Source organism: Molossus molossus, unplaced genomic scaffold (assembly GCF_014108415.1).
Source record: "Molossus molossus isolate mMolMol1 unplaced genomic scaffold, mMolMol1.p scaffold_m16_p_4, whole genome shotgun sequence".
Lineage (NCBI taxonomy): Eukaryota > Metazoa > Chordata > Mammalia > Chiroptera > Molossidae > Molossus > Molossus molossus.
Window position 1 is genome coordinate 76,264,441 of NW_023425377.1, and position 109,338 is coordinate 76,373,778.

The 109,338-nt window shown below is 41.1% G+C and overlaps 2 protein-coding genes and 2 pseudogenes across 3 annotated transcripts in view; 2 read left to right on the forward strand and 2 right to left on the reverse strand.

Moving 5' to 3' along the window:
• Positions 1 to 5,580: 5,580 nt before the first annotated feature.
• On the reverse strand, positions 5,581 to 74,702 carry LOC118616109 (adhesion G protein-coupled receptor E4-like). Of its 2 annotated transcripts, none has more exons than XM_036241486.1 (17): positions 74,654 to 74,702; positions 53,752 to 53,839; positions 32,994 to 33,044; positions 31,087 to 31,206; positions 28,670 to 28,822; positions 26,207 to 26,247; positions 25,398 to 25,533; positions 24,766 to 24,873; positions 24,410 to 24,591; positions 23,682 to 23,849; positions 17,557 to 17,751; positions 15,307 to 15,542; positions 13,290 to 13,356; positions 12,393 to 12,484; positions 9,988 to 10,168; positions 8,630 to 8,734; positions 5,581 to 6,660 (listed from the first exon to the last, which is right to left on the reverse strand). In XM_036241486.1, exons 2-17 carry the CDS (start codon positions 53,780 to 53,782, stop codon positions 6,550 to 6,552), a joined length of 1,977 nt encoding a protein of 658 aa, XP_036097379.1. In that variant the 5' UTR covers positions 53,783 to 53,839; positions 74,654 to 74,702; the 3' UTR covers positions 5,581 to 6,549. The 2 variants fall into 2 exon arrangements, with proteins under 2 accessions (XP_036097379.1, XP_036097380.1); XM_036241487.1 differs by having other exon boundaries at positions 6,578 to 6,663.
• LOC118616110 lies at positions 51,294 to 51,940 on the forward strand (annotated as a pseudogene).
• Positions 74,703 to 80,017: 5,315 nt separating the features above from the next.
• LOC118643882 lies at positions 80,018 to 82,372 on the forward strand (annotated as a pseudogene).
• Positions 82,373 to 90,950: 8,578 nt separating this feature from the next.
• ADGRE1 (adhesion G protein-coupled receptor E1) overlaps positions 90,951 to 109,338 on the reverse strand; it is a 58,058-nt gene continuing 39,670 nt past the window's right edge. Inside the window, exons 17-21 of the mRNA XM_036282232.1 lie at positions 102,895 to 102,961; positions 99,439 to 99,530; positions 94,628 to 94,796; positions 94,408 to 94,509; positions 90,951 to 91,902 (exon numbers count right to left, since the gene is read on the reverse strand). Coding sequence (XP_036138125.1) covers positions 91,897 to 91,902; positions 94,408 to 94,509; positions 94,628 to 94,796; positions 99,439 to 99,530; positions 102,895 to 102,961 — 436 coding nt within the window. The 3' untranslated portion in view covers positions 90,951 to 91,896. The remainder of the gene's footprint in view (positions 91,903 to 94,407; positions 94,510 to 94,627; positions 94,797 to 99,438; positions 99,531 to 102,894; positions 102,962 to 109,338) is intronic.

Genomic DNA, 109,338 nt, shown 5'->3' on the forward strand with positions numbered 1-109,338 from the left:
TGCCATGCAGAGCCTCAACAGGGAAGGAACTGGGAAACTTTCTTGCCATGTCTGGCTAACTTGACTCAAATCTTAACCCACAGAGCAGTCCGTGCATCTAAGATCCCACACCCGGTTATCAGACTATGTCTTCTAACTACCTCTCCCCGATGATGTTTTCATTTTCTAACTCTCACACAAACGTAGCCGGTCATAACTCCCTCTCCTTTCCTCGCAGCACCTCTTGTAGTTCAATACCACAATGGGCTCTCATCAGCTCCAAACACACCTTCAGCTCTGATTCTGCCACGTGTTGCAATACGATTACCTGTTACAATGTTAGAAGTCCAGGCGTGATCCAACCTGCCCCAGAAGGTACGGACAACTGCACCTGCATGCAGCCCAAAGCCAATTGGACCCAAACAGAAGATAGAAAAGAGAAGAATAGGAAACTTGGGCCAGATCTCTTCCTCAGCACTCCATGGAAGAGTACCTTTAGTAATCAATCTGAGCCCCCTACTGCATTGAACCTGCCATCTATCTCTCAGCTCCCACAGAATGAAACTGATATTGGGTTTCTCTGTCTCTTGAGAGGATGAGTATTTATTGAAAAACTCCTACCCTCGGTATCACTTCCCTTTGCCCAAACTCAGATACTTGGTCAGTTGGGGACACATTTTACCCTCCACAAACCAGATTCTGATATATTCCAATTCCTCTGAGGTTACACTAATGATCACACTTCGCCCTCTACTAAAATACACAGGACCAAGCTAACCATAGAAGAGGTAACCACAATTATTGGCTCCCTGATACATCTAGCAGGGGGAATAACATCAACGCTGCCGTGGTTAAAAACACAACCACAACTGTGGTTTCCCCAGCAGAGAAATCAAGACAAGACTTCAAATCCGGCCAACGCTCGCTCGACTCCTTGGCTCACACAGTACTTGACAGCCAACCAGCTTTAGACTGCTTTTTCCCCCAGGAGGGAGGAATGTGAGCTTTAGCAAATACAGTGTGTTGCACGTACATAACCCCACCAGGCAAATGAGACAAGCGCTAACAGATTTCTACAACAAGCCTCACGGCTAAAGAACATACATCTGGGAAACCTTAATCGAATATGGCAGACCCTTAAGGATGGTTTATCATCCATTCCTTGATTCCTCCCCCTCCTCGGCCCACACTGTGCTAGGCTTCTCATCCTTTTTGGTCCATACATATTCAAGAATTTAGAGTCCTTTGTTTCTAGGCATGTCCAGGCCATCAGACTTCAAATGGTACTCACCACTCACAGCTACAGCTATAGCCAGGGGATAATCAGACATGCTTAAGATTAACGAGGGAGAGATTGCACCCCTCTGACGGCCCCCTCCATTGTCCACCCTCAGCCAGAAGACGTCACAGAAGGCAGACATTCATCCTTCAGCACCACCCAAGAACGAAGAGTGAAAGGTCAGAAAGGGGGAATCTGTTACCCCGAAGCCTCTTAGGCAGAGACTGGCCTGTGGTGAGGCAAAAAGAACCAACACAAGCCAGCTCAAGCCAGGATGGTGGCAGAGCTGATCCCCAGAGGATCTCAACCCTCATTATAATCTAATCTCCTTGCTACATGACACTCCCAGCGGCTCCATGACCACTGGAAGTCACCATGACAATGACTGGAAAGGACGAGAAAAAGGGTGTAACCCTCATTCCCCGGAAAACCACCACCCCTATCCCAGAAAGACCAAGAAGATTCCTCCTTATTTGCCTGGATCACGCCGTCATCTCTAGCCTCCTATTATACATGCAACCTCTTGGCCCCAAGTGAGATGAGAAGTAGATTTGAGAGTTTCAACTCCCTCTTCTCCATTCTCTGGCCACCGAACAAAGCCTGTGCTGCGAGGTTCTCTAGGGTTTGGTGATTGGCATTACGACATCTGGAAGACAAAAGACCCTGCACTGGCGCTCAAACAAAGGGCCTAGTGCTTCAGTAAGAACTCGGTGGATTGCCCAGTGGTTTTGTGGCCCACCAACCCCTGGAAAGGCGATGAGGGGGCCCTGACAGCAAGGCTCTCCCTTGCTGTGCCCACAGCAGGAGCGCTGCCCAGTGTCCCCCAGTGTCCGACACCTAGAAGCAGCCTGGCTGGCAGTGGTGCTGCGCCCTCTGCTGGACGGAAGGGGGCTGTTCTTGGGTGCACCTCTGCGAAGGAGACCTAAGCAGGGGGCAGTAGTGCCTCTAACCACATGGTTGTTCCCAGTGCTGGAGCCTGTGGTCACACTGAGGGTGCTCTGGTGAGAGTGTTTAGGGGTGTTCCGCCCAAGCTTCCTGCAGGGGACTCACTCATTTTTGCAGTCATGATGAACGCTGTAAAGGCAGCTCAGATCTGGGGTAGCTGCTCTGCTCCCAGGGCCCATGGGTGCTGCCAAAACCCCCAACCGAAGTGGGCGGAGCTTGTACTGTCCGCCTTTTGGCCCCGCATCTGCCCAGCACTGGGCATGTAGATGGCAGCTGCAAAGCCAGAAGCAGTGGCTGTGCCAGAGGGGACTCCAGCTGCGGTAGCAATGGCTGGCCGGGTGCTGGCATGGGTGTCAAGGTGGAAGTTGTGGGTAATGAGCCCCCAAGAGTCACCTGCGTGGTGCTGCCCAAGGTTTGCTGGCCTGGAGAAGAGGCTGTGGCCTGGGCCGGGGCTGGAGCTACCTGTTTTTTACCCTGGACACAGCTGTCAAAAGTGCTGACTCCAGGCTGCTCCCCAGCAGGGGCCCCAACAATGGTCTGCCCAGTGGCTCCAGGGTTTACAGAAAGTTTCAAAGCTGAAGCGGGGCTGCAGAGACTCAATGCAGGCAGGCTGGTGGCCCTGTGACCAAGACCATACTGTCACTGCAAGGCACCTGAAGGGTCTGGGCAGATGGGAAGAAGCTCCCACTAGAGCCAGGGGGAGCCCCCAAGAGGAGACACTAGGTAGTTGGGGTGGTGTCTACAGGTGTGACCCTCTGTGTCAGAGGCAAGCTAGGGAGCCAAGCCTGCAGAGGTGCTGGCTGAGAGGCTGGCGCTGACTGCAGAAGTTATTGGCAGGCTGGTGGAGGGAGGGGCACTAAGAACAATGACTGGAGCAGGGATTTGGGAGGAGACAGGCAATCCATAGACATGGGGTGGGGGCTCCATTCTGGAGGTGTTGGAAGCAGCAGGGAAAGCAGTGGCTTTCCCTTTTCTAGTTGTTCCAGACCCTAAAACCTCCCATAGGGTGATGCCAACCCCTGCAGGTATCTCGCACTGGGCATAGCAGGATCCTAGAGCCCTGGTTCCCAGCTAGCTCTCCACTCTGGCCCCATGCTGGTGAACCATTGTGAATATGTTTGCTCTGCTTAAACCAAACACCAATTATATGTGAGAAATTTTGGGCTTGGCTGACAGCCAAGTGCCCATTCAAAATGTCAATCTGAAGAGGCAATTAAGAAAACTGTGAGCCACTTACTGTTTGCCACTCATACATTTATTCTCATTTAACAAATTAATCATCAGAAACTGATCTGTTTAGCGGCAATGGGAGTTAACAAAAGCCCTAGGATGTGGTCAGTCTTTCTTGACCTGTAGCCAACTATTTGCTCCCAACTATTGCATCAGAACAAACCTTAGTTCATGGATATTCTTCCTCCTCAGTGGTGAAGGGCATCCGGGAACCTCATGGCATCCATGCAATGGTCCAGCATACTCGGGAGAGACTCAGGGACACTAATGTTTTCCAGAGTTTGGTTGCAGGCAGGAATAAGCCCTGTTGGCTTGTGTTCTCTTTGAGTGGGGCAGCCTAGTGGACTTGTAAATGTATTTACAGGTTTACAGTCATATATTTGCATACAGAATGTTCCTTTTCTTCCATCCAATCCATCACAGCCAATAATCCAAGGTGATAGAATACAGCACATCATCCTGAATTTACATGTAAGATCACCATGTATTTATAAATTATACTTATCATGATATCCCTGGGATAAATTCCTAGCAATGGAATTTTTAAATGAGCAGATTATACACATAGTAAATTTGGATAATTAGTGTCAAACTATCCTTCTGAAAAAGGTGCCTTTTATGCAAGTTTATGCATGTAAATTTGAAATTGCATGATATAAACAACCACGTGAGTCCTGGCAGGTGTGGCTTTGTTGGCTGAGCATAGTCTCATGCACCAAAAGGTCGCAGGGCACATGCCCAGGTTTTAGGCTCCATCCCCAGTAAGGGTGTACAGGAAGCAGCCAACTGATGTTTCTCTCTCTCTCTCTCTCCTTTACTCTCTCTCTCTCTCTCTAAAATCAATAAAATGTATTTTTTTAAAAACATGTGAGTCTCCCTAAATTTTAGCATTTCAGGGGGAATCATACAATTTCAAAGCCAGCCATTGGAGTGAATTATGACTTCTGGTTATATTGCTGCCATGCAGAGGAGACAATGAACTTGTTGAACAGAAAAGGGACACAACCCTTTGTCCATGACCTAAAAAAACCACACATGAAAGCTCTTCAAATGAATTATGGTGATTCTTGGCTATTTTAACATTTACTGTTATATTTTAAAGTTGTTTTAAAAATGTCGAGTAACAAAGTCATCCATGCACTTATTAATTTTAGTGCTGAAAAATTCATCTACAATCCAGTAACTTTGGAAGGCAAATTAGAAAGGGTAAAAAAAATAAATAAATAAAAATAAGTCCAAACCACCATGGAGATACATCATGTATTTCAGGAGCACTTACACTAGAACATGCTCAAGATGACACTAAAAAAAAAAAAAAAAAAAAAAAAATTTTCTAAAAATGTGACAAAAATGTGATGTGCACCTGTCACAGACACCAGAGAGGTGTAACTGGGCAGCCACCTGAATCAGAGGAAGCAGACTGTCCCCAACCTCGATCCTTGTCTTCTCATATAAAAGAATTTATATAAAAGACTCTAGATAACATTTGCGTTTGTTCGGTGAATTTACTAAAACGTTAAAGCATGCACATTTATTAACGAAACAAAGCAGGCAAACCTATACATCTGGCTCATGAAGCTCAGACAGGCTCTCGGCTCATCTGAAGAGGAAGTGGGGTGGCAGTTTCTGCCTTATGTACCCTTGCGTCTATAGGTTTTTTTAAAAGTTTCTTTGCTAGATATCCTGGCAGAGATTAACTCTAAAAGTCTCCCCTTGTCTTTGTTATGGCTTTCCCACAATTAATGAGAGTTACCTGACAATTAAATCCCAACTCCTATCTCTTTTCTGTTTATAGTCTTCTTTTCTCCACCTCCCTGCGGCCCTAACAACTTCGAGATGATTTGCACTAAGGGGTCTCTGATTCCTCCTTCTCCTCTCCCCTTCCATTCCCCTTCCTCCCCTGCATTGTTCTGTGAGAAGGGGAGGTTTTAACTTTGTGTTCTCAAGATAAAGCCCTGCTAGCCTGGCCCATGTGGCTCAGTGTTTAAGCGTTGACCCCTGAACCAAGAGGTCACCAGTTCAATTCCTGGTCAGAAACCAGTTCAATTCCTGGTCAGCGCATGTGCCCAGGTTGTGGGCCAAATCCCCACTGGGGAGCATGCTGGAGGCTGCCAATCAATGTTCTCTCTCATCGATGTTTCTATCTCTCTCCCTCTCCCTTCCTCTCTCTCTAAAATCAATAAAGAAAGAAAAAAAAAATTCTTAAATAAAAAAGATAAGGCCCTGCTACAAGCAGTCTACAAAGCTTTATGGCTTTGTTTAAATTCCTGCCTCAATTTCCCTATTCCTCCTGCCCTGATACCTTTCTCCTAATATAACCAGGAGGGGTTCAAAATGGTCATCAGGGAAAGAAAACGGGAAAGTCCTATGACCTGGCCACAAGCACCTTTCCAGTGACAATGCCGCATGAACCAGGGGTGGGGTGTGTTTTTGCATTCCAAGATTGCAACCCCCTTTTTAATATTTATTCATATGGAATTATTGAATTATGTATGTGTTGAGTGATGTAAGATCTTTGGAAGCATGAAATGTAGCAGAGCATCCACAGAGGGATCGTGAGCTGAACCCTGGTGCCAGCCAGTAGTCTCGTGCAACGTGGCAACCGCTGGAAGGAGAACATCCACATATTTCCCTCATCATTAAAAAGGATCCTTTGAGATCTACGTTTAATTATAGAGACAATGTGGAGAGAGAGTGGAGGGAGAAGGATATGGAAAAAGCTGAGAAGCTGAACACTCCGTCAACAGTTCTCCACGGTAACAACTGACTAAAGAGGGGTCATATTGGGGGTTGCAAGGCTGGGTGAAAGGGTGAGGGGTTAAGCAAAAATAATAAAAATAAATAAATTTAAAAAATAAAAAACGGTTTTAAAAAAAGGAGTCGTATCTGCTGCTTCTGGCTTAATGTGAAGATTTTAAAAAAGAAGAAGAATTCCTTGAGCATAGCATGCGGTTCTGGACTCCAGTCTAAATATTCTCCCGTGTGCCCCATTCTGTCTGTAGCAGTGGAAGCCAACACAGGGGAGGATGACAGGACTCATTTTTACAGGAAAGATACAGATGATGGTATTTGTTCGATCCATATGTGTCCACAGAGGGGTGCCACCCATAAGCAGCTCAGTTTTCTGTTCTTTGACAATAAACAGTGACAGCATGAGTCCCAGGTTGTGACTGGACCGGCACAGTGTCTCTTCTGTGAATGAATTCTGATGACTTTCCTGGTTCTTCCTACTTGGGAGAGATAATATGTAAAAAAATGCTGAAGACAAATGAACATCTCAGAAAGTAACTAAAAAGTCTACCAGGCCTGAATTTCTAAGCTCCAAAGCTGGATAAAGAGGTCCTACTATCTGACTCTACAGCTTCCCCCACGACACCATCATAGATAGACTTTTTATTTATTTCATCTTTCTATTTTTTATTTAATTTTTTTTTTTTTTTTTTGGTACGTGCCCCCAGCAGGAACCGAACCCAAGACTCTCTGGTCCACAGGCCGACGCTCCCGCTGAGCCAAACCAGCCAGAGCTATTTCATCTTTTTACAAACATTTGCAGTGTTTACTGTGTGCCAGGTGGCATTCTAAACACTTACCATATATGACCTCATTTAATTCTCATAGGATAGATACTATTATTCCCATTTTGAAGATGCAGAAACTGAGGCACAGAGACATTAAGTGGTTTGTGCAAGGTCACAGAGCCCGGAAGTAGTATAGTTGGGGTCTGAAGCTAGGCAATTCGGCTACATTTAAACACAACAGTAATGAATCGCTTAAATGCTACAGATGAGTAATGAAGACTTTAAGGTCAAATGTGTGCTTTTTAGAATGTAAAGTATTATTCAAAGATAAGGAATTATAATCATTGTTACGGTCTTCTATCTAGTTGACTCTTGATCATTTGGAATTAATAAAAAGTAATGTTGACATTGTTGAGCATAAAGTGCTTTTGTGTACATTATTTTTGTCCTCAATCAATCAGACACTTGAGTAATGAGGCTCAGAGAGGTTACGCTACTTGACCAGTCAGAACATGAAAAAATCAAGATTTAAACTCAGATCTGGTGAATCTCAGAATCTCTGCTATGGATGTCATTATGCAACATGTTTTTGGTGACCAAGTATGTTGGGACAGTTTATTTACATAGTTCGGATCAACATACCCTTTGACCATTGGTGATTTCAGCCAAAGGTTGACCAGTGGCACATACTGTGAAAACAGAGTAATATTAGGACACAGTCAGTAGCCACATAGCAGAATTATCCTTGATGTGAAACTGCATGTTCTAAGAACAGCTGGTCCCAAAAGTTGTTCTTCAGAAGTAACAACAATTCTGGTTACAACAAAGGAAAGTTGTCAACTTTTGGAGGAAAAAACCTGTGTTAGAATTCTCTAACTGGCTGAATAGTTTTAAGCAAATCATTTGAGCTTTCCCAGTTTCAGTTTCCTTAACCTTAAACAGGAATTTTAGACACTCAACAAAAGTTCATGGGCCAGGCATTGCTCAGGCAAAAGGAAAACAATGGTAGCGCAAACCATGAAACTTAGAGAGGGTGAAGATTGACACTTTGGTATCTTAAGAATAAAACCATATAAGAAGATATGTTATGCAGATAATTAAAATAGAATGTAGTGACAGTGAGTGAGTGAGACTATCATAGAATGAGTGGTTAGTGAAACCTTCTCTGAGGAGGTGACATTTCAGTTGAAGTGTGAACATTAATGAGACAACCTGGCAGAATGAAAGGGAAGAGCAGGAGGAAACAGCTGGTGCAAAGACCCTGAGGCAGGCATGCACCTGGGAAGTTCAGGGAATTGAAAAGGAGCTGACACAGCTGAGTAGAGGTGTTGGGCCAATTTTAACTGATGATAGGAGGTTCAATTTGATTCTAAATGTGATGGGAAGCCAAATTTTTAAGTAAGGGAGTAAAATAATCTGATTTACATATTTCACTGCCACTCTGGCTGCTATGTAGAGAATGGGAAAGGGAACGAAGAGAGTGAGAGAGGAAAGAAAAGGAGAGAAAGGAAGAACAGCTTTTCTGACTTGGGTCTCAAAAACCAGAAACTTCAGCTTCATAATGCAGGACCTTAATGCAATTTCACTTTTCTTTCAGATCAAGGAACCAGGATTTTCATGGTAACACAAGATATTGGGTTCAGACAAGTACACCACGTTGCAGAGAAGCTGGTCTTACCACTCTGGTGTGGACAGTAGAGGGAGAGACCTCAGTGCTTCCAGTTCCATCCTCTTTCTGCACCCCACTGAAGTGACTAAACCATTTCTTGTATTCCATTTTCACCTGGAAGTTTGAGGAACATAGAGGTTTGTGTTACATCCAGAGCTTGGTTCCGAAGAAAGGACCCTAAAATAGGAGACTAAAGATATAAATGCCAAGCCCTACTCTCTGCAGCTCTTTTATTGGTTTTCTGTATAATCTTGGCCATGCTTGTATTGATTTTTTTAACTTGATTTCCTTAGTTGTATAAAAGGTGTTTACTAAATGTCAAGTACTATAAAGACTCTATATATGGCGATAATAGGAAAGTGATGATGGTAATGGTGATAAAGGTGATGATGTTAATGATGATGAAAATGAGAGTAATGATGAAAATAAGGAAGGTGGTGATGATGATGAAGGTGATTATGATGATTATTGTAGTGATAATCATGGTGATGATGGTAATGATGATGGTGGTGATTATGGTGCAGATGATGATGATGGTGATGATTATAATACCTCACCACAGGAGAATTATTCATCCTCTCTCTGGTGAATTCAGGTTTGGCCACGTGACTTGCTTTGGCCAATGAAAGAGAGCTAAGTAACACTGTGCTGTGATCACCTTTCCCTTTGCCATGAGAAAACCAGTGTTCTACATAGGGATTGCCCCTTCAGTCTACATCCCCAAGTGAAGACAATGTAGCTCATGTAGCATGAGCAAGAAATAAATCTTATTGTTGTAAGCCACTAAAATTGGGGGAGGAGGACTATTTGTTACTGCAGCATAATCTACCTTATCCTGACTGATAACATGCTCTGCTTTGAACTGGTTTTTGTCCTCTACTCCCAAATTAATATGTTAAAGCTTTAGCTCAACAATGTGACTGTATTTGGAGATATGGCCTTTATGGAAGGTTAAATTGGTCATAAGGGTAGAGCCCTGACCAATAGATTTAGGGTCCTTATAAAAAGAAGCATGAAAGCTCTCTCTCAATCTCTCACCCATGTGAGGACACAGAAAAAAGATGGCTCTCACCAGAATCTGACCCTACTTACATCTTGATCTCAGATTCCAGCCTCCAGAATTCTGACAAGATAAATTTCTGTTGTCTAAGCTACATTGCCTCTGTTATTTAGAATGCATGTTCTTAAGAGATATGCTTGAATGATAAATGTTAGGAGGCTAAGTGAAACCCAGAGCACATAGCAAATCTAAGCAACACCTAAACCTTCTTCCCAGACTCAAGGCAACCCCAAAATAAAAAGGTCAGAGAAGAACAATAAATGAACAACCACTTTATAAGGCTCAGAGACAAAGTAATTAGCTTTACCTGCTGATTGAGGAGACAGTGTACCACAAAGAGCAAAACCCCCTGCAGGACATTGATAATGGTGAACATGTAGGCAATGACTGATCCAATTGTCTTCCCAACTTCATCAACCATAAAAAGACCAAGGCCCCAAGAACAGCCCAGGATAAACAGCTGAGCAATGGCTTTAAATGTCATGACTCTGAAAAGGAAAAAGAGTAATAATTACTTCTGTTTATCAGGGACTCACTGCTTGTTGGGCACTGTGCTCATTGCTTTACATGAATCACCTTCTTTAACTTTATAACAACCTTGGATGGTTAAGCAGCTTCCACAAAGGTACATAGCTTGAGAATGAGGCAGAACAAGTGTTTTCAATTGCCTCTGAGGATAACACTTTCTCCTACTCTTGGAAATGATTTCCCTGCAAAGTCTGTTACCTGGACTTATTGGAAGATTTATGCATTCTAGAAGTTTGTATTGAAAACTATGGATGAGCCCTAGCCAGTTTGGCTCAGCGGTTAGAGCATCGACTCATGGATCAAAGGGTCACAGATTTGATTTCCAGTCAAGAGCACGTACCTTGGTTGTTGTGGGCACCATTCCCGGCCCCAGTTGAGGTCGTGTGGAAGGCAACCAATCAAAGTGTCTCTCTCATATTGATGTTTCTCTCTCTCTCTCCCTCCTTTCCTCTCTACCACTCTATCTAAAAACCAATAGAAAAATATCCTCGGGTGAGGATTAACAAAATAAAAATGTGGATAACGAAAACATCATGACTTCAGAACATAACACAGTGTTGGATTTCTTCAAACAAAAATTGTGTCTAGAATAGGATTGTTGATGGCCATGGGCTGGGCAAGCTCATGTATGTCACTGTATGTGAGTATGCACCTGTGTGTGTACAGGTGTAGAGGTATGGAGAAACACCAAGAAGGGTGACACTGCCTCTCAGGATCAAAGAAACTGAGGCTGAGATATTAGGTTGGTCTTATAAGTACATGAGATCAAAGGCAGGGTCTGAAGTTGGACAGAAATTCCTTTAAGTTTTGTCCACATGGCTCACCAATGCAAGGATCTTAGCCACTCTTGGATAAGATGAGCAGTTTGTTTCTCTTATCAATGGGGATTTTAGTAGTGCCTACCAGAGAGGTTGGCATCATGAGCATTCAATGAACTAATCTTGATAAATGCACAGCATCTATCAAGTTCCTAGTTAATATTAGTTGTTGTCATCAGTGTTTTTAATAATTTATTCTTTTATTATTAAGTTCTTTTTGTTATAGATGTCTCTCCTTTTTCCCCCAGACATCCCCCTCCCCTCGCCCAAGCATTGTTTCTATGTCCATTGGTTACATATACATGCATATAAGTTTTTTGGTTTATCTCATTCCTCCTCCCTGTCCCCCTCCTCTGAAGTTTGTCAGTTAGAACTGTACTCCTTTCTTTGTCTCCGGGTCTGTTTTGTTTGTCAGCTTTTTCTGTTCATTGTATTCCACAAATAAGTGAGATCATGTGGTATTTGTCTTTTCCTGATTGGCTTATTTCATTTAGCATAATACTCTCCAGGTCCCTCTGTGTCATCTCGAAGGATAAGAGATCTTTCTTACAGCTGCATAGTGTTCCATTGTGTACATGTACCACAGCTTTTTTTTTCTATCCTCACTCGAGGACATTTTTGCATTTATCTTCAGATAGAGTGGGAGGGAGAGGAGGGGAAGAGAGAGAGAGAGAAACATCTATGTGACAGAGACACATCGACTGGTTGCCACCCACACAACCCCAACCGGGGCCAGGGACAAACCGCAACCAAGATACATGCCCTTAGCGGGAACCAATCCATGGGCTGACCCTCTAACTGCTGAGCCAAACTGGCCAGGGCTATACCACAGCTTTTTTATCCACTCATCCATTGATGGACCCTTGGGCTGTTTCCAGATCTTAGCAATTGTAAACAGTGTGCTTTGAACATAGGGGTAAATATATTTTTTCTGATTGGCATTTCAGAATTCTTAGGATATACTCCTAGAAGTGGGATCACTGGGTCAAATAGTAGTTCAATACTTACTTTTTTTATTTAGGTTAGCACCAATGAGAATTTAGTTTCTACAACCAAGGAGAATGGAATCCAAAAGTGTGTGGATTCTCACAGACAAAAGGATAATGTTGATTACCTTGGCATTAATTTTATATGAAGAGTGAGCTATACAAATGAGGCACCCAACAAATATTTATTGAATAAGAAATGAGGGAGTACATGAAATCAACTGAAAATTATAGTTTTTACTTTTTCTATAAGTTGTCCCTCATGTACTCTTTATCTAGTACCAGGAAATTCTATATCCCATTTTTGTATGGTTTTTCTCTCCCAGGAAGAGTTGTCCTGTAGGAAAATATGGATATCACTGATTCTGGTACCTTCTTACCTGGTATCCTGAATGGTGGAAACTTCTTTATTGAGGGAGGAAAGTTTGCTTCTCAAAATCCACAGAATTTGGAAGTAGAACACCAAGTTTATCTGTAGAAACAGCATGGAAAATTGATTTCAAATTTTCTTTTGAGGCCATGTCATGCAACCCAACTTGAGATGAACCTAAGAATGTTTTCCCAAAATATAAAGGCTGCATGAGGTTGGTATGGACACATGCTCTGCTCTAAACAGCACACAGTATAACCTGTGGCACTTGGTGCTTGATCAGGTGACTATATAATTTATCATTCAAACCAGGACACCTTAAAAGTGAAAAAGTGCTATTAATATTTATATCAGGACAATGGACATAAAAGTACATTACTGGCCAACAGAAAAACATGTTACTCTATGCAGAGTAGATATTTGCTAAATATTTGTTGAATAAATGAATGTAGAGTTTTGTTGTTGTTTTTTTTAAAGAATGTCTGGTAAAGAGTTATATCCAAGCAACCAGTGAGCTGGACAGAAGCCAAGGAATGACACATGCAGACAGTATTTCCAGTAAGGGAGGTTGATCACAGTAGGTTATATTTTCTTATCTTTATATCATTTCCCTTTTAACAGGTAAGAAAGACTATGTTTGCCCTGCCAGTTTGGCTCAGCGCTTGAAGCATAGCCTGCAGACCAAAGGGTCTCAGGTTTGATTCCAGGCCCTGGTCAGGGTCGTGTGGGAGGCAACCAACAGATGTGTCTCTCTCACATCAATGTTTCTCTCCCCACCCCTTTCCACTCTATCTAAAAAGCAATGAAAAAATATCCTCGGGTGAGGATTAACAAAAATAAAAATAAACACTATGATTGGCCATCCCAAGGCAGGCACACCAATAAATAACCATCAATGACCACCTACCAAGACAATGATGGCCACTGGCCCTATGAAGCTCCAGATGAACCCTTTATCAAGCTTGAGCCAGCAGCTGTTGAGAGAAAGATAAGGATTTGCTGTTTATTTTTCAGAAGGAAAGGAACTTAATTCAGGCTCCTGTAGCAAGTTCTGAGCGGTGCCAGAAGCTGCTTAGTTCAGAGCTGGGTTTTAGATGGAATCAGACATGGATCTTCTCTAATGCAGGCTGTATGCTCTGAGCCTGTTTCCCCAGGTGTAAAGTGGGGTTAACAAATACTGAAAAAAATTAAATGATTACCATGGCTATCTCCCAAGGTTTGAAGTCAGGTTGGGTGATTCCTGTGACTTTGTCCTTCTCTTTCAATATTGTGTTAACTACTCCAGTCCTCTCCACATAAACATTAAAACCAATCTGTCAAATGCCCACAAAATAATTTTCTTGGATTTTGATTGTGAATGCATTGAACCTATAGATCAAGTTGGGAAGAACTAACTTCTTGATAATACGCAGTCTTTCTATCCATGAACATGCACTATGTGTCCAGTTATTTGAGTCTTCTTTGATTTCTTTCATCAGTGTTTTCCTCATAGAAAATATTAAATGAAGTAATGTGTACACAGTTTTTGGATACAGTTCCTGGCATAGTTAAGGCTCAATAAATATAGGTATTCTAATAATAATGATTACTATAATAAGAAAGAGAGTAAAAATAATTTTGTCATTTCAAGAGTGTTATATAATGAGAACCATGTGAAATGTAACTTTTGGTAGTGATTACACCTCAATGCATGTGATAAAATTGCACAGAACTAAATACACAAAGGAGTACAAGTAAAATGAGAAGTATGAATAAGATCAGTGATTGCTTCGATGTCAACGTTCTGGGTGTGACCAAGAAACTTTTGGAGGTGTGGATATGCTTATTACCTTGATTGTGGTGATGGTGTCGAAAGGGGCAGGAGAAAATATTAAAATAATAGAAAATATTAGGAGAATATATAACTAATCATAGTGGGGCACTAGCCATAGTTATAAAAAAATGTTAATTATCCTTTGCAGTGTTCATCGTGATTGCTTTGTTCTGATTAAAGAAAAGTCTATTCTAACCTGGCTGGGAGGTACAAGCTTTGGGAGTTTAACTTAGAAATTCTGTCCATTCTCCTAATGTGAGAACAAGGGGGAACTACTTGACACCATGAAAAGATTAACAACCTGACTCTCAAAGCATTGGAACCATTATGGTGACTCACATTGCAACCAGCCTCTGCAACCCAGCACACATCCCTCCCTCTTGCCTGTAACCATTTTACACATTATTTTTTCTTTTTGCCTAACTGCCTTTTCTCATGCAGTCTTTTTCTTTCTACCCTTTAAAAATGACTGACTAGTGAGGGGGTGGAGAGTAGATTTTATGGGATGACTCACTGTGCTCCCACACTGTCAGCCATATTAAAATAAATGCTCATAGCCCGGCCAGTGTGCCTTAGTGGTTGAGCGTCAACCCACGCACCAGAGGTCGCTGGTTTGATTCCTGGTCAGAGCACATGCCCAGGTTGTGGGCCCAATCCCCAGTGTGGTGCATGCAGGAGGTGGTCAACTGAAGTTCTCTCTCGATGTTTGTATCTCTCTCCCTCTCCCTTCCTCTCTAAAAAATCAATAAAGAAAAAAATGTTTTAATAAACACTCATATATGTCTCAAACTTGTCTCTGCTTAATTGGCTCAAGTAGCGACAGGTGGCCTGGACCCATTCATTGTCCAGTTTCATATTTGTCTGAATAGGACCTGAATAGGGGAAATAGGACCTGAATTTTACCAAAATTCTCAAAGGGATTCACCCCCGAGATACTGAGAACCACAGCTCTAGGAATTTCCAGGAGAAAATGGAATTCAGTCTTAATAAAGAACTGGTTTGAACTGTAATTCACAAAAGGAAAATGGAATTTAAAGCAATGTTTTTTTATTTCAGATCATGTATTGGCCATGGGTGCCACTTCTACCATAAATGCTTTCATCATGCTTACTGAGTATATGTTCCATAATTTCCGTGTCCTACTATTGCAGATACAGCCACAATCAGAGCTGGAATCCCGTAGCCTACAGGGTACATGAACTTCTTCTTGAATCTGCCTGTGGTGGTGTAGTTGGCCACCTTGAGGTTCCTGACCGTGAGGAAGAGGTGCAGCCCTTCCAAGAACATCCAGGTAAAGGAGGCCAGGTAGAGATAATGCAATACCCCTGCAATGATGGAGCACAGAACCTGAAAGGAAGAGAAGAGTTAGGAATGTGGTGCCAGTGTAGTCTGTACCTGATTATATCCTCAGCAGTTATCATTTCTTGGATGCTAGCTGGAATTTTAATTCCAACACCTGTGACATTTTGCCTGGGGCAACGCATTTTCTGGGGCCTTTCACTGGCCATTGAAGCCTGCTTGCACCGTGCATGGGGCAGGCCAGAAGCATCAAGGAATGAATGCCATGGAGCAGCCCTCAAACCGTGACAGATGAGCATTGGTAAATAAATGCTCCATTGCTCTTGTCCTTTGGGAGGCTGCGATGGTTAATATTATGTGTCTTCTTGACTGGGCTAAGGGATGTCCAGATAGTGAGGAAACATTTCTGGGGGTGTTTGTGAGGGTGTTTCTGGAAGAGATTAACATTTGAATCAGTAGATGATGAGTAAAGAAAATTGCCCAGTAAGAGTGGGCATCATTCAATCCATGAAAAGCCTGAATAGAACAAAAAGATACAAGAAGGGAGAATCCACTCTCTCTTCTTGAGCTGAGATGTCCATCTTCTTTACCCCTTGGACATCAGCATTCATGGTTCCAATAAAATGTTATTTACAAAATCAGATTGTGGACCAGAATTGGCCTGAGCACCATAGTTAGCCAACTTCTTCCAATTTTGAAATGAGGAAACCGAGGCCCAAAGAAATAACAGTCTCTCCCAATATCACACAGCTAGTTAAAAACAAAAATCTATTTGAAACCCAAACTGTCTTCAGAGACCATACTTACTCTTAACCATAGCACTTTGCTCTCTTTTAGGGAGGAAAATCGTGCTTTTATAACTTTCTGATGGTGAGGTCATAGTCTTTAGGGTTAAAAGGAACCTTGGAGAACATCTGGTAACAATTCTTCCTGGATGTGATGATATGGTAATGATCATGATCTGGTGAAAATGTTGTTCTCTGAGTGATTAATCCAGGCTCTATGTTTTATTCTTGCTAAAGCCCTATGATGATTTCATTGTTTTGGAGATGACTAATGAGTCGTAGGCTTGATTCCAGTCAAGGGCATGTACCTCAGCTATGGTTCGTCCCAACCCTGGTCAAGGTTGTGCAGGAGGCAGCCAGTCGATATGTCTCTCTCACATTGATGTTTTTCTCTCTCTCTTCCATCCTCCCTCTCTCCTTCTCACTCTATCTGAAGATAGATGGAAATATATCCTCAGGTAAGAATGAAAAAAGGGTGGAGGGTCATTTCAACAAGGTCATATAGCAAGTAGGATGAAGAGTTGAGATACAAGTACAGATTGTGTAGCAAAGACACTGTCCACCAAATATGCAAACCTCCATCCACCCCTCAATTCTAGAATATAGATTTGTCTCTAAGAAATTACTTCCCAAGGCTGGAGTGGGGGTAGGACTAGGGAGGAGAGGGTCAATGGGGGAAAAGGAGGGACATCTGTAATACATTCAATAATAAAGATGAGTTTTTAAAAAAGAAAAAAAAAATTACTTCCCAGCCAGAGAGTACATTTCCCAGCATGTCTTGCAGTTAGGTGTGACCATGTTCTAGCCAACAGCATGTAAGAGGAAGTGACATATACCACTTCCTGGGATAGCCTATATAAGCCTCCCTCATGGGACTCTGTGCCATGCTCTTTTCTCTTTCCAGTTGGCTAAAATGGAAAGGTACCCAGGATGACCTTGGAAGCTGTGTATGAGATAGAAGAGCCTCCATCATCTTGTTTGCTCACCTTCTACTGATACATACAGGTAAAGTGAACTACTCTTGTGATAAGCCACGGCATTTCAGAGTTCATTTGTTACAGCAGCTATTGTAAACCTGTATAGTACCATCAGTCTGCCTCTCAATCACTTTGCTCATTGCCCCTTAGAAATTATAGGCCTTGTCAAAATTACACAGGAGGAGGGCTGAAATGGGGACTCTTGCATTTTCCCCCAGGTGACTGTTACCTCTCTCCCCACCTTTCCTCAAGACAATAGATTTGATTATGATAACAAGAAAATGTGGTTAAATTACCTACCTCAGGCTCAGTTTGATCAATCCCTGTGAGGAAGAGGAAGTGGGCCAGGAAGAGGCAGATGCATAGCTGCAGATGGAGGGAGGTGCTGGTGTTGTGGATGGGTCGGCACAGGATGAAGGTGAGGGATGCCAGGAGAAGACACAGCAGAGACAGGCTCAGTCCCACGTAGGTGATCACAGTCAGAATGGGATCCACCTATGAGCCACCAAAGGAGGGACCCGTTATAGTGTCCACCTCTGTAGTTATATTCCTTATAGAGAGTCAGATGGACTTCCTAGTTCAGGCCCTCAGATGAGTGCAGATGAGTGAGTGAACCTCTCTGAGACTTGCTGTTCCCATCTTCAGAATAGGGGCATGCAAAAGAGCATGTACCACATTGGGCGGTTGAAAAACCAAAACCACTAGACATGCTGTTGAATACAAATATGTGAGCCACATGTATAATTTTTTTTTTAATCCTCACCCGAAGATTTTTTTTTTTTTTTTTTTTTTTTGCCTTTATCTTCAGATAGAGAGTCAGGGAGAGAGATAGGGAGAGAGAGAAACATCAATGTGAGTGGTTGCCACCTACACAATCAGGGCCGGGGACAAACTGCAACCAAGGCACGCAACCTTAGCAGGAACTGAACCCGGGACCCTCTGGTCCGCACCCCAATGCTCTAACCGCTGAGTCAAACCGGCCAGACATGCTGTTGAATACAAATCTGTGAGCACTGTGTATGCTTCCATTTATTTGTATCTTCTTCAACTTCTTTCTTCAATGCCTTACAATTTTCTGAGTACAGGTCTTTTACTTCCTTGATTAAATGTATTTCTAGGTATTTTTTATATGATTGTTTTCTTAATTTATCTTTTTTATAGTTTTTTATGTATTAAAAATACATCAATTTCTGAATATTAATTTTGTATCCTGATACTTTACTGAATTCATTTATTGGTTCTAGTGCTTTTTTTAGTTAAATCTTTATGACTTTCTATATATAATATCATGTCATCTGCAAATAATGACAGTTTTACTTCTTCCTTTCCAATTTGGATACATTTTATTTCCTTTTATTGTTTGGTTGCTATGGCTAGGGCTTCCAAAACAATGTTGAATAAAAGTGGTGAAAATGGACAACCTTGTCTTGGTCCTGATCTTAAGTAAAACACTTTTAGCTTTTCCCCATTGAGTATGATATTAGCTGTGGGTTTGTCATATATGGCTTTTATTATGTAAAGGTATATTCCCTCTGTTCCCACTTTGCTGAGAGTTTTTATCATAAATGAGTGCTGGATTTTTCTCTTTTTCTACATCTATTGATATGATCATATGATCTGTATCCTTCATTTTTTTTATATGGTGTATCATGTTAATTGACTTGCAGATATTGTACAAACCTTGCATCCCAGGAAAAAATCCCACTTAATTATGGTGTATGATTTTTTAATGTATTGCTGTATTTGGTTTACCAATATTTTGTTGAGGATTTTTGCATTAATGTTCATCAAAAATATTTTTCTATAATTTTATCTCTTTGTAGTATCTTTATCTGGTTTTAAAATTAAAATAATGTTGGCCTCCTAAAATGAGGTTGGGAGTCTTCTCTACTCTTGAAATTTGGGGAATAGGTTGAGGATAAATGTTAGTTATTCTTTGAATGTTGGGTAAAATTCACCTGTAAAGCCATCTGGTCCAGGACTTTTGTTTGTTGGGAGTTGTTGTTGTTTTTAATTATTGCTTTAATTTTGTTGGTTGTAATTGGTCTGTTCAGATTTTCTGTTTCTTCTTGATTCGGTTTTGGAAAATTGTATGTTTCTAGGAATTTATCCATATCTTCCAGATTGTTTAACTTTTTTCACATGTAGTTGTTCTTAATATTGTTTTATAGTCCTTTGTATTTCTGTGGTGTCTATTGTTACTTCTGCTCTTTTATTTCTGATTTAATTTATTTGGTTCCTCTCTCTTTTTTTCTGAAGAGCCTGGTTAAAGGTTTATCAGTCTTGTTTTTCTTTTCAAAGAACCAGCCCTTGGTTTTATTGATCTTTTGTATTGTTTTTTTAGACTCTGTTTTGTTTATTTCCATTCTGATCTTTATTATTTCCTTTTATCTGCTCACTTTGAGCTTTGTTTATTGTTCTTTTTCTATTTCCTTTAGATGTAAGGTTTGATTATTTATTTGATTTTTCTTGTTTCTTGAAGTAGGCCTGTATTGCTATGAATTTTCTTCTTAGGGCTGCTTTCACTGTGTCCCATAGACTTTGGGTTGTTGTATTTCATTTTCATTTGTCTCAAAGAAACATTTGATTTATTTCTTGATCTCATTATTAAGCCATTCATTGTTTAGTAGCATGTTATCTAGCCTCCATGTGTTTGTGTCTCATAAAGTTTTTTCTTGTAGTTGATGTCTAGATTTATAGCATTGTGTAGTATATCACTTAAGGCCACTGTTTTTTTGTTGATTTTCTTTCTGGCAAATCAATCCATTCATGTCAATGGGGTGTTAAAGTCTCCTACTATGACAGTATTGCTATTGATGTCTCCCTTTATGTCAATCAATATTTGCTGTATATATTTAGGTGCTCCTATTTTGGTTTCATAAACATTTGCAAGGGTTATATCCTCTTGTTGGATTGATCCTTGTATCATCAATGTGCTTCTTTTTCTCTTTCTATAGCCTTTGTTTTAAAGTCTATTTTGTCTGATATATGTAATGCTACCCAGTTTCTCTTGTTTCCATTTTCATGAAATCTATTTTACCATCCCTTTACTTTCCATCTCTGTGTGTCTTTCTATCTGAAGAGGGTCTCTTGTACACAGCATATGTATGGGTCTTGTGTTTTTACCCATTCAGCTACCCTATGTCTTTTGATTGCAGTATTTAATCCATTTACATTTCAAGTGATTATTGATAGATGTATAGTTATTGTCATTTAATTATATATTTATGTTTTGTTTTGCTTTCCTTTTTTTTAAATAAGTCCTTTTAACATTTTTTATAATTCTGGTTTAGTGGTGATCAACTCCTTTAGCTTTTTCTTGTCTGGGACACTCTTTATCTCTGCTTTAAGTCTAAATAATAGCCTTGCAGGGTTAAGTAGTCTTGGTTGTAGGTCCTTGGTTTTTATAACTTTGAATATTTCATACCAATTCTATCTAGCCAAAAAATTTTCTGTTGAAAAATTAGCTAACATTTTTATAGATATTCCCTTGTAGGTAACTAACTGCTTTTCTCTTGCTTCTTTTAGGATTCTCTGTCTTTAACCTTTGCCATTTTAATTGTGATATGTCTTGGTGTGGGCTTCTTTGAGTTCATCTTGTTTAGAACTCTGCACTTCCTGGACTTGTATGTCTATTTCCTCTGCCAGTTAGGAAGTTTTCAGTCACTCTGTCTTCAAATAGGTCCTCAATCCTTTGCTCTCTGTCTTCTTCCTCTGGTACCCCTATGATGAAAATCTTGTTTTGCTCATATCATCCCAGAGGTCCCTTAAACTATACACATATTTTTATTCTTTTTTTGTTTGCTGTTCCAATTGGGTGTTTTCTGCTACCTTGTCTTCCAAATCACTGATTCAACCCTCTGCTTCATCTAATCTGCTGTTGATTCCTTCTGGTCTTTTTTTTTTTTTTTTAATTTCAGTTATTGTAGTCTTTATTTCTAACTGGTTCTTTTCTATAGTTTCTATTTCTGTTGTTATGCTTATTATCTCTTTGTGGAAGTTCTCTCTAAGTTCCTTAAGCATCTTTATAACCAATATTTTGAACTCCATATTTGGTAGATTGCTTGCCTCCATTTTATTTAATTCTTTTTCTTGAGATTTCTCCTGTTCTTTCATGTTTCTTTGTCTTTTCATTTTGACTGCCTTTCTCAGTTTGTTTCTATGTAGTAGGTAGATCTACTGCATCTTCCAGTCTTGGCAGAATGGCCTTATGTAGTAGTACATGTCCTGTGGGGCCCGGTGGTGCAGTCTCTCTGCTCACCTGGGCCAGGTGCTCCAGTAATGTCACTGATGTGGATACTGTGTGCCCTCCTGTTGTAGTTGAGCCTTGATTGTTGGTGGAATGTCAGTGGATGGATTGATTCTCAGGCTGGCTGGCTGTGAGGACTGGCCACAACCACAGTATACAAGCTGCTCTCCAGGGGCTGACCCCAAGGAGTAGGATTTGCCCCAGCAGGGTCTGGTACCTGCTGAGACCATGCTTTGGGTCTGCCACTTGTGGAGCTAATCGGGTGGTGCTCTGCTGTGGTCTGAAACAGGCCACCAGGTGTGTTGCTTCTGGAGCCTTTTAAGAGGAGCTCTGGTGCAATCCAATGTCAGATGCTGCCTATGATCATCCCAAGGCTTCCTGTTAGGAGCTACAAAGTGACTGCAGTTGGTAGCTGCCTTTGCTAAGCCTGGATTCATGTGGAAGAGATCATGCTGAGAACTGAGGACAGCTTCCACCAATACCAGACCTGAGGCAGGTCATCAAAAGGTACAAAGCACTCAAAGACCCACCACCACCTGCTGTGCCACTTAAAGGAGCCTCAGGCAATGCTTGACTTGGGTGACACAGGGTCTCAAAGAGTCACCAGGGTAGGGCTAGTGGAGTTCACCAGGCTAACTCAGATTCAGGTTTAGATGTGTGGGGGTGGGCTGAACACAGGGACAATGTCTGCCATCCCTCTAGCCCTCATTCTGAAGCCATATAACTCAGTTTATTCTTGTGTGTGTCTGGTGGCCCCCAAGCCACTGTCCCTCTGCCAGAGCCCAAGATATGAGTGCCTGCAAGTGAGAGTTTGTGCACAGGTCATTTAAGAGGACACCTGGTTTTCAAGCAGCCTCTTGTCTGACCTGGACTGACAGAATCTCACTGATTTTCACAGCCTGATGTTTCATGGACCCATATTCCCAGCACTGGTGCTCTGGGCTGGGGAGTCTGGTATTGGGTTGAGACCTCTCACTCTTCAGTGGGAACATCTTATTGAGAAATCCCTATGGATTATCAACTACCACATGTGGGTTTGGGGCCAGCCCATTTCACATATCTGCTCCTTCTGCCAGTCTTGATGTGGTTCTTTCTTTACATCCTTAGTTGTAGACTTCTGTTCAGCTAGTCTTCATGTAGTTCTCCAAGTTGATTGTTCTATAATTTAGTTGTAATTTTGCTGTGCTCATGGAAGAAGGTGAGCACAGCTTTATTTACTCTACCATCTTGACTGGAACTCTACACTGCTTCTTAAATAAATTAAAATTAAATAAAATTTAAAACTTGGTTCTTCGGTTACACTAGCCACATTTCATGTGCTCAGTAGCTACTTGTGGCTGGTGATACTATTAGAAAACACAACACTCAGAAGTAGTTTCCATGAACATTATGATTTCTTTGTCTTGTTCCACAGTCTAGAACAGCATCTGACATATAGCAGATACTCAACTTGTTGAACGAATAGAATGAGGTTATGCATTAGTTATGCAATAAAATGGTTATCATCCAGAAAATATTCAAAAAATGAGAGGTAAAAAGAAATAAGGGAAGAAGTTAGGTAAATTTTTTTAACCTGAGTTAACCTAGATATGGAAGTTCAGGGGGCTTTGCTTTTTTATTGATGACAGTCGGTTGCCTTCTTCTAGTCTGAACAGGAAGGTTTAGATGTAACTCTCTTTTACAGAGTAACAGATGATTTTATCCCAGATCACCTTGGAACTTTCCACTATAGGAGCTGACAACCCAACTTCCCAATGTCTGAGGGCTTCCTCTACTAACTTGAGCTCACCCTGCCATGCCCATAGGAGTGTCAGAGAATCATTGTCCCCTGGATGTAGCTTTCAACTAATGACTGGAGGGAAGTGGTGTATAAATACCCCAGCTCTCTCACATTCAGTTAGAATGAACTACATTGACCTCCAGAATGCTCCAGAAGGAAGTAAGCTCCAGTTACCCACAGTGGTAACTGGCTTGATGATGCTCTCAGCATGGCTTCTGTCCTTTTCCCTTTTCACATCCCCAGTCCTCTGCTAGTGCTTCCTAGAACTACCTCTCAAGTAAGATACTTCTGCTTGACTCCACATCTTAAGAGACTTTTTCTAAGTCATGGAGAAGATGACCTCCCAGCTTCCTGGACACACTTAGATTCATAGGAAGAAACCATAAATCTTGGTACCTTAGGAGCAAGAGCCACGAGGATAGCAAAGCTGGAAAGGTGGGTGCACTTGCATGTGGTGTAAGAATCATTGCTGCCCACATGAGTGCAGCCTTTCGTCGACCATCTGCCTCCCTCCTCTGATCCTTCCCAGTATACACACAAATTTTTTGTTCTCGTACCACCAGGCTGGAAAGAGAATAGCATAAAAGTGGCTCTCTTTCTGGTTTTACTATCTTAACTTCATATAAGTTGGTCAAGGATTCACTGAGTTGGAAACTGGATGGGAAAGCCCATCATCTGGAACACGATGAAGGTAAAGAGTTTTATACCACACTTGTGTAGGCTTTATTCTCATTGATTTTGGCCCTGCTCTGGTCATCTCATAGCCCTGGGAATTGACGCTTATTAACTGCTTTACCAAGATTGCCTGTCATTGGTAGGGCCAATGAGAGGAACTGGTGAAAAATCATTGGATGAGAGTGAAAGACGCATATGTGTTTCTTCCATACTTCTATCTCCAGCAGGGCAATCCCTCCTCCATGCCTCCATCTTTCACTGGGTTCAATAATGCTCATGCCTCCATTTCCCTTTTAGGCTTAAATGTGATAATAGCTTCTCTGGAGGCCTCAATACTTATTGTTGGTTCTCTGAACCCTGGATAATCAGAGTTGGATTCGGTTACCTTCCAGAACCCTGATAACACACCCACTTAACAATGCAGAAAACCAGCTCTGGGATTTGCTCACCTGAGTATGTTTGAAGGTCAAGAACACAGGTTTAGACAGACTAACTTTTTCCGTTATACCAATGGTGCCACTCACAACATGAGAGTTCAGTTTTATGTCCAGTATTCCTTTTCTGTCACTGAAAAAGGATCCATTCAGAATATCCCCAAGAGACCGGTAAGTGATAAATGCAACTGAACTCTCTGAGAAAACAGAAGAGAAATCACTTTATAGGGTATCCACAGTTTGGTGAATTGGAAAAAAAAAAAAAAAAAAAAAAAAAGCATTGTAGTCCCCACACTTTGGCCCAGTGCCTAGAAATGAGACAATAGTGCCTAGAATCTGAAGGTCAAGAGAATCCTTCCTAGACACAGTACCTCTTGTGGTTCCTTTGAAAGCATCAGTGCAGTCAAAATTCATTGTATTATTTCCAGCTTCCAGAAGAGCCTTCTCACTTGTCTCATTGCATCTCTTGGTTTCATAAACTGGAAACATTAAGAGAGTGAGTCCTGCTTGCCTCACTTCTCATGTCTAAGGAAGTTGCAGAAGAACTCCCTCTGTGAAAAACACCCTGCTGGTGATTTCATTTTCTGTATGCAAGGTAGACTGGTGGCACTCCCTTCCACTTCTCTGGCTGGTGGAGATGAAATTATCAAAATGGCCTGAGCAACACACAGTGGTCACCCAACTCATGGGGTAAGAGGGATAGCCATGCTTCCCAGAGCTGGAACTAGGACAGGCAAGCTCAACCTTTACCATAGAATACTTAAAGGCAAAAACAATTAAATAATATGTACTGAAGTACTTGGTGAGGGGGAAACTATTTTATAAGCAAAAGAATCTTAGCATCTAAAAGATTTCCAAGGAAATAGTCTCCGAAGGAGATCTTCTACATTAGGGGAGAGTCCCTTGAGTGAAATCTCTCCACATCATGTAAACACAAAGTCTGACAAAAGATCCCTCCCCCTGCAAACTTTTAGTCATAAGAAAAATGCTCAGTGTTTCTTACCTATATCAAGCACAGGATCTTCATACTTTCCTGGAGAAGCGGAGCTCTCATTCCATATGGCCAATTCTGTGCTTTGAAGTAGTTGAGTAGCCTTTTTGGCAATGGACTCTTTGCTTCCATTGATATTTAGAATTGTCTTTCAAAGAAATAAAGCTAATTAGGTAGACTCGTACATAAACTTTAAAAAGCAGGAATGTACATAAGTATGATTGGGTGAGCCCAGAAAATAATAACATCTATTAAGGTGCTGCTAGGCTCTGCTATCAACCTGATATGACTTTTCTCACTTATCACTCGCAGCTCTGTGAGGACTGTATCCTTAGCTTAATTGTATTTATGAGAACATAAAGGCTTTAAAAATGAGGTATCTGGAACCTACAAAGAGTTTCTTATACAGGAAGATAGGGAATGGGAGGTGAATGGGAAGGGGATGAAATGAGGCTCTAGATGCTTGATGCAGGTCTTTGAACAACACCTGAAGCATGTAAACTCTTACCAAGGTATCTTAATCTTCTCAGTTGACATTTGAGATTAGATAATGGTTGCGGGAGGCTGTCCTGGGCATTATGAGATATTTAGCAACATCTCTGGTCTCCACCTACTAGATGGCAGTAGCACTGTAGTTGTGCCGATCAAAAATTTCCCCATACACTGCCCCAGACATTGTTCCCCTGGACAGAGAACAAAATCACTTCTGTGTGAGAGCTGCTATATCCTAAAAGTCATAGGAAGCTGTGGTAGTATTTGGGTAGAAGAATAATATGGACGACTAATTAGCTATTTCCCAAACCTAGCTTCACCTTACTCACCCAAAAGGTCTGTGATGACTGTGGTTTCTCACCATTGTTTTCTGGGAAAGAAAAGTAGACATTTAGTCAAATATGGGAGATCACACACCCTGGCTCACATCCCTTCTTCCAGGCATCCTTGAGTTGGGTCATTCCCTGATTCTTCCACATCATATCCTAGTTTTCCTCTGAGAAGCCCCAAATGTCTTCTATAGTAGAATAAAGGAGAATTAAGATAGAACTTCCAGTTCAATCATTCAGTCAATAGTATTTATTGAGCAATTACTAAAAATCAGACATGCCCAACCAATGTGGCTCAGCGGATTGAGCATCCTCCCATGGGCTGAGAGGTCCTTGTTCGATTCCCAGCCAAGGCACATGACTGGGTTGTGGGCTCAATCCCCATTAGGGGGCATGCAGGAGGCAGCTGATTTTTGTTTCTCTCTCACATCAGTGTTTCTATCTCTCTTCCTTTCTCTCTCTCTAAAACTTCAATAAAAACATTTTTTTAAAGCCAGACACAACACTAAACATTATGGATAGAGGTTGATTTAGAGACAAAGGGAATTCCCTTCTAGAGTTTACAGGCTGCCAGGAGTCATTAAGCCAATAATGGCAAACAACTGAGTAATTACAAAGGTACAAGATGTTAATAAATAGAATGAGATGACTTGGGAACATACAAAAGAGACCCTAGATATCAGGGGTGCAAAAAGGGCTTCCTGAAGGAATGGGTATTGATAGAATTAATTACATAGAAATAGTACTAATACTTGTCATTGTCTACACAGAACTGCATATAAAGTGCCTCCATACACATTATCTCATTTAAAGAAACTCAGAAGGTTCTAGAACAGAGTTATGTAGCACAATAGCTAACATTAACTGAGCCCTCCCAGCTGCCTAACACTGCACTAAATATTTTACATAATCATAGGTAAAGTGTATTCATTTACTAAGACTGTTGTAACAAAGTACCACAAACTGGGTTGCTTAAAACAATGGAAATTTATTCTCTCACGGTTCTAGAAAATACAAGTCCAAAATCAAGGTGTCAACAGGACTGTGGTCCTTCTGAAGGATTTAAGAGATATCCTTTCTGGCTGCTTCTAGCTTCCAGTGGTTGCCAGCAATCTTTGCTTTTTCTTGGTTTACAGCAGCCTAACTCCACGTGTGTCCTTATGTCCAAATTTCCCTCTTCTTATAAGGACACCAGTCATAATGGATTTAGGGCCCACCCTGATGTGATTATATCTGCAAAGACCTTATTTCCAAATATGATCACATTCATAGTTTCTATGACTGAACACAAATTTGGGGGAAGGTATTTCACCTAGTATGCAAGTTGAGAAAGTTGCTGAAATGACTCTCAGTTATCTCTGCCTCACATTCCTTTATTCACACCCTTGAGTGTGAATTCACTCTGCACTCTCACTCAACTCAGTGACTCATTTCTAATGAATAGAATACAGCAGAAGGGAAAAGATGTCACTTCTGAGGTTAGGTTGTAGAGGACTATGTTTTATGTTTTGTTCACACTCTCTTCCTGGCTATTCTCATGTGTTTGTTATAATAATGTAAGCTAGAGAAGCCAAAATATCTAAGAACGAAGGGCGACCTCTCCTCAACCACCAGAAAGAAAGTGAGGCCTTCAGTCCAATTGCTTTCAAAGAACTGAATCCTGCCAGCAATCATGTGTGAACTTGGAAGCACAGATAAACTTTCAGATAAGACTACATTCCTGACCAATACTTTGATTGTAGTTTTGAGAGACCTAGAAGTGGAAAACCAGGAAAACCACGCTTCAGTTCCTGCCCTACACAGACTGTGAGCCAATACACATTTGTTGTTTTAAGCCATTAACATTGGGGTCATTTGTTACTCAGCAAGACATGACTAGTACAGTAGATGCTACTACTATTCTTCCCACTTACATATGAGGCATGTAGAAGTCAGTCATTCCCCAAAAGTCAGCTGTAAGCAGTAGTGCCAGAAATCAAATCCAGTCTGTCTAACCCACAATATGGAATGATATTAGGAATTAACAAGTAATTCAATAGGTTGTGGATAGGGAGAGCCAGGTTTTTTAGTGTTGAAGAAAGAAATTACAAATAAGGAAAGAGGGAAGGCTGGATCAAGCCCTGGCGTTGGACTGGGATTGGAGCTATCGTATGAACTCGTGAATTTTGATACATAGACAGATAAAGTGAGTGAGAGAGAAACAAGTAGAGAAATCTAGTAGAAAGTTAGAGATGTACTTTTGGAAGCCCAGGAAAGAGACACAAATTTGTATGGCAGTGAGGTAGAGATGGTGATTGATACCATGGGCTTAAATAAGATCTGGGAAAATATTATAACAATGGGTTGAAAAACAAGGGCCAGGACAGATCTCTGCTCTCCTAACCTTACCTGACATTGGTGGTACTCTCAAAGTCTTCCCCCTGCCTCTCCTTGTTTATGGTGGAGTGTATTCAAGGTTCTTACCGTAACAGTCTGCGTGATTCAACTTAATGATTCCAGCCACCCAGTTGAAATAACGATAATTTGGGACACAGCTACAGTAGTAACTTCCAATTTCATTTTTGCAATATGATGTCTGCTTGCACTTTGCCAGCCCAGTCTTACACTCATCAATATCTATGAATCAAAAGAAAAGATCATTTTTTATTCTCATAAAACTATACTATTTTTCCTTTCTCATGGAATCTCTACTACCCAATATTGTTCAAAATGTACCATTTATTCTTGCATAAAATGACTCCACATTATAAATATGATAGTTTTCCTTAAGTTAATTTATAAATACAATACAATCCCAATAAAAAATATCTACAAGTATTTTATGAAGTAAGATGAGTTGCTACTATCATGCATGAATAGCCAAAAAAACTCTGAGGTGGGGACTAGTCTTCCAAGACATCAAAACATACTACAAAGTCTCAATAAAACAATGAGATACTGGTGCATGAAGAGATAGACTAGTTGAAGAGACTAAAGGTCCAGAAATAGACCCAAATACACATGGAGCTTTAGAATCTGATAACAGTGATATGTTAGATCATTGGACAACACGTTCTGCTGGCAAGACAGTGGGAAGACGGGTTTTCTCACGCATTGCTGGTGGGAATGCAAATTGGTATGGGCTCTCTGGAATTAAATTTGGAATATCTAAGCAAGCTACATATGGATTTACCTCTTGACTCAGCCATCTCACTTCCTGAAGGCACACTTCCACAAATATAGAACAGCCTAAATATCGGAAACAACTTAAATACCCATACTTAGGAAAGGGTTATATAAACTATGGTTCATGCCAAAGCTATAAAAAAGAAAATGGGGAATATCTCTATGAACTAATTTGGAGTAATTTCTAGGACATATTTAAGCTAAAAAAAAAAAAGGGCAAAAGGGAATCTATGGTGTCCTATCAAAAGTCATGCCCTGGCCGGTTTGGCTCAGCGGTTAAAGCATTGGCCCGTGGACCAAAAAGTAGGGAGTTCAATTCCAGTCAGGGATATGTACCTCAGTTTCAGTTTGGTCTCTGGCCCTGGTTGGGATCATGAGGGAGGCAGATGTGTCTCTCTCACATCAATGTTTCTCTTTCTCTCTCTCCCTTTCACTCTATCTGAAGATAAATGAAAAAATATCCTCGGGTGAGGATTTACAAAAAAAAGTGTCATGGTTGTAGAAGACAAGGAAAGATTGAAGATCTGTCACAGGTTAGACAAGACTAAGGGTCATGACAATTAAAGGCAAGGTGGGATTCTGGAATGGTTCTTGAGACAGAGGAAAAGGGAGCACTAGGGGAAGAACTAATGAAACGTGGAAAAAATCTGTAGTTTACTTAATATCATTGCCTGGTTTTGTTCATTGTACTGTGGTCATATCCTTGGTTAACCTCAAGGGAACTGAGTGAAGAAAATACAGAAATCACTGTGCTGATTTTGCAATTTTTATTTACGTCTAAAACCAATTCAAAATAAAAGGTTTAAAAAATAGATATATCCAGTATTATGATTCCACTCATAGGAGTATTCTAAGAGGAAACAAATGAACAGAAACAAAAAGTAGATGGTGGAAGCCAGGGGCTGGGAGTTAGTATTTAATGGGGACAGTTTCAGCTTGGGAGGATGAGGAAGTTCTGTGGATGGATGGTGGTGTTGGCTGCATGACAGTGTAAATGTGCTTAATGCCACTGAAAGGTACATCTAAAAATAGTTAAATAGTAAATTTTATGTTGTGTGTATTTTGCCACAATAAAATACAACAAGTCCTAGATAGTCTACCATTGTATGCTTCACCTTCTGAATTGACACTACACTTCCACCAATAAGATTTTCAGCACTCCAATTCAGGAGTGCCATTTTTGGGGGGCATTCAAATTGGCCTTTAGCATTTGTAGAAATGTAAATGAATTTTGGCTCAGGCAGATGGGCATAGTGAGAAGTGAAATTAGAAAACTAACTTGGGGCCAGATCATAGTGGATAGTGAGTGCCAAGATATTGATTGATTAATTGATTTGTTCTCTTGGTCTTTGTATTTTTATTGAGCATCTGCTATCCTAGTCACACAACAGTAAGAAACACAGAGATGGTCCCTGTTCTTGTGAAGTTCTCAGGCAAACAAACAAACAGAAAAACACCAGTGCTTAAGACTTCAAGAGCCCAGGGTCCTGGGAACTCTACCTTCCTCTGAAGAAAAATCAAGGATCATCAAGCCAGCATCAGAATGACAGCAGGTGGGTGCACAGGGTAGGGACTTCTCTAAGGTCTTTGGGACTATCTTGTAATAGTCTTTCATCTTTGCAGCACTAGCATCCCTATGTAACCCAGGGTTTGGGGCATAGAAGGATACCCTCCTCCCCTGCCAAACTCCCAGATGAATGTGGATTGCATCCTACCTTCACATTTCTCATAAGGATCAGTGAAGTACTTCCTCCTAGACTTTGACTGATACCCATCTTTACAAGCACAGTGGGTACCATTGATGTAGCTGGCATTTTCAGGGCATGGAGAGACAGCTGCAGGGAACACAAGATGCTTTCATTCATTTGCTTACTCACTTATTAAGAAATATTCATTAAGCACCTATGATTACCAGACTCTGTAGTCAAAAGAATGTCCTCTTGGAAACAGCTCTGTTGGCATCCTTTCTGCACCCATCCACTACTGAATACACATGCTCAAAATACTCAAACCATGTCCCATCTCTGCCACCAACAACACTTTTTTGACAGTGTAACTTCTCTCTAGCACCTGTGTTTCCTTACCCAGAGGCTTTCTTTGGCCACCAGACTCCTCTTTGCTCTCCACATGACAGGTAGCAATGCTTTCTCCCCTCAGAAGCAGCTTTCTCAATCAATGACTGACAAGAGTCGGTGCATTTTAAAAACCCAGTTATCTTATTATCAAAAATAGAAACTAGGATGTGGCAAACCTGTAACCCTAATGCACTGCTGGTGGGCATGTAAAATGGTGCAGCTCTTGTGAAATACAGTTAGGCAATTTCTGAAATAAAAGGTAGAATTCCTATATGATCTAGAAATTTCATTCATGGGTATATAGTCAAAAGAATTGAAAGCAAGGTCTTGAAGAGCTATGTGTATACCTATGTTCATAGCAGCGTTATTCACAGTAGCCAAATGATGGAAGCCACCCAAGTGCTCATTAATGGATTAATAGATAAAACAAAATGCGGTCCATCCACACAATAGAATATTATTCAGCTTTAAAAAAAGAAAGAGCTGTGGCCAGTTTGGCTCAGCAGTTAGAGTTTGGCCCTTGGACCAAGGAGTCGCAGCTTCAATTCCTGTCAAGGGCACATACCTCAGTTGCAGTTCAATCCCGGATCCTGGGGCCGTGCAGGAGGCAACCAATCGATGTTTCTCTTTCCCTCTCTCCTTCCCTCCCTCCCTTCCATTCCATCAGAAAATCAATGGAAAAATATCCTCAGATGAAGATTTTTGTTTAATTTTTAATAAAAATTAAAAAGGGAAAGAAATTCCAACATATGCTACAACATGGAGACATTGTGATAAGTAAATAAGCTAATCACGAAAGGACAAATGCTATATTATTCCACTCATGTGAGGTCCCTAGGGGAGTCAAATTATAGACAGAAAGTAGAATGGAGGGTTTAAGGGGCCATGGGAGGGATATGGGGTATTATTGTTTAATTGGGGAAAAAAACTTTAAGGTGCATACTTCTTACTATGTCCAACAGTTCCCATGAGATCAAGCTCCAGTTGGCCACATGTAACTTGCTGGATAATGGACCCTATATTGGCTCCTTGCCTTCCCACCTGACTTCCCACTCCCAGCTGGTGCTTCCTAGGATCACGTTCCAGATAAATGATTTGCTCTCAAGTACTTATCTCAAGATTTGCTTCTGGGAGGACCCAACCCAAGACATGAAGCAAAGGCAACACTATCTCCCAGAATAATTTGGCACACAGGCTTTTGGGAAAGAAAGGGCAGAGTCCAATGTCCACCAGCTGTGTGACCTTCACTAGAGGGCTATTGGTCAAGTAGGGATAATGTCAGAACTATCTTTGCAGGAATGTCACAAGGACTGAATGAGCTGGAGCATGCAGTTTGCTTAGCATTGAGCCTGGTGCAATACAAGAGCTAAATAAATGGGGGTGGTGATGATGGTGGAGAAGGAAGGGGTAGTCCTTGAGCTCCAAGGAGTAGTCAGAAGGCATCAGGAAATAATATTCTCTCCCATGAAAAGGACTCTTTCCCTCCTCTGGAGGCAGGCTGCAGACCCCAGTTTCCTTTCCCCTGCTTTTGACAATCATAGACTCACCTCCAGAATTCTTCGTTTCTGATCCTGACAGAGCTAGCAGGACACTCAGAACTGGAATAGAGAGAAGAGGATAGTTCAGGTGGGGGCTGCCCTGGGGTTCTGCTTGGCTGAGGCCTGAGTAAGTTAGGGGCTTCATCTCCCATTGTTCACTTTACTGTAGACTCTTCCAGGTAAAATCAAACACAAGGATCATGAAGGGCATCATATATTACTGCAGTATGAGAGGTACATGTATCTGATTGCAGCTGTAAGAGGTTCGACAACCAATTCTAATGTGCGTGGGGGAAGGTTCCCACACCAAAAAGCAATTAATTATTGGGCACCAATTTGGTGTTTTATGATTCAACTTAATTCTGACACTGTCTACCCAGAGACAGCATCAGATCCCACAGGTTAAGAGCTATAGATTGAAGATTCCAATGATCCCCTCCTTGGGTTTGATTAATTTGCTAAAGTGGCTCACAAAACTCAGAGAAACATTACTAGATCACTGGTTTATTTAAAGAGGATACAACTCAGGAACAGCCAGATGAAAGAGATGCATAGGGCCAGAAATGGGAAAGAGGCAGTGAGCTTCCATGTCCTCTCTGGGCACCATTCTCACAGCACCTCCAACTGTTCACCATCCCAGAAGCTTTCCGAACCCCATCCATTTGTTTGGGGGGGGGGGCTTTATTAAATAGGCATGATTGATTAACTGATCGGTCACTGATGACTGATTCAACCTCTAGCCCTCTTCCATCTCTGGAAATCAGGTAAGTTCCATGGTCAAAAGGGCAGCATAGGTAAACACAGTACTGATCTCCTCCCAAAACTGCATTAAAATTACAACTAGCCCTGGCCAGTTTGGCTCAGTGGTTAGAGCGTCCGCCTACGGTCTGGAGAGACCCGGGTTCGGTTCCCGCTAAGGGCACGTACCTCGGTTGCAGTTTGTCCCCAGCCCTGGTTGGTCGTGCGGGTGGCAGCCACTCGATGTGTCCCTTTCACATCGATGTTTCCCTCTCTCTCTCTTCCTCTCTCTCCCTCCCACTCTGTCTGTACAAAAAATGGAAAAATGTCCTCGGATGAGGATAAAAAATAATAATAATAATAATAATAAAATAAAATTTAAAAAATTACAACTAAACTACGGAACAACCATCCCTGAGAACCACCTGAAGTGGCCCTGGCCAGTTTGGCTCAGCGGATAGAGAATCAGCCTGCGGACCAGAGAGTCCTGGGTTTGGTTCCCACTAAGGGCATGTACCTCAGTTGCAGTTTGTCCCCAGCCCCGGTTGGGGTCATGTGGGTGGCAGCCAGTCAATGAGTCTCTCTCACATTTATGTTTCTCTCTCTCTTCCTTCTTCTCTCCCTCCTGCTCTATCTGAAGATAAAAGAAGAAAAAAATGTCCTCGGGTGAGGATAAAAGTCAGAAATGAAGACTACATAAGAGGAAAAATCAATAGCAGATTAGATAAAGCAGAGGATCAAATCAACACTTTGGAAGACAAGGTAGCAGAAAATATTCATTCAGAACAGCAAAAAGAAAAAAAAAAGAGTTTAATAAATAAGGATAGTTTAAGTGGACTCTGAGTCAACACTAAGCATACCAATGTAAATGGATTAAATGTTTTAATCAAAGGACATAGGGTGACTGAATAGATAAGAAAACAATACCCTTACATATGCTGTCTACAAAAGACTCGATTCAGATTGAAGGACACACATAGACTAAGAATAAGGGATAGAAAAAGATATTTCATGAAAATGGAAACAAACAAAAAGGAAGCTGGGGTAGCAATATTTGTACCAGCAAATTAGACTTTAAAACAAAGGGCTATAATGAGAGACAAAGACCCAGCAATTCCACTTTTGGATATTTATCCAAAGAAGCCCCAAAACACTAAATTGAAAAGACATATGCACCCCTATGTTCATTGCAGCATTATTTACAATAGCCAAGATATGAAAGCAACCTAAGTGTTCATCGATAGATGAATGAATAAAGAAGTGGTGCATATATACAATGGAATATGACTCAGTCATAAAAAAGGAAATCTTGCCATTTGCAACAACATTGATGAACCTAGAGGGTATTGTACTGAAATAAGTCAGAGGAGAAAGACAAATGCCACATGATTTCACTTATCTAAAATCTAGATAAGCGAAGTCTAAAAAACAAAATAAATGAACAAACAAAATAGAAACAAACAGATAAATATAGAGAATAGTTTGATGGTGGCTAGATAGGAGGGAGTTTGGGGGACTGGTGAAAAAGTTGAAGGGATTAAGAAGTAGGATTAAGAAGGGATTAAGGTGTAAAGGAAATATAGTCAATAATATTGTAATAACTATGCATGGTACCAGGTGGGTACTAGATTTGTCAGGGTGATCACTTCATAAGTTACATAAATGTCTAATCACTGTGCTGTACACCTAAAACTAACATATTGTATGCCAGTTATAATTTAAAAATAAAAATATATTAAATTTAAAAAAGAAACTGCGAGTTCCAACTTGATTGGCTCCACTGTCAACCAGCCCCTTTTCTTAAGTGAGTTCCAAAACTCACTTCATTAATATAACAAAAGCAATGTTATGGCCTCATCACGGGAAATTCCAAGGGTTTAGAAGCTCTGTGCTAAAATCAGGGACAAAGACCAAACATATATTTCTTATTATAAATCACAAGATCACAAACTGTGTGTCCCAATTTCTGAAAATCCATAAAGTTTTTTCTCCAAGGCTAGTACCAAAAGGCCAAGTTTGCAACAGTCTAGCTTTATCAGTCCAGATCACTAATCCCACACTGTTCAATAGAAATATAATGCATGCCACTTAGTTCCTTTTACATTTTCTAATAAGTTTATTTTTTAAATTCTCATCCTCTCCCTTCTCCCCCTTAGGCAACCACCAGCTTGTTCTCTATATGTATGAGTCTGTTTCTGTTCCAGTTTTGTTCATTGATTTGTTTTGGGTTTTTGTTTTTTTTATGAGACTGAGTTTTTTTGGTTTTTCTGTTTTTTTAGATTCCATATAAAATTGAAATCATATGGTGTTTGTCTTTCTCTGTCTGATTTATTTCACTTAGCATAATACCCTCTAGGTCCATCCATTCTTAAAAGACATCGAGAAACAGGTGACATTAATTTCAATAACATATTTTATTTAATCAAATATAGTCAAATGTTATCATTTCAACACAATTAATATAAAACAAATTATTCATAAAATATTTTACATTCTTTGCTATGTGTATTAAGTCTTTGAAATCTGGAATGCATTTGGACTGGCCTTATTTTGAGTGCTTGGTATCTACATATGGCTGGTGGCTATGGTACTGGACAGCCCAGGTCTAACCTCTTAATAACCAGTGTATTATCTGGAATGAGAAACTTTAATAATACAGACCATAAGATTCCCAGGACTCCACGACTGTGGCAAATTTGGAACAAATCAGGATGTTTTCAGGATGATCTATTTGAGGATGACCTAAAAATGTCTACCATATGACTAGACAGAGCTTCATACTGACGCTGAAGATGAATCAGAAATGTAGACTACTTTGCCACAAGTTTACAAATATCACCCCCTCATAGTAGATGGGCTAGACAGCCAGGCATTGGGAAAAGTATTTGCCCTTATCCCTTTCATTGCAAGCTGGGTGAGTTGGTATCTTTTTATTTATTTATTTTTCTTTATTGATTTTTAGAAAGAGAGGAAGGGAGAAGGAGAGAGAGATAGAAACATTGATGAGAGAGAACATGGATTGGCTAACCCTGCATGCCGCCCACTGGGGATCGGGCCCACAACCTGGGCATGTGCTCTGTCCAGGAATCAAACCGGCAACCTCTTGGTGCATGGGTCGATGCTCAACCACTGAGCCACACCAACCAGGCGAGTTGGAATCTTTTACTAAATTTTGGAGGAATCTGTTTTCATGGCCAACATCAGCCCCCGAAGGGTTTATGTGGGACAAATCCAGGTATCTTGGATTTGTATCCTATGCAAGGGGGAGAAGCAAGGACTCCTTGGATTATCACAGAACAAGAAAAGTCTCCTGGACAAGGTAAGGTCAACACCTACTCTTCCTACCTCCTCTGCTCTATATCGTGAGTACTTACAAAAATATCATATTTAAGGATTCATACTGATAGCGGTACAAGGGTAAAATAAAAATATGATTTTTGTTTTTCCCCTCTTTTCTTCCTTTCTCTTATCTTTCTCTCCCTTTTTAGTAACAGAATATGTAATGGATTAGTTAGCTGTACATGTTTAACTTTATGTTCTGGCTAAGTTTTGTTGCAGTTCTCAGTTGACCCAACAAGAACAAAGAGACTTTTTTAATTCAGCCCACGCCTGGCCACCAGGAATGTGGAGGGTGATTGATTAGGTCTCAGAAACACTGGGATAACACACACCCCCTCACCGCTTGACCAGTTTCAGAACACTGACCATCCTGTTCTGGGGACCAGAACTGAAGACATTCATCAAGACCCAAGATGCCCACAGACACTCAAATTCCATGGCTGCAAATCACCAGAATCCCCGTTTACTATTTACCCACATTCCTTTTCCCTGATTCTCCTACATAAGCTTACTCCTAACAAGCATAACAGGAAGGTGGATGTTGGGGTTTTTACTTGTCACCTTTCCAGATTTCTGATATCTGATATTATTAAATTCACATTTATAATCCAATACCTGTCTCTGCTTTTTGGCTGGGTAGTGACAGGTAGCACCAGCCTCAGACTCGGTTGACCTCCATTTACAATACTATTAGGCTGAATCATATGACATGGCTACTTCTGTAAGTCAGAAATGCTCAAACATCAGCAATTTCCCTGTGAGTGCTTTTTTTCACACACAAAATGAATTCTCAGGGAGCAAACTGCAGCCCTTGGGCCAAGTCCAGACAGTTTTTGTGCTAAGAATGGTTTTTATGGTTTTTAAATGGTTTAAAAAATCAAGAGGAAGAATATTTTACAGCACGTGAAAATTATATGTAATTCAAATTTCTATGTGTATAAATCATGGCAATGCCCTCTAGTTCACATAAGGTCTGTGGCTTTTTGCCACACAGAGTTGAAGAGTTAAGACAGAGATCAAGCGGTCCACAAAGCTGAGAAGTCATTATTCGGCCCTTGGCAGAAAAAAAATAATTTGCTCACTTCTGAGTATTAGACTTCACGTACTTGCTTAGATCTGTGGTAGGCAGATAGACAGACATGAGCAGAGCAAGGACCATGGACCAGGTACAGAAGGTCATCGGCAGGGAAAGCCCTGGGCGCCTAGCAACAGACAACTGTAGCCTGGGACCTTGTCCCCAGCGTGACCTTTCCTCTCCTAGTGCATCACTGGTTGTGAGGTTTGGACCACTGGCCTTTCCTCCCTAGAGATAAACATCTAGGCCTCAGCTGTATTTCTGTTTCAGGCCCAGAAAAGCGACAAAACCAGATAAGCCACGACTGACCTCAGAATCAGCTGCATTGAATAACTGGAAGGGGGGGAGAGAATAATAGAATAATAGAAAACTAATCATAGTGGGGTAATAGCCATAGTTATAAGAAATAGTAACCATCCTTGCTCTGTTAATCATGATTGCTTTGCTCTGATTAAAGAGAGCCCATTCTGACCTGGCTGGGAGCTGTACACCTGGGAGTTTACATGGGGAATGTTGTCCATCCTCCTTACCCGAGAGCTGCTTCCTCATCATGGAAAGACTAAAACCCAGGGACCTGGAGAGTATGGTGCTAAACAAAATAAGCCAATCAGGGAAAAACAAATACCACATGATCTCACTTATTTGTGGAATATAATGAACAGAAAAAGCTGATGAACAAAATAGACCCAGAGACAAAGAAAGGAGTACGGATCAGACGGACAAACTTCAGAGGAGGGGGGTAGGGGGGAGGGAGGGTTGCGATAAACCAAAGAACTTGAATGCATGTATGTGTAACCAATGGACATAGACAACAATGCTGGAGGCGGAGTCGGGTGGGGAGAGGGAGGAGGGTGTCTGGAGGTAAAAAGGAGAAACATCTGTAACGAAAATTAATTAATTAATTAATTTTTAAAATGACTGAAAACCTTGGGGTCTTGGAGGCGGTACACTGGAGACAACCCTTCGTGGTCTCCAGCCCACATTCCCCAGCCCGAATTAGTTCCCCACGCCTGTGTCCTGTAACCAGTTTACCTGTTCTTATTCCTTTTGCCTACTTCCCCATGTAATACCCAATGTAAGCAGTTTGGTTCTGGGGTAGCAGATTTTTCAGGGACGACCCACTGCTCTCCCATACTGCCGGCAATATTGGAATCAACGCTCATAAATGATTCAACCTTGTCTCTGCTTAAATGGCTCAAGTAGTGACAAGCAGCCCGGAGCCATTCGTTGTCCAGTTTCATAATGGAGAAAGGATACACCTAAAAAGCTGCTAAATATTCTACTGAGATCTTCCCTGGAATCTCCCCTAAAACCTCCACCCTTAAAACCCTAGGACAGAGAGCCGGCAGGCTTTGCCTCCAGAGACCATGCTGCTCCTTTTCCCTCCTCCCTCCCTTTCCTCTCCCCCTCCCCCAAGGCACCTCACCTTTACTTTCCTCACTTCTTTTTTTTTAAGTTAATAAATTTTTATTTAAGGAATTTCATATGTTCTGAGCCCATCCACACACTGCCTTAGTTTCTCTGGAGTTTGACTCTTTAATCCTCCCCTTTTTTTTTTTTTTTTTGCGTAATCCAGTTGTCATTTCAGTCAGTTCAGTATAACAGGAATAGAGATGATCATGTGATCACAAACTATCTGGTCACTAGCAACCTAGAAGGATTAGCTAGACAGAGGACATCTGCAAGATTCCAGAGATCTAAGGCAGCTATGTAAAAATCTCACTGATTACCAACGGCTATTACAACATCACATATAGCTTGTGTTATATTTATATCGGACAGTGCTAATCTAGACAATGAAAATAAGGGTTAAGAAAATGTTCCCAATAGGCTGAATGCTACCAACATGGTGGAAAGAAAACCTAATTTGTGGTCTTCCAAGGGCCCTTCCTGTGTCTCTATAACTTGTTCCCTAAGCCCATTTCTTATACAAATTACTTCTTCTACCTCTGTGATTTTCCAAATAAATGTTCTCTTTACTGTTTGAGCTTTGGCTCTGACTTCTTTCCTAGCCAGAACTCAAGGACCCAGGTGGCTGAATCCAGGTCAGGTCTGACCCCACTCATCTAACACCTGCTGCTGGTCTTGCCATCCCCTACAGATCTTCTTTCAAAGCTTCTAGCCTGTATTTGACTCATCTGATGTTATTTTTTTTATGACTCCAAAGACCCTAAAGCCCAGAGCCCAAGGGTGGGTAAGACCATAAGGTAGTCCAAGCAAGCATGGATCCTCTTGGTGGTCACAAAGGCTTGAAGTGTTCCCTTATCCAACCCCAGAGGGGTTCCTATGCATGCAGATAACTTACTGTCTATAAGAGGGCATTTTTCTTCAGCCCAATGGGGGCAAGGAAATGTTTGGGAGTTACACAGCAAGCAGTAGATTGTAACCACAAATTAACATTCTAATTAATAGATAAGGAGGTTGTGCATTCTGCTTGTTTTAAGGCTGCAGAACACCTGGTTTCTTAAGGGGATGTAAATAAAACCCTGTATTATTTTTTTCCACAGCTGAAGAGAAGGCTGTTTCAGGGGAGGAAGGAATGCCTGGCACCAGACAAGAACATCCACTGAAGTCCACAGCAATAAAAACTACAAAGTCCTGAGAGACAAAGCAGGCTGGACAGAGAGAGAAAACCTTGCGAAGCCACATACCCTAGGCCCCTTCTCCTTCACAGACTCCCCTTCTCAGTGAAAGCGGCTTTTCATTCCCTTGCACCCCCTCCCCCTGGTCTCTTTGTTCTGGTTTCACCTTCCTCCTTAATAACCCCCACCCATCGCCTGCATTGAGGGAGCAAGATGGGTTTTTGAGGACAGGAAACGGTCTCCCACATCCCCACTTGCTGGCAACTGGAACAAAACTTCTTTCTTTCACCTCAGCACGTGTTTTGTGAGTTTGGCTATTGGGACAGGCAGAGGCGGATCTGGCCACTGGTCATTTTTTGTGGTTTCCAATTTAGCTAGCCACAGCCAGGAGCCAAGTGGAAGGCCCCGTAAGTCCCTGGACTTTGGAGGGGGTTCCCCAGGCTGCCTGGGGCTGACCCACCCCGTGAGAGATTTTGAGAGTCCCTAGCCACTGCCAAGTGATTTTACCCGAGGACTGTCTCTTTCTCTCTCTAGCAGGTCACCTATCACTCCCAGCTGAGGGAAGGAAATGGGTTACTGGGGGCTGAGTGGGGAAAAGTCCCTGGTGTGCACAACTGGAAGCCATCTGGGTTCGTTTGAACCATCTGGGGTTCCATAGGAACCAATTGGCACCACTGGGGGGGAGGGGAACAAGGCTCTGTGACAAAAAATCCAGTCCCTCTTTCCCTTGTAAGATCTATTAGTACTCGCTCTGATCTGGTTGTATATGGATTTCTGGGTTCTGGGTGCTTTCTGATTGTATATATTGTGTGGAGTTTTTATCGTGTTAGTTTCTTCATTGATTTTCTGCATTTCCAGCGCCCATACAGCTCTACTTTGTAAAACTTCACCCTTCCCATTTCACTCTTTTGTCCTTGCCCAGTAACTATAGAACCAATGAAGTCCATCCCGAAAGAGAGCCCCTTTGGCCACATATTAGAGAGACAGCATACTTATGGACATCAGCCAATAACAACGAAGAAAATTATTTTCTATTGTAATATGGCCTGGCCAATGTACATTTGGGGGCAGAGTGATGGCCTCTGAATGGCTCTTTGAATTACTATGCTATTTTGCAGTTAGATATTCTGTCAGAGATCTGGGAAATGGGGTGACATGTCTTATGTACAGGCTTTTATGTCTCTGCATAATAAAGATGCAGCCAAGGAGGGCAATGAGTTAGTGGTTCAGAGGGAAAGCACTCTGAAGCCTCCCCTTGTGGACAGTGAGACGCAGGAGGAAAAAGATAATGAGGAAATGTCTCTTTTGACCTCCCTGAACCCTGAGACACCGAGGCAGGGAGGTGGTGGTTATCCACTGTCGCCACCACCACGGTCCCCCTTAGATTTTGGAAATCAGGAAACCGGGGATGCCAGGGCCCTCCTTCATATGAGGAGGAACTGGTCTCCCCTTCTAGGACCCCACAGGGCACCCAGGTCAGATCAGGGACTCCCCAGACCAGAGCAGGGCATTATCCACTGAGACAACTGCTGATTGGAGGCATTAATCAACAGGGCCGGCCTATGAGTTATTACTGGGCCCTTACCCCATTTTCAACTTTGGATTTACTTAAGTGGAGGAATTTTAATGCCTGTTACTGAGAGAACCCCCAGGGAATGACTGATTTAATCACATCTATTTTCGCAACCCATTATCCTAACTGGGCAGATGTACAGGTGCTCCTGAACTTCCTACTAACAGGAGGTGAGAGAAGACTAGTAATACATAAGGTCATAGGGGAAGCCCATCGCTTCATCAAGGGAACCCCCTAACCCAGCAGGGGTAGTAGCGCCTCTTGTAGAGCCTGACTGGGATCCAAACAGCTGAGGCCTAGTGCACCTGGAGCATTACAGGAGGTGCCCTACTTTGTAAAACCCTAGCAGGATTAAGGAGAAGGGTCACTAAGCAAAATAGCCTAAACAAAGTACTGGCTGAACAGCAAAACCTTGATGAGGATCCCTCCACCTTTCTAGAGAGAATTTACCAAACCTACCATAAATACATGGATATAGACCCCCCGGCGCCTGAAAATATGCTGATGGTCAATATGACCTTCATCAGCCAGAGTGCCCCATATATTAGGAGAAAGCTTAGAAGGCTGGGTGGAGCAGTGGGAATAAACACCTTGCTGCTGGTGGATATTGCTGTGTTTCATAGCAGAGAGATGGAAAAGCAGGAGCAGGCTAAGGTTTTCTTAGGGCATGGAGGGAAAGAAAGGGAACCGAAAGAAATGAAGCAAAAGAAAGGAAGCAAATGAAGCCTCGAGGTGCAAACCAATGTGCTCGTTGTAAAGAGGAAGGGTGTTGGGAGGGAGAATGCCCTAGGAAGGGCAACAGAAATTCTCTGAGAAAGTAATGATTGAGAGGGATGGGGACTCAAATGAGGAATGACAGGAAAGAATGAGAGGGGCTCCCTTGGCTATTTCCAGGCCCATTGTTATCTCCCCACAGGAGCCCCAGGTACAATTGACAGAGGGAAACAAACTCGTAGACTTTCTTGTGCACACTAGAGCAACTTACTTGGTTTTGATACCAAACTAATGCAATGGAACTCAACCTCTGTGGCAGTGACTGGGTTTCAGGAAAACTTCAGCAGCAAGCTTTCCTTAAGTGCCAGCTAGGAGACCTCAAGCTAATGCAAAGCTTTCTTAACATGCCAGAATGCCCAATTCCATGACCGTGTCGGGACTTGCTTTGCAAGTTACACAAGTGACTCTCTCCAGAGCAGCAGCAACTCCACCTGCAGGTGCCCCAGGAACATGTACTGAGACTCCAGATGTTCCCTGCTGAAACCCAAGGGCCCCCCAACAGAATAATTTTTCCCACCGGAAATACCTGAGCAAGAAAGTAAGGTGCTATAGGCCCACAGGACCCAGGACGGGCAGTAAATGTTTTTCCAATATCTATTCAGTTAAAGGAAAAGGCAACTGTGCCTAGAAGAAAACAATACCCGATTTAAAAAAGGGGGGGGGGAGCTTTAGAAGGGATACAACCAATCCTGCAGAAATTTCTAAAAGCTGGATTAATTAGGTCTTGCAGATCACCATATAATACACCAATCCTGCTCGTTAAAAAGCAAAATTCAGATGAATATCATTTTGTCCAGGATCTACTGGCTATTAATGTACTCAGTATGTTCATCCGACTATCGCCAACCCATACACCTTGCTAACAGCTGTGCCAGGGAACAGCACCTGGTTCTCTGTTTTGTATTTAAAGGATGACTTCTTTTGTATTCCATTTGATGAGCAAGTTCAATTACTATTTGCCTTCAAATGGCAGAACCCAGTGAGTAAGAATACTACTCAATATTCTTGGACTGTTGCCACAGGGATTTAAGAACTCCCCCGTGGTTTTCAGAGAAGTGCTAGCCGAAGACTTGAGAGACCTACAATTAGACTCGGGAATACTTTTACAGTATGTTGATGACCTGCTCATAGCTGGCACCTATTATGAGACTTATTTTTAAAAACACTATCAAAATGCCTGGGCCAGTTTGGCTCAGCAGTTAAAGTGTTGGCCTGCAGACCAAAGAGTTGCGGGTTCGATTGCAGTCAAGGGCATGTACCTCAGAGGCAACCAATCGATGTGTCTCTCTCATGTTGGTGTTTCTTGCTCTCTCTCTCTCTCTCCCCCTCCCACTCTATCTGAAGATAAATGGAAAAATATTCTCAGGTGAGGATTAAAAAAAATTTATAAAAATACTATCAAAGCCCTTAACCATCTTGCATCCTGTGGGTATAATGTTTCTTCTCACAAGGCTCAGATTTGCAGACAAGAGGTGTCTTATTTGTGCTTCAACTTAAAACCAGGGTAGAGAAGTCTTATGGCAGACTGAAAACAAGCCATTGCTGCCATTGAAACCCCTGAGAATTGGATACAACTCTGGGGGTTTCTTAGAATGGCAGGACTCTGCCACATTTGGATCCCTAACTTTGGGCTAATAGCTAAACCACTCTTTTTTCTTTGAAAGGGCTCGACATAGAGCCCCTGGAATGGGACACAGGATGTCAGAGGGCTTTTGAGACTCTAAAGGAAAAATTCACCTCAGCCCCTACATCAGGATTACCCAACCCTCAGAAGCTTTTCAAGTTTTATGTGCAGGAAAGGCAGGGAATTGGATTCAGGGTGCTAATGCAGATGTGCTTATGCTTATGCTTATGCTTATCCCTGCAGCCGACAGCATATTTCTCTAAGAAATTAGATAGCCTCCCTGCCTCAGAGCGGTAGCAGCAACCTGCAATGTCCTTCAGAGAGCAGCAAACTTTACCCTGGGACAGACCATCACAGTGTTCGTGTCCCACCAGGTGCTAACCCTGCTAGAGCAGAAAGGGGATTACTGGTTAACAGGTGGATGAATGGGCAAATATCAGGCCATCCTGGTAGATAACGCAAACGTTATTTTGCAGACAACTGCTGCATTGAACTCAGCCACTCTACTCCCAACTACGGACCTCCAACATAATTGTTTAGAAATTATTGATCAGGTTTACTCCAGCTGACTGGACCTGTCAGATCAGCCACTGATAGACTTTAACTGGGAGTTATACACTGACAGAAACAGCTTCATGGAAAAGGGACAAAGAAAAGCCAGATGTGCGGTGGTGACCAGTGGTAATGGAGGCACATGCCCTACCTACAGGCACCACAGTGCAAAAAGCTGAGCTAATTGCCCTCACAGGACACTGGACCTATCTCAGGACAGATGGGTCAATATAAATAATACTGACTTTAAATATGCTTTCATGATAGTACATGCTCACGAGGCAGTATGGAAAGAAAGAGGACTTCTCACTTGAGGAACAAAGACATTAAATACTGGAAAGAGGTTCTGAACTTACTTAAGGCAATAAATTTGCTGGCTCAATTTGCCATTATGCATTGCCCTGGGCATTAGAAAGACAATCAAGGGAATCAAGAAGCCAATAAGGCAGCCAGCCAAGTAGCCCCGGAGACTCCCTTGATTGAGGCTCTAATACCCCACTTAGACTTGACATAATTCAACCCTTATTACACAGGGTGGGATGCAGAAAGGGCTGTGAATGGGGGTTACTAATACTGACACTAGTTTTTTATGGAAAATCCATGCCCCTGGCATGAGCCTGCTCCCTGAAACTCTGCTATACCCAGTCCTGAAACATCTACATGAAGGAACGCACTATGGGCAGGGTACACCAGCTGATTTAATTGAGCCTTACTTAAAAGGACCACATTTGCAGAAGACTATTCAAAGAATAACCCAGGGTTGCCAATTATGTGCTAGAAATAACCCCAAGATGGAACACAACCCAGCCGAGAAGGGGGAACTATACAAAGGAATAAATTCCTTTGAAGACTGACAGATTGACTTTACCAAAATACCTCAAACTGCCGGGAATTTCAAATACCTGCTGGTTTTTGTAGACACCTTTTTTGGATGGGTTGAGGCATACCTGACTAGAACTGGAAAGGCAACTGAGGTAGTGAAAACTACTCAAGGAATTAATTCCTAGACTCGAACTCCCTAACACTATTCGGAACGATAATGGGCTGTCATTTATATCTGAGGTGACTCAGGAAGTAATCAGGTGCTGCAGATCCAATGGAGACCATATGCTCCTGGAGACTTCAGTCTGAGAAAATGAACTACACCTTGAAGAAAACTTTGGCAAAGCTGTGTCAGGAGACACATCTGAAATGGGACAAGATGACTCCGAATTAGGGCAGCCCCTAGAAGTAGGCCCACATTAAGCCCTTTTGAAATTGTACATAGGGGACTCTTCCAAACTTCTGTTCTAGGGACCCCATGTACTGGGTTAGAAAAGGAAACAAAAATGAAATGGTATGTACGAAACCTAAGGCAAGTTTTGCTCACCTCGCATAAGTTTGCTCTTTCCAGGTTTTCTTTTCCACAGAGGAACCACTGTACCCATTCCAGTCAAGGGAGAGCATGTTGCTGAAGACTAGCAGGACCCAAGGACCAGAACAACGGCTAATAGAACAGTGGATCGGTCCCTGGGCTGTGCTGCTTACCACCCATATGTCTCTGAAGCTTGCAGGAGTGAAACCCTGGATACACCACACTCAGGTGAAAAGGGTCCCACCGGAGGAGGACTCACACACCAGCTCAGAGAGGTGGATTTGCACTTAAGGGGACCTGAAATAGCTTCTTTTTTTTTTTTATTCTTCACCTGAGGATATTTTTCCATTTATCATTAGATAGAGTGGGTGGGAGGGAGAGAGACATCCACATGATAGAGACACATCCACCAGTCGCCTCCTGGCAGGACCTAACCAGGACCAGGGACGAACCGCAATCAAAGACACATGCAGAAATCGAACCTGTGATTCATTAGTCTGCGGGGCGCCGCTCTAACTGCTGAGCCAAACTGTCCAGGGCCTGAAATCCTTTTTAAGAAACAGCAGTCTACTAAAGCTAAGTAACAGTGCAACTCTTCCTATTCCGTATATGCTCTCTCGCCTCACAAGCATCTGCTTGGTCAGACAATGCCTTTATACACTTTTCCCAAGTTATGGCTTCCTCACTAATCAACCATGCTATTGGATCTGTCGTCCTAAGCCTAGTACTGGTTTAGATCATAGTGATCCGATAGTTTTTCATGTGGGGATTTCTCCTCCATCCCACCCTTCACTGCTAAGACAGTAAGGTCGGGGAGCTCCTACCATCCCCAGTGGCTTAGCTTCCCGTTTGCATAGCAAGAAGCCACTCTCCTTCACAACACCCCTGCTTGTTTTGGCATAACTATAAATACTACTAAATGGAGCGGAAATCTCAGCCTCCATGTTTCCTAAGGAAGAAGGAGCTCGACCCTCTTGCAGCACTGCAAGTACTTGATTTCCCCTTCAAATGACTAATGCCCCTCAACTAGATAAACTACATCCCATCCTTGAGATCCCAGGAGCTGAACCCCAAATTCACCCTTTAAAATGTTGGGCCTACTTTAAGGAAAACCTTACTGGAGACTTTCCAGACTGGCTAACAATAATTGCATTTGCTGCAGCAGCATCTAACTCTTTGCTGCAATATGCCGCTGAAGGACATGTCATGTCTTGGTGGCTGCAAAAAAAAGCTGCTGGAGTTCGGCGCCGCAGACCTGGGAGCCAGCAGACGGGTTGGCGGTGGGGTGGTGGGAGGGCGTGGTGCAGGGCAGGGGTCTGCAGGACGGCAGTCTCCCAAGGGCCAGCCTCGCCCAGCCCGAACTGGGTCTGATTGCTGGCAAGGCGGCAGCCTGGAGCACACCCAAGAGGAAGTGGCTGTGGAGGCAGCAGGGGCCCCAGTACTTGGTGCTGGTAGAGGTAGAAGGCAAAGCCATTGCGGAGGACTGCCCCAACCAGGTGTGCAGGCGCTTGGGAATTACAGAAGGTGATCATTCTGGACTGCGGTTTACGGGTAGCAAAGGTGAAAGTTTACGGCCAAATCTGAGAAGCCGGATCTCCCAGCAGATGGATGCAGTAGCCCCTTACTGGCTTAAACTGAGAGTCAAGTTCTTCGTGGAGCCTCATGTCATCTTCCAGGAGCAGACTAGGTAAAGCGATGCTAAAATAAACCAATGTCAAATAAACCATTGCCTCCATTTAGAAAGGGTCATTGCAGTTTCCCAGAGATGTTCGCTCACAGGCACATTTGTGTGACGGAGAGTGAATTGTATCATAGCAGACGTTTTCTGTAGCACAGCCCTTCTACTGAAGTAAGGGGGAGCTATATCGCTGGCCTAAGGACATTTTCCAACTCTTCCTGTCATTTTTCTTGTCTTTATACACAATGAGAGAGCAGGGCTCAATTCTTACAAACACTTGAGAGACAGAGACAGATGGGGATGACGCACAACAGGAACCCAATTGACTTCCTGATAGTAGCTTCTATTGCCCAAGAGTAACCTCTGCCTCAGCGTGTTACTATAGGTCATTGTAGACTGTTTTCACAGAAAGGAAGAAACAGATCGCTTGGATTACTTAAACCTGGCCAACTTCTTCAGCCTAGTGTCAGATTACAATGTGTAGCAAAGAGCTCTGTCCAACTTAATGCAGAATTTTTAAAGTTTTGAAATTTCTTGAAAATTTAGCAAGGCAATTCTTTTTTATCCTCACCCGAGGACATTTTTCCATTTTTTGTTCAGGTAGAGTAGGAGGGGGAGAGAGGAACAGAGAGAGAGAGAAACATCGATGTGAAGGGACACATCGAGCGGCTGCACCCGCACGACTGACCAGAGCCGGGGACAAACTTTAACCGAGGTACGCGCCCTTAGCGGGAACCGAACCCGGGTCTCTCGGGACCGCAGGCCGACGCTCTAACCACTGAGCCAAACCGGCCAGGGCAAGGCAATTCTTTTAAGGCCAGTGTAACCCAACTCCAACCCACAGATATGGTACACATGATTGTTGAGTTTAGATTCTTTGCTTCTAGAAAACCACCAGTGGTGGTAGACAGCTGGAGTATGCATTTCCTCTTTTAAACTGAAAATGTTTTCTCCCCTGGACTGACTGGAATACTTTTGTGAAGGAAGAGACAAATTAGGAACCAGTGTTTAATATTTATTGCTGAAATGCAAGAGACCTAAATCTGAGAGTAGCATGTCAAAAAGAAAAAGGGAAAAAGGAGTCCAGCTGGCATGGCTCAGTGGATTGAGCATTGTCCCATGGACTGAGAGGTCCCCAGTTTGATTCCCCATCAGGGTACATGCCCAGGTTGTGGGCCATCGCCAGTAAGGGGCGTGCAGGAGGCAGCTAATCGATGTTTCTCTCTCACATAGATCTTTCTCTCTCTCTCTCCCTTCCTCTCTCTAAAAAATCAGTAAAAACAAAGGAAAAAGGAAAACTAATTCTAAATATGGAAAACGTTAGGTCTAAGTTCCGATGTTTTTCATAACCCTTTGGCTTGGAAATTTGCCATGCACATGAAAAATGTGAGTTTGAAAATTTTCAGTAATCATGGGTAACCAATATACTTTAAGAGTTTTTAACATGTCATATTTTTGTGTGTTTACCCAAGTACTGATAGAAACATACTTTGAAATACTATTCATTTGGATTTGAAATCTCTGCTTTGCCGTGTTATAGGGTTTTAAAGAGCAAAATAAATACTCAGTTTTGTTTCTGAAGTAACTGGTATATTGAATTCTTAGTGCTCCTAAAAATGTCTCGTAAATGTTCAACTGATTGCATGTTTAAGGATATTTTAGCTGTCTGTGTGAATCAGAATGTTTTGCGTTTTGTTCCTTTCTTCACTTAAAGCTGATTTGTGGAAACTTCTACTTTTCACGCCAGTGTGATAACTGGCTGCCATGTAAGAGAAAAAATATATATAAAATATCACATATTGCTATTTTCATTGTGTACTTTTAGCGTGATTTTGTAAGCATTTCAGGACCTGCAGTTGCAAATGTATTCTGATGACACAAATTTATTTTTCAAGTCTTCAGAAGCTTGGAGGAGCGAATACATCATTTAAACAATGGCTGTAGTTGTAATAGTATATAAAGCATTTGTATAATGGGGTGGAAAAACCCCACTGGGCCTATCCCCGCCTGTGGAGCAAAACAAACTCCAGCCAATATTTCCTTGGAACTCTAGTTACTCCCTTGACTGTTCACCCACAGGAGACACAGCATGGGAGTAGCACTCTTAAACTACTCCAACAAAGTAAGAGAGACCTCCTGGGAGGCATGTCTGATGGAAACCAATACTTCTTTGGATATTCTCTTTTTCCTTTGAGGGAATAGCAGCCCATCAACATTTCCTATGGAATCTCTCCAAAGAAGTAATAATTAAGGCAAATGAAACTGCTACTTCAATTGCCAATCTACAGAAATCTTTAGATTCCTTAGCGAACATAATGCTAGATAACTGTATAGCCTTAGACTATATTTTAGCTGAACAGAGAGGCATTTGTATAACTAATAATTCTTCTTGTATTTATATTAACACCTCTTCCCAGGTAGAAACCAGTGTCGCCAAGATTCATTGGCAGCAGACTACATGGCTGCAGTAAATGTTGGGCAACCATACGCCTCTGTTTGAAGGAATGGGTAAAGGAACTGCAGATCAGTTTTCTTCTCTGTTTTCATGGATACCGAATGGAATCAGGTCTGTCTTAGAAGGCATTCTAAAGGTTGAATTAACCATACTCTTTATCCTCCTTTCAATATATTGTGTATTCCAGTAATTGCCTGCTGTTTTAGTAAATGTAGTAGGGCAGTATCTAAGCCTTTGGAAATGTCCTTGCTTGATGCTAAACGTTTTGCTTCTAATCAAGAGTTCTTGTTTCATAACAAAACAAGATCAAGCCTGAGAATGGGGAAATTATAACTACAAATTAACATTCCAATTAAGCAATAAGGAGGCTGGCTATGCATTCTGTTTGTCTTAAGGCTGCAGCCAACCTTCTGGTTTCTTAAAAGTATGTTTGTAAAACCCTGTGTTATTCTTTCTTATCATATATACATATATATATAATTGATTTGGAGAGAGAGGAAGTGAGAGCTAAAAACAATGCGGTTTTTTCTCCAAACCTGAGCCAGAAGCGCAGAACCGAGCAGGCATGATCGAGCGCCGCGTGCCCTTCTCGCCCCTGCGGAGCCCTAGCTGGGACCCTTTCGGTGACTGGTACCCAAGCCACAGCCGGCTCTTCGAGCAGGCCTTCGGGAGGCCGCGGCTGCCCGAGGAATGGTCGCAGTGTCTCAGCCACAGCGGCTGGCCGGGCTACATGCACCCGCTAACCGCAGCCTCCGTGGAGGGCACCCGGCGGTGGCCAAGCCCGCCGACAGCCGCACGCTCAGCCGACAACTCAGCAGGGGCGTCTGGGAGATCAGCACACACACACAAACACACACACACACACACACCGACTGCTGGCAGGTGTCCCTGGACGTCAACCGCTTTGCCCCCTAGAAGCTGATGGTCAAGACCAAGGAAGGTGTGGTGGAGATCACCGGCAAGCATGAAGAGAGACAGGATGAACATGGCTACATTTCCCGGTGCTTCACTCGAAAATACACGCTTCCCCCTGGTGTGGACCCCACCCTGGTGTCCTCTTCCCTGTCCCCTGAGGGCACGCTCACCATGGAGGCCCCGACGCCCCAGCCAGCCAACCAGTCAGCAGAGATCACCATCCCTGTCACCTTCGAGGCTCGTGCCCAGCTTAGGGGCCCAGAAGCTGGGAAGTCCAAGCAGCCTACAGCCAAATAAAGGCCTTTGCCCTGCTTCAAATCCCCCAATAGCAATCACTGACCATCCTCACCCGTCAGTCTGTATGCTCTTTTAATACATTTATGTTGTTTTTCTCAAATAAAGTTCGAAGCAGCTGCCTGCCACTGCCTCAAAAAAAAAAATGAGAAACATCAACATAGATTGCACACTGGGGCAATCCGGGCATGTGCCCTGACTGGGAATCAAACCATCTACCTTTTGGTGCATGGGTGGATGTTCAACCACTGAGCCACACTGGCGGGGCTTATTGAGCTTCTTTTTCACAGCTTAAGAGAAGGCTCTTTTGGGAGGAAGAGGGAATGCTTGGCATCAGCCGCAAAAATCCACAAAAGTCAGCAATAAGAACTACAAAGTTCTGAGAGATAATGCAGACTGGACAATGCAGAGAGAAAACCTTGGGAAGTGACACTCCCTCAGCCCTTTCTCCTTCCTAGATTTCCCTTCCCAGGAGAAGCGGTGCTTTTCATTCCCATACAGCCCCTCCCCCATGATCTCTTTGTTCTGCTTCACTCTTCCCCTTAATAACCACCCCCACCTGCAATGAGGGGGTGAGATGGTTTTTGAGGACAAGAAAAGTATCCAAGGGCCCTGGCCAGTGTGGGTCAGTGGTTAAAGAATCAGTCAGAGCACTGAAGGGTCAAGGGTTTGATTCCCGGTCAAGGGCATATACCTGGGTTGCAGGTTCAATACCTCTCCCCTGTCAAGCAATTCAAGGCATCCAATCGATGTGTCGCTCTCACATCAATGATTCTCTCTCTCTCTCCTTCTTCCTCCCTCCCTCCCACTTTCTCTAAAAGTCAATGGAAAAAACATCCTGCTGCTGAGGATTAACAAAAAGAAAATAAAAGAAAAGTCTCCCATCTTCACCTCAACACGTGTCTCACGAGCTTGACTATTATGGAGACAGAGAGAGCCGGACCTGGTCACAGGCCATTTTGTGCAGTTTCAAGATGAGGACTCAAGGATGAATAGCTCAGACTTCTTGGCCCTCAAAAGCATATTACATAAAGCCTGAGTGACACTTACCCAGCAGTAACCCCTCATTAACATGCTCTTCATTCTCTTCTCCATCCCCGCACTCCCTCCCTGTGCCTCCTGGGACCTGCTTACACCCAAGTCTTTGTCTCAGTTCTGCTTTGGGGGAAGGCACCTGTATGGTAAACAGGAACATGGGCCCTTCCCATGCTCCGACTCCCCCTCCCATCCTGCGGGAAGATGATGGCCATCAGTAATTGAACTGTGACACCTTCAGAGCCTGGCCAGCTCCTCCGTCAGGGAAACAGGTACCAATTTTGATCTCCCACAACTTTCGCAAAAATATATCCCCCTCCCCCTGCGTGCCCTGTTTTTCTATTTTCTGTACTCTATAAAACATTGTGTTAGGAAAGTCTGGGTGGTGTGAAACAATAGCACTGGCCAGCTGCCCCGGTGCAGTGGGTCCACAGGCCAGGTGGGACTTGGAGATTCAACTTTACCAGTGGCAGCCGGTGTGGCAGTAACTTCACTGGTCAGCCGCCACCAGTGCATGGGCCACCACAGTGCAAATGTAAGTCCTAATAAACCCCTGCCTTTCACATCCAGTCCTCTGGGTTATTTCTTTGGGAATCCAAGAACAATATGCTAAGGTTTTCTGGGCCTTCAACACTTCGTAGAGCAGCAACCAAGAGGTTCGAAAGTTTCTAATAGGACAGGTGCACGGTCATTTCTGGAGAAAGTGTCAAATGTGGAAAATCAACCAAAGCTGGGGCATGGGGTCATGGGGAGAAGAGGAAATTCTTTGTCCCACTCACCTGAGAGCAGGGGCAGGCACCTGCTTCCCATGGTGCTGAGGCACCAGAACGGTCTGAGATGCTCTCCAGCAGGATGTGGCCACAGTTCCTGGAATGCAGAAGCCACATGGAAATCAATTTCTGATGGTCATGGAGTTTAGAAGCAAGGTAGCTGATGTTTATCAAAACCTTTTCATTTATGCCCATCTTTTGACTCAACAATTCCACATCTAGGAAATCATCTCAAGGATCAGACCACAGGAAACATGCTTACCACCCAACAAATAAGGAGCACGGGACACTCCTCATTTCTGCCAGAATTTAAAGTCCTAGTCTGTTGCAATCTCCACAATCTAGACTGGGAAGCTGCATGGTACCAACTATCCAGTTTCTTCATCAAAAACAAAAACAAAAAACTTAAGGTAAAAAACATATAGGACACCTCCATGAAAAGGGAAAGAGACATATCAACAAACTGCAGTATCATACTGGATCCCAAATCAAACATTTTTTTAAAGGTTATAAGGCTGAAGATGTGATGACATTAAGGAATGATTGTACATTTTCACAGATATGATAATCCCCCCTGAGTGTTCTCACCTGTCAACTCAGATGGCCTCTGCAAAGGAAGCTATAAGGATGATAAAAAGGCTTTATTTAAAGACTCCTGATCTGAGAGATGCAAATTAAAATGACAATGAGGTTTCACTTCATACTTGCCAGAATGGCTGCCATCAACAAATCATCAAACAACAAATGCTGGTGAGGGTGTGGAGAAAAGGGTACTCTGGTACACTGCTGGTGGGAATGCACACTGGTGTAGCCACTATGGAAAACAATATGGTGCTTCCTCAAAAAATTAAAAATTGAACTGCTATTTGACCCAGTGATCCCACTTCTAGGAATATATCCTAAGAAGCCTGAAACACCAATCAGAAAGAATAGATGTACCCCTATTTTCATAACAGCACTATTTACAGTTGCTAAGATCTGGAAACAGCACAAGTGTCCATCACTAGATGAGTGGATAAAAAAGCTGTGGTACATATGTGCAATGGAATACTATGCAGCTGTAAAAAATAAATATCTCTTAACCTTTGAGATGGCATGGAAGGCCCTGGAGAGTATTATGCTAAGTGAAACAAGCCAGTCAGAGAAAGACAAATACCAAATGATCTAACTTATTTGTGGAATATAATAAACAAATACATGGATGAACAAAATAGACCCAGAGACATAGAAGTAGGGATTAGATTGACAAACCTCAGAGGAGGGGATGTGGGGGGAAGGGAAGAGATAAACCAAAAAACTTAACGTGCATATATACATAACAAATGGACATAGACACCAATACTATGGGGGGGGGGGCAGGATCAGAGGAAGGTGTCAATGGGGAGAAAAAGAGAAACATCTGTAACAAAAATAAATTAATTAATAAAAATAGCGATTCAAAATGGTGGCAGAGTGAACGGAAGCTACACAGACCGTCTCCCAGGACCAAACTGGAATTACAACTAAAACACAGACAAATCGACGGGAAAAAGCAACAGAAAAGCAGCTTGCAAGGATCATATAACCAGGGACACTGACTCGATTCTGGTAGGACTGCGGAGGCGTGAGAGGGGGGCTGGGAGCCCACAGACAGCAACAGCCTTAGCTGGGAGCAGCACCCTCGGGTTACACTCCCAAGCGGCTCCACAGCGCAGACCCGGGACAGATGCTAAAATAGCCACAGCCACTCACCTTGGGCTCTGGCAGATAGAGGGCAGACTGGACTGAAACTGTGGGGACACAGGATTTGGAGGGCACTCAGAGTTTTTGCTGAGTTGCAACCACGCAGGATGGTGGCTATCTTGCTCCTTCCCAGGGCTCTGAGCAGAGGCAGCAGCCCCTCCCTCAGAGATCGAACCCCACCCTGTGGGCCATTGAAATGCTAATTGAGGCTCACTAACAACCAGCATCTGCCCCACCTTTGGGAAATCCTCTTACCCTGAGCACCTGAGGGAGTTTTTCAATCAACTGACAACTCAAAACTCTTCAAGTAACCTGGACTGCTAGCCTCCAGGCAAAAAGCTAGAGGATAACAGTACCTTTCCTGGGCTAGCAACTTTAACCAGGAAAGTAAGACTTGACAGTGGTGATTAACGTGGGATCTCCCCCGGTAATCTAAACCCAGGAGAGGGAGCCACAAACAGCAGAACACCAATACCCACAGGGAAAACTTGGCAGGCTCCAAAGCCCACTGTGATAGCCAAAATGGTGAAACACAGAAACAAAAGGTAAATGAAAGAACAAGAGACCTCCACTGAAGATGAGATCAATGTGGAGCAGTTAGGCAAGTTAACAGAGCTAGAATTCAGAGCCATGATCTTGAGGAAGCTCAACAGCATGACTAAGGACATAGAGATGCTGAAAATAAACCAACTGAAAATTAAGAACCACCAAGAAGAGATGAAAAATGACATAACAAAAATAAAGAACACATTGGAAGGTCTAAAAAGCAGAGTAGAGGAAGCTGAGGACCGGATCAGTGAATTAGAAGACTGGGTAGAAAAAAATCAACCAATCAGAAAACCAAAAGGAAAAAACAGTTAAAAAACAGGAAGACAGCTTAAGTGAACTGTGGGACAACTGGAAGCATAATAATATTTGCATCATAGGAGTCCCCAAAGAAAAAGAAAATGAGCAAGGGTTAGAAAATATATTCAAAGAAATAGTGACAGAAAACTTCTGTTACTTAGTGAAAGAAGAAGGCATTCCAATTCAAGAAGCACAGAGAGCCCCAAGTAAGAAGAACCCAAACAGGCCCACAACAAGATACATAGTAATTAAAATGCCAAAAATTAAAAACAAATAGAGAATCTGAAAAGCAGCAAGAGGTAAACAACAGGTTACTTAAAAAAGAACCCCCCTAAGGCTATCAGCTGACTTCTCAAAAGAAACACCACAGGCCAAAAGGGAATGGCATGAAGTTATCAAGGTCATGAAAAACAAGGATCTGAATCCAAGACTACTCTACCCAGCAAGGCTATCATTCAAAATAGAAGATGAAATAAAGAGCTTAACAGACAAAAAAAAAAAAGGCTAACCAGCACTGCAAGAAATGTTAAAAGGACTTCTGTAATTAGTAGAAGAAATAGGAAGAAAAATAGAACCACACTAAACAAAAATGGCAATAAATAAGTACATATCAATAATCACTTTAAAAGTAAATGGATTAAATGCTCCCATAAAAAGACAGAGTAACTGATTGGATAAGAAAGCATGACTCACCCTGGCTGGTTTGGCTCAGCAGTTGGAGCATCGGCCTGCGGACCAGAGAGTCCCGGGTTCAGTTCCCACTAGGCCCTAGCATCTAGGGGCACGTACCAAAGAGAAAAAAAAAAAGAAGAAAGCAAGACTCACATATATGTTGTTTACAAGAGACCCACCTCACAACAAAAGACACACGTAGGTTGAAAGTTAAGGGATGGAAAGAAATTTTCCAAGCAAATGGAAAGCAAAAAAAAGCTGGGGTAGCAATACTCATATCTGATACAATAGATTTCAAAATGAAGGCCATAACTAGAGACAAAGAAGGCCACTACATAATATTGAAAGGATCTATCCAACAGGAAGATATAACCTTGATAAACATATATGCACCCAATATAGGAGCACCAAAATATATTAAAAATCTTCTGAACTTCAAAGGAGAAATCGACAGCAATACAATCATAGTAGGGGACTTCAACACCCCGTTGAAACCACTGGATAGATCCTCTAGACAAAAAATTAGCAAGGAAACAGAGACTCTAAATGAAGCACTAGACCAAATGGATTTAATAGATATCTACAGAGAATTACACTCCAAAACTACAGAAATCACATTCTTCTCAAGTGCACATGGGACATTCTCAAAGATAGACCACATAATAGAACACAAACTAAATCTCTACAAGTTCAAGATGATTGAAATCATATCAAGCATCTTCTAAGATCACAATGGCATGAAACTAGAAATCAATTGCAACAAGAACATGCAAAGACATTTGAACACATGGAGGCTAAATAGCATGCTATTGAACAATGAATGGGTCACCGAGGAGATCAAGGAAGAAATTAAAAACTTCCTGGAAACCAATAAAAATGAACACACAACAACACAAAATCTATGAGATGCAGCAAAAGCTGTTCTGAGAGGGAAGTTCATAGCACTACAGGCCTACCTCAAGAAACAAGAAAAATTTCTAATTGACCATCTAACCTCACAACTTAAAGAATTAGAAAGCAAACAAACAAACAAACATAAAACCCCTGAGCAAGTAGAAGGAAGGAAATAGTAAAGATCAGAGCAGAAATAAATGACATAGAGACCAAAAAAACAATTCAAAAGATCGATGAAACAAAGAGCTGGTTTTTCGAAAAGATGAACAAGGTTGATGGACCCTTAGCTAGACTCACCAAGAAACAAAGAGAGAGAACCCAAATACACAAAATCAGAAATGAAAGAGGAGAAATAACAACCGACACTGCAGAAATACAAAAGATTGTTAACAGCTACTATGAACAACTATATGGCAACAAATTCGACAATCTAAGCGAAATGGTCAAATTTCTAGAAACACACAGTCTCCCAAAACTGAACGAGGAAGAGATAAAAAACTTGAACAGACCAATAACAACTGAAGAAATTGAAGATGTAATCAAGACTCTCCCAGCAAACAAAAGCTCGGGCCCGGATGGCTTCACGGGGGGGGGGGGGGGGGGGGGGGTACCGAACATTCAAAGAAGAACTAACACCCATTCTCCTCCTCAAACTATTTCAAAAAATCCAAGAAGAAAGAAGACTTCCAAACTTGTTTTATGAAGCCAGCATAATTCTAATTCCAAAACCAGAAAAAGACATTACAAAGAAAGAAAACTACAGGCCAATATCCCTGATGAACATAGATGCCAAAATCCTGAACAAAATACTAGCAAATCGAATCCAGCAATACATCAAAAAAATTATTCACCATGACCAAGGCTGGTACAATATTCACAAATCAATAAATGTAATACACCACATAAACAAAATGAAGAATAAAAACCACATGATCATATCAATAGATGCTAAAAAAGCATTTGACAAAACCCAGCATCCATTTCTGATAAAAATGCTCAGCAATGCGGGAATAGAGGGATCATATCTTGACATAATAAAGGCCATATATAAAAGACCTACAGCCAACATCATACTCAAGGAGAAGAAACTAAAAACATTTCCCTTAAGAACAGGAAGAAGACAGGGATGTCAACTTTCACCACTGTTATTTAACATAGTACTGGGAGTTTTATCCACAGCAATCAGACAGGAAGAAAAAAATAAAAGGGATCCAAGTAGGAAAGGAGGAAATGAAACTCACTATTTGCAGACAACATGATATTATACATAGAAAACCCTAAAGACTCCATCAAAAATCTACCAGACTTAATAAATGCATTTGGCAAAGTAGCAGGATACAAAATTAACGTGAAGAAATCGACGGCATTTGTATACACCAATGATGAACTCACAGAAAGAGAAACTGAAAAAATAATCCCATTTACCATAGTGGCAAAAAGTTAAGATACCTAGGAATAAACTTAACCAAAGAAGTAAAGGACCTATTTGCAGAAAACTACAGGACATTGAAAAAAGAAATAGAGGAAGATATAAAAAAGTGGAAGCACATACCTTGTTCATGGATTAGAAGAATTAACATCATTAAAATGTCCATACTACCCAAAGCAATTTATAGATTCAATGCAATCCCCATCTAAATACCAACGATGTATTTCACAGAACTAGAACAAATACTTCAAAAGTTCATATGGAACCCAAAAAGACCCCAAATAGCCACAGCAATTTTGCAAAAGAAGGACAAAGTAGGTGGGATCACAATACCAGATATCAGGTCATACTACAAAGTGACTGTAATCAAAACAGCCTGGTATTGGCACAAGAACAGGCATATATATACCAGTGGAACAGAACAGAGAACCCAGAAATGGACCGAAGGCAATATGCTCAATTAATATTTGACAATGGTGGCAAGAGCATACAGGTAGGGTAAAGACAGCCTCTTTAATAAATGGTGTTGGGAAAAATGGACAGCTACATGAAAAAACATGAAACTGGACCATCAACTTACACCATACACAAGAATAAACTCAAAATGGATAAAAGACTTAAATGTGACCCATGAATCCATATAAATTCTAGAATAAAATGTAGGCAACAAAATTTCAGACATCATACGCAGCAGAATTTTCACTGATACATCACCTAAGGCAACAGAAACAAAGGAAAAAATTAACACATGGGACTACATCAAACTAAAAAGCTTCTGCACAGCAAAAGAAACAATCATCAAAATGGAAAGGCAACCCACTGTATGGGAGAACATCATTGCCAATGATACATCAGATAAAGGGTTAATTTCAAAAATATATAGAGTACTCATACAACTCAACAAAAGGAAGACAAAGAACCCAATTAAAAAATGGGCAGAGGAGCTGAATAGTCACCTCTCCAAACACGACATACAAGTGGCCAGGAGACATATGAAGAAATGCTCAACATCACTAATCATCAGAGAGATGCAAATTAAAACAACAATGAGGTATCACCTCACACTTGTCAGAATGGCCGCCATCAACAAATCATCAAACAACAAGTGTTGGCGAGGGTGTGGAGAAAAGGGGACTCTAGTGCACTGCTGGTGGGAAGGCAGACTGGTGCAGCCACTATGGAAAACAATATGGTGTTACCTCAAAAAATTAAAAATTGAATTGCCATTTGACCCAGTGATCCCACTTCTAGGAATATACCCTACGAAGCCTGAAACACCAATCAGAAAGAATATATGTACCCCCATGTTCACAGCAGCACAATTTACAATAGCTAAGATCTGGAAACAGCCCAAGTGTCTATCAGTAGACGAATGGATAAAAAAGTAGTGGTACATATACACAATGGAGTACTATGCAGCTGTAAGAAAGAAAGATCTCTTATCCTTTGAGACAACATGGAGGGACCTGGAAAGTATTATCCTAAGTGAAACAAGCTAAGCAAAAAAAGACAAATACCACATGATCTCACCTATATATGGAATATAATGAACATTACAGTCTGAGGAATACGGTAGACCCAGAGACGTGGAAGTAGGGAACAGACTGACAACCCTCAGAAGAAGGGGTGGTGGGGGTGGGAAGAGATAAACCACAGAACTTATATGCATATATGCATAACCAATGGACATGGACAACAAAACCGGGGATGGGGCTGGAGGGATGGGGAGGAGGGTGCCAATGGGGTAAAAAAGGAGAAACATCTTTAACAAAAAAAAAAAGGAAAAATGTCCTCAGGTGAGCATAAAAAATAAATAAATAAAATAAATAAATAAATAAATAAATAAAATAAAATAAAAATACATAAAGACTCCTGATCTTTGGAGATATTCACTAACATTTTTGCAGATGAAATAATATGATACATAGAATGTATGTCAAGATATCTGGGGAGGAAGTGGTTTGGGGACCATGTGGAAGTAAAGATGAAATGAAATTGGTCATTTTTAGAGCTGGGTGAATGGTCTGTGGGGTTCATGATGTTATTGTCACTAAATTAGTATATGCTTGAAAAGTTCCCTAATAAAAGGGAGAGAAAAGACTGTCTTAAAGGTATACTGTTAAGTAGAAAGATACCAAGTGGCAGACATATGTATATTAACATTTGTGTAATAAGGAAGATAATAAAGACATATATACATACATGTATTTCTAATGTATTTACATAACAGGGAAGCTATCTCCTCTATTTTACACAAATGTTATCTATTCTCTCTACAGTTGTGTGTGTGTGTGTGTGCACTTAGGCATGCACAGAGTCATACAGGCCTATGCATAAACATATAAGTGAATCAAATGCATGCGTATATAGATAACAAGTTTGTATTGGCATAAGATGTTCCTGGAAGTTGCCTAAGAAATTCATAACACCCGCTGCCTTTGAAAACTAAGTGGCTGGGAAAAGACAGTCCCCAGGAGCAAGGAGACTTTTCACATTTTGCACTTTCAAAATCTGGGATTTTGAACCAAGTGAAAGTATTTCATAATAAAAAAAGAAGTCACTTTCCCCCCCCTGATAACGTAACATTTGTTGAAACCGAAGACTTGTGCACATTTGTTTACTCCTAATTATCCAACTTGTGATAGTTGCATTCCATCTATCCTATTCATGTTATTCTAGAGGAAAGAATAACAGAAGTACTAGGGATCTCAATGAACGAACCCTTCAAAGAAGACTTTAAAACACAGCATTTTTAGCAGCATTTGCCATGTGGATATCATGTTTAAATATAAAAAGCGCTGTTATCAAGTCATGCTGATGGGCAGTTGAGGTTTAGGATCAAAGTTCCAGTGCACATTAGCAAAGATAATGTGCTCTGTAAATTGGTTAAGCCACCCAAAACTGATGCTAAAGGTACAGATGGAAAAACAGAGTGAGTTTAAATAGTTTCATAAAATATCAGCAGAAAGGAAGGCAACATTTAAATGCATGTAATGCAAATAATTTAATATTATAAATAAAATAATATTGTAGGAGGCTATTAAAATAACATGAAAAGCAATCATGATATAGCATTAGGATAACAGCAAGAAATAGAGCAAAATATAGAATATCATATTTAAAGGAATTATACATATTAATAAGAGAGTCGTTTTAAATATCTCCTGTTTAACTATAATTTTAAAATATATGCATTACTTCAGCTATAAGAAAATAATAATCATGGAATATTTTTAACAGAAGAGGAAACAGAATGCCTTAAAATATGGTTTCTTTTGGCAGCCTCATTCCTTCTCTATATTCCTGTTTTGACACAACCATTCTGCTTTATCATTGAGTCTGGAGTCCTTCAGGGCCTCCCTGTGGATCAGTTCTCTCTTGTTAGGTGCCGGCAGTGCCCAAGACAACCTGAGTTTTATTTATTTATTTTTTAATTCTCACCCGAGGATATGTTTCTGTTCATTAGAGAGAGAGAGAGAAAGAGAGAGAGAGAGAAGCATCGGTTGGTTGCCTTCTGTACTCACCCCAACCGGGGATTGAACCAGCAACCTAGCCATGTGCCTTGACCGGGAATCAAATCTACAACCTTTTGGTGTAAGGGATGATGTTCCAACCAACTTAGCCACCCAAGCAGAGCAACATCCTGAGTTTGAATCTCAAATCTGTAGTCTAGTGACTCTGAGGCAATGACTTTGCCTCTGAGCCTGTTTTCTCATCTTCAAAATGGAGCTGAGAAAAAGCATGTGCTTCACAGTATTGTCATGCTGATTCAGTGAGATGACCTGTCACTGCATGTGGCACCTGCCTGACACATGACAAGTGCTGAATAAAGTGAACTGTGATGACGACAGGATATAATGATGTCAGTGGTGGTGGTGGTGAAGACATTGATAACAGTGATGAAGGTGATGATGGTGGTGATGGTGAAAGTGGTGGCCGTGGATGACAAAGGGGCTCTGTAACCAAATCTAACCAAAAGTAACCTCACAGGGTGATCTGGCCATAAGTTCCTAACTGGGCAATTCATGGTGAGTAATACCACCCCAGGCATATAAATGGTTTATCTCTGTCATAAGCAAACCCTGTCCATTGTTCTGGTGCATCTAGGTTAACACACCTTAGAAGTGCCTCTTTTTCAGACCCTTGGGAAGTGTAACCACCCTCAAGGGTCTGAACATAACATAACATAATTTTGTTAACTATCCTATAATCCCATCACAGAGATTTCCCTGCTTTGCCTTCTCCTATGATCATACAATCTTCCTTATTCTTACATTCCCTCCTTAATTCCAAATGTCTAAAAGAAACTGAAAACTGTCATTCTGGGAAGCATTTTTCTCAGTCTTTTGAGATCTGGTTTCCAGGGATGTCCTCTCTTTGGCCCAAATAATCTCTTCTAAAAATTACCTACAAGTTTGGATGTTCTTATGTTGGCATGGTGATGATGATACTGGAGAATGAAAATGGTGTACCTAGTAGTGGTGACCGTGGAGGCAGTGGTCTTGGTGATCACAGTGATGGTGGTGATGGAGGATGTGATGGCGATTTTGATGTTGTGGTAGTGACAGTGGTGGTCATGGAGCTCTCTCATGTCACTTCCATGACTCCAATTATAACCACGACACTGGGGACTGGAACTGCGAGAGGAGAGTCAGGGGTTCATAGCACTGGGGAGAGAGCTGGGAAGGAGGCCACCAAAATCCCTAGGCTGAGTCATTCCCCCATGCTACAGAAAGCATTTTTCTCAGGCAGTCTTTTCCTATCAGAGTGGCTTTAGTCTGGAGGGAAGCAACTGCCCCACCCTTTGGAATTTAATCCTGCCCTGCCAGAAGAAGTACGACCTGAAGCTCATTAACTGTCAGAGACTATCAACCAGCCAGTAGGCAGAGATGAATCTCTGAATGCTTTGAGCCTTGGGCCTGGCTCTCAGTTGTTGGGTTTTGTAGATCTGGGGACTGAGCTGTGAAGGCAGCTGCCTGGGCACTGGTGCTGAGTCATTAACCTATGCTGCAGAAACCATTTTTCTCAAGCAGAGTTTTCTGATCAACGCAGCTATAGCCCAGAGGGGGTAAGCAACTGTCCCACCCATTAGAATTTAACCCCAACCTACTGGGAGGAGTCAGCACCTAGCACAGAACTGCAACTTGAGGCTCATTAACTGTCAGAGACTACCAGTAAGTCTGCAGACAAAGACAAGTCACTGGGCCCTTTGAGCCTTGGGCCTTGCTTGCAGTCATTGGGTTTGTGGCTCTAGGGACTGAGCTTTGAAGGCTGAGGCCTGGTTCCCTGTGCTGAGCCATTAACCCATGTTGCAGAAACCATTCTCAGGCAAAGTTCTACCACCAAAGCACCAATAGTCTTGGGGGGAGAAGCAACTGTCTTACCCATTAGAATTTAACCCCACCTGCCTGGGAGGAGTCAGTGCCTAGCACAGAACTTGAGGCTCATTACCTGTCAGAGACTACTTGCCAGCCTTCAGGCAAAGATGAGTCTCTGGGTTCTTTGAGCCTTGGGCCTGGCTTGTGGTCATTGGGTTTCAAGGCTCCAGGGTCAGAGCTGTGAAGGCTACTGCCTGAGCCCCTGTGCTGAGTCATTAACTCATGCTGCAGAAACCATTTTCTTCAGGCAATTTTCCTCTCAAAGCAGCTTTAGCCCAGGGAGAAGCAATTGCCTCACCTACTGGAGATCCTCTTACCCTGCCCACCTGGGGGAGTTTTCATTCAGCTGAGGGCTACAACTGGAGGCTCATTAAGTGACTGAAACTAATAGCCTGTGGGCAGAGGCTCTGGAATACTTAAATCGTTGCCTGGCCTGTGACTCTACCTAGAAGAGTAAGACTAGACGTTTGTGTTCAACTTGGTCCCTTCTATACACATCCAAACCCAGCAAAGGGAGCCACAATCTGCAGAACATTGATACCAACAAGGAGATTTTGGCAGGCTCCAAACCCTGCTGAGACAGTCAAAATGGTGAAACAAATCTCAAATGAAAGAATAAGAGAATTCTCCAGAAGAAGGGCTAAATGACCCAGAGTCATAAAAATAGGGTACAGACTGATAATCCTCAGAAGAGAGGGTGGGGGTGGGGTAAAAAAAGAAAAAGAAGAGCTAAATGAAATGGAGATAAGCAACTTATCAGATATAGAGCTCAGAGTAATGATTATGAGAAGACTCAACAGCAGCATGAGAAAAGACATGGAAACAATGAAAAACAACCAATCAAAAATCAAGAATGACATAGCAGAAATAAAGAACGCATTGGAAGGAACAACCAGCAGATTAGAGGAAGCCAAGGATCAGATAAGCAAATTAGAAGACAGGGTAGAAAAAAATTACTCAATCAGAGAACCAAAAAGAAAAACAATTAAAAAACAGGAGGACAATTAAAGGGAACTGTGGAAAGAAGAAACTGAACAAGGGTTAAAGAATCTATTTGAAGAAATGGTGGCAGAAAACTTTCCTAACTTGGTGAAGGAAAGAGGCATACAAGTTCAGAAAGCACAGAGAGCCAAAAGCAAGAAGAGCCCAAAGAGCCCATGCCAAGATACATCATAATTAAAATGCCAAATATTAAAGACAAAGAGAGAATCTTAAAGGCAGCAAGAGAAAAGCAATTACAAAGGAGCTCCCAAAAAGCTGTCAGCAGATTTCTCAACAGAAACACTACTGGCCAGAAGGGAATGGCATGAAGTATTCAAAGTAATGAAAAACAAGGATCTGAATCCAAGACCACTCTATCCAGCAAAGCTATCATTCAAAATAGACAATGAAACAAAAAGTTTCCCAGACCAAAAAAAAAGCTACAGGAATTTATTTTTTATATTATTTTTTTTCTTTATTGATTTTAGAGACAGAGGAAGGGAGAGGGAGAGAAAGATAGAAACATCGATGACAGAGAACATTGATTGGCCACCTCCTGCATGCCCCTCACTGGGGATTGGGCCCACAACCTGGGAATGTGCCCTGACCGGGAATCAAATCAACGACCTCTTGGTGCATGGGTCAATACTCAACCACAAAGCCACACCGTCTGGGTGGCTACAGGAATTTATTACCACCAAAGCAGCATTGCAAGAGATGTTCAAGGGACTGCTGTATTAAGCAGAAGAAATAGTAGAACATAGGCATAATAAATAAAAATATCAATAAATAAGTACATATAAATAATAACCTTAAATGTAAATGGATTAAATGCTACAATCAAAAGACACAGAGTAGGTGAAAGAATATATATGTGGTCTACAAGAGACCCACCTCACAACAAAAGACTCACACAGTTTGAAAGTGAAGGAATGGAAAAAAATTTTCCAAGCAAATGGAAATGAAAAAATAACCTGAAGTAGCAATACTCATGTCTGACAACATAGACTTCAAAATGAAGGTCATAACAAGAGACAAAGAAGGTGACTACATAATATTAAAAAGATCAATCTAACAAGAGGATATAACCTTCATAAACATATATGCACCCAATATAGGAGCACCAAAATATATTTTTTAAATTCTGGAAGACTTCAAGGGAGAAATCAACAGCAATAAAATCACAGTAGGGGACTTCAACACCCCACTGACATCATTGGATAGATCCTCTAGACAAAAAAAAAAAATCAACAAAGAAACAGAGACCCTAAATGACACACTACATCAGATGGATTTAATAGGTATTTACAGAGAATTACACCCCAAAACTACAGAATACACATTCATCTCAAGTGCACATGGGACATTCTCAAAGAATGATCACATGTTAGAACACAAGCTAAGTCTCTACAAATTCAAGAAAATTGAAATCATATTTAGCATTTTCGCAGATCACAATGGCATGAAACTAAAAATTAATTACAATTAAAACACTGAATAACATTCAAACTCATGAAGGATAAATAATATGTTACTAAACAATTAATGGGTTACCAAAGAGATCGAGGAAGAAATAAAAAAAACTTCCTGGAAACCAACAAAAATGAACATACAACAACACAAAATCTATGGGATGCAGTGAAAGTGGACCAAGGAGGGAAGTTCATAGCGCTACAGACCTACCTCAAGAAACAAGAAAAAATTTCTAATTGACTTTCTCACCCTACAACTTAAAGAACTAGGAAGTGAACAAAAAGAAAAACCTAGAGTAATTAGAAGGAAAAAAATAATAAAGTCAGAATGAAAATAAATAACACAGAGACTAAACAAACAATGCAAAAGATCATTGAAACCAAGAGCTAGTTCTTTGAACAGATAAACAAGGTTGATGAACCTTTAGTTAGACTCACCAAGAAACAAAGAGAGAGGACTCAAATAAACAAAATTAGAAACAAGAGGGGAGAAATAACAACTGATACCACAGAAATACAAAGGAGTGTTAGAAAATACAATGAACAATTACACGCCAACAAATTGAACAACCCAGGCAAAATGGACAAGTTCCTAGAATCACACAGTCTCCCAAAACTGAACTGGGAAGAGTAAAAAAAAACTTGAACAGACAAATAACAACTAAGGAAATTGAAGATGTAATCAATAAACTCCCGGCAAACAAAAACCCAGATTCAGACACTTTCACAGGGGAGTTTTACCAAACATTTAAAAAGAACTAACACCCATTCTCCTCAAACTATTCAAAAAATTCAAGAGGAAGAAAGACTTCCAAGCTCTTTTAATGAGGCCAGCATAATCCTAATTCCAAAACCAGATAAAGACACTACAAAGAAAGAAAATTACAGGCCAATATCCCTGGTAAACATAGAAGCCAAAAACCTCAACAAAATATTAGCAAATTGGATCCAGCAATATTGTTTTTTAATTATTCACTCAACCAAGGAGGATTCATCCCAGGGCTGCAAGGCTGGTGCAATATTCACAAATCAATAAATTGATACACCACATCAACAAAATGAAAGATAAAATCATATCAATAGATGCTGAAAAAGCACTCGACAAAATCCAGCACTCATTTCTGATAAAAACATTCAGCAATGTAGGAATAGAGGGATCGTATCTTAACATAATAAAGGCCATATATGAAAATCCTACAGCCAATATCAAACAAAATGGAAAAAAAACTAAAAGCATTTCACTTAAGAAGAGGAACACGACAGGGATGCCCACTTTCCCCACTCTTATTCAACACATTACTGGAAATCTTAGTCACAGAAATTAGACAAGAAGAAAAAATAAAAGGCATCTAAATTGGAAAGGAGGAAGTGAAACTGTCATTATTCACACATGACATGATAGTGTACATAGAAAACCCTAAAGACTCCATCAAAATTCTACTAGATTTAATAAATGAAGTAGCAAAGTAGCAGGATACAAAATCAACATCCAGAAATCAATGGCATTCTTATACACCAATATTTAACACTCAGAAAGAGAAACTAAAAAAAAAAAAATCCATTTACCATTGCTAAAAAAAGATACCTAGGAATTAACTTTACCAAGGATGTAAAAGACCTGTTCTCAGAAAACTACAGGACATTGAAAAAAGAAATAGAGGACAATATAAACAAGTGGGAACATATACCATGTTCATGGATTGGAAGAATCAACATCATTAAAATGTCCATACTACACAAAGCAATCTACAGATTCAGTGCAACCCCTATTAAAGTGCCAATGGCATATTTCCAAATCTAAAACAAATACTCCAAAAGTTTATATGAAACCAAAAAAGACCCTGAATAGCCACAGAAATCTTGACAAAAGAATAACAAAGTTAGAAAGATCACAATATCAGATATAAAGTTATACTACAAAGCCATTGTAGATAACCAAGAAATCTACCCAAGATATTATGCACAATTAATATTCTACAAAGGAGGCAAGAACATACAATGGAGCAAAAGCAGTCTCTTCAATAAATGGTGTTGGGCCCTGACCGGTTTGGCTCAGCAGTTGGAGCTTCGGCCTGTAGACCGAAGGGTCACGGGTTCAATTCCTGGTCAAGAGTATGTACCTAGGTTGCAGGTTTGAGCCCCAGCACCAGTTGGGGTCATGTAGGAGGCAACCAATCTATGTGTCTCTCTGACAAGAATAAACTCAAAATGGATAAAAGACTTAAATGTATCTCCATAAAAATCCTAGAAGAAAATGTAGGCAGAAAAATCTTAGACATCACACATAGCAGAATTTTTACTGATACATCACTTAGGGTAAGAGAAACAAAGAAAAAAATTAATAAATGGGACTACATCAAACTAAAAAGCTACTGCTCAGCAAAAGAATCCAGCATCAAATTGAAAAGGGAACCCACTCTCTGGGAGAACATATTTTCCAATGATATGTCAGATAAGAGTTTAATATCCAAAATATATAGAGCACTCATACAACTCAACAATAGGAAGACAAACAATCCAATTAAAAAATGGGCAGAGGACCTGCATAGACACTTCTCCAAACAAGACATACAAATGGCCAAGAGACATATGAAAAAATGCTCAACATCACTAATCATCAGAGAGATGCAAATTAAAATAACTATAAAATATCACCTCACACCTGCCAGAATGGCTGCCATCAACAAATCTTCAAACAAGTGCTGGTGAGGATGTCAAGAAAAGGGTACTCTAGTACACTTCTGGTAAGAATGCAGACTGGTGCAGCCACTGTGGAAAATAATATGGTGCTTCCTCAAAAGATTAAAAATGTAATTGCCATTTGACTCAGTGATTCCACTTCTAGGAATATATCCTAAGAAGCCTGAAACACTATTCTGAAAGAATATATGCACCCCCATATTCATAGTAGTGCTATTTACAATAGCTAAGATCTGGAAACAACCCAAATGTCCATCAGTAGATGAGTGAATAAAAAAGCTGTGGGACATTTGCACAATGGAATACTATGCAGCTGTAACAAAGAAAGATCTCTTACACTTTGAAACAACATGGAGGGACCTGGAGAGTATTATGCTGAGCAAAATAAGCCAGTCAGAGAAAGACAAGTACCACATGATCTCACTTATTTATGGAATATCATGAACAAAATAAGCTGTCAATCAAAATAGATCCAGAGGCATGGAAGTAAGAAACAGACTGACAAACCTCAGAGGGAAGGAGGTGCAAGGTTTGGAAGAGATAAATCAAAGAACTTTTTTGCATATATGCATATTGTCTGCAATGAACACAGACAATAATTTGGGGAAAGCAGAAGGGGGTGGGAACAGGGAGGAGGGGGTCAATGGAAGGACATCTGTAATACTTTCAATAATAAAGATTTTAAAAAATAACCATGACTTTGCATGAAAAGGACTGATTCATTACCCAGAGGTGATTAGAATTAACAAGGGTCCCGTGAAACCCCAACAGGAGCAAAGTAGTGGTCTAAGAAGGCCTATCCCAGAAAAATCTCTTATTCCCGATGGTCTCGAACAGGCTAGTCACACATTATGCACCAGCACCAAACGTGTAAATCAAATTTTTCTGTAGATACTTCTCTTAGCTTTTTCATTATAACTTCTAAAAACATTTTATGAAATATCTATGACAAGCCAAGAGCTTACTAAGGGTGTTGATGCTACCAGTTCGTTGAAAACGCACAATTCTGTGATGTAGATCTTCTCATGATACCCATTTCTCAGATGATAAAACTGAAACTCAAGAGAGATTCTATCATTTGCATCACTTGCTCAAGGTGATGTTGCTACAAAAATGCTCAACTGAGACTTAGACAAAGTTGGGTTGAATCCAAAGCCATTGTTTAACCCCCACACCAAGATCCTGAATCCTAATGCCTCCTGGGAGCTAAACATGGAATACAAATAGGTGAAGGAATTTGGGGGAGCAGAAGGGACTGTACAGAACTGAAGACCTAAAAACATTCAAATCCACTTTTTCCTTAAATGCAAAACTGATGGGAATACTCTGACTGAAAATCAAATTCTGTCCAATATTCGATGAGTTATACTCAGTCACTTCCTACATACCTTCCCTTTTCTCAATATTTGTTTGCCTGTTTGGTTCATGTTTCTCTTTTCTTCCAAAAACATGCTTTAAAATACCCTGTGGAAACTCTCAGCATAAAGAAACCCTGTTTAGATAAAGATAATTCTTTTTCTGAGGTCTCATTTGAAACTATTTTAAATGGATATTTTATGTGAAGGATGTGATGATGTTTTCCAGAAGAGCGGAGCTTTCTAGCAATGCTGGTTTTTATTTGTTTTTTAAACCACTTTCCTGCAGTATGATTGACATGTAAAAAGCTATACATGCTTAATGTACACACCTCAATGAGTCTGGAGAAAAGTACATACCCATAAAACCATCGCTACCATCAAGGCCATATTACCTGGCTGTGTCAATTAACTAGATCTTGGACTTCTTAGCCTGCAGAACCATGAGACATGTCTGTTGTATATAAGCTACCCAGCTTATGGTATTTGTTATAGCAGTCTGAATGGACTAAGACAGAACCTATTAAGTATTCATTGACTAGATTGCCAAAACAGTCATCCTGGATTTGTGTGTGTGAGTGTGGTGTGTGTGTGTGTGTGTGAATTGTTTTCAATATCAAATGGTTCTTTTCCTTTCCATGTTTTTTTCTTGCAGCTTTTTAAACATGGAATAAAAAATTCATTTAAAATTAGAACTAAAGTCCATCCCAGCACCTTCTGGTCTTTATTGGTCTTTATAATATTTTTTTAAATACTTGTATTCTGAGAGTGAGAAGGATTTCTTTTCACAAATAATCCCATAACCTACTTTTTCCTCAAAACTATAAAACTTTCTGCAAATGTGGAGAGAAAAGTTTTGGCAGCTAGATCTCTATAAATTAATATCTATGATTGTATTCCCTTTAAAACTCCAGCATCTTCCTGTTGGGTTGTTTGCCTCAGAAATGCTGTTGGGGACATTCCCTGCCACCCTGCCGTCCTGCTCCCTTTCCTGAGTACACTTTCCAGCTACCACATCCCTCTGATTGCTATGCAGCCCGTCCTGGGAGGTAGTTCTGTGCACAGGCCTTCCTTTAGATGGGGATTTCTTTAAATGTGTTTTTATTCAGCCATAATTTGAAACTAATTCTTTGCAACATTCTCAACTGTGGCTCTACTCTTGGGTTTTGACAAACTATGACCGTACACAAACTGTGAGAGGACCTGAGATTTCTACTCTTTATTTACATAGGATTTCTTTTCTAGGAAGCCTTCTTTTCGGTGTCATGCATAACTTTTCTTCCTTTCTTATTACATGTTGGCACGAGTCTCACTGTCAACCAGTCAAGACTTCTCAAGTTCACATTCAATCACTGTCCATTTTTTACTTAATTATTTAACCATAGATTGCATTATAAACACTAAAAATAGTTATCCTTAAGACCTATACATAACTACTGACCTTTAGATTTTAGATCACATTCTGGAATTTTTGTAGGTTTGGGGTCAAAATGGCAATGATAAAATTTCAGTTGTGCCTTAGTTATTTTCCCTTTAAACACATATGAAATTAGCTGTAAATCATATATGGTCACTTGAGAGACTACACTGAATAATTGACTATGTTAAAAGCTAACCACATGCCTGACTGGTGGGGCTCAGTGACCTGAACGTTGTCCCATGGACTGAGAAGTCACCGTTCGATTCCCAGTCAGGGCACATGCCCTGGCTGCAGGCTCGATCCCCAGTAGAGGGTGTGCAGGAGGCAGCTGATGGATGTTTCTCTCTCACATTGATGTTTCAATTTCTCTCTCCCTTCCTTTCTATCTAAAAAATAAATAAATAAATAAATAAATAAATAAATAAATTTTTTTTTTAAATCTAACCACATTATGTTGACCCATTTATCAAATGTTGGATATTTGGGTTGTTTCTACTTTTTGGCTATTATGAATAATACTACTGTGCATGTTCTTATACAAATTTTTGTGCAAACATGTTTTCAATTCTTTTGTGTGTATACCTAGGAGTAGAATCATTGAGCTCTATGATAATTCTATGTTAATCTTTTTAAGGAAGTGACAAACTACTTTGCACAGCAGCTGTGCCATTTTACATACCCACCAGCAAAGTATGAGCATTCCAGTGTTTCCACTGCCTTGCCTAAACCTTATTTTCTGATTTTTAAGTACATGCATAACCCATGGACACAGACAATAGTGTGGTGAAGGCTGGGGGAGAGCGGAAGGAGCCGGTTGGAGGAGGAAAGGCAAGGGGCGGGGGCATCATCTGTAATATTTTCAACAATAAAGATAATTTTTTTAAAAAAACAACATATCACTTCCCAAAGCGTGTCTCCCACCCCCTTTTATGATTTGTGTATGTGTGTGTGTGTGCGCACGCTTGCACATGTACTAAGAACACATAACATATGATACACCCTCTTAACAAATTTTAAGTACACAATATAGTATTGTTAGCTATGGGCATTATGCTGTATAAATCTCCAAAACTTACTCATCTTCCATAAAGGAAATGTTACACCCTTTGGCCATCACCGCCCACATTTTCCTCTCCCCAGGCCCCAGCACCCACCATTCTACTCTCTGCTTCTGTGAGTGTGACCACTGTAGCTTCCACATATAAGCGAGCAAGATCATTCAGGCTTTGTCTTTCTGTGTCCGGCTGATTTCACATATATGTCGAGGCTGATTTGCAGAGAATTTTGGCCATGACCCACCATAAAAAATACATTTGGCACCAGAGAGATACAGGGAGAAAGAAAAATAACTAAGCCAAGTTTCACAAATCAATGTTAACTACACACAGCCTCTGATATTTTATAACTACAGTCCATTCATTCCTTTGAAAATGCTGGTTGGTGCCCACTATATTGGTTTCATGACCCCATCCCCTACCATTGGGTCATAAGCAGCTGGTTGGAACAAACACCGACCCGTAGATAATTTGGCCATAAATAAAACAGACAAGCCTTTCCCTATGAGCCTGGCACTGAATGTGCTCATGTGTTTATGGGGGTGAGTTGTGTGGCATGTGAAAAAGCTTGGTAATTCACTGTGGGACCTCAGGAAAGTCACTCATACTTTAGATCTTGTTTTCTCATTTTTAATAACAAACGGGTTATCGGCCACATCTGCTTCAGAAAGATGTCCTGCACCTTTCTTATTTAGTTTCCCTTAGTCTTCTTAATACACAACTCACTATCTCTTTGGAATGTACTAAAGCATTTCTGGCCATTGCACCTGAAATATTGCACCAATACCCACTCCTCGCCCAAGCAGGAGTGGGCAAATGGATGTGAGACAGATGCCCCCAAAGCAGTGTTCAAGAAATAAAGCCACAGGACCTGTAATGAGGTCTCCTCTAATTTTTTCCAATGCCAGAACATTTTTTAGACCCAAGATCATACAGGAAACATTTTCTATTTTCTATGGAAAAAACACTACATCAGTTTCTACTTACCCACAAGATGAAAATCCCTCCCTTCTCACTGAGCCGGGAGCTTCTCAGAGCTAAGACAAAAAGGAAGTATGTGGCTTATTATCTGGACTTCTAGTTTCTCAAGGAGCCTGTGGGTGTAGCAGGCTGGGGTGTTGGCTGGGGAGTTTGCATAATACAGAGACCATTAGATAGTACATTCCCCCGGTGGACCATATTAAAGTGCCTCGGGATATGAACTTGGAAATGGTGATGGTGTCCAATGGAGAAACTAGGTAATAGAGAATGGAGCCAACTTCCACCTACACCAAGGAAATGGATTCAGCTTTGAGGACGCTCCTTTAAGTTGGTGAGCTTCTTTGTGAGAGACTTGCAGGTCAGAGTATGGGAGAGAGCCAGTGTATCTATGTGTTACCCAGTTCCCTTTGGTCATATTCCATCTCAGTTTACCATTTTGGGAAAATGGCATGCCCATATTCTTGGTCTTTGAGATGGAGTCACTCAACATAATCACACTCACTTTCTTGACTAATAAAATTCTTGACTGGTCCCATTAGCACAGTGTCCTGAAATTTTCTTGTCATTCATATTAGAAGAATCTTTGCAAGAGCCAGCAAAAGTATGGCAAATATCTCCTACTTTGACAAGTCCAAATACGCACCTAGTGATTTACTTCTTATCTTGGTTTTGTTACATTTATGAACCATTGCCTTAGTATCTCTACCATGAATATCTCCCTTTTTCAGTTTCGCATTTCTTTTTATAAATTAGAGCCGGTGCAATAAAATATTTAAATTATCACCTGAATATAATTCTCTAGGTGGGCTGGCCCTCAGCCCCTCCATGTTGGACTCAAAATATTTGCTGCATGTGATACTCAAAATGTTTCTTTTGCATGGCAAAGGAAAGAGGGTTTAAGCCTATCCTCATCAGCTAAGCTGAAGTGAAAACTGTCTGAATGTTAAACTGGAAGCCTGAGCCAACAGTCCCTGAAAATTCTGAGTAGTCCATGTGCATGGAGATGCAAAGAAACTGCTCTCCATCTTCCTCTACCCTGAGCTATGCACTGGGAGGTCGTCCGGTACTGGCTGCATCATCAGGAACCTCCTGTGTTCTGTCTCCAGCTGGGTTTTACCACTGGTAGCCATGGAAGGAGAGAGAGAACTGGAGGAGAGAGAAAGATGGGGTATTTATTTTCCCAGGCCACTGGATTTTTTCATCACAGGCTAAGGCCTTTTTCAGGTTTCTGTAACTGCTCCCTCCCCTTGCCCCTTTAAGCCAAGGATTGATAAGAGTTCCCCCACCCACCATTGCTACCCCCAAGGTGCCCACCATCCTTTGTGCATTCTCTTCAACCCTGCTGTGAGATTGTGATTTATAATAAGAAATATATCATCAGTCTTGTTCTATTTCTGGCACAGAAATCCTAATATCCTTGGAATTTCCTGCGCGATAAGAACAATGGGAGCATCTCTTGTTAGAAATTTGGTCTTGTCTTTAGTTCCTGATATCACTGCAGAGCCATAAAGGTGAAATGGGTGTCTGGTTATCCATAAAAGTCCCTTTCCACCACAACTAAGTTTACATTAACGATGTGACTTTTGGAAAACACCTAAGGATGGGGGCTGGTTACCAGGGGAACCAACCAGGAAGAGACTAGAGGGTGGGAACTTTCAGTCCTCCCCTTTCACCAGAGAGGCAAAGGAGAAGATTTAACCAATCATCAATGGCCAATAATTTAATCAACCATGCCTATATAATGATGCCTCCATAAAAAGCAACAGAACAGGGTTCGGAAAGTTTCTAGGTTCTGAGTATGTGGACATTTGGAGAGAGTGGTTCCTGGAAAGGACATAGAAGCTCTACCTTTTCTCACATACCTGGCCCTACTCATCTGTCCCATTTGGCAGTTCCTGTGTTATATCCTTTGATAATAAACTGGTGATCTAATAAGTAACACGTTTCTCTGAGTTCTGTGGGTTACTCTAGCAAATTAGTGGAATTCAAGGAAGGAGTCATAGGAACCACAAATCTATAGCCAGAATGTCGGAAGCTCAGGTGACAATCTGGATTTGACAATCTGGATCTGAAAGGGGAGGGGCAGTGTTGTGGGACAAGCCCTTAACTGGTGGGATCTGATGTTGTCTCCAGGTAGATGGTGTCAGAATTGGATTGGATTGGATTGGATTGGATTGGATTGGATTGGATTGGATTGAATTGAATTGAATTGAATTGAATTGAATTGAATTGAATTGAATTGAATTGAATTATAGGATACCCAGCTGGTGTTGGAGAACTGCTTGCTGGTATGGAAACACCACACACACATATTGGAGCTCAGAACCCCTTATATCTGCCCACACCTATATAAATAGTATCTTCATTTAATTCAATTGTCTGGGCCAGCTGCTTCTTGCCAAGTAGACAGCTAATACACATCCTAGCACTATAATCAGCTCTACCCAATCTAACAGAAGCCAACCCTTTTTTATTAAGTGTAACAAAAGAGGAAGCCACATTTTAAAGGGAGAGAAAAAAGGAAACATCATCCTCCACCAAACTGTGGACCTTAAGCACAAACATCAATGCCACTTCCTTCTTTGCCAGTCATTTAACAATTGTTTCTCAGAAAACTAATTTCCATGCCTTGAAATGGTGGTATTTCACAGGGGGAGAGGCTGGAAACATGGCAAAGGTGTTCCACCCTGCAAGAACAGGACACAAGAAGCACAGGCCCGGTATTTGTGCCACATCAGAATGGCAACCTAGACTCGATGCCGAAAGGTCCTGGTGAGAAGTTCACAACAATGTTCTTTCTCGCCCACTGGCTCACTGGAAATCAACTAAATCATGTCCTTATGATTGTAGTCACTTTTGCCTCAAACAAACCTTTCATGCCAAGTGTCCTAGATACCTGAGGTGGTTTAAAATAGAACCCACTAGCTTTCACCTCAGTCTCAAGCTCTAGTTCAACAGTTCCCAACCTGTGGGTCACGATCCCCCTTGGGGGTCAAGACCATTGGAAAACACATATTTTCGATGGTCTTAGGAACTGAGACACTGCTCCTCTATCCGTCTCCAGGTGGGTCTGCCCACATGCAGATACACCCACATACAAGTACCCAGCGTGATGGCATCATCACGCCAACCCCATCACATACACCCCATACAAATACAGGTGTATGTGACAGGGTTGGTGCTATAATATACTTATGCGGACCAGTCACACGTGTAGAGAACAGCTACTGTGTAGAAAGCAGCTACTCCGTTTAAAGCAGCTACTGTGTTGAAAGCAGCAGTATTAGAGGTAAAATAACACTTCATGAATTATAATTACTGGGTAAATGTAAAATCATGTACTGTAAAATCATCAACTACTGCAAAGAAAAAAAAAACAATCTGTAGCATGGGAACTTAATCTGGATGTTGATCAGTCTTTTTATATTCAGCTGTGGTTGATGTGAATACTGTCCCCTTGTGATAGTAACAAGTATGTAAAAAAAAAAAAGAGAATCATAAATCATAGAAAACTTTAATAAATTTCATTGACTAAACTATGCCATGTATCATCTTTTATATTATTAAAGCTATTTTATATATTATTTTCATTAGCAAACCATCCCATAACAATGGATTGTGTAGAGAAGAATGTTAAGAAAAGAAAATATAGTGAGGATTTTTTACAGTATGGTTTTACCTCAATAATTACAGCAGGAGTTGAGAAACCGCAATGTGTTATTTGTTGTAAAGTTCTATCAGCTGAATCTATGAAGCTGAACAAACTAAAACACCATTTTGATAGCAAGCATCCAAGCTTTGCCGGCAAGGATACCAACTATTTTAGAAGCAAAGTTGATGGATTCAAGAAAGCCAGACTTGACACTGGTGGCAAGTACCACAAACAAAACGTAGCAGCCAATGAAGCTTCGTATTTGGTGGCACTCAGAATCGCCACAGCTATGAAACCTCACACCATTGCTGAGGATTTACTGTTGCCAGCAGCCAAAGACATTGTTCAAATTATGGTCGAAGACAAATTTGTTACAAAATTGAGTGCAATTTTCTTATCTAACGACACTGTCCACAGAAGAATAGATGGCATGTCTGCTGATATTCTTGATCAGGTAATTCAGAAAATTAAATCTGCTCCACTTCCAATATTTAGCATCCAGCTTCATGATGAACTCAAAATGTTTATTAATCAGAAAGCAAGACTGCAGTTTGAAGCACATTTCAGAGATAAAAGTGAACTGCAGAAAATAGCTTACTTGGTTGACATCTTTGCCATCTTGAATGACTTAAATTAATCACTGCAAGGACCAAACACAACATTCCTCGATTTGTCTGGAAAGATCTGATCATTCCAAATAAAACTTCAGCTTTGACAACAACAACAAAAAAAAGGGATGAAAATAAAATTTAAATGTTGCCTACCTTATCTTCTTTCTTTGAGGAATATGACATTGAACCAGACAAAAGGATTACTATGATAATTTCTGTGAAAGAACACTTGCACATGCTTGCAGACAAAATTTCATCGTACTTTCCAAATCTACCTGACACCTCATTTGCACTTTCCAGAAGCCCATTCACAGTCAAAGTTGAAGATGTTCCTGAGACAGCACAAGAGGACTTCACTGGAGTTATTAAAAATGATGCAGTGAGAACTGATTTCTCTACAATGCCAGTTACAAAATTCTGGATCAAGTGTTTACAGTCATATCCTGTTCTGTCTGATACTGTGTTGTGCCTTCTTCTTCCATTTCCAACAACGTATCTTTGGAAACAGGGTTTTCCAGCTTGTTGGTTATCAAGTCTAAATACAGAAGTAGACTTGTTGTGGAAGATGATCTTCATTGTGCTTTTGCAAAGACTGCCCCAAGATTTTCTAATCTGGTGAAAAAGAAGCAATCTCAACCTTTGCACTGATGTTGGCTTTTTATGCATACTGTCGTAAAATGTAGCAATGTAGTTTCCATTGTTATATTTAGACTGTTACCCATGCTACACCATGCTTCAAAACAAAATTTTATTTATTTGTAATTAGAAATAAATATTTCACAATATATAATTACATATCGTTTTTTGTGATTAATCACTATGCTTTAATTCTGTTCAATTTGTAACAATGAAAATACATCCTGCATATCAGATATTTACATTACAATTCATAACAGTAGCAAAATTACAGTTATAAAGTAGCAAACAAAAATAATTTTATGGGTGGGGTCACCACAACATGAGGAAATGTATTAAAGGGTTGCCGCATTAGGAAGGTTGAGAACCACTGCTCTAGCTGGTAGTGAAATGTATGTGCTCCGGATCATCACTACCAGCTCATCTGTGCCACACACTCACCACACACTCTGCAAGTCTTAAACCGCCATCATGGTGAAGCTCGCAAAGGTTGGTAAAAATCAAGGTGACCCCAAGAAAATGGCTCCTCCTCCAAAGGAGGTAGAAGAAGATAGTGAAGGTGAGGAAATCTCAGATGATGAAGAAGATGAAAGCAGTGGAGAAGAGGTTATCATTCCTCAGAAAAACAGGCAAGAAGGCTACCACAACTCCAGCAAAGAAGGTGATGGTTTTCCCAACAAAAGAGATTGCAGTTGCCACACCAGGCAAGAAAGCAGTTGTGACCCCTGGCAAAACAGCAGTGGCTCCGCTGGCCCCTAGCAAAAAGGCAGCAGATACACCAGCCAAAGAAGTAGCCACACCTGGCAAGAAGGGAGGCACACCAGGCAAGGCTTTGGTATCTGTGGAGGGCGGCTGAGCCAAGGTCTCTTGTTCCTGTGGTGTTGGCATGGACTCGCCCAGGATCTTCTAGTGCCAGGGATGAGGCCCTGTGGTGTTTGCACGGTCTTGCCCAGGAGCCGTTAGTCCCAAGACCAATTTTGAGCCTGCATGCTGGCAAGGCCCATGTAGGAACATGCTGCCCAAGATCTCTTGTTCTTCCTGTGTGCCGGCAAGGCCCACACAGGAGCGTCCTGAGCCACAGGCAAGAATGTATCAACAGTCTGGAACTTGAGGTCAGAAGCCGATGGAAACAATTGGTGTTTGAGAACAATGAAGCTTTTGAACTTCTCCCCCTTCAATTGGCTATATAATAAACTTGCTGAACTAGTTCGGAGTCATTGTTTCTCCATCAGAGAGTAAGGCACCACCTGGCCCCAGCTTTTCTCTCTACAATGTCTCTGTGTTTTTCTCAGTCTCCCGTCACCCTTCCTCAGGTCTGGTTTGACTAGCCGTGCAGTTCACAGCAGGTAGCAACCCCTGGTAAGAAAGAAGCAGCCACCCCAGCCAAGGGAGCAAAGAACAGCAAGAATGCCTAAAAGGAAGACAGTGATGAGGAAGATGCTGACGACAGTGAAGAGGGTGATGAGGAGGATGAGGATGAATTTGAGCCAACAGTGATGAAAGCTGCTGCCTCAGATGGTGGTGATGACGATGATGGTGAAGAAGATGATGAAGAAGATGACTCTGAAGAAGAACCTATGGAGATTGCACCAGACAAAGGCAAGAAAGCTCCTGCAAAAGCTGTTCCTATGAAGGCCAAGAGCACAGCTGAGGATGAAGATGAAGAGGATGATGAAGAAGAGGAGGAAGAAGAGCCTGTCAAAGCACCTGGAAAATGATAAAAGGAAATAGCCAAACAGAAAGCTGCTCCTGAAGCCAAGAAACAAAAAGTAGAAGCCACAAAACCAACTACAGCTTTCAGTCTCTTTGTTGGAAACCTGAACTTTAAATCTTCTCCTGAATTAAAAACAGGTATCAGTGACGTCTTTGTTTCTTAAAAAAAAGAAAAAGATCTTGCTGTTGTGGGTGTCAGAATTGGTGTGTCTAGGAAGTTTGGCTATGTGGATTTTGAATCTGCTGAAGACCTGGAAAAAGCTTTAGAACTCACTGGTTTAAAAGTTTCTTGGCAATGAAATTAAACTAGGAAAACCAAAGGGAAAAACTGGTAGAAAAGGTCGAGATGCAAGAACACTATTGGCTAAAAATCTGCCTTACAAAGTTACTTAGGATGAATTAAAAGAAGTGTTTGAAGATGCTATGGAGATTAGATTAGTCAGCAAGGATGGAAACAGTAAAGGGATTGCTTATATTGAATTTAAGACAGAAGCTGATGCGGAGAAAAACTTGGAAGAAAAGCAGGGAACAGAAATATATGGGCGATCTGATTCCCTGTACTATACTGGCGAGAAAGGTCAAAGTCAAGACTGCAGAGGTGGAAAGAATAGGACCTGGAGTGGTGATTGGTGAATCAAAAACGCGGTTTTGAGCTACATTTCCTACAGTGCAACAGAAGAAACACTTCAGGAAGTATTTGAGAAGGCAACTTTTATCAAAGTACCCCAGAACCTAAATGGCAAATCTAAAAGGTATGCATTTATAGACTTTGCTTCATCTGAAGAAGCTTTAAATTCCTATAATAAAAGAAAATTTGAGGGCAGAGCAATCAGGCTGGAATTGCAAAAACCCAGGGGATCACCTAATGCAAGAAGCCTGCCATCTGAAACTTTGTCAAAGGTCTGTTTAAGGAGACTAAAGAGGAGACACTGAAGGACTCGTTTGAGGGCCGTCTGGGAGAGCATAGTCAGTGACTGGGAGACGGGCTCTTCCAAAGGGTTTGGTTTTGTAGACGTCAATGGTGAAGAAGACGCCAATGCCACCAAGGAGACTATGGAAGATGGTGAAATTGATGGAAACAAATACATGGAAAAGGAAAGAAACTGGACCTAGGGTAGGAAGTGGGTAACAGCACACAGATGTCAAACTATAAACTTGTACCCCTGAAAATTATACAATGTTATTAACTCATATTGCCCCAATAAATTTAATTTAAAATAAATAAAATATGGCTCCACAAAGCTGCATATTTTGACTATTCCAAAAGCCACTGAATTGTGCACATAACATGGTTAAAATGGTTAATTTTATGTTATGTGACTTTTCTTTTAAAAAAAAAAGAAATAATAAATAAATCACGGATCCCATCCAGGCTTAATCTGGGAACTTGGTGGATCTGTTTGCATTTCAGTAAAACCCTAACCCTTAGCCATGAATTTTGCTAGAAGCTATATTTTCCATGAAATCCAGACAACATTGGCTTTTGTTTTATCTCTGTGGTGATTATGTAGTTATCACAACACTCAAGTTGCTGGTGGGAAGAGCAGGACATATTGTAACTCACGCAAAAATATGTATATTAATCCCAAAAGTTTCATAACTGAAGCTTTGTAAATTTTTCTTTTATTTTATGTAAAACTAAAATCACAGGGTAGGCAGAAGATGTTCAGGAATCACATGCAATGCTATTGAAAAAACATCAGAATGGACAAGGAGTAAGAAATTGTCGTTAGGCATAATAAAGGCCATGTATGAAAGACCTACAGCCAACATCATACTCAGTGGGCAGAAACTAAAAGCATTTCCCTTAAGAACAGGAACAAGGCAAGGATGCCCACTTTCACCACTCTTATTTAACATAGTACTGGAAGTCTTAGCCACAGCAATCAGACAGGAAGAAAAAATAAAAGGGATCCAGATTGGAAAGGAGGAAGTGAAACTGTCATTGTTTGCAGATAACATGATATTTTACATAGAAAACACCAAAGACTCCATCAAAAATCTATTAGACTTAATAAATGAATTTGGCAAAGTAGCAGGATACAAAATTAACATCAAGAAATCAATGGCGCCCTGGCCAGTTTGGCTCAGCAGTTGGAGCATTGGACTGCGGTCCGGAGAGACCCAGGTTCGGTTCCCGCTAAGGGCATGTGCCTCCGTTGCAGTTTGTCCCCGGCCCTGGTTGGGTCTTGTGGGTGGCGACCACTCGATGTGTCCCTTTCACGTCGATGTTTCTCTGTTTCTCTCTCTCTCTCCCTCCCACTCTATCTGAACAAAATATCAAAAAATGTCCTGGGTGAGAACTAAAAAAAAAGAAATCAATGGCATTCTTATACACCAATTATTAAGTCACAGAAAGAGAAACTGAAAAAACAATCCCATTTACCATTACAGCAAAAAAATTAAGAAACATAGGAATAAACTTAACCAAAGAAATAAAGGACCTATTTGCAGAAAACTACAATAAACAGAGGAAGAAATAAAAAAAAAAAAGTAGAGGAAGATATAAAAAAGTGGAAGCACATACCTTGTTCATGGATTGGAAGAATTAACATCATTAAAATGTCCATATTACCCAAAGCAATCTGTAGAGTCAATGCAATCCCCATCAAAATACCAATGACATACTTCACAGAACTAGAACAAATACTTCAAAAGTTCATATGGAACCAAAAAAGACCCCGAATAGCCACAGCAATTTTGTAAAAGAAGGACAAAGTAGGTGGGATCACAACACCAGATATCAGGTATACTACAAAGTGACTGTAATCAAAACAGCCTGGTACTGGCACAAGAACAGGCATATAGACCAGTGGAACAGAACAGAGAACCCAGAAATGGACCCAAGACACTATGCTCAATTAATATTGACAAGGGAGGCAAGAGCATACAGTGGAGTAAAGACAGCCTCTTTAATAAATGGTGTTGGAAAAATTGGACAGCTACATGCAAAAATATGAAACTAGACCATCAACTTACACCATACACAAGAATAAACTGAAAATGGATTAAAGACTTAAATGTGACCCATGAATCCATAAAAATCCTAGAAGAAAATGTAGTCAACAAAATTTCGGACATCATTCGCAGCAGAATTTTCACTGATACATCACCTAAGGCAACAGAAACAAAGGAAAAAATTAACACATGGGACCACATCAAACTAAAAGCTTCTGCACAGCAAAAGAAACAATCATCAAAATGGAAAGGCAACCCACTGTATGGGAGAGCATCATTGCCAATGATACATCAGATAAGGGGTTAATTTCCAAAATATATAGAGTACTCATACAACTCAACAAAAGGAAGACAAAGAACCCAATTAAAAAATGGGCAGAGGAGCTGAATAGACACCTCTCCAAACAGGACATACAAATGGCCAAGAAATGCTCAACATCTCTAATCATCAGAGAGATGCAAATTAAAACAACAATGAGGTATCACCTCACACCAGTCAGAATAGCCACCATCAACAAATCATCAAACAACAAGTGTTGGCGAGGGTGTGGAAAAAAGGGGACTCTAGAACACTGCTGGTGGGAATTCAGACTGGTGCAGCCAATATGGAAAACACTATGGTGTTACCTCAAATAATTAAAAATTGAATTGCCATTTGACCCAGTGATCCCACTTCTACGAATATACCCTAAGAAGCCTGAAACACCAATCAGAAAGAATATATGTACCCCCATGTTCATAGCAACACTACAATAGCTAAGATCTGGAAACAGCCCAAGTGTCCATCAGTAGGCACATGGATAAAAAAGCTTTGATACATGTACACAATGGAGTACTATGCAGCTGTAAGAAAGAAAGATCTCTTATCCTTTGAGACGACATGGAGGGACCTGGAAAGTATTATCCTAAGTGAAACAAGCTAAGCAGAAAAAGACAAATACCACATGATCTCACTTATTTGTGGAATATAATGTATATAACAGTCTGAGGAATAGAGTAGACCCAGAGATGTGGATGTAGGGTACAGACTGACAACCTTCAGAAGAGGGGTTGGTGGGGGAGGGAAGAGATAAACCACAGAACTTATATGCATGTACACATAATCGATGGACATGGACAACAAAACCGGGGACTTGGGGGGGGGGGGGATGGGGAGGAGGGTGACAATGGGGAAAAAAAGAAGAAACATCTGTAACAAAAAATTAAAAATAAATTTAAAAAAAATAAAGAAATTGTCATTAGGACTGGGAGCACCAGATCATGAACCTGTGGTCATCATTCAAGGAATAGACAGCCCATGGCAACCTGCAGGGAGGGAGCTAAGAGAACAAACACTCTGACCTCACTCTCCCCCTTTTCTGATATCCTGTTGGTGTTTCCCATAGGCCAAAATCCCTGGAAACCAGAAGCCAAGAAAGTCTGTAGTTATACCCAGACATCAGCATTCAAGGTAGTCATCTGCGTGGATTTGGAGGGGTCCACAGAAGATATCCAGCCCACTTAGATCTTCATTGACTTGTTTATTGGGTGTGCAACACCATGAGAATGCAAGTTCAGTGACAGGAAGACAATGTACATCTTGCTTAGTATTGTAGCCAGTTTCTAGAGTAGATAATAAATATTTGTAGGATGAATAAATGACTGTGGCAGTTTTTTAATGTCTCCAACCCTCCTGGGTTTTCTTGTCTATGTGTCTCTCAGGGCTTTGTGTTAGACCGAACATAGAATTAGATGCTTCTGGCAAATGAGTGGGATACATCCTTATAATACCTCCAAAACCTGTATAAGTTGATATGCATGGAAGTTTTGAGAAGATTCCACTAGAAGGAAAGAGAGAGAAGACAGAAGGGTGGACAGTCTGTCCGGCAGACCTAAGTGGCTACTTGGAGACCGCTGAAGGGAATGGGTAGAATGAAAGATAGTGTTGGGGTGTTTGTGAGTCAGAGGTGCCTCTGTGCCCAAATATAACAGCTCTGGGGCCCAGGAGACAATGGCAGCCCCACACCAGGGAGCAAACTTCCTTCTTAAAGCACAGGTCAGGGTGAATCTCAGCATTCGGTGGACTTGACCTGGCCATGGATGGAGACCACTGTGCTGAGCTGGGCAGACACCTGAGGAAGGCATGTGAGGGACTTGAACAAGGATCTTGAGAAAGGTGGTGAAAACAGACCCTGAGCAGAGACCAGATGGCACCTTAGCAACACCCACAAACTCCTGAAAAGGGGTATTTCTGAGAAATAGGTAAGAGTTATACAATTTGGATCCTGCGGCCCAAGAGCTCACTATGTAAACTGAGTCAGCCCATACTTTAGCACAGACAGATGCAGCTTGAGAGTTTCAGTTACACATATAATGGATAATTTTGTCAACATTGGGAATTATGAAGTAAGGTCACAGACATGGTACATAGCAAATACTGATTATAAAGTGATGTCATATTCAGGGGGAAATGGCAAGTACTACTTAGTAGATGTTGTATGTTATAGAATTTCAAAAGAGAAGGCATCCTCCTCCCAAGACCATTAGAAATGTCTCCTGAAGCTTTTTAAAGATAAAATCACTTTATTAATGGTATATTTGCAAAAATTATAGCCATTACATTCTAGGCTCAACAAAGCAAAGTGGTAAACAAGCCCTAAGATCTTTCAGTAAGAGGAGCCTGACATTTGCAGCATCATTTGAAACACTTTTTAAATGCAGTTCAAAATCTCATTACAGTAAGTATCAAACAAGTACCTAAGTGATTAATAAGATGTTTTTACATATTTGATGGTTATGGGGATGGGGCAATGTGGTCAGTATTATTGATGTCCTTCCTTATATCCCTGATGTGGTCAGCTGTCCCTTCTACAGAAAACTGAGCTCAGCCCAATGGGAGCTGTCAACAACTCCCCACCATGAGGGCATCACACAGCCAATAACTGACTGACAGGAGGATTAAAAAGGCTGGTCCCCTTGCCTCAAAATGGGACTGTGCTGAGGTGTGACTCATGCTCCAGAGCTCACCGTGGGATCAGGACGAACCCTGCCCCTCTCCAGCCCCGTTCTGATTTGGTCTCTCTCTCTCCTCAGAGCTCTCCTTCAATAGGTCATAGGCGCCACAATCCTTGTCTCAGGCTCTGCTTTCAGGGCGCCTGACCCGAGTTGCCTAATATCATTTTATAAATAGCATTTGTAATGAAATTGTTAACATTTGTTAGTGGGAACTTAATCAAAAGGTATTTCGGTGACTCTGCAGAAACAAGACGGATCAGCCATGCACTGCATAACAAGGACGTTTTGGTCAACAACAAACCGCAGGTGCTATGGTGGCCATAGACCATCTGGGTCTGTGTAAGTGCACTCTGTGATGTTTGCACAATGACGAAATTCCCTAACGATACGTTTCTCAGAACTACATTTCTCAGAACGTATCCCTGTCGATAAGTGACAATGACTGTATTTGTACAACTGAGAGTCGTCCTTCAGAGGTTAGAATACCAGAACCGTGTGTCCTGTTCTGACTCTCTTTCCTTAACACATTCATTCAACCAATATTTTTGAGTCAGTCAGTGAACCCAATCTTCTGCTAGGTCATGGGCATAGAGAGGTAAATCAGTCAAGGAACTAATGAGGAAGCTGGGGACAAAATATGAAGATCTGATTATAATCCAGCATGCCGATTACAAATAAAAGATTGGTAACCGTAAGTACAATGGAACAGAAATGCTAAGATTAGGAAGCAACAAGATGACATAGAACCCACAATGGAAAGTTTTTCTATGAGAACATCTTGAGCTATCTTCAACTTACTTTATTTCTAACCGTTTGCTTTTTGATAGTTTGACAGTTTTTGTGAAGTTTTTGTTGTTGTTGTTTTTCTTTAACCAGACATTAAGATAGGTAAGCTTCCTCCCACTGATAACTATTAGTAATTTCAGAAACATTTAAATAGAATGTTCAAAATGTATCTCAGAAATGTTCATTACAATATTATTTATAGTACTGAAAAGTTGAATATGATACAAACTCAGGATAAATACATTATGACAAATGTGAACCACAGATTACCATGCAATCATTCGGGGAAAAATGAAGTTCCAAAAGGTTTCATGAGTTGAAAAGATGTTCTCAACAGGACAAGAGGGAAAAATAAAGATGTCAAACTAACAGAGGCATGCCTGTTGTAGGTCATCCTCAGGACAATTTCCTATGTGGGCATGAGACATCTGGCATGTCACTATTTTCCCTATACCTAAATACATATGTGACTAATAAATTATTTCTATAATTAAGTGTTTTTAAGGAAGGAGTACCAAAGACATTGTCCCATTTTCTGAAAAATCACCTGGAAATCTTCCCCCAGAAGATCATGGACAGAACCAGGGCAAGGGTGAGGGGAGAGGAGCACTCACCTCAGGCACAGAATTTAAGGGACACCAAAAACAAAGTAATCTGCATAAATGCTGTTAACACAACATTTAAAAAATCAAAATCAATGCAAGAAAATCCATGATAAATAAAATATTCAAATACAAGATCTGTGCTATGCTGGATCACAATGAACTTACAGTCATATATATAATTTGTTGTTAATCCTCACTTGAGGCTACTTTTTCCACTGGTTTTCAGAGAGAGTAAAAGAGAGGGAGGAAGAAGGGAGAGAGAGAGGGAGAAACTTCCATGTGAGAGAGACATTTCTATCGGTTGCCTCCCCCACACACCAGGGAGTGAACCTGAATCCCAGGTACATGCCCTTGACCAGGAATAGAACCTGGGACCCTTACACGCACAGACCAATGCTCTAACTACTGAGACCACACCAGCCAGAACTTAAATATATTTTTAATGTGTTTTTTTCTAGAACTTAATTTTTTAAATGTTACTGATGAATTTTCTTCCATTCAAACCAAGAAAATCAAAATTTTAATAAATTCTGGTTTGGGGATAAATAAAATATTTAAATTTAGAATAATGTTTTAGGTTCCAATATCCCTACTTTTCAGCTTCTCAATTTTTTTCAACTATTTTAATGTTCAGGGGGAAAAGTCACATTGTAGGTAATCAATAAATACCACTTAAGAGAATAGATTTGTACTTTTTGGACACCATAAATTATTTGAATTATAAGAGCAAAGCTATTTCATTTCATATTTATGGAATTTGAGGACCGCGCAGTTTTTAGTCTGAGCCTCTTCTCCCCCTAGTGGAGGCACGTGAGATCACAGGGGTAAAGGAACTCACCAAGTGTAGTTTCGTGTTCTAGTAAGAAAAATTCCTATTGTGGAGGTCACAGCTTTATTCATTTACCTTAGAAATATAGGGTTGCTTAGGGAAACGGTGTTTTAGAGCAACGTGTAACACTGTGGTAGAGACAACGCCTCATGCAAGGCTTCTGTCAGAAAGAACTTTGTTCAAGCATATAGATTTATACATCTTGATAGTGAAGAGGAAATGAGATTCAAACCCTTCTCTTTGTACAAACTATTGCAATCAAATGCAAAATGATGACAATCTGTTGGTTGCTGAATCAGCAATTGCCACAGAAATGCTTCATAGCAAACCATTCCTGAAACTGCCTTCAAACCATGATACTTGATTGTTGATCCTCAGTCCATGGATGGGGAGGTGTTGATCTTAGTTAGGCTCACTCATGAGACCACAGTCAGCAACAGCTAGTTAGGTGGCTAGTTAAGGACATTCTCAGCTGCTATAATGGCACAACCTAGCTCTGCTCCCTTTGCTTTTCACACCCCTCCAGCCGGATAGCATGGGTATGTTCTCATGGTGGAGGCAGGAGTGCCAAGCAAGCAATACCAACTATGTAAAGGGCAAGAAGGGATGCACACCCAATGCTGAAACCTCTGTCTTTTACTCCTGTTTGCTAAAATTGCACTGGCCAAAGCCAGACTCGAGGCCAAGCCAGAGTCAGAGCAGGGAGTGGTTACTAAGTTACAGGGAAGAGGGTATGGAGAGATGGAGACCATTCTGGAGGCCACTAATGCAATCAGCCTACCAAGATTGGCTATGGTTAAGAGCCATGTCGTCTCTTGCTTCAGCCTCCCTTACAGCTGTCACCTCTGTACTGAACACTCTGAACAAGCCAAGCATTAAAGACCAAACTATCATAAACAAACTCATGCCTCAGCTTCCCTCTCAAGCTGTTGCTGCCACAAATAACAAAGACTGAGCCTCCATCAACCAAGTTTCATGTTATCAAATTGTCTTATACAAAGGAAGAGAAAGAGAGGGACAAGGTGTTGGGAAGAGAAACTCTGTGGTCAATAACTCAAAACCCATCTCAGCCACCTATGGCTGTGTGATGCTGAGGAAGTTACTTAACCTCTCAGAGTCTCACTTTCCGTGTCTTCAAAATGGAGAGTAATCATTTATTCACCCTATTTATGGAGACTGTACTAAATGTAATTCTCTGTACTCATGGAGTCTAAGTTGGAGACATCCTAGAAAAAGAGAAATTCTCATACAGGGCTCAAAAACATGAAGCCTTAGAGAACACACAGAGGTGACATTTAATCCTACTCTGGATTCGGCACATGCTTCCCAGTAGGGGTGATGACTAAACTGACACTCGGAGTGAGGGCAGAAATTAGTCAAATCTTCCCGAAAGGTATCCTGTGAAGAGGGAATGGCAGGTACAAAGTCTCAAACTCAAGATGGTTCCTTTCCGGCTACCAGCATGGCCAACAGAAGAATATTCTAGCATATGCCAGAACATTCATTCAGGGGTACCACACAAATTCCCTGGTGAACTAGTTAAAATGCAAGTTCTGGTTCTGTAGATCTGGGGAAGGGTCTGAAATCCTGCTTTTCTAGAGAGGTGATGCTGATCCATGGGCCACACAGACCACACTGAGTAGGGAGGTACTAGAGAGGCCACAAAAGAGAGGATTTCTGCATATTAAATGTTCATCTCCTCTCCCTGGCACTCAAGATTTTATGGGGGATGGAGAGCAAGGTGGGAGGGTGATACCTTTGTGAGCAGCGTAAATCCTGACCAAGTCAGAAAAAAGTTCCTGGAAGGAAGGGAAGCACTGTTTACCCGAAAGTTTCCAGGAAATCAAAACACTTTCCAAAGGCTGTTATCATCAAGTGCTCCAACCCTTCATGAAATGCTTGCGTTCTGCTCCATCAACCACTCCTACTTACCTGCATAACTCTCAAGTGTTTGTGCCAAAGTGCTTTATTTGGCCCCTGGGACTATTACAGTTTTACTGACCATTTCTTTAAAAGCAGGAAGTCTTTGTCAAAGGGTAAGCAAGTCGGATGAAAAATCATTTACTGAGCGGTGTGCCGTGTCAAGAGCATGATAGGTGCTGGAGTGGCAGGCTGGGAGCCATGCACCAGTGAACATAACAAAAAACAAAATGGTAGCAGATCATCTTGCTCACACCATTTCACTGAGATCTGTTATTTCCACGGAACTCTGGAAAGGCAGAGTTGCAGAACACAGGAGGTGAAAACTGTCATCTGGAATTGACACTCTTGTTTCTCCCCAGTACACAAAACTAAGGGAGACTGCCCACCCATCCATGCTTTGAACGGCCCAGAATATTCTGGGGCTGGCGAGATCCTGTATTTCTGCATTAAGCGGGGAAGAGAAGATTTCAGGATAGGCTCCTGCAGGCATGTGCTTTCCTCGAATGTTGCTCCATACCGCATTTGAAGAGCAAGAGAGGACTTTAAACCTGTGAGAGAGAAATCAGAATCAGCAGCAGTATTAGTACAGATATAAATCCGGGGGTCACATCTATAAGGGGCACAGGTCTTCTAAACACAGAGAGAGACGATACAGCAACAAAGACTAGAAGGGTACATATTCAAATGTTAATGGTGATTATTCCTAGCATGGCAAGCATCCTTGGCAAACTCAAGAGCCATTTTCAAACTCTTCACCAGTGATAACTCCCATTCTATAAGCTAGAAAGCCAAATACTTGACCTTGTCAAATTCCTTTATAACTATGAGTGGTCATGTGATGCAGTTGTGACCATTTAGGTAAAAGGGAGGTCTGCTAAGGGTTTTCTGGGAAAACTTTTGTTTCCTGTTAAAGGGAGAGGATTGAGAGTCTGTCACTTATGGCCATCCCTCTTCTTTCTGCCTTGACCATGGTCATGATAGCTGGAGCTATGGCAGCCATCTTGCAATCATGAAAATAATTTGATGAAAAGCCAACATACTGCTAGTGGAATGGCAAAACAGGGAGAGTCTAGATCCTTTACAACACGACTGAGCAATAGAACCAATACCAGCAACCCCTAACTCTGGGCTTCTATTCTTGCAAGAAACATAATTCCCTATTTAATTAAACCACTGGATCTTAGTTACTTGTGCATGTAATATATCGGTGAGAAAATAAGACATTCTAGTGGGGATAGAAGATCATGAATAATAAAATAAATAAGGAAGCTATAGTATGTTGGAAAGTGGAGTGCTATGAAAAGAAAGTCAGGACAAAGAGGAGAGAAAAACATGAATGCCAGGGTAGAGGAAGAGGAGGCAGTTCAAGATAAGAGTTGTCAGAGGAACTCCACTGATAAGAAATTATTAAAACAAAGATATGAAGGAAGTGAGGGAAGTGGAGGAGTTGGTCATGTGGGTACCAGGACAAGAACATTTATGACAATGACTTTCTAATTCAAACTTCTTAAGGAATAAGTGAGCCCGGCATGTTTGAAGAATCCTGAGCAGGCTATGGCTTTTACTCTGAGTAAGATGGGAGCCATGCAGTAATGTAGGCAGAGAAGGGAGGTGACCTAGCTCAGGTGTTCACAAGTGCCCTCTGGCTGCTACAGGGAGAACAAACCAAAGGTGGGGCAAGGGAAAGGTGGCAGAGGAAGCAGAAAGACCCCTTATGAGTCGATTTCCATAATCCTGGTTAGAGATAATACAACTTGGACCAGAATAAAAACAATGAAGGAAAAAAAGTCAGATTCTGCATACATTTTTAGGAAGAGTCAACAGGATATGCTGAGGGGTTGGAGAATGGAGGCTAAGAAGAAAAGCAGAGTCAGGGATAACTCCATGGCTTCATGCTGAGCAACAGAAGGATAGAGGACCCTCCTTGGAAATGGGTTGTGGGAAGATCAGAAACTCTGTTTAAAACATGTTACATTTCTAACATCTATTAGCCATGAAAGTTATTTTTTCACTGATATATTACAGGCACAACCACCATTAATAGGTGGTTGGTTATGTAAGTCTAGAATTAAGGAGAGGGAGCTGGACTGCACATTATTTGACATTTGGGGGGCATTGCTTATGCCATGAGATTGGGTGAACTCTGTTATGCAGACAAAAATGTGTTCTCCTGTGGAAAACAATGCATTGTCAGAGGACCCCCTATCTATGTGGGGGCTACTTTACAACTCTAAATTTTAAATAACTGACAGCAATGCAAAATAATTCTGTGGAAAAATCAATGTTGCCTCCATTTACATATTCAAATATTTATGAAATAATATACAGATGTATTATAATTCATATATACATATGCATGATACATAAATAATATATGTAAATTATGCATATCATTATACTATAATTTTATGTATATTTATAACTATATGTATAGTTCTATTATATATCATTGTATGGTATGGTATGTATTATATATATAATGATCAACAAGGGAAACAGGCAGATGTTATAACTGGCTCAAACCAGAATGCAAAAAATAGACATATATGTAATACACAATACATAATACACATATAATGTATACCACATAAATAATGTATGCATAATACATATTATATAATGCATATATAACATATAATGTGTATAATGCATGCATAATATATAATGCACATATACTGTATGCAATGTATATAAAATATACATAATATATATTACATAATACATATGTATGTTTGTACTTACTCTTTTGAGCCAGTTATAACATCTGCCTGGTTCCCTCACTGATAAGTCAGAAGAATTAAGATCCTTAACATATGCTCATTTTATATCTGTATGAGTCATGATTATATCTTTTTTAGGCCACATAGCTACTAAGAGGCCGAGCTAAGATTTAAACCCAGGCAGCCTGGCACCCAAATCCCACACTTCATCAGTAAGCTGATACACGTGGACATGCTTAGCTCACAGTAGGTACTAATGCACAGTGGTGTCTAGTACTGCTAAGAAGCAGGCATTCCATTCTATCAGAACCTGCATCAAACAAGAACTCTCACCGTTTTGGAAGTAGAGGGGATGGATGACAGTAAGATTCCTGAGGTCTGTGACTGGCTGGGTTTGGTCTTCCTGGTGATCCATTTCCTGTATTCTTCCCGCACCTGGAGTTGGAGACAGACACCGGACGATGACTCACTCCCAGGTGCAGGAAGTGTGCTCCACAGTCATGTCCCGTGGAAGGAGGAGAAGTCAAGGACAGGGAGGGAAGCAGCTACATACCTGGCGGTTGAGCAGACAGTGAATGAGGAAGATGAATGCTCCCTGTAGGCTATTGATGATGGTGAACAGGTAGGCCATGACACTGGCTATGGGTCCTATCTGGAAAATGCCCAACACCCAGGAGCACCCCAAGATGAAGAGCTGGGCAAAGGCCTTGAATGTCAGCAACCTGGGGGAGAAGATTTGCAAAAGATAAGGTGCTGGGAGGTGGCTGTTATCCTGTGGGCATGCTCCCAGGATTGGTCTGAGGCTGCCACTCTATGACCCGCCACCAGGGTGGGAATAAACATGAGGCAGAGTCTCCATGCCTAGAGGAAGGAAAATCGAATCCCACAGGCCTTTGAAAGGTTGTGTATCTACAGATATACACGGCACAAAGATGTGTGAACACATGTATTTAATGCAGTATGTCTGAAAGCTAGAAGGACTCACATGTCCATGACTTTGGGACATGCTAACTCAATGGTAAAACCATACTATGAAATACTATAAAGTCCTCTTCAATTGAGGTAAAACTCATTACATAAAATTCACCATTTTTACCAAAAAGTGTGTGATTCAGTGATATTTGGCCCATCCACAATGTTGTACAAACATTACTACTACCCAGTTCCAACACATTTTATCACCCCAAAGAGAAACCTATACCTATTAAGTAGTCATTATCCACTCCCCTCTCCTCCAACTAGAAACCACCCAGATATCCATCAAAAAAAGAATGGATTGCCCGGCTGGCATGGCTCAGTGGTTAAGCATCGACCCATGCACCAAGAGGTCACCAGTTTGATTCCCAGTCAGGGCGAATGCCCAGGTTGTAGGCCAAATCCCCAGTGGGGGGCATGCAGGAAGCAGCCAATTGACGTTCTCTCTCATCAATGTTTCTATCTCCCTTTCCCTCTCCCTTCCTCTGTCTCTAAAATCAAATTTTTTTAATAAAATTATTTTTAAGATGAATGGATCAACACAATGTGGCCTATCCTTGCATTGGAATACTATTCACCCATGAAAAAGAGTGGAGCTCTGACACTCACTACAACTTGGATGGACCTTGAACACATGAAGCTCAGTGTGAGAAGCCAGACACAAAAGGCCACACAGTGTGTGAAATGCCCAGAATAGGCAAATCTACAGAGACAGAAAGCAAATGATAAAATAATTTTTTAAATGAAATGAGACAATATACTATAGAGGCTAAGAAAGGGTTCAGGTTCTGGGCCAGACTGCCTGAAAATAAATTCTGCCTGATTCATTCACTAACTTGTGCCCTTAGCAAGTTGCTTCACCTCACTGTGCCTCAGTTTCCCCCCAATTGATTTAGAGATAATAATACAATACCTACATAATGGTATTGCTTGTTCTACATATTAAATGAGATGGCAAAGGTGCATAGAACAGTGTGTGACACAAAATAAGCATGTTTATTTGTTTTAACCTTAAGTATTATATGAAATTAACTATGTATTATGTGGGGAAATAAAGTGCTGGATGATGTGTAGAGTATCCTATCATTTATGTAAAAGGGGAAGGATGTGTAAGTATATTTTCTGGAAGGTGGCTCAATCTGATAATGGCTGCTTAAGGTGGGAGAGATCTGGGGACCTAGGGTGTCTGGGTGTTCACTTTGTGAACTCAGAAAAAAGATACCTACTAAGAAGAGCTCCTGGTGGCTAACTGGGTTCAAATTTTTAAAAACAGAGCCTAGCAGCCATTTCTGCACAGGGCACTCTCACACAAATTGCACTTCACGGAAGCACTGGACAGCCTGTCTCTAGCCTGAACTTCCTACCTGCACGCCCTATGTTCCTGCCATCTGAACCAGCCATTATAAAGAAGTTCTTGGAATCCTATTTCAACTAATAGGACTCAGGCTTTCCCCACCAACCAGAGCTAAACACCATCAGCCAATCAGAGTAGCTCTATTCTGACCAATCAGGACAGTGACTTTTGGACCAATCAGCTGTGAAGATTTGTAATCTTCATTTGCACGAGGACAGACCAATCAGGGACCACAGGTGGGGAATACTGCCCATTCAAGCCAGTTTCCCTGTGGCTTAGAAAGCTCTCTTTTCCTTTCCACCAAAGACGAAAAGGCTGTGTCTCCCTGGCGAATCTGAAACAGGGAAGATCTCACCAGAGGACAAAGCAAACCAATATGGAACAGACTTGTCCAGTTGAAGAGGGGCCTGGACCCAGCGCTGTCTCCACAACCATGCTGTATCACATGGGAGCTGGTTTGCGCAGAATCAAGTTTCCATACCCTAATGTAGGGATTCCTGTTGCCACTGAGTTGGCACCAGCAACCATCGGTTGACATTTTTTACACTACTTAATTTTTCTTACCGTTGCATGTATTGACTTTGAACTTTTTACATTAACTTTTTAAAAATAATATTTAGAAAAAAGACTTAAGATGGATGAGGGATTGAACACTGAGAGGATAAAGAGAGGAAGGACATGAGCAGGCCACTGGCAATAAAACCTGCACTATGTCTGGTTTCAGTAGGTCCTTAAAATGAAAATTAGTTGAGTGATGAAGTTAGGAAACACAAATGGTCTGATAATGGAAAAAGTAAAATGGAACAAGCATTGCTAAGAGATTCACTTACAACAGAGTTGGGAGGCCCTTAGGGAAGTGGGGGTCTCTGAAAAACTGGTGCCTGGGTTCTCAGAGGTGCTATTAAGTTGCTAATCAGCTGCTGGCTACTAAACTCAGCTCAAGGCTAAGCCATCAACATCCTGGAACAATACATGAAATTTTCCTCCTCCTTGTAGTGTTTAACCCCCTTGGTGGCATATTGAAACTAACCAAATACTGGTAACCTCGCCAGCAATCCTTCACTTGCAGGAAAGAATTACACTGGGGTTTTTGCCTTTATAAACCCTGCCTTTCTTTGCTCCCTCCAGAGCACATTTCAGGTTCCCGCCCCCTCCCAGATTCAAATCTTTTTAAAATCCCAGCAAACTTTTAAATTGTTTTACAGTCTCAGCTCTTTAGTGGCCCATAGGTATAATTAGGATATTCCCACATGTGTAAAATAAAATCATATATATGAAGCTAAAGTAATGAGATTATATATTTCGCCAATTAAATCTGCAGAATGGCACAACAAAAAATTATAAATCCCAGTGCTAGCAAAGTTGCAGGTAAACAAACACTCTTAAAAATGGAGACAAATTTTTTGGAAAACCATTTGCAGTATATAATAAAAGTGTTACAATCTAACCTACCCTTTTGTTTGGGCAATTTCATGCCTAGTTCTTTGATTAAATAACTAACTCTAGGCATGGAAAAAGACTTATCTACAAGAATATTTAAGGCAGTATTGTTTATAGCAGAAAAAAAATAATGTAAATGTCCATAGGGGATTATTTAAATAAGTTATTCTGTGTCCTTTCACTGAAATGCTGTGGAAAAAAAAAAAAAAGACTTTGATGAATTTATAATTTTAAAATACTCATGACACGTTAGAGAAAAATGGTAATAAAAATAAAATAGTATTGTGTTTTTGCAAATATGCACATATAAGTATGCACAGAAGAATTAGAAAAGGTATTAATAGGTTCAATATAGGAAACACTCTTCCTAGTAAACTGTGTTAAGTGGCTTCTAGCATAAGTGGCTAAAGTTAGTATTAATAAAGGAAGGAAGCAGCCCTGGCTGGTTTGACTCAGCAGTTAGAGCGTCGACCTGCGGTCCAGAGAGATCCGGGTTCGGTTTCCGCTAAGGGCACATATCTCCGTGGCAGTTTGTCCCCGGCCCTGGTTGGGTCCTGCGGGAGGCAGCTACCCAGTGTGTCCTTTTCATGTCGATGTTTCTCTCTCTCTCTCTCCCTCTCTCTCCTTCCCACTCTATCTGAACAAAAAAAATGGGAAAATGTCCTCGGGTGAGGATATAAAAAAAAGAATAAAAAAAAAGAAAGAAAGGAAGCGAAGGGAATTGGATATTAAGCCTAATAAACTAGGGAGTTGAGTCAGATATTAAGCCTGCTTCACTGGGAAGTGGCAGCATTCCTAGGCTCCCCAGGGGAACTATAAATTGGTACCAATAACCATCAGGGACTTAATTCCTGATATGTGCAGGAAAAATATTCCCAGAGAACAACTGGCTCAGTGCCTCTCCTTTGCTAGGCACATGCACAGCAGAAGCCAAGACAGTGCAGGGGGAGGTTTTTCTACTTTGAGGCCTGCACAGCAGGAGCCAAGAGGGCAACTGTAGAAGGGAGGTACCTAGCCTGGGGAAAGAATCAGATTGGATGAGGGCACAGAATCCTGGAAGGTCCACAAAAGGGATTTATTCCAGGGAGGGTGTAGCACAAGCCCAGAAAAACCCAGGAAGTACTTGGATAGTTTGAAAGCAATCTTGCTTATTCCCCAAAACCAAACAAATATATGAAGAAAAATACGGATCTTGGAGCAGTTGCTGCTAGAGCCTGCCTGCCCTCCACATCCCCAGTCAATCTTGCCACTACATTTAAACTTCTCCCACGCATGTGCCCTTTGAAATTCCTTTCTCATGACACCTCAAGATCCCATTTTTACCAGTAGCAATTGTGCTAAATGCTTCATAAGCCACATAAAGTGTGAAATATCAATATCCCCATTCTACAGATGAGAAAAATAAGTTTCAGAGAGGTTATGTAACTTGCCTAAGGTCACACAGCCTGTAAATGGTATAGCTGGGGTTTGAGCCCCCAAATCTAGACATTGTGCTATTCTGTCGTAGGCAGAAGACCAGGCAAAGAAAAGCTACTCATTTGTGGAAAGAAAGAAGGGAAACTGGAAGAGGAAAGAAAAGGAAGAAGGGACTGTACCTGGTGTCTTTGAGTGTGGAGATTTCAGCATTGACGCTGGAAAGTTTCTGCCTCAGGATCCACAACGTCCAAGTCAGGAGAATGGAATTGACCTACAAAATCAAGCAAAAAGGATTGAGGGGCCCAGCCCTTGTCGCTCAGTGGTTGAGCATCAACCTATGCAACAAGAAAGAGGTAGGTCATTGGTTCAATTCCTGGTCAGGGTACATGCTTGGGTTGTGGGCTCCATCCAGTAGGGGGCGTGCAGGAGGCAACCATATTGATGCTTCTCTCTCATTCATGTTTCTATCTCTCCCTTTAAAAAAAAATCAATAAAGTACTCAATCATCTTTTTAAAACGGATTGAGAGGTTAGATATACAAACTGTTAAAAGAAAAAATAAAATTACTATTATTACAAGCATTACTAAGAGAAAAATGTAAAAATAGGTTCAGGAGGCTCTTAGGGAAGTCGGGCTTCTGCAAGTCTTCTACCTCAGTTCTCAGAGCTGCTATTAAGTTTCTAACCTGTTGCTAAAGTCAGCTCAAGGCTGAGCCATAAACAATCCTGTAACAACTCAGGGAAACACCTTAAAGTTTTCACCATCTCCTTTGTTACTGAAACTAACCAAGTCTGGAAAGAATTACACTTTGGAGTTTTTGCTTTTACAGATCCTACCTTTCTTTGTTCTCCCCTAGAGTACAATTTAGGTTGATACCTGAATACACTGTGGTCAGAGTTGCAGCTCCTTTTGCTCAAATAAATGCTTCTCATTTGTTATCACAATCTAAAATAAATTTTGGTTGATAAAACAGACAATGGCCAAACCATCTTTAAAAATGAAACTCTGACCCAGCCTTCATTAGGAAGACCAACAATAACTTCTGTAGCAACTGACCCAAAACGACCTGGATTTGATCAATAATTGACAGCTTCCCTAATTTATGCCCAACTCCAATTTATAAGCAAAAGCAGAAAGCCATTATGTACCCATAGCCAGTCATATAGGTGCCCTGCCTTTAGTTAGACCATCTGTGGGATCCCCATGCCTGCAACCTCTGATCAAGGCACATCAGAGGTCTCCCTTTTTGCCTCTATAAAGCTTTTCCTCCTCAGCCTGCTTTTTAAACTAACAAATCAAGCAATGGTGGCTATTCCCTTACTATAGCAATCTCTGGATAAATAGCCTTTGCTTGTTCTCATTTGGGTGATCTTTATTTATTTCCACTGGATGCATCTGGGAAGTTAGAATCAAGACTGATGCCCTGTTATGGGTTGAATTGTGCTCCCCTCCCCACCCCCACCCTCCACACACACACAAAAGAAATGTTGAAGTCCTAATCCCCAGCATCTCAGATCTTATTTGGAGATCTGGTCTCTACAGAGATGATCAAATTAAAATGAGGTCATTAGTGTGAGCCCTAATCCAATATGACTGGTCCTAATCCAATATGACTGGTATCCTTATATGAAGAGAACATTAGGACACAGACATGCAGAGAGAAATGACCATATGAAGATACAGAGAGCAGACAGACGTCTACAAGCCAAGGAAAGCCTGAGGCTACCAGATGTTGGAGAGAAGACTGGAACAGATCCTTCCCTAACGCCTACAGAGGGAGCTTGGTCCAGCCAAAGTCTTGATTTCAGACATCTAGTCTCCAGTACTGAAGCAATAAAATTATGTTATTCTGAGCTACCCACTTTGTAATATTTTGTTCTGGCATCTCTAAAAAACTAATGCATGGCCCTGAAAAATCTGATTGAGGTTAGAGCAGAACCCTCTGGGAGAATACAACTGTAAAAATCCCCCAGATTTAGATCCATCAAATATGAGCTCATAATTAACAATTACAAGTGACACAAGGAAACAAGCCACCATGAGTGAGAGAAGGAAATATCTGCAAGACTGTAGAATCTGGATTGGAGTAAAGGAGGCAGGAGATGATTGCTACTCAACATCCTTCAGGATTCCCAGAGAGTAGACTGGTGGTTGCCATGATGAGGGGATGAAAATTGGGGAGATGTTGGTCTAAGGTTACGGTTTTACTTATGCGAGGTGAGAAATTCTCCAAATCTAATCTACAGCATGGTGACTATAGTTAACAATACTGTGTTGTATTCCTAAAATTTGGTGAAAGGGTAGACCTCAAATGTTCTTACCTGCCATTTTCAACAACATGGATAGATCTTGAGGGGATTAGGCTAATGAAATAAGTCACAAAGAAAAGAACAAACACTGTTTGGTTTCACTCATAGATGGAATAAAAAACAAACTCATAGATACAGGCAACAGAATGGTAGTTACTGGAGGATAAGAAAGTTGGGAGGGAGAGTGAATTGGGTAAAGGGCGTCAAATATATGGTAATGAAAAGACACTAGACTTTTGGCAGTGAGCACACAATAGAGTACACAGATGTAGTATTATAATATTGTATACCTGAAATCTATATAATGCCAAAACCAATGTTACCACAATAAATTTAACTTAACAAAAAGAAAGGAAAATTGGTAACTATGTGAGGTGACAGAAATGTTAATTAGCTTGATGATAGTGATAAATTTCATAGTGTATACATATGTCAAAACTTCAAGTTGTTCACCTTAAACATATACAATTATTATTTGCCAATTATATCTCAATAAAGCTGAATAAAAACACTTTCTACCTTTTCTTTCATTCACAATCTGGGCTCAGAAGCAATTAATATTCCTATTTTACTGAAACACAAAGGATGAAGATTGTGCCCCCTCCCAGGGGATTTTCATGTTGCATTTAAAAAAATCAGGAGTCAGCCCTGGCTGATTTGGCTCAGCAGTTAGAGCATCGACCTGCGGACCAGAGATTCCCAGGTTTGGTTCCCGCTAAGGGCACATACCTTGGTTGCAGTTTGTCCCCAGCCCTGGTTGGGGTTGTGTGGGTGGCAACCAGTTGATGTGTCCCTTTCACATCAATGTTTCTCTCTCTTTCTCCCTCTTTCCCTCTCGCTCTATCTGAAAATAAATGCAAAAATGTCCTTGGGTGAGGATTAAAAAAAAATTAAAAATAAAATATCAGGAGTCAAAGATATTACACTTCAACTTGGAATCTCAAGAATGAAGGATCAGAAGGGAGAATATTTCAGAGGAATAAGTGACCTCGGCTAGGCAACTTCCACTGCCATTCCCCAATCTCTCTCTTTTTTTTTTTTTAATAATCCTCACCCAAGGACATTCCTCCATCTATCCCCAGATATAGTAGGAGGTGGGCAGGGGGAAGAGAGAAACATCAATGCAAGAGAGAGACATCGATTGGTTGCCTCCCACACGACCCCAACTAGGGCCAGCGATCGAGTGCCCCCAACCGGAATTGAACCCACGACTCCTTGGTCCACGGGCCGATGCTCCAACCACTGAGTCAAATTGGCCAGGGCACTTCCCGATCTCTTGATTCAGGTCCCTCCTCCAGAACCCACAGTACCAAGCAATTTGCTTACCAGTATGATTGTGCAAACTGGCCCCAGGAAACTCCAGATAAACCCTGTCTCTGTATTCATCCAACAGCTATGGAGAGAAACAGGAGGAGTCAGTGCTGACCTTAGAATTAATTACTCCAGCCCCGCCAAGTACACTAATGGAGAAGAAAATTGGGAGATGAGACAGAGATAAAAATTCGCATGATGGTGCAAGTTGCATTTCAGTTTTCTTTGAACCTGGATAAATCTTCTTTCTGATCTCCTTTCTGGGTAAATGTTCCTGAAATGTTCACCTAGTGCCCTGAGTAGAGCCCATTCTCAATTCACAACCTTTGTAATCCCTTTTTCCTCTTTTCAGGACTCTCCACGGCGTATCTCATCATTCAAATCTCAGTTCAAATGTCACCTCCTTTGAGAAGCCATTCCTGACTATTTCTAACTAAGTATACAGTCCTCAATCCTGGCCCCTCTCTAGCTGCCTTTTTTAATAGCATCTATTGGAATCATAAATATCTTGTTCAGTTGTTTGTTAGTTGCCAATTGCCTGTCTTCCCTTACTAAATTATGAGCTGCTTGAGAATTTAGACCTTGAATTTTTGTTCATCTCTGAATACCTAGAACTAGTATGGACAAGGCATTTCATAACTATTTTTTGGAAGAAAGGAAGAATCTTGCCATTTGCAGCAACATGGATGAAACTTGAGGCCATTATATTAAGTGAAATAAGACAGACAGAGAAAGACAAATACAATATGACCTCACTTACATGTGGAATCTTTTTTAAAAAAGAAAATCAAGTTCACAGATACAGAGAACAGATAGGTGGTTGCCAGAAGTGAGGGTGGGGGATGGGAGAAGTGGGTGAATGGGGTCAAAAGGTACAGACTTCCAATTATAAAATTAATTAATCCTGGGAATGTGATGTACAGCATGGTGACTATAGATAATAATGTTGTATTGTATATTTTAAAGGTGCTAAAAGAGTACATGTTAAAAGTTCTCATCACAAGCAACAAATATGTAACTGTGAGGTGATGGGTGTTAACTAGACTTACTCTGGTGATCATTTCATAATATATAGAAATAATTTTAATCTATGTGCTATTTTATTTTTAATCCTCACCCAAGAATATTTTTAGAGAGTGGAAGGGAGATGGGGGAAAGAGAGAGAGAGAGAGAGAGAGAGAGAGAGAGAAACACTGATGTGAGAGATATTTCAATTGGTTGCCTCCTGCAGGACCGTGACCAGAGCCTGAAATCGAACCTGCAACCCAGGTGCATGCCCTTGACTGGGAATTGAGCCCATGACCCTTTAATCAATGGACTGATGCTCTAACTACTGTGCCAAACCATCCAGGGCTATATGTTGTCTTTATTAAATATGCATTTCCACCATCAAAGCATAAACCATGCATTACATTAGAGCATACTATTCTGGTTCACAAATGATAGCTACACATTTTCCAGAAACATATTGACATTATACTCTAAATTCATGTATATTTCCAAAACCCACCCACTTCCAATGTGTATACCATGTGTACATGTTGGATTTCATCCTGTGCTGTATTGATAGGCAATCTAGTCCCTGGAATCAGTGAAAATCTGGCCTATTTAGGCAATCAATTGCTATGATCATTGGAAAATATAAGAATTTCAGATATAAGAATGAAAAGTGAATATTTAGAACATTCCATTTTGTTCACAGTGACCCATATGGGTATGAGAGATAACTAAGGAATCAGAGTATAGTACACTTTTATTAGATAAAGCCCTTTTAATCAATTCCTTCAGTCTCCTGAATTACTCCATAGTAATTGTTATGATTTCCTCTGAATGGCCATTTAGCAATGGTACATCTGTCTCCCTTTCCCCTAGCAATAGCACAAACATAGTCATTCAATTAAATTTATCTTCATTTTTGAAACTCTACAGATAGATTGGATGATGTCATAACATTGCATCCTTAGCAATTAAGGTGGTAGACTGAATGTAGTACTTTGACAAAGTAGGGACAAGCAGCCAAATGAGTCTCTTTTGCTCTTAATCTCCTTATCTGCTCTATAAAGCTAACTCTTCGCATAAAGCCTGAAGAATGCAAAGTAGCTTTTGGAAAATGCAAGTTTTGTTTTACTATTTTTATGGCTTTTTTCTGCTATGAACTAGTTACTGTATGATTTCATTCAGTGAATGGGCAACTGTGTTAACCATTAAAGGTCATGCAAAGATTCTAAACCTTTCAATTTCCAGTGCTAACTGCCTATGGCCTCCTGTTGCAGCATATGGAGCTTTCTGTTGAGTTTAACAATGCAAAGTAATAGTTTGGCTTTCTTTAGCAGATTATGTAGCTCTTCATAAGCACATTTATGAAGATATCTATAGTGGGTTAAAACTGTGCATAGTTTTATTTTATTCTGGCTGGGTTTTTCTTTTTAAATGTCCTTCTTGGAGATCCAGTGAGATTTGTACTTAAATATTGGAGGAAGAAAATATGTTTGTTCTATCCTGCTCTCTTATGAAAAAGACCATCTATATGAGAGAAGCAAGGTGTGTTGTTTGTTCCACTCTTTTTCTTGGCTTCATATTCTTTTTCTTCATGAGTTTTAAGGTAAGAAAATGCAGGGAACTAAAAAGGGATTATGTGGTCATAGAATCTCAACAAAACCTCAACTTAGTATTAGGACACAGAGACTTTATTAGAATATATTTTTTAAAAGAACAGGTTTTCTATTACTCCATACTTGGTTGATTCAAACAATAGAGCTTTGTGTGCTGATGCAGTGAATCTGCAACTGCTCAGATGAGTCAATAATTTAGAAATATAGCTAGGGAGGATTCCAAGATAGCAGTGGGTTAAGTAGATGCTACACTGACCTTGTCCCAGGACAAAACTGAAATTACAACTAAAATACAGAAAAATCATCCTGAATAACCAACTGAAGACTAGCTGGAGAGAATCCTTATAACCAAGGACATCAAGAGGAGCCCACATTGAGCCTGGTAGGAAGTGCAGAGGCACTAGAGAGCTGTCTGGGTCCCACAGGCAGCCTCTGAAGTGCTGAAGGAATATCTCAGCTGTGGGGGATTTCCTCCTGAGAAGTCTGGGGTCTAAACCCAAAGCTGGGCTCCCCAACCCAGAGTAATGGAATTGGGAAAGGTTCCCATACAACATCTGGCTGTGAAAAGCACCAGAGATTCTGTTCAACAGGGACAGATGACTAGAAACACAAGCATCCACTTAAAGGGCGAATGCACTACATTTGGTTTGCAGCCACTCACCTTGGGCTTCTGCAGAGAGAGGGCAGAGTGGACTAGAACTACATGAGGAGAGTCTAGGGGTGGTTGTTCTGGGGAAACAGCTGGAAAAGTAGCCACCAGGATCCCTGTGCTGAGTCATTCCCTCATGCTGCAGATGCCATCTTTCTCAGGCAGAGTTTTCTCAACAAAGTAGTATTAGCCCAGGGGGAAGAAATTGCCCAACAGTTGGAAACTCTCTTGCCTTGCCCTGTGGAGTTTATGCCTCGCTGAGAACTACAACATGAGGCTCATTAAATGATTGAGACTAACAGTCAGCCTGCAGGCAGAGGCAGGTTTCTGGTGCTTTGAGTCTTTGCCTGAACTACTTCTCTGCCCAGAGCTAATAAAAGTAGACTTTGGTGTTCAGCTTGGTTCTTTCCATATACACCTAGCAAAGGGAGCCACAAGCTGCAGATCACTGATAGCTCAAAATAGGGTACTCTGGGCCAGTCACAAACAATGTCTGACATTGGCCTACACCAGAGACCCTCTGAAGAGGCCCAAAACCAATAAACCCAGGGACCAGCTTCAGTGAACAACAGAGCAGGACCCAATAAGGTAAACAAGGAGTATATTTACAGGGAAATTTTAACAGGCTCCAAACCCTGCTAAGGCGAATTATGCTGCATGTGAAAAACATCTGCACAGCAGCCTGCAGGTGAGCCTCACTGTCAGCGAGCCAGAGGGAAAGCCCTTGCACAGATGAGCCAATAACAATCAAGACTCAATTACAACAGGAAGGCCCACACAATGTGTATAAGGGACATTATTAGAACATCTAGGTCTGGCGATTAGGGAGACTGTGCCACTGGGTCCTACAAGTCACTTAATTTATAAGGCCATCATATCAAGTCTGAGAATCATAGCAGATCTACTTAATACAAAGAAACAAACCCAAACAGGAGGCCAAACATGGAGACAAGGAACTAAGCCCCAGATGAAAGAACAAGAGAATTCTCCAGAAAAAGACAAAAAAATGCTAAATGAAATGAAAATAAGCTATTTATCAGATATAGAATTCGGAGTAATGATTATAAGAATGCTCAAAAGCATGAAAAAAGATATAGAAACTGTGAAAAACAATCAGTCAAAATGAAGAATAAAATAGCAGAAATGAAAAATACACTGGAAATAATAAACAGCAGATTAGAGGAAGCTGAGGAGCAGATCAGTGAATTAGAAGACAGAGTAGAAAAAAATCACTCAGAGAACCAGAAAGAAAAAACAATTTAAAAAAAATCAGTGTGATTTTTCACAGAAGCTGTGAAAAAATATAAAATGAAATATCCACATTATAGGAGTACCAGAAGAAGAAGAAAAAAGTGAGCAAGGAATAGAGAACCTGTTTGAAGAAATAACGGCAGAAAACTTTCCTAACCGGGTGAAGGAAAAAGTCACACTACTTAAGGATGCACAGAGTCCCAAGCAAGTAGAACCCAAAGAGGCCCACACCAAGACACACCATTAAAATGCAAAATATTAAAGACAAAGAGAGAATCTTAAAGACAGCAAGAGAAAAACAACATGTTACCTACAAAGGAGCTCCCATAAGGCTGTCAGCTGATTTCTCAATAGAAACACTGCAGGGAAGGGAGTGGCATGACGTATTCAAGGTAATGAAAAGCAAGGATCTGAAACCAAGACTTGCAACAAGGCTATCATTCAAAATAGAAGGTGAAATAAAGAACTTCCGGGACCAAAAAATAAGGCTACAGGAATTTATTACCACCAAAGCAGCATTGCAAGAAATGTTAAAGAGAGAGGATCTAAATAGGCACCTCACCAAACAGGACATACAAATGGCCAAGAGACATATGGAAAAAAGGCTCAATATCACTAATCATCAGAGAGATGCAAATTAAAACAAGTATGAGGTATCACTTCATACCTGTCAGAATAGCTGCCATCAACAAATCATCAAACAACAAGTGTTGGTGAGGGTGTGGATAAAAGGGGACTGTAGTACACTGCTGGTGAGAATGCAGACTGGTGCAGCCACTGTGGAAAAAACTATGGTGTCACCTCAAAAAGGTAAAAATTGAACTACCACTTGACCCAGTGATCTCACTTCTAGGAATATACCCTAAGAAGCCTGAAACACCAATCAGAAAGAATATATGTACCCCTATGTTCATAGCAGCACTATTTACAACAGCGAAGATCTGGAAACAACCCAAGTGTCCATCAGTAGATGAGTGGATTAAAAAGCTGTGGTATATGTACACAATGGAATACTATGCAGCTGTAAGAAAGAAAGATCTCTTCTTATTTGAAATGACATGGAGGGACCTGGAGAGTGTTATGCTAAGTGAAACAAGCCAAGCAGAGAAAGACAAATATCACATGATCTCACTTATTTGTGGAATATGATGAACAAAACAAACTGATGAACAAAATTGACACAGAAACATAGAGGTAGGGTACAGACTGACAAACCTCAGAAGAGGGGGTGTTGGGGGGTGAGAAATAAACCACAGAGTTTATATGCATGTATGCATGAGCAATGGACATAGACAACAAAGCTGGGAATGGGGCAAGGGGGATGGGGAGAAGGGTGTCAATGGGGGAAAAAGGAGAAACATCTGTAACAAAAACAAATTAATAAAAATAATTTTAAGAAAAAGAAATGTTAAAGGGACTGCTGTAATAATAATAAGAAATATAGAGAGAGAAACAGAGGCATAATTAATAAAAATGGCAATAAATAAGTATCTATCAGTAACAATTTTAAATGTAAATAGATTAAATACTCCAACCAAAAGACATAGAGTAGCTGAATGGATAAGAAAACATGACTCATATATACGTTGTCTACAAGAGACGCACCACAGAAAAAAAAGACTTAAACAGGCTGAAAGTGAATGGATGGGGGAAAATGTTCTATGCAAATGGAAATGAGAAAAAAAAAAAAGCTGGGGTAGCAATACTCATGTGTGACAAAATAGCCTTCAAAATGAAGGCCATAACTAGAGATGAAGAAAATCACTACATGAAACTTAAGGGATCAATTCAACAAGAGGATATAACCCTGATAACATATATGTACCCAATTTAGGAGCACCAAAATATATTTTAAAACTTCTGAAAATTTTTGAGGGAAAGATCAACAGCAATACAATCATAGCAGGGGTCATTAACACCCCACTGACATCATTGGATAGATATTCT

What these genes read in the sequence shown, in the direction of transcription:
- LOC118616109 (XM_036241486.1), bottom strand. Translation starts at nt 53,782, where the DNA reads ATGGGAAGCAGGTGCCTGCCCCTGCTCTCAG. An exon ending in TCGTGGCTCTTGCTCCTAAG is followed by an intron (nt 17,752 to 23,681) that starts GTACCAAGATTT and finishes GGTGGCTCATAG; the next exon opens with GTGGATCCCATTCTGACTGT. An exon ending in CTACTGTCCACACCAGAGTG is followed by an intron (nt 6,661 to 8,629) that starts GTAAGACCAGCT and finishes TCTCCCAAGTAG; the next exon opens with GAAGAACCAGGAAAGTCATC.